This window comes from Lygodium microphyllum, chromosome 27 (assembly GCF_053477565.2).
Source record: "Lygodium microphyllum isolate KBCC chromosome 27, Lygodium_microphyllum_v1.1.10, whole genome shotgun sequence".
Taxonomy (NCBI): domain Eukaryota; kingdom Viridiplantae; phylum Streptophyta; class Polypodiopsida; order Schizaeales; family Lygodiaceae; genus Lygodium; species Lygodium microphyllum.
This window is the reverse complement of record NC_141161.1, coordinates 123,015,007-123,159,185: the sequence shown is the minus strand read 5'-3', so window position 1 is coordinate 123,159,185 and position 144,179 is coordinate 123,015,007. Positions and strand designations below refer to the sequence as shown.

The following is a 144,179-nucleotide window of genomic DNA, read 5'->3' as shown; positions in this document are numbered from 1 at the left end:
AGGGTCCAACTTACTTTACAATCTACATGCTACTTTAGAAGGTCTCTTTCATACTACTTAAGAACCTATTCATAAAATTTTTGCGAAAGCCAAATATGGCAATAAGCTCATTGTTTGGCTCATGAACATTAGGCAGTCAAAGGACAAGAGCATGAGATTTTATATCTATAAGGTTTAAAGCCTATATAAATGGATCCCTACCTTAGAGAGACCCACCACCAAGGTAGTCACGAAAGCCTTCATCAAGGGTATCCGTGTTGAAAGGATCAATGAAACATATTTGCTACAACATCAATAATGTCCTAAATAAGGTTATCCACGTAGATTACCCACACTATGAATGCATTAGGAATATAAAGGCCACATGGATCTCGTCAAGATATATCTATAGGACAACGCTACACAAAAACCAAGGAAACCCAAGACTGAGTAAATGATGTTAGAAAGAAATAGCAAGAACTACTAAAGATGGCAAAATCACTCAAAATTTCTAAACCGTACTATTATAGAATATGCAACGCACTCATTATGATGGGAACCACTTTCCTTTTGAAATATCCTTGACCACCTCAATCATCCACTAATTGTGGAAAATATGACCATAAAGTTGTAGATTACAAAGCCCCAAGTAGGCTCTCTATCCCTGACTTTGCCTATCAATAGTTCAACCATGGCATGAATTATGCTAGTTAGATAACACCTACTTGTGCTATCATTGGCACTATCAATCCTTCCAATGGCTACACAACAAGCTGAGATTAACCCCTCCAAGATCCCTAGACCCTCTCATGCTAGTTATTAAGCACCCAACCAACAATATCCCTATCCACTTCATTGAGAAACCAACGGATGAGAAGGATACAAATCCTTTTGTTTGTTATTATAACAAATGACATCTGATCCTCATAGACTACCATCCTATATGTTGAGATGGTAAGCACAATATGTGCGGACATTGATGATGGATCACTTGGCTAGATGGGTCCACATATCTATACTTAGCATGTCAGTGGTCATTATGATCCTCACATGGAAACTAACTTATCACTTATTATATTTAGTTTGTTGCATCTACCTATAGCTGGCATATTTATAGTGCTAGTCAATTAGTATAGTCAGTTATGCATTGTTTGACTTAGTAGGCTACTTTCCTTTATGTTGTGTTTCATCTATACTTTATGTACATTGTATTTTGTATGGAAGAAGAAGAAGAAACTAGAAAGTAAATTTTTTGAGCTCCATCTCTCTTCTTGTGTTCTTGAGTGAGCTTTCTCTTATGTGTATAGTGTGTGTTTGGTGTAGTAGCTCAAGAAAGTCCCCCCCACCACACAATACTTGACATGGTATCAAAGCGGCGTCACTGAGAGAGGCTAGTTTTGAAGGCTGAAGTGAAGGAGAATAAGCAAGGATTCAAGTAAGCAATGAGGAAGAAGTTCTTCCATTCTTCCACTCTTTCTCTTGGACAGTGCCTATGAAGGCACTAGAAGCAAGGCAAAGTGAAAATCTCAAATTGCTGTGAGATTTGGTGTGCAAGAAGAGCATTGTATATTTTGAAAATAAGACAAGGCTTCCGCACAGGTTTTTTGGCCATCTGAGGCCATTTCATGCCTCATTTTAGACACATAAGGTTGCAAACAACAGTTTTAGGGCATATTGCAATTGCAACTGTATCAGCTGCAAGTTGATGCACATATTAAAAATTTCATTCTGTAATTTTTTAGGTTTTTAATAGTAAAGAAAACATAAGTTTTATCTGTAAACAAGTTGTAAATTATATGTATTATTGAGCAATGAGTGAAAAAGGCTACTTGGTATGTTGTTGTGCACTTGTTATGAAAGGTTATAGAAGACTTGCTTGGTGTTTGGTGTTTTGTATCATTTTTGTGATAATGGTAGGAAATAGTTAAAACCCCATCATTGAGAAGCTGGACAAGAACAAATATCCATTGTGGAAGCTCCGTATGATGAACCAGAGAGTTGAGTAACCTTGCTTGCACATGAATTAAAGGCATGGAAAGAATGGAATGCAAAGGATAAAAGGGTAAAGTATTGGCTATTTGTAGTCATTGATACTAATATGTTGGGGCATATCAGGAATGCCAAAACTTCACATGCATCTTGGACAAATTTTTAAAAACGTTTTTTCAATAAATACAAAGGCATGGAAGATTCAACTTAAGCAAGAGTTGAATACTTTGAAGAAAGAAAAAATGTTTGTCAATGAGTATGTTTTGAAGGTGAGGAGCATTGAAGATGCTTTACCAATGATTGATGCAATGCTTGATGATAATGATTTAGTTTCAACTACTTTGAGTGGCCTTAATAATGAGAAGGCTTGGAAATCATTTGTCACTCTATATATTTACAGAAGCCATTTCTACATTTTGATGAGTTCATCTCTCTCATGATTATTGAAAAGATCAATATGCATGGTAACTCATCTGAAAGAAATGGTGAGCATGTTCAAGCATTTTACTCAAGTTTAGGAAGGGGACGTGGCAGATCCTCTTCAAGAGGCCATGGTATGGGATGTACTGGTGATAACTAGCAAAACAAGTTAAATTATGGATTCAGTGAAATGTAGGTTTCACGAGGCCATGGAAACTTTAGATGTAGGGGAGCTCTAGAGAGGAAGAGCTAGATGGCAAAACAAAGATTCTAGCAATTTTGGTATTGTTTGTCACTAGTGTGGCAAAGCAGGTCATATTGCAACTCATTATTATATTAAGAAGGATGATATCCACAGTGGTAAATTGCAACAAGGAAACTATGCATCTTCTTCACAACAAAATGAAGACAAAAATGAGCATCCATTTGTTATGTAGTATATAATGAATGTTGTTACAGGAAAGGGAATACATGATTATGTATGGTATATCTATTCAAGTGCATCTAATCATATGACTAGCAATACTGAATGGTTTGGAGAGATACATGACTTACAAAATTCAAGTTATGTGCAAACATGTGATGATTCATGCCATCCAATTTCATACATTGGAAAGATTCCATTTTCCTCGGCTAGATAAAGAGTTTATCAGATGTATTACATATGCTATCAATCACAAAGAATTTAGTGTTTGTTGGCCAAATAGTAGAGCAAGGGTTGGAGGTTCGATTTAATGCAAAAGGTTTTTTTGTACAGAAGAATTTAATGATAAGTGCAAGTTGGTTGCAAAAGGAACTAGAGTTGGTCGCATGTTCACTTTAGATGCTGAAATTCTTGCAATGAATGTTGCTATGTATGCTAAAGGAAAAGTAGTGGTTGTTGCAGACATTGAAATATGGCATAAACATATTGGACATGCAAATGTGCATTAAAGGCTAAAATTAATGCAGTCCTCCAAACGATTGGTTATATGATTACCTACTTTTAGAGTTGCAGAATTTCATAAAGTGTGTGAAGCATGTCAATTGGGTAACCAAGCAAGTCAACCTTTTTCGCATGACAAAGATGTGAATAGAAATATACTTGATGCTGTGTGTACAAATTTTTGGGGGCCTACACAAAATGTATCTCTTAGTGGCAACAAATACTTTGTCACATTTATTAATGATTGTGCAAGGAAGTTGTGGATATATTTCATGAAGAAAAAGAGTGATATATTTGAGCACTTCAAAACTTTCAAGGCTACTATTGAAATAGAAACAAGTTTAAAAGATGGAGGGGGAGAGTACCTCCCTAATGAGTTTTGAGAGATAGGATGTATATTAGTTACACTAATATACACATGACTAGGTGGAGTGGCATGAGATTTGCCTTTGGGCTTGGGTGGCTAAACCCTTTACATCTTTCTTTCCACTTATCAAAACATTGACTCTAAACTAATTTCACTATAAATATGCTAAAATATTGTGTCCAAAGTATATGACCTCTACATGAAAAGTAAGTATGTATCATAAAAAGAACATGCAAAATGTAGTGATGAACTTTCTCCATGTCCTCATTCATCTCATGAGTATGCCATCACAAAGTAGAGACTAGAATACAAATATACATATATTTCCATAAATCTCAATAAGATATTTTACACACATTTACAATGGGAAAAAAGTTGAAGAAGTTAAATTTACAACAATATATCCAAATCATTTCTTTCTAATTCTTAATAACTTTACATCTTCACATGTAAAATTTTGATATTGCTCTCTATAAATTATAATCCTTATTATTTTCAAAATATCCTCACTCTCAAACATGCATATATCTCCCTCATTTTTTGTGACTTTTTCACTTGATACCTCTGGATGTACCACATATCAAACTATTTAACTTTATGTGCACTTACACAATTCTCATCACATATCACTTGCTACACAATCAATCTCTTGTGCATTTTATGTCATAACACACTCTCTCTTATCTCTAAATAAGGCTTTATCTCCCTATGAAAAAGTGATTATCCTATCTACAACCACAAATCATCCACTCAATTCCAATCTTCATTATAGTCATGAATATATCCAATCAATGTATATATATCAAACTATTGAGCTAAAACATAAACAAGTACCTAATGGCCTATAACAATGAGTAGTCAAGACCACTTGTATTTAGTATGTGTTCAAGACCAAAAAGAGCAATACCTAAGCTTAGCTAATATTTGCCCAAGAGGTGGTCTTTCTTGGGGGCGCACCTTATAGAACATATAAGATACCACATGAATTCAAACGAAAGGGTATTTTATTTAGTAAAATTTACAAGATTACATTTACAAAATGGGTTTTTAATTATAATTTGAAAAAAATATGTAAGTTTAGTAAAGTAAAAGGGGTTGTTTTATAGCCTTATAGCATGTAATGAAAAGGTATTTATTAATATGCTTTGAATGCATGTTATATATTAGGAGATATATGGAGTCTTTTTTTGCCCCTTAAGGAGTGAATAAACAAAAATATGCCTAACCAATGAGAAATTTGGGATTCCAAATTTATGTAACATGAATCTTTTAGCCATATCTTGGCCCAAATCTTCCCTCAATAATAAAATAAGGAAAAATGTGGAAAATACGAGGCTGTCACTTCCTGAAAGTTAGTGACTCAAATTTTCCTTTTCTCATTTTTTTATATTTGACTTTTCATATCTTCCCTTTTCAGTTTCCCCCTCTTTCTTAGGGGGAACTCAAATTTATTATTTCTCTTTCCCCGCTTCTTCTTTGCTGGTGAAATTTTACAACCTCATTGTTGCTTCTTGTATCTATAGGCCTATGAGATTTCATTGCCTCTACACAAACACAGAGTGAGTATCTCATGTTTTATGAGAGCGAAGCTTATTCTACAAAAGCACTAAGATTTTCGTAACAAAAATTTACAAGTATATTGTTCTCTTCCATGGATGTTCTATGATAAAGTTTTATTCGTTTGAAAAAAATATGTGTAAGTTATGTGCACGCTCTGACATGAACTTTATTTTGTTTTGGTACTCTAGGAGTCTCTCACAGTTAAGAACAATGATCATTTAAATGCTCAACTTCTTAACATCTTTGGGTTTCTCTCTGTAAACAAAGTTACAGGTATGTTGGCTTGTTTTTTTATTGCTCCATATTTAAATTTCATCTGGTTTGGACAAAATCTATGCAAGTCATATGCATACTAAGCTTTTCTTTACTTTTGTACTCCAAGAATCTACCACGATAAAGAATAATGATTTTCTAAAAACTCAACTTATTCAACATCATGCAAAGAGAGCCACATGTTTATTGTCATTTTTTTCTATTGCTCCACGGTTAAATTGCAACTCATTTGGACAAAGCCTATGTAAGTTATATGGATTCTTTGACCTAAGATTTCTTTTGATTTTGTACTCCATGAATCTCACAGTGAAGGAACAATGCCAGTCTTGTAATAACTCAACTTCTTATTCAACATCTTTGAGCTTCTTTGTGAAAAGAATTGTAGGTCAATATTCTTTTTTTTAAACTACATGGTTAAATATCATTTTCTATGGAGAAAACATTTACAAATTATGCATATTCTAAGTTAAACTATCTTTTGCTATTGTATCCTAGGTCTCCATCTCAACAAGATACACATATTGTCCAGAAATCATAGCCTTAAGATTGAGGGCTATAAAATTTCTCAAGCGCGTTACTCTCTATAGTGATTACATATAAAATTTTATTTTAGATGTAAGTTTTCTTTATGAATTATTATTTTTGACATCTAGTTAGGATCGATGGGAAGAAATATCTAGTATAGATTTGAACATTAAGTTTGCAATATTAATAATTTTTACATTTAGAAGTCCACAATTAAAATGCTATAAATAAAAAATATTTTTTTATTTTTTATCTCATTATGATAATTTTATTTAGATTCTAAAACCATGGAATAGCATAAGATAGCATCAATGCTACAATCTCATAGCATTGCATAATATTAGAATCATATATGTGAAATGACAAAGGGATGCTTATGCATGAAAATATTATTATACTAATGATTCTATATATGGAAAATTTCACTTACATGTAATAATAAAAGCACATAAAAACTTGCTAATAGTAGGTAACTTTTGTATTTGGTTAATGCAGATATCTTCACAGAGAAAAAACATCAGTAACATACTTGCAATGAAGGTCTTTAATAGGAAATATAGTAGCAGTAATTAGATTTGTGAATACTATAAGTTGGATTGGATTTTGATACATCCAAGTACTTGATGAAGTTTCAAGTTCATACGTAAGGATGTTGCAGACCTCAGCAAACATTAGAAATGTAGAATTTTAGAGTTCAGAAAAGTGTTTAATGGGACAAGTACAGTAACAAAAGTGTTGATCCAACATGTTTATATGCATAAATAAATCTATGTGCACAACGAGAACTACATTACAAAATATAAGCAAAACGGTAAGTTTTAAAAGTTTATCATTGTTTATTCTTTTGCATTATAGTTTTTTATAATAATCTTTGCAGTGTTCTAATTCAAGTGTGTTTTACTAATAGCTCTATATCCATCGACTCTGCATGAAAGGCAAAATGTGGAATGTTTGAGTAGAAAGATACATGTTTGGCATGAAGACATAGGTTCTTTGATCTATAACAATAACTCTGCAAGTCAATTTGCAACTTATAATATATTTTTTTATAATTCATTGTATGTAGTAGAAAGTCAGAGATTGCAGCATGTCCTAGTACTACCATTATCTAGTTATGAATGGTTGATTGGGTAGCTTGGAGTTGTCAAGAGCATGTAAGTCGAAGATAACATATAACATCAATAGTGCTATAAAACCTACCACATGCTCCAAAGATATGCATCTTAGTTGGTTAATTCCATTTTCATTGTTTGCACATTTGTTTGGTTCATGTGAGGTTCTATGAAGAAAACGAAGATTACTTATCAATGAGAGCATTCGTCTGAGGAATAGATGAATTAGCTAATTGGGTGAGTCATGCCAGGTCAAAATAACACATTTTGATGAGACAATCGAGTGTATGGTCAACCAATTAAAATCTTACATTCAGATAAATCTTTTTTACTAAATTGTATGTCTTGATTTAATTGATATAGGTATTGCTAAGATGAATTGTTATGTTAGTCACTTTTACTTACCATATTTTTTGTTATAATTACAAGTATTTCATCACTAGACAAACTCTGTGCATTCACTTTTGATATAGAAGATGGTGACTTTTGTGAGGGGAATGGATCAGCTTGGACCAAGATACCCAGGATGAGACACATACAGCTCTCATAGATGTGGTTATCTTGGAATGGTCATAATCCTTTTGCAGTCAGCGTAGAGAGTCATTGGCCCATTTCTTTTTTGAGACAAGAAATCCAATTAATGTCCAATGAGCCTTTGCACAACTTCTACTTCAAGTCAGATAATAGAAAGGTCAGTACTCGTAGTAGTGTGCAATCCCTAATATGTAAGCAATGTGTTTCTCCACGTATTATCCTTGAGATAGTGGAATCCTTGTAAAAATTCTAATACAAACTTTTTTTAAACTTTTGTGTACTTTTAATTTTGATAATTTTGGTTTACTGTGATCCAAGCATGTGAGTATATATGTTGTAATTAGACAATCTCACTGGTTAAAATCACAATTAAATTGCAGGCTGGAGTTCAATAGCCTTTGGAATATTGTCTCTACATAACGATATATTATAGCTTGTCTCTTCTACTCCTTTTTTGAGCATACGCTCTGTTGTGAATGAAAATAAGTATTGAAAGTATTTAGATTTCTAGTTGTTGTCTTTAAAGGTCTTTTAGATTTTTTTTCTTTTAAAAATCTAATATTTTCTCTAGTTAGACTTGAATATACTGAGGAATCCAAACACATTTGAGGATATAATGAAGTGTAATAAAGCATTTGTCTATTTGAGTACTTTTGATGGTGGCTTTCAATTATTGAAATAAAGTATCTATGGTTACATTTTTAATTTGAAACTTTAAGGTTAGAAATTTTATAATAACCTTTATTTAAAATCCTTGATACATAAAAGTTAGATCTCCAAACTCATTTTCACTTTCATTCTCTACTTCTCTATACTTGTGCTCTCCTTCGTTCTCCCTGCCTCTCTATGCTATGGCTACTACTCCCACCTTTGGCACATGGATTAGCTCCACATGTTATGTGCCTATAGGAGACCAGATTTACCCGAGGTTTTGCAAGACCTTGAATCTAGAGAGCTCACTTTCCATGGTAGATCCTAGCTCTAGCATATTGGCATCATTTTGTGATGTGACGAGCCCTCCCGATAAATTTTTTGTATATTCTACGTGTCAGATCCAGCCATGAAAAGGTAATAAATCGAGCTCTAGTCCATGTGGGCCAACAATTCTATGCTAGAATTGTACCCACCTCATCCTAGGACCATATCACAATGGATCTCATCAAGCATGATGTAGCCTTTGCCATCTATGTTTTGTGCACTGATGCACAAGAGGACAGTGAGGAAGATATCAACGCATCCTCTTAGCCGTAGTATCTACAGTATTTTGAGAGGAAACCTGAGGAAATACATGATAAATAGTACATCGTACCAAGTACAACTAGAGCTAGGAAAATTTTAGCTCCATTTTGAAGGCCACTGCAATTAAATATTTGAAGGTCTACTAGAAGGAAAACCAAAAACTAAGCTCCATAAAATCTACAACTAGCCTTGAGCTAAACATAGATCCATTTACAAGATAGCTTCTCAAAGCATGTTGTTGACATTAAGATTAAATGCATCCTTGTTGTTGCAAATCCTACGAAAAAGAATCAAATCTATGGGCTTAATAGTGATACATCGGGCATGAATGGCTGGAAGTTGACCGTCACTCATGAGATCAATCAAGTAGCTTTCAGCATCCCCTTGGAGAGCAAGCAAGGCTTGACTTGACCATCGCCCCACATTCCTTGCGTGGTTCCTTGAAAAGAACTTGTAATGATGCCCTGACTATAGACCTTGTAGTATTTCTCACACCAAACTAGAGAATGGTGCCTTAGGAATAATTAAGTTAGCAGTCTTTTGGAATTTCCTTATCTCATGTAGAGCAGTTGTGTATGGTTTCCATCTTTACTTCTTGTGTTGGAGGATGTGTATTACTAGCTAGAGAAGTAGTGGTGGGAGTTGGAGCAATTGGAGCATGTGGACCACATTTCTGGTGGACAATGGTGGACCATTATTCTCGATAGAAGGGCCACCATTATGACCACACTAGGGCCACCATTGTTGGCCACAGTAGCACCACCATTATTAGACGCTATAGTAGGGTCACTATTGTCGGCCCCACCAAGGGCTATTATCACTCATAGTATACTCACTAGATTCAGAAGAGTGTTGAGCTCTTGCTCTTGTATGTGCCTTCTTGATAGGAATCTTGGAACATGCTATGGTTGTGATGACGTAGGATAGAAAAGTGGAGGGTAGAGTGAAGAGTAATGGGAAAAAATAAAAGGAGAGACTTGACTTAAATACAAAACTTTGAAACTTACTTTAGTATTCTTTAAAATTACTTTAGTATAAATGAACTTTCCAACTTAGTGTAGCATAAATGAACTTCTCTCTCTCTCTCTCTCTCTCTCTCTCTCTCTCTCTCTCTCTCTCTCTCTCTCTCTCTCTCTCTCTCTCTCTCTCTCTCTCTCTCTCTCTCTCTCTCTCTCTCTCTCTCTCTCTCTCTCTCTCTCTCTCTCTCTCTCTCTCATACACATACACGACACTTATCACACTCACAGCACCGTATTTTCAGTTTCCAATTTTTAGCTTTTCATTCAGCACTTTTATTTTTGGATAGCTGGACCTCATCAGTTGTATCACAGTTTGTCTCATAGGCCAGTTTTGGTCTTTAGAAGACGTTAATATAACTTTCTTTCTTTCTTTCTTTCTCTCTCTCTCTCCCCCCTACCACCCCCCATGCCCCTCTCTCTCTAGGCTAGTGAATCTTCCAAGGTTTGGAATTTTCAAATTTTTCTTAGGATTTCAAAATCTACTTTTCATAATTTAAATTCAATTTTTTGAAAGTTCCAACAATATCTTGTATCTATAGTCAAATAAAGGACTCAAGTAGGGATAACCTTAAACTTCACTCTCTAAGATAGGCACTGTTACATTGTCCCTTCTCCCAAGAAGTGTGGTTTAAGATAAATAGACCCAAAAGATAGAGCAATCAATTATCAAAACTTTGAAAAGCATAGTTTGAACCTTTGAAATTTAAAACAAAATTTACAAAATGCTCTTTCAGCCAAATTCAAATAGATGAACTATCTAAAGCTTAAGATAGGAGTGTTAAAGGCATCTCATGTTTAAGATAGGAGTATTGATGAGTCATATCCTTAGTACTACATGTACTCTCTCTTTTGACTCTAAATGCATCAAAATTATACTCTTTATCTAGGTCTCCATTTCTTGTTATATCTCTCTTGGGTTGCCAACCATTCTGTGTGGTATTGTCTAGCTGTGTTGTTTTCATATCTTGCTTTCCTCACTTCATATATTGTCCTATTTATAGATTTTGCTTGAGCAGTTTTTGACTTTTTCTTTTTTTCCAAGTATCATATTTCTAATCTTCTATACAACCATTGGAATAATTGCCTCATGGAATTGGAACCATTGCCTTTTGAAAAGCACAATGAGCTTGCCACTAAGATCATTCCATGCCTTGAGTTTACCATACTACTAAACTCCCTTGATCTGCAAAGTATGGACCATGTGCCTCAATTATATGCTGCATAAGAAAGAGAGATTAGAAACACAAACTAATTCACAATTATGATATTTTTTTTAAATGGTGACAATACTGACCATGTAGTGTGTCATGCTATTTGAAGTCCATGCCTCCACCATAGAGTTGTGAAATTTAGCAATTGCGTCTTTAAATGTATTGGCATCACCATTCCTAAACCTCAACTTTTGTAAGAGAGCTGCTAATCTATTTAAGTGTATCCACACTTCTGCCTTTGCAATCCTAATTCTTCCCCCATTGCTCCATTTTGGAACAACAAGGTGTAACTTTTTCCATGCTTCATACTTCTCTAGTTGTTTCACAAGTGCATTGCCTTCCTCATCTTGAGGTGGAGATACAAACTTCCTAGCCTTGGGTCCACCAAAACATAGTTTGCAAGGGATGTTTCCACTCATGCATGATTTCTTCTCATCCTTTTTTATTTCTACTTGGCCCCCATGCAATCCAACTTTAGCAAGGGCTTGTTCTACCTTCTTGCATGTAGCATCAACTTTTGACACAAGCTACATCTTGTATGCAAAGCATACATATTCATATACTAGCTTCTTAATTACTCTAACCAAACAATGCAATGTGCGAAAGTGAACCCTTGTCAATGATACTTCCAAAATAGGACGCATGTTTGGATCCATTGGGACTAGCACTCTATTTCTCATGACTTTTTAATCACATGTTGGAGCACCTTGTTGTCCTGCCTTGGCAATACATTCTTTCTTTGCATCTTTCCCTTTCTTTCTAGTTTGCATACAATATATGCATGGAAATTTTGCAATTGCTACATTCGATAAACTAAGCATACACTTCATTGTTTTTAAATCACCTATAAGATGCAATTCAACTTGATAGTCCCCAAATCCTTCAATATGTAAAGTTGCTCCATTATTTTGCTATTGAATAACACTAGGTATATTAGTGAGGTTTAAAAAAACTTTAAGTACTTAATGATCCTCCTTTGGTACTTGTAATGTTTCAAGCCACCATATTTCATTCTCTAATTGCACACTAAAGTATAAAGGATCGTTTTCATTGATGTCAGGATCCAATGCTCAATTCATAAGTGTTATACTCACACATTCAAGTTTTTGCCCCTTGATAATCTCACTCTCATCAAGTTTGAGGACATGCCTCTACATTCTTCCAAAGACAGATTGTAGAACTTGACCATAGCCACCTACACCCTACACATCTCCAATATAAAGTTTTTGGATGCATTTAATACAAAGGCAACCTCTTTGGAACCATACTTCAGTATGTGTGTGTGTTCCAGATGTGTAGGTTCACCAATCAGTCCTAAAACTTTCTCATTTAGTTTTTCTCAAGCCTTCTTCATGTGAAATGGTTTTGGCTAAGGTAATGCTCACTTAGTTTTCAAGACCTACTTAAAACATGTATCCAATTGTTGATTAGATCATACTATATGACTCAGAACTTAGTCCCACCTTGTCACATAATCCTTGAGAATCTATAGGAGTAAACAAGTTGCTTACATCCCTAAGATGTTCACTTGCAACATATCCACAATATCCCTGAATTTATGATTTTCCAATGCATTTTTTACCATGTTCTTACTAAGGACTTTAGCAATAGTATCATTCTTCACATGAGAAAACATATTTCTCATTTTGTATTAGATTCGATCTATGATATTGTCCACTTCCTTTGGTTAATTGGTGAATTGGTTTAATTAATCCTTGCTTGCTCACTAGAGTTGTAACATACTTTGGTCTATGACTATCATCATCTAGCACAACTCCAAGTCTAGAAAGCAATGGATGCTTACGTCTTACAAATGTCTGCTCTTCAACACTCCTTTGTTTGGCAATCCCAACCTCATTCATTGCACTACGGGTCAAGTCAATGAGTCATTCGGTTAAAGCTAGTTCTCCTTTTTTGGAGAGAGAGCAATTTTCTGCTCTTCAACAGTCCTTTGTTTGGAAATCTCAACCTCATTCATTGCACTATGGGTCAATTCAATGAGTCACTTGGTTGAAGCTAGTTCTCCTTTTTTGGAGAGAAAGCAATTTTTTATTTCTTGTGAGTTTGGCCCAATCCTAATATTTTCAATGTCTACTCTTGTACTAGAGTGCATCATCTCTGCCAAATTTTCTATGGGGAGAAATGGATCATTCTCTTGTCCAGCTAAGAACCATGAGCTCTAATGGGATGATCAATCTTCACACCAAGCAAGCCGAGTCTCAAGTGCTAGCAACTCACCCGCAATTGTATGACCTTTTCTCCCACCACTATTGCAAAGCATGCTTGCAATTTCTTGCTACAACCTCTAAATTTGCATCTCTCCATCTTCAGCAAAGCACTTCGTGTTCCTCATGGAAAGGTGCTCTCACACAATGCTTTGTGTGTTTCACCATACTTTGTTCCCAATAGAAGGAGCAAGATCTTTCCTTATGAGGTTGAGGCTTGCTATTGAAATAAACTAAATGCATTGCATTCCGATTTGCACTAGCGTCATTTGCCACATGAAACCTATAAACTCTAGTTTCTCATAACCAATTTTTGACAGCACATCGTTCAAAGTCCAAAATTCTTTCCAAGCATCCTTGTCCTCAACTTTGAACTTGCATGTCTCAATGGTTAGCAGCTCCTAAAGAAATGGATCGTAAACATGAGCTTCCATGGTTGTCCATCTTGACACAAATGCACATGGTCAAAGTGGACCCGCATATCTTGCAAGTTATCACCTAGCCGCATTTGATCCACAATATCCACACCACTAGCTAGGCCCAATGTCGACATCTTGAAGACATATGGCTACATGTTTAGGAAAACTAACCAAGAAAGAGAATACAATGCATGAATGGGTAGACAATCTTATTCTGCAAATCTAGGATTGCCTCAAGCCCTTTGTAGCCATCCCCACTCATTCCTCTCGCCTCTTGATACATCGTTGGATCCTCTTTTCATTGTTTAGGGGCATGACAAAAGTCTAAGCAACTCATTTGACTTATGCTCACCAAACCTTGCACCCTTTGAGTGATATTCTCTCTTTATTAGCATATTCAGCACCATCTCTTAGGCAACAAATACTTCAACTTGTTTAGGTGTAGCTTGTGGGGTAGAGGCCATTGCTTTAGAGAGAGCTTCATCCTCAACAATGTTTTTTCTTCCATGACTCACTTGCTCTACACAAGGACGGTCATTATTGAATGAGTGTATATTTATATTATATGTTTTATTATCATATATTTATTTTAATTTCAATTGTATAAATTATATATATTTATTAATAATTATAATACATATATTATAATTATAATTAATATGAATAGTAAATTGATTATAAATATGTATATTAATTAAGTAATATATAATATATGTATTAATTATGAGTATTTATGTGATAATATTCAATTATAATAATGGTATAGTATCTTGAGGGATACCAATTATATGTCAAAGTATAATTTATCTGATGATATTCAATTATAATAACAATAGTATCTTGAGAGAGAGAGAGAGAGAGAGAGAGAGAGAGAGAGAGAGAGAGAGAGAGAGAAACCTCCCCCTTACTTATTGAGAAGAGGAGAAAAAGTGAGGAAAAAAAGTAGAAAAAGAGAAAGTTTTGGGGGGTGATGAGAGATTTCCATGTAACATCCTCAAGACCTTCTAATAATAATGCGTGTGTGTGTGTGTGTGTGTGTGTGTGTGTGTGTGTGTGTGTGTGTGTGTGTGTGTGTGTGTGTGTGTGTGTGTGTGTGTGTGTGTGTGTGTGTGTGTGTGTGTGTGTGTAATATACACAATTTTTTCTTTTTTCCTATTCTTGTTTTTTCTATACTCTATATGTGTGTGTACGCGCACATGCATATATGTGTATATATATGTATATTTGTGTACATATGTATGTGTATGTTCAATACATGTACATCTATTTATGGGGTCTCATAAATGTGTCCTCTCTCTTGCTATCATCATTTTTATTTTCTCTACTTCCTTTTTGTCTTCTTGTCTCTCATCTTTCTTCATCTCATGTGTATGCATGTTGTGTACACGTGTATATATATATATATACTACATATATATGTACATGTGTGTGGCTATGTTGTTACCGTATATGCATGTATGTACATGTATATATTTGTGTGTGGATGTGTGCTTGCATATGTATGTATGTGCATGTTTGTAAGTGTGTTTTTATAAGTGTGTACTCTCTCTCTCTCTCTCTCTCTCTCTCTCTCTCTCTCTCTCTCTCTCTCTCTCTCTCTCTCTCTCTCTCTCTCTCTCTCTCTCTCTCTCTCTCTCTCTCTCTCTCTCATATATTTATGATTATATGAGCATGAATGTATATATGCATACATGTGTGTACACATGTATACATGTGCATATTTGTGGATGTTTTTAGGGTATGTATGCATTGCATGCACATGTTCAGATATTAAATATCATATCATTTCATATGTCTAATTAAAAAAGAAATGTATCTCTCTCTCTAGGAAAAGGAGAGGGAGAGCCACATATAATTTTTAAAAGACTCACATTTTCCCTTTCCATGATCATATCCTATGTTCAATTTCAAAAGAGGGAGAGGGAGAGAGTGTGTGTTCAATTAAAAGATAGAGAGAGTGTGTGTACGTGTGTTAAATTGAGAGAGAGAGAGAGAGAGAGAGAGAGAGAGAGAGAGAATATAAATATAACCCCAAGAAAAGCCCTCTTGATTTCTCAAATATCAAACTTCTTCTCCTTGTGCCACATAGGCTTATACTACCCCCATCATGTTTCATACTAAAATGGCAAGTGCTAAAACTATAGGTTTGGACAAGATCAAAATCCAATTTTCTAAAATATATCCGACCTTGAGATAGCATAAAGGTTATGAATATCATATTTGTCATTTTCTCAACACTACCTTGCCAACAAACAATGAATCATTATGTCATTCAACATGTATAAGGGACATAATCACATTAATATCACAAAGAATAGAGTTAGCTCAATAGCAATGTTGTATATGGAAAAGCACTCATTAAACTCTTGAACATGGAGAAACTCTCTTTGATCTTATTTGCAAGTCATCATAAAGACCATGCAAGCATATTTCAAGGAGTCTTCTAACTTATAGATACAATTTCCATCACTTTCATTCTTTCCACTTTCTATGTTTATGTATCCCACCCTCATGATAAGTTTTATTTTCATATAAATTTTTGCATTAAGATTGGAAGGACAAGGACCACAAGGTAGGCATAAAACTTGCACACATATATCACTATCCAATATAATAGTTAATTAGATAGGAATGGGGCTAGAAGATGAATAGAGAGTACTAACTTGCTATACGTGCATATTGTAAATTCACAAAAACACTAACAAGATACACCTTGGATCATTGTTTCACTAGGATTAAATGATATGATTATGGAAGTGAACTTGTAACGCCTCTATATTTGAATCTCAAATACAACATAAAAAGTGCACTATTTGATAGTTTTTTTAAAATCTAGTAGAGATTCTTGGAGAGTATCACAAGTAGCATATTGGAAGAGCACATGTCAATGAGAATTAAATACAAATCATCTTGCTTGAAGCATGTTTATGTACCTATTCAAACATAACTAATTTAAGAATTATTGAAAAACATATATTTTCCAATGATGTATGAGGTTATTTCCTAAAAGAAACCAAAGTTCCTTGACCCACGTTGCTAGGTCCAAATGTGAATGGATATTTTGAAGTGCTAATGTATGTGCATGCTCTTTCACATACTTCAATTTTACAGGTAAATCAATAGGATAGTGTGCCTTGAGCCACATTGCCTAATTTATAATGATCTCTCTCTCTCTCTCTCTCTCTCTCTCTCTCTCTCTCTCTCTCTCTCTCTCTCTCTCTCTCTCTCTCTCTCTCTCTCTGTGTGTGTGTGTGTGTGTGTGTGTGTGTGTGTGTGTGTGTGTGTGTGTGCGCGCGCGCGTGCGCGCGCGCGTGCATGTGTGGTGTGTGTGTGTGTGTAAAGTTACATACATACATATAGGGGTGAGGGGAGGCCTACATAAACCTATTGATGATTATACAATTGTATATATTTCTTTAAAGATGGAACCTTGTTAAGTCTTCCAAATTATGCATCAAAAAGAGAGGTGATAAAGAGAATGAAAGGGTCTCTACTATGCACAGAATGTCAAATTAGACAAATGGTGAAAGGGTCTCTACTGTACAAAAGGTCGAAGTTACCAAAGAATATATAGTAAGAGATCAACAGTTCACAACTAGAACATAAAGCATACATAATAATTCAATCATATATATGTTTCTACTACTAGCTAGGGTCATAGAGAAACTGTAGAAGAAGGTGGCTCCCTAGTCGTTTAGCCCTAACTGAAAGATGGAGTGAAAGTGGAAGCATGAGTGGAAGCAAGAAGGAAGCAAGAGCTATGGAGATTCAAGAAAAGGAAGAGAGAAATCGGTGTGTGGAAACTCCAAACCGTCACAATGTGTAGCATGCCTACCCTTATTATATTGTCATAGTAAGAATAAAGAATAAAGTAATAATGGTGGGCAGCCATCACTTGTAGTGTACATGTGTGCAAGTGATAAATACTTGTATTGTTGTATACTTGTTGTGAAATATTGCAAAATACTTGCTTACTATTTTGTATCATTTTGTGATAATGGCAAAGAACAGTGGAAACCCTATCTTTGAGAAGTTAGACGAGAACAACTACCCATCATGAAAGTTCCATGTGATGAGCTTTCTTATTGAAAAATGTCTTTATGAGTTTGTTTCAAGTGAAGAAAATGAGCTAGAGATAAGTAGCTTTGCGCTTATGGATGAATTAAATGTGTGGAAAGAATGGAATGCAAATGATCAAAAAGTGATGTATTGGCTATCTACAGTCACAAATAATACTATGTTGGGGAATATTAGGAATGCAAAAACTTCACATGTAGCTTGGGCAATCTTTGAGAACATGTTCTTCATAAATACAAAGGCATGGAAGATTTAACTTAAGCAAGAGTTAAATACTTTGAAGAAAGGAAAAATGTATGTCAATGAATATGTATGAAAGCCATTTTCAAATTTTGATGAGTTGGTCTCTCTTATAATTATCAAAGAGATCAATATGCATGGTGACTCATCAGAAAGAATGGTGAATAAGTCCAAGCATTTTACACAAAGTCAAGAAGGAGACATGGAAAATCCTCCTTGAGATGTCATGGCATGGGACATGCTAGTGATAACCAGGAAAACAGTTTAAATCAACAATTCAATGAAATGCAAGTTTCAAGAGGTCATGGGAACTTTAGAGGTAGGGGGAGCTCTAGAGAAAGAGATGGATGAAAAAATAGAGATTCTGAAAATTTTCCTATTTTTCGTAATTATTATGGCAAAATAGGTCATATTATAGTCCATTGTTATGATAAGAAGGACGATATTTATAGTGGTAAATTGTAGCAAGGAAACTATATATCGTCTTGACAATAGAATAAAAATAAAAATGATCATTTTTTTATTTTGTAGCATATAATGAAACACCATATTGGGGAATATGAAAATTGTCCATAAGTTTGGGACACGTTGTCAAATCTTTGGATTTGTCATAACTTGAACACTACAACTCTAAATCAAGTGCTCTATAGCTCAATAGATTCCATTTTTCAAGCGATTTCCAATGATAGGTCACATCATATGGATTTGAGAAGCTTATGGGCATGTTATCCAGTGCCATCTTTTTAGTATTCAAAAAATGAAAATTGGGAGATTCCCAAACTCACTAATATTGTTATTACAAGAAAGGAGATACATGATGATGTATGGTATGTCAATTCAAGTGCATCTAATCATACGACCAGTCATGTTGAATGGTTTGGAGAGATGCACGACTTACAAAATCTGGGTTATGTATAAACGCGTGATGATCCATGCCACCCAATTTTACACATTGGAAAGGTTCACTTGTCCTTTGCATGATGGGCAAACAAAGAGTCTGTTAAATGTATTACATGGCAACTAGGTACAAGTGACCTTTAACACCCAACCCAATTAAAGAAGACGAATGTGTCCAAGTGTGGAGAAAACAAGAAAAAAAATAACAAGTACAAAGCATACATAGAAGTAATACAGGATGAGGAATAGATGTCATCTCATCCTACATCCATCATCTTCCTAAGGAAAGCATAATGTTCTACTTTGAGACTTTTAGTGAGAAAATTTGTAGAATTCTCATCAGTCGTCAAGATCTTGACAAGCTCTATTTGCTTGTCCCCAATCACCTCTCTGATGAAGTGATAATAGACCTCAATGTGCTTGTTCTTCACATGAAAGACCAGAATACATGCTAACTAAATGACATTCATAACGTTCAAATGCAATGTAGGAATCATAGTCATAACAAGGTTTTCCACTAGACAACCTAATCATAAGGCCTCCTTGCAAGCCTCTATGGCTTACAATGTACTCAACCTAGGAAATAGACAAGGCCATGCATTTTGGCACCCTTGACATCTAAAATATAGTATCTCTAACAAAGATGAAGACATAGCTAGAGGTGGAATTCCTACTATCTTTATGTCCTGCATAATCAAAGTCCATGTAGCCCATAACTCTAGTATCTAGGGCACCATAACAAATGCACATATCGATAGTGTCCTTAAGGTATCTCATGATACCCTTTACGGCATCCCAATATTGCCTACCAAGTTTTTCCATATAGCGAGCCACAACTCCCACTGCAAATGCTAAGTTAGAAAGTTGGCCATCTCAGCCTTCTCATCATCTACTGACTAGGGACAAACAATCTACCTCATTAACCTTCACATGAGAAGATAATGGGCAACCAAAAAACTTACCATCCTACATATGAAATCGCTCAATGACTTTATGAATATACTCCTTATGTGATAAGTAGAGGAGACCCTTAGAGCAATTGCAAGTAATGAGCATACCAAGTATATGAGAGGCATACCCCGTGTCCTTCATCTCAAAGCTCTTCTTGAGTTGAGTCTTTAAAGCATCTAGCTCATTATGAGCATTTCCAATAATCAACATATCATCAACATATAGCATCAAAATAATAAGGCTACCATCATAGGTCTTCTTCATTTAAAGACATAGATCCATATCACTACAAGAGTAACCTTGTCATGAATGCATAAAGGCATCCACTTATGATACTATTCCCAAGATGCATGTTTAAGTCGATAAAGACTCTTCCTCAACTTATAGGCTAGGTATACCTTACCATTTTCTTCAAAACCCTTAGGTTGCTGCATATAAATGTTCTCATACAAGTCCCACGATGAAAATATATTTTCAAATCCATCTAATACAAGTCCAAATCCATCTATACAACTAAGGCTAATACCAATTCTAGGGTAGTCATCTTGACCACATGAGAGAATATATCATCAAAAGAAACTTCTTTCTTCTACTTAAAACCCTCAACAACCAATCTAGCCTTATATATTGGCTTAGAGCAACTACGAGTACTCTTCAACTTATATATCCACTTGCATAACAATGCATGTTTCCCATTGGGAAAAGAAACCAAATCCCATGTACAAATTTTTTATAGTGAATCATACTCAAAATGCATGGCCCTCTCCTAAGAGTGACTATCACCTCTGTGCATAGCCTCATCATAAGTGAGAGACTCACCAACATCTATCACCATGATATAATGCATAGGGGGCTCAAAACAATCACGAGGACATGATGCTCTAATATGGAGCATCTGAAAGATGGATGTGGGACTTTTACAACATGTCCTCTCTATCTAATATCACGATCCTATGTACAATAAGTCGATCCTAGGCCACTACACCATCAACATCCACAATAGGGTGTCTAGTTAGGGCTGAGTGTATTGTAATAAGAGGTTCCTTTTGAAAGATCACCCTAAACACCTCAATCACCTACTTTGATCTCGTATGCATCTTATGCTCATGGGAGATAACATCAAGCTCTAGATAGCCTTTGAGCCTATGGATCCCAAAGGTAATATCCCATCTCACCTACATCACTATATCCAAGAAAGATGCATTTGATAGACTTTAAATCCAACTTATTGCACTTGTCTTTGGGAATATGGTAGAAAGCCTCACATCTAAATACTTGCAAGTGTGCATATGAAGGGAGGTTTACTAGACCATACCTCATCTACAACTCTACCACCAAGAGTAGTGCACACGGATCTCTTAATGGGATGAATGATAGTAGTAATTCCCTTAGCCAAAAAGTACTATGGTAAGCCTACCTAACTAAGCATACTATGGAATCTATCCTGAAAAGTCCTATTTATGCACTCTGTATCATTCATGGCTTTTTTAACGAGATGGAGAGAAGGGGTGTTCAGATGCAAAAAGGAGTTCCTTTTTTACTTCAAAAATGACACTCTCCTTCAACTCTTCTTCTTGGAGAAGCAAGTTTGACACTTAGGCAAGCTCACCTACTGTAGCAAGAGCATACATAATAAAGAATCTTTGACCGCTCGACTAGTACCACCTTCTCTAACCTAGATGTTATAGGTATTATTCAAAAAGGTCCAAACTTAGTAAATTCCCAAATTTTCATAATTGTTTCATTCCTTCCTAGTGAGCATTTCTTATGGAAAACCAACACATCGCCGATGTAGTCCTTTAGAGCTGAGTTTTTTTGTTGGTCCACATGTCGAGATCTTCCTTGCCTCGATGCAAACTCATCTACATACTATATCCTAAACCACATGGTCAAATCAACAATGTGATTACTAACTTACTTATACATTCATGAATTCTAGACATTTTGAGACAAAATTCATGTCAAATCACCTTTGTTTGTGGGGAAAGGGATGGGACATCCCATAAGACATTTAGATAGGCCAACCTTGGCCAAAATTGAAAAGGTATGACTATCGAACTAAAGAGAATACGTAAAGAAGAAGAAATTTGTGTGAGAAATAAGAGGAATTGAGAGATGAACAACATGAAAGAAAAAAAAGCAAGATGATGTTTCACTTCTTCTCCTTCTATGATGCACTAGATTAAGCATGTGAATATTGATTCAAAGCTTATTTATCATCCTCTACATGATGATACTACTCTTGTGGGATGATATGAAGTATACAAAATTTTAATTTTTCAATATTTTTCTCTCTAGAATGCAATTTTTCTCTCTCATGCCTCCATAACCATAAAAATCAATTCATATGAGAGCAAGGGTGGGTGAGATGGAAGTGCGAGGATTGTGTCTATGCATGAACAATGAATGTTGGAGTGTTTAGGAGACCAAATGTCCTATGTCAATAGTCATATGGTGCATCAACAATATCTCGAGAATGCAATATTTCTCTCCTACCTCCATAGCCATAAGAATTGGTTCATATGAGCGAGGACATAGGTGAGATGGAAGCACAAGGGTTATATCTATGCATGAACAATGAATGCTACTATTTAGGAGACCAAAGGCCTACATCAACGAGCCATATGGTACATGAACAATGGTCTAATGGCTCATAGTGTTCTCGCAATATCTGAAACATATGAAAAATAGTTAAAATAAAGTGGTCGTTCTTTCAACATAGTTTGTGAAAGAGTTAATATGAATATTCCCATGAATTGAAGTTGGCTATTTGTGATGATTTTCATCTCTATTCTTGATTGTTTTGTTGGGTTTTCCTATTTTTATCATTAAAATAGCTTTAAAATTTTAAAATATATTTAAAATAATCTAGTAAATAGATAAACATACCAAAAAATTACGAAAAAATAGTGTGATGAACTTCAAATTGTTCTTATGGTCTCCAAGTTTTGCAACTCATGCTTGAACGGTGTACTATTTCTTATCAAACTCGTTTTATTCTTCTGCTTTCTCTTCAAGTTCTCATACTTTCTCCATGCTTTTCTTATACTGTTGAACATGTAAAGAGAGGATCAAGTGGCACTTTTTAAATTCAAGCGGCTCACATAGTCTTCTATAATAATCAAGTAGTGTAAGTAAATGTACTCTTGCTCTCCACTTGTCAATGGCCATTCTAGGAGATCCTTGTGGTTGTCAGCTAAGATTTTGATATCACCTGAACATGCACCCAAGTGAGTTCCATTAATGTATCATGTAGTTTCTTGAGGCATTCACTTTAAATGCAACACCAATTTTTTTCTCCTTGGGCAATTTGACTAGTTTGTTCACAATTGAAGGATGCAATTATTGGGGTTTCCCTTCAAATTTGGAAGTACTATCAACAATTTCAATGATTTGTCAATGTTAGCAATTGAGGACAAGTGGTTACGTAGATCCTTGGATTATTGGGATGGCTACTACTTTTAGGTTTCCTAGATGAAGGCTTCTTAGAGCTAGGAGACGAGTGTTTTAATGGACTAGCAATTGGCTTTGGTTATTGCTTTCCAATATGTGATGTTTCTATTATCTTCCCTTTAGTAATTTCTCTCTTGAATAGAGTAGTGTCATCGGAATTTGCTAGTGTTGTTTCATTATTTTGGGGTGATGACTTCTTGGGTCCCTCCGGTTTCTTTTGCAAGTCAACCAACAATTTTAGGGTGTTGCTCTTTGTTGATAGTTGTCGGGTCCATGGTCTTTTTTTAATAGATCAGCATTTTTATTTTGAACCATTAGCTTTCACAAGTATTATTATATAAATGTCAAGAAGAATGTTTTGAGCTAAACTTCTAGGGTTGAATATTCTTAAGGAACAAGATGAACCCCAATGTGACTGTAAATATGAGCATGGTCAAAACTACTAAAGAAGCTAAATGTCAATGAGATGTGAGTATGCCCCAAGTGAATCCGCTTGAGCCTAAAATATAGAGCATCATTGAATGATAGGTGTGAAATGCATAGAGTCTAAAGAAAACCTTAGAGGACATGATCACATTCTAGGTCCCCCTTTGGTCTTCTACAAAGTCTTGGTCTTCATTGACACCTACTTGGTTTGATATTACAACATCCTAATAGAAAGTCATCTGTTGAAATTGAAACATCATACTCAAACTATCATACTTTCAATAAGTACATGTGAAAATCAAACACCTAATGCAATACATGAAAATATGAATACGTTGATGGATAGTGCTTAGCCTATACTACAATAATGTGCTCTACGCATAAACGTAAACATAAGAGTATTCCTTCATTAAAGTTAATTCCTTTTACACTCAAAACTCACCTCATCTTTATAAAAGAGATCATTAGGCCCCCTCATTCACTAACACTTTGGATGAAATCATTAATGGAAAGAAAGAGGAACCCTTCTTACAATCGATACAATCTTATATGACCCTCAAACTCACCTAACCCCCTCACTCTCTCAACATAGGGTTCTTATTAAAGTAGAAAAATATCCCAAAGTGCATGCAAAAAATTGTGTATGCGATTCATGGTGCTCTCTCTCCTCACCCTCAAAACATAGGGTTCTTATTAAAGTGGCAAAATATCCCAAAGTGTGTGCAAGAAATTGTGTACACAATTCATGATGCTCTTGAATGAATCAATATGAATCATGCACCTATTAAGGAGAAAACTGGCATTCAAAAGGCTAGAAGTATACCAAATGGTTAATGTAGCATTAAGTGACGATAAATTAGATGCACCTTTGTCTAGTCATACTCATCTTAGCTCTCCCCTCGTGCATCTTATACATCGAAAGGTTATGCATTGGATATTTCCAATACATGTGATAAGGATGATCCAATTTCTTTTAAATAGGCACAAAACCTAGAACATTTACATATGATGTTATTGTTAAGAATGGCACTTGGTATTATGTGACTCGCAACAAATGGTAGTGTTCGTGTATATAAGAGTACAATTGTGGCAAAGGATTATGTAACCCCAACAATTTATCAACTTGCAACACAAGAGAGATCAACTTGGTGTATATGCCAACACATGACAAGTTTGCAAGTATTTTCACACAAACTCTTCCTCATAAGAAGTTCAGAGCTTTTTGTAATGCTTTAAGCTTACTCCCCTTTGTTGTGTACTCTCGAACTTATTCTTGCCCAGTATGTGTACCATATTTTTACAATCCTAAATCTAACAATCTAATCAACTTGTAACACAAATTGAATAGTACTATATATACAACACACTTCACATTCACTATTACACACGATGACTCATCAATAAGGACCACACAACCCCAATAGTGCTCTTGACCTTATTAAAGGCAAGCCAATGACTAGACCTCCTCTCACTCCGTAAGTGTTGAATGACCCCCAAAATACATGGTCTAGAATGGTATTCCAAACAATCTCTCGACAAAGTGAGCTCATGACACATTATCAAAGACCTTCAACAAGTCCATGAAGAAAGAGATATTCTTCCAATGGCAAACATCACATTAGTTTAAAGATTCATCAAAGTAAAAATATTTCTAGATCTTTACTTGTTCTCGAAATCATTGTTCAAAACGAAAATGAGGTAATATCAACCTCTCAAGATTGTACATGTTAGCTTAGCTAAAATAAAAAACTATTTCTATCCTATAGTTTCCCTACTTTTTGGGTAAGTATGAACATGTTGTTGGACCACAAAGAAAACCAATTGAGGAGATTGCTACCACCTATTTATCATTGTACTCCATGTATACCTATGGTTCATTTATGTACTAACTTCCAAATCTAAAATATCTCAAAGACTTGAAGCATATTAACGATGAAAAGAATCCTTAATAGCGTGTTTCCATGAATCCTCCTATGGGTCCAAAATATTTGTGGTTTCACAATAGTCATGCCTTCTTGTTGGTGTAAAAACCAAAAAAGAGCTAATCCTCTACAAGCTATTGATCATCTCTATAGGTGTCCCACTTCCTTATGTAATGGCCACAATCTAAATGTTTTAAATCCTTGCAACTTTGGTTACCCACGATGGGATTTAATGTTGTGACCAAAATGAGTTCCTCCACTTGCACCAAAAAGGATTAGGAAGATAAGGTTAAATGTGAGATACCCCTTGAAAAGAAAGCCAACATAGATTGTGTGATGTAAGAAATAGGTTAATGATTGCTCGATATCTTACCGTGTGCACTGCATTGTGAGAGGCTACAATAACACAATCTCCAATATGACAATTGGTTATCTTACCGTGAGCATTGCATTGTGAGAGGCTACAATAACACGATCTCCAATATGACAATTGGTTAAACTTTCTTCTTTCAGTATGGATTGAGGCATGAAGTATAGAAACCACCTCACATTCTCTACATTTTCCATTGGAACAGTTCTTGTTTCACAAGAATACAAACACCTACATAAAGAGATCATCGGTCTAAAACATATTGAAAATGGTAAACCTAATATAAATGAAGAGGCATGCTCATGTTTCACAACCATACAAACTCCTAACTAAAGAGGACACATTAAAACACAGGTCAAAATTATGAGCTTGATACAAATCATAAATACCAAGGATTAGACTTGATAAGAGAGCAACATACCTGAATTTGGACACACTAGATTATTCATGTAATGCATGCTTTAGAACATAACAAATAAATATCATGAACCTTGAAACAACATAATCAATTTTTCATATCAATAGGTACGTTGCAATCAAGTATGTAGTATGAAAGTGCTTAAAATCCAAATAAAGGAATCATGTGCTATTAAAGTTACTTAAAATTCAAATAAAAGGTGATAGAGACGATTCTTTGAAAAACAAATGAAGCTCCTGACAAATTAAAATCAACCTCTTGCACATAATTTAAATCAATTTTAGGAAGATGTGCTATATCAAAATCATAAAGATGTTATTGATTTAGAATCATCTTAAAACTCTTGCAAAAGTGGAACTCCCTTCGATAACCATTCATATAACTTGCATATTTGACTTTGAAAATGTATATTTTGAAGCTTGATAATCACTTTCCATTGGGACATTTTATCTAGATTACGCTTAAATTGCATTCGATGGTTACCAACCTAGTTTTTCTCTCTCCATACAATGGTCAACATGTTGATTAAATAAGTTATTGAAGCAAGCATCATGTACATCTCCAATAAATTTCTCCTTACAAATTGGACATGGCACTGGAAGTCCTGAGATAATTTTTCCATTAGATTCTCTCTCTCTCTCTCTCTCTCTCTCTCTCTCTCTCTCTCCACACGTTTCCAATTCAAATTTAGTGTATTTCCAGAAGGCTATTGTACAAAAGATTCCTAATTGCTTACTCTAGTAAAATTTCCAAGCTTTCATTTTTATGTGGTGCCATGTGGCAAGCCATTATCTATTAATTTTTTCTAGATAATATAGAAATATAAAGGTACCCACACCCTTTCTATAATGATCTCTAAAGATATTGCATCCTAAAGAACTCCAATGAGTGGATCCTCATGGTTCTTTGGGCTTGGTGTCTACAGTAAATTCTTGCAATACCATATTCAAGGGAGTTGCTTGTGAAATGACGTACTGATGCCAACAAGAACATATGATTTGCTTTCCTTTACCTTCCAATACACTTCATATAAAATATAATCAAGTTCACAAAGGCTAGATTTATCAAGCCACCAAGATACTTCAACATCCCCTTCACATGCCATGATGGTTGTGATTAGAGAAATAGTGGTTCACCACCTTACTACTTAAGAGTGGAGACAAGTATGTCCAAGATGGGATATTTATCTAGCTACCCAAAACAAGAGGATATGCATTTATTTTCCTCCTTCCCTCCATGTTCTATCCACCCACACCCTACTCAACTAGAGGATATGTAGTATTATCCCTACTAGAGCTACAATTTTTCATGCATACTCAATTAGCCCATTAGCCACTAACTAGAGGATATGTAGTATTTTCCCTACTAGAGCTACAATTTTGATGCAAACTCAATTAGCCCATTAGCCACTTAACGAGAGGATATGTAGCTTTATCCCTACTAGAGCTATTTGGGATGGTGGGGGAGTGTAGAACTATTTGTGGATGGGGAGGCAAACATGTGGCTAGAACCAACAAAGTACACCCAAAATCATATGATTTTGAGCAGGCACACTTTGAAATTAAATTTTATCTTTTCAATTTCAAGATACATACTCTCTATTGCTTCAAAGTAAGGAGGAGAACTGGCATTCTAAGGGAGCAACAATATATTCCATTCATGGTTGGTCTCACCCTTGTTCCCCCTGGTGAATACTCACTCTCTTCATTTTGGCACCATTACTTGCTAATAGTTATAATGACCAGCAATAATAATTATCTATTTTGCATGCTTGGGGCTGATGACAAGATCAATGACACTAATTATCCTATGTGGACCTATATTATGAGGCATGTCCTCATTGCAAAGAACTTGTGGACAATTGTTTTTGGCATAGAGCAAAGGAGTGTATCTCCAATTCTTCCCACATTCACCACTTCCAGCTCTACATCAAGAGATGGTGCTCATAATGCCAAATCATCATGTTCCACTTTAGCCTCTCCCACTCAAGATGAAGTTCTTTGGAAGGTTGTGACACCCATGCTCACGTATTAGTTGCCTTATCAGTGAAGAGAAGTGATTCCTCACATCACATGCAAGTAAGCAAAGCAAGCTTGGGATCAAGTTGCTTCTCTTTATCAAGAACGCAATGAGGCACATATTGCTTACCTCCATAAGCAACCTAAGGACCTTTGCATGGAAGATGAAGGTAACATCAATGCTTATGTCTTAAGTATTAAGATCTTAGAGAGAAATTACTCAACATTGATGAAGCTGTTCCTAACAATGAGCTTGTCCTTACTACACTGAGTGGTTTTCCTGAACCTTACCGAGGTTTTGCTATAATATTAAGGTTAGTGACTATGGGAAACCAAGTCAACTAAACCTACAACCAGCTTGTTTATTTCTTATTGTGGGAAGAGCAAAGACATGTGAATTGCAATGCCACCATGACTTCAAGGAAAACCCTTTCCATGGACCACAAAGAAAAGGGAAAATCCTTGGGCAATCCAAGTATGCTGGCAAAAAACCTACGACTACACATGCTGGTCATGACTCCTAATCTTCTCATGCTGCTCTAAAATCGGCCTCTTATCATGCTAGTCACTCTTTGGCCCATTCCAATCAAGTCCTAAAACCAAAACGAAGAGACGTAGCCAAGGCATGATATCATTGAATATGCTAAGTGCATTGCTTCGGAAAAGAAGAGGAAGTCTAGTCTACCAATGACCAATGCCACTTAAGAGACTGTCAATTTCACTTGGCATCAAAAATTTCCTTTTTTCATGGTGCCAATATAATCCCTTCCATTCACAATGATTGTTTATTTGTTTATAATGCAACGAGCTCTTCTTGTTTCGATAGTGGCGCTTCCAAGCACATCACTTCTTGCAAACAGTTATGTTACTCTCTCCTCTACCTAAGGGGAGTATTGTCATGCATGCCAATAATGCCTCACATGCCATGAGGCACATTGACTAGGATCAAGTCACCATTGTTTCTAGTACCCCCATGCCCTTGCAAGATGCTCTTTATGTCCAAGGTGTCAAGGAGAATTTAATCTCTATGTTACCTAACAAGAAACTAGCTAAAGTTTATGTGGATCATACATTTTCAGCCAGTGATTCTATGGCACACACTCGTTTCTGGCATCAAATTTCAGAAATTTTTATCTTTGATCTTTATGTTGATGTTATGCTTTGTCATTGGGACCAATGCATGATTTGTAGCATACATTTGCTGTGACAGATTTGGATCTATTCACTCTTATTTGGGCATCCAATTCACCACCCTTGTCACAATCCAAATATATGTGTACCAATAATGCCTCATATGCCATGAAAGGCATTGGCAAAATGCAAGTCATCATTGTTTCTAGTAACCCTACGCTCTTTCAAGATGCTCTTTATGTGCCAAACATCACAAAGAATTTAATCTCTATGTCACCTGACAAGCAACTAGCTAATAAATATGTGAATTATGCAGCTTCAGCCAGTGATTCTATGGCGCACACTCATTTATGGCATCTAAAAATTCAGAAATTTTTCACTCTGATATTTATATCGATGGCATGCTCATTACTACAACCAATGCATGATTTCCAACATATATTTGCTATGACAGATTTGGGCCTATTCACTCTTATTTGGGCATATCCAATTGACCACCATTGAGGGGCCGACATCATGTCACAACAGAAATATGTGTCCCAATAATGCCTCGTATGCCATGAAATGCATCAACTAAGTGTAAGTCATCATTGTTTCTAGCACTCCTGTGCTCTTGCAAGATGTTCTCTATGTGCATCAAGCAGAATTTAATCGTTGTCACCTGACAAGCAACTAGCTAAAGATAATGTGGATCGTGCACTTTCAGCCACTGATTCTATGCACACTCACATTTATGACAGAAAATTTCAGAAATTTTTCTCTCTGATCTTTGTGTTGCTGGCATGTTTGATACCAGAACCAATGCATGATTAGCAACATACATTTGCTATGATAGATTTGGGTCTATTTGCTCTTATTTGGGCACTCAACTCGCCACCATTGAGGGAGTCACATCATGTGACAATCCAAACATATTGGATGGCTTTTATAACAATTTCGGTTTGAGGATTGTCAGCCAGTGTCTACAGTCTTGGGGCCCAGTTTTGATTTCTCTTTTTATGATGGCAGTGGATTTTTTCATACTACTCTTTATATGGACTGTTGGATGTATCATTTATTTGTACCACTAGACCAGATCTTCAATTTGCAGTACTCCAGATGAGTACATTTACATACAGCCCTTCTATTCATCATTGGCAAGTAATGAAGCATGCCTTCAGATCCCTTAAAGACACCTGGGATTTAGGCATTTCTACAAGGCTAATGCTTCACTTCCTATGCAAGGGTTTACAAATAGTGTTAGGCTATTTCAAAACAAACCGCTCCTCATGTAACACACTGCCCCTAACATGATGCTGCCTCTTGATGTGCTGCTGTTTGTCGCCTCAGCCACCTACCACACCACCCTTCTGCCCCCACCTTCTGCACCTCGTGCTGCCCTGAGCCCACACAGAACTGTCTTGCTGCTGCCCCAACCACCTGCCCTGGCCCTTTGACTCTGCCCCTTCCAGCCCACACTCTACTGAAACTGTCTGGTCCACAGCCTCAATCCACCATCAACAGCTGCTCCAATTAGTCCCTCTATCCCTTTTCACCCCCCTCCCCCCTTTCTTCTCTTCCTTGGCTATGTAACGTCACCATTACCTGCGCCCTTCTCTGTATAGAAGCATTCTCTCCAGAACAGCAGCCACACACCTGGGTGGTCCTTGGAGAAGACATGCAACAGAAACCTCTGGTCTGATGCTGGAGCACTCCACAGGTGCCCCCAAGTCAAACACCTTTTGTGTCATCCTCACTGAGGAACAGTGTCAATGAGTGTGCGCCATTGAGACAGAATTGGAGGAGACCGTGAACTTTGGATAGGTCATGGGTCACTCCCCCTCCAAAGCACAACTTTAGGATTGGCTTCACTTGAACTTGTGCATCAGCACCTTACGGATAGCAAAGGCAATGCTGATGGGTCAAGGAATCTTCATGGTTCAACTCACCTCAACGGATGTAGCACGAGAATTTAATTGATTCTCCAATCGTTCCACTAAAAGTGCCATCTACATGGTCCCACGGTACAATGGATTCACAAATTGAACTTTAGGCTTCATCATATCTTCCCTAGACACCAATCACCTAGGTCTTCTAATGGAGTAGCACCAATTGGTGGAGGATTTTGGCGGACTCTTTGGCACAATGCTTCTTCCCTCATGTTGAGGTGCCAAAGGTGTGGATGGCAATGGAAGACACACAAAATTCCAAAAGTTACTAGAGATTGAGCCAAGAACGCATCAGTTCAAACAACAGGTCATAGTCACAAAACCTGCACACTGGCTTAGATGCCATGAGTTTGAGCGCCAAGCCTCCAAATGCACACACTTTGGGACCAAGGCCTTGCAGCAGACAAATGCATAGATGGAGGATGACAGCTTCATCAGAAAACAGTGAGGCTGAGGCAAGGGACAACCAAGGCCCAACAACCTCAACAGCAACAACCCCAACAAACTTAGCTGAGGGCGAGTGGTCATGTTAGTACCTCCCACCAGCGAGGTCCCCCCATGGCAACAACCTCCCCTCCCACATGAGTGCCGTCAAGTTGGCTGGAGAGATAGACTTGATACACATCAAAACCAATGACCAAGTCACAAATATCTTTACCAAAGCATTAGGTAAAGCCCTCAATACACCACTCCTACCCTTCACCTCAACACACCACCCTCCACAACCCACCCCACAACAAACTCCCCTTGATACTCCACACCCACCATCTCCACCATCAAATACTACTCCCCCTCATCCTCTAGCACACGTGCCCCCAACCACACACAACCCCACTCACAAGCAATAAGAAGCCTCACACACCTATATCCTCCCCCTGAAAGCTGTCGAGTGGCCCTTCCCACTCTCAAGCTAGCACTGCTGCCCCAACAGCAAATCGTACCTTTCCATGACATGCCCAACTCTTACCACAAGAGTCCTATTGTTGCGGACCCTAGATGGCGAATTCCCACTTCCTTTGGAAGTCAAGTTCTTCTAATACACAGTTCTCAAAGTAGTAGAGCACACTTGTTAGCCCCTCAAGATGGGCCAAATTTGGATGTATGATGGCTCTAGTCGAAAAGGTCATACGAGAACCAAGTGTTTGCGCATGTCTCACAAGTTGGGAGAGCTAGAGCTTGAGTTACTCCTAGAGTAGTGGCCTAGATGCAGGATGGACATTAATTGGCGGGTTGGTGGAGAGTTTCTACACCTCTGTATCCTCCTTTGCACCACATACCAATGGAATGTACCTATGGATATGACAAGTGGCCACTAACCCAAGCTATTTGTTATTACCAAGCCTCAAAGGTCCCTTGATAGCATGGCTCTTGGAGCCACTATAGTGGCTCAAGCAGCAACAACATGGACCACCGTGGGGGAGTGGAGCTCGCTCTCTAAGCTAGCCAGCAAGCACCATTGCGGATCACCCAACTCCCCAATCTTCCTCATCTTCGACCATGCGAGTCTATTCAATGGCCCATAGAGTGTCCCCATGAGCACAGCATCCTTAATGTGAAAAACCTCTATCTCATTGGGGCATGAGGCCCCAAGAAGTTGATTATCCAACAGTAGCTATAACCAGCCCTTGCAAGACATATTGACATTCTTCCTCTTCAAGAGGATAGGCTCTCCCTCTCCCAAGTCAATAGAGTTGGGAAGGTGCTTGCAAGAGGTTCTTAGAACTATTAGGAGCATGCTTGAGAGAGAGAGAGACTAGCACTAGAGGTGTTCTAGACAATAGCAAGTGTAAAAATTAACTGGTATAAGTCCATTGGTACATGTTGTCTGGGAAACGCATTATAATATATTTCTATAACGATAGACATAAATAGTTACTAAGATATGCACACGCACACATATACAAACACAGGTTTTTTCTTTTCAAAAGAGGAGACATTTACAGTGGCCGTTCATACCTTTAATCCTATTGGAGGCAGCTATATTCCCTTTTTCTTTAGAGCATCCTCTCCCCTGTTCTGTTTTGGTTATTGCCATCATTGCTTGATTGTGTTCTTCTGAGAATGCAACCAATGTCCTTGGACCATCTATTAGTCTGCTTTTGCAGTACACTGTCTTGATATCTAGAAGTTTTACTTTGCCTTCACCAGGCGCTGTTGTACTGTCTAAAGTATAGTTGATATCATTTATTTCAGTAACAGCTGATTCAGTACAAGTTCTTCCATCTGTCACAGGTTCAAACTCTGGTCGTGTTGGGCATCTACTATCACTTGAAGAGCATGTCAGCATTTTCAGCTCGTAGTTTGCACCGGTTGCTTCTTCTGAATTTCTGTGAATATCTGTGCCCACCACAGGTGCACTTTTGTCAGGTTCATGAATGTCAAAATTTTCAATTTTGTACCCCCCCTGATTTCCTAATTCTCTTTCATATGCTGTTGTCAGAGGACTGCTGACAGGATCTGACAGAAGTGACACAAGAGTTTCCTGGTCAGGCACTGTTAGATCCACATACTTATCATCCCTTTGTATCTGGAACTCAAGATTTGTCTCTACCACTTTCTCTACTTGTTCAATGGAAGGTATAGACCTGACTGTAATCTCCTTACTGTTGCTTCCTTTTTCCTCACTTCCTACACCTTTAACATTTCCACCTTGAAGACCAACCGAAGTTCCAGTCAATAAAATCTGTGAATAGACATTATCTGCCTCTTCTGTGCAGTGCTGGCATTCCCAATCCATTGACTGTTGTCTTCTCCTGTTTACTAGCGCCTCAACACCCTCTTCATCTTTCTCAGATTCTAATGCCGACCAACCTTTCCAGCCTATAATAACTGTACCATCATACATCTGTTTATTGTTGCACTGTTTTTTCAAACACTCTGATCCAAAGTTAGCATCCACCTCCCTTGTAAGCCCTATATGCAGAACACTCTCATTGTCTAACCTCTTCCTCTTTTTTATCCCTCTATCTTCTTGAGAGAAAACATCATGGTACTTTGACCCACAGCTTTCAGCCTCTTCATTTTCCATCCCCAGTAAATCCTGTCATCAAAAACAACAATAAATTTAGAATGTGGGACCTTTTTTCTATGCCACATTAGGAAAGCAGAAATCTACCTTCCAAAAATTATTCAGTCACCACTTTCTGATATAGCTATACCAGAAGCAAATTCTATGCTAATAATGCATGCACAAACCATGTCTTCAAGCAGAGAGGTAGGGATAGAAACCTTTAAGAAGATTCAGGATACAGAAATATAAGGAACTAATATCAATCCAAGATTAAAAGGATTAGATGACCCTAACTGCTACAGTCGTCATCCATGTTATGGATTTGCCCCATTTACTTGTCAGTAAATGACGTGTATTGTAGTTACTTTCTTTAGCTATGCCATGAACTGAAACTATAATTTTGGCCCAATCTCCAGAAAAAATTTAGACATTTGTTCCTGAATCTTTGAGATGTCAAAAGTTATATATATTGAATACTAATCTAGGATTGCTTCAGTCACTTCCCGTTTTATCAAAAGATTGAGAGTATTACTATTGGCTGTACCTTGAAACTGCTAAAAAATCCAAATTGGAATGCTATATGGAATTTTCAAATTGTTCATAAAGATGCCTCCTTTGATTCCACTGAAGAAGACTATAAAAGCTTCACTTATGGCAAGAAATTTTAGTGTCATAGATCTTTAAGCTGATGGAAACAAGAGGCAGAATGAAGAAAAGCAATGGGATGATGTACAAGTGAGAATGGAGACTGTATATAGGCCACACTGACAGAGACTGGCTGCCCTATGCCCATAGAGGTGAAAACATTGTCGACCAGCCATCAATTATGGTGCAACATGTAAATACCCTAAAAGGTCTAAAGTGTGGGCAGTGCCGAATGAAGTGGATGCCTGATACAGAAGCTGGACAATCCAAAACTCAGCACCCCCTCTCAGTGACATATCAAGAACAGGAAAGAAGAACCAAGGAGCATAGGGGTGCACACGGGCAGTGCTGAATGCAGTCGATGCCTAATACAGAAGCTGGACAGTCCAAAACTCAACACCCCCTCTCAGTGATATATCAGGGAAGGACCTGAAAAGAGCATAGGGGCGCACACAAATTATATGCAATGTAATGAGGGGCAAAACACAATCACCCTCTCACAGAGGTCCAACTGGCACTCGAACTGATGCCCATGAGAGGAACATGTGAATGCCTGAATGCCAAGATGATTCTAGGAGCTTGAATGTCAAACTCTACGTTTAGAATGTGCAAGGATAAAAAATCTGTGTGAGCTGTTCCCCCCCCCCCCCCCCGGGCCATGAGCCGCCACCGCCACCAAACAGCCACCACACTCAATCCAGCCTGCACACTGCTGTCTGCCCTTTCACCTTCTAGCTGCCCTGCATTGCTACCCCAGCTTCACCACCTCACTCCCAGCCCTGCATTGCCTCGCCACCTGGCCCATGCCACCCCCTTGCTGCCCCTGCTTGGCCCACGCCACCTTCAGCCTGACTCGCCGCTGCCTCTTGCCTTCATGCTGCCCATCTGTTGCAGCCTTCTAAGGTGCCACCAACTGCCTGCCCATCCTGTCGCACCTTGCAAGCTGGCCTGCTTCCTGTTTCTCCCACCAACACCTCTTCCCCCACTCTGCCCCTGAACCCCCCCCCCCACATAGGGGCCGAATAACAGCTGCTCCTTCCCTTTGCAGTAGTATTCCCGTTTGGATGACCAGCAGTTCACTTTGATTGTCCTCAAAGAACACAAGCAAGGAAGCCTTTGGTCAAATGCCCGCACACCCCACAAGTGCTCCTCAATCACACGCCTTACCAATAGTCCTACCCAAGGAACAGCTTCGAACAGTTTGCCCCACGGAGAAAGAACTAGAGGTGACCATGGTCTTCGGACAGGTCGTCAGTCACTCTCCCTTTAGAGCACAGCTGTAGAATTTTGGCTTCAGTCCACCTTGCACATCAGTACCTCGCATATAGCAGACGTGCTGCTGATGGACCAAGACATATTCATGGTTTGTCTTACCTCAATGGATGCCGCACCAGAGCTCATTGACACCCCTCCAGCTGCATCTACTAAGGGAGATATATACATGGTTCTATGTTACAGCAGTTTCACAGTCACCTCCCTGGAGCATATCCACCATTTCCCCAAATATCCTATCACCCTCCTCTCCTAGGTCTCACAATCAAGCACCTCTAGCTAGTGGACTGTGGGGGACACTTTGGCACAATACTCCTTCATTTACTGGTGCAATGATGGGAGTAGGGTTGCCAAAGATGTGTGTGGAAGTGGTAGACATCAAGAAAATTCCTAAAGTTTTGGAGGCTAAGGCCAGAAAATCACTTATTTGTCAACAGGTCACAGTCACAGGACAGCTTGGGCAATGTCTCAAATGCCACGCTTTCCAGACAACACCAGGCCTCTAAGTGCACATGCTTTAGGATAAAGGCCAATCGACAAAAGACTGCTCATCGGTCAGAGGTTCACCCTTCAGTGGACGAGGACAACTTCACCAGAGCTCAATGTTGCCAAACCTAGTTCCCACCAACAGCCATAGTCAAGAGCGGGAATACCATATGCCCCCTTCCCCACCAACAGGGACCCCCACAGCAGCAACCACCCCCACCCCAAACAAGAGCATCATCACTCTACTCAATGGTCTGAGGTCCACGTGGAGGAGGTCATATGAGACAAGGTGATAAAGCATGTTTCACAGTGGCTAGAAGAGGCAAGGATGGACATGCTTTAAGAGCCATCCTTGCCTGCTTTTGGAGTAGTGGCCCAACTGCATGATGGACATCAATGGGCATTTAGGCGCAATGTTTCCTCACCACAACATCCTCATCTACACCACGCCGCAATGGCACCTTCCATTGGATGTGATGTCTAGGCTACTCAATATTATCAGGACTTGGCGGCTCACCTAATAGCAAGGCTCTTAGAGGTGCATTAAGTGGTTCAAGGTGCAAACATTTGTGAATACTGAGAGTTTGCAGCAACAAGGATGTGCACAAGGGAGATGAGAGCTCAAAGTACAAGAACAAAATCTTGTTTACTAAGTTGCTTAGAGTACAACTTGGGTGCACTCTCTCACAACTGATAGTGACCCATAGGCTGTTTATATAGCCTCTGCCAAGCTAGGGTTAGGGTTTCCTGTGCCCCTTAAGGCCATTCACATACATCTATCCTTATAGACACTTGCTTAGGGTGGAATGCCTATATTCTAACACCCCCCCTCAATGCCAAGGTGGCATTGCATCACAAGACATGTTAAAGTTCCCCCCCTCAATCAAACAGAATGCCTTTATAAATCAAGCTACAAGGATATTCATGGTAGAGAATGTTACAAGACTCAAAAGAGTCGGTCATCTGCGGATTGGGAGGCAAAGTTGGCCTCCAATTCCTTAGGTACTTCTGGAATGCTAGGACACTTACTAGTGATATGCCCGGTCTTTTTGCATTTATTGCACTTCATTTTGTCAGGGTATTTCTTCTAGCAATTGCTTACAATATGCCCTTTTTGCGACAGAAGGAGCACTTAGTAGAAGCGGTATGGACTAACACTTGCCCACAAGAAGTGAATGCTAAAGTTCCTTCAGTATTGTTTCTCTTCTCTTCATCCAGGTAAGACTAGATGGTACTTGCCAAGGTTGGGTTTGGAATGTTAGTTAGGGTAGTCACAAGGATTGGAAAAACCTTCTTCACAGATTTCAAAAGGATGGCAATGGCAACTTCATCATGAATGGGTGCTTGAACGAAGGCAAGTTGTGCCATAAGCCCCTTCATATGTGAAATAAACTTACTTAGGTCTTTTCCCTATTTGTATTCCAAGCTGAAAAACTCAATCTTTAGAAAGATCTTAGAGTTCTTTCCTGTAGCACCGTAGAGCCTTTCAAGTTCATCCCACTTCTCCTTGGCAGTGGAGAGTTGGTCAATATAATAAATTAAAGATTCATCTAAATGAAGCATGATGATGGCCTGAGCTCTTTCATCATCTTCTACACCAAGGAGATTGGATGGGTCAATAACTTTAGTTCCTTTTATGAAGGGCTAGTAGCCTCTTTCCATCATTTTGTATTTTACCAAGACTTGCCAAGGATGGAAATCTTTTCCATTGAACTTGCGAATTTGAGGCCTTACATTTGCATAGGCCATTGCCATTTTAGGAAGGTCTTTCCTATTGCCTTAAGCAATGGCAATGTCTAATCCTTTAAAGGTGGCCAAGTACAACCGAATAGCAAAACTGATAGCCAACTTTAAAATTGTAGAGTTGAAAATGGTTGAAAATCATACATATGCAATATCTCAAGATAAGATTTAAGAGGTCCTGTTCTTCGAACAACTCTTGATTTAGCTTTATTGTTTTCCTGGGTTTCAACGAGGTGAGCTTTGACTAGACTTCAAGCTCTTTCTGATAATGTGGCCTATTTGAGGAGGTCTTGGTGAAGCACGGCTTATCAATCAACTCTATGCTCTTGGATGAATCAGAGGAGAGTACAATAACACTCATATCTCCAATGTACCAGCAGCAGACTAATATTGGGATATGGTCTATGTGTTTATAGTTGTACACATAGCCTTACAACCAAGCAAGAAGAAATAAATGTTATAAAGTACTTGATGGATTTAATTTTCTGATTAAAAAAACCAGATTGAGTCAATATCCAACTAGCAACATGATTGTAAAATGCAACATTAGTGCTTACAAGCACTCATCTCAAAGTTTATGCCACTTGAGATGTGAGATGTGGGTTGTTTTATGAACTCAGGAGATCCAGCGAGGGTAAGAGACTTTGAAATAGAGCTTTCAAAGCTTCAACTGACTTTGGAGAATATCAATCAGTGATTAGAATCACTGCTAATGATAACACTAGTGAAAATTTTGAAATTTGAAGCAAGCTTGAGGTTTGGCTATGGCTTCCAAGAGACAAGCAGTTAGGGTTTGCCTCTGTGTGGCTAGCAGAGATTAAATTTTGCCAAACCCTTTTAGGGTTAGAAAGACCACTTGGGAGGCTATCATTGTCCCAAGACACCCGCCATTATTGCGTCTTCTACAGGCCGAGCCATGGTGATGAACAAGAGGCTGCGAATTCTACACCTAATCTGCGACTTCTTCAATGCTGCCCTCCATGACGCATAATGTTGCCCTCTAATGTGTCACACTAGGTCGCCTTGTGTTGGGGAAGAAATCCTCAATAGAAGTCGAGAATTGAAATGCTCTCCTTTGGCTTCCCCAGGTCAGGGGTTCAAGGTTTGGCTATGGAGGTAAGAGGGAAAAGATGAAGATGATGGAAAATCATGTGCACTTAGTGAAGCTGAGGATAGAGGAAGCTGAAAGGATTAGAGGAGGCTTTGATACCATGTGAATACTGAGAGTTTGCAGCAAGAAGGATATGCACAAGGGAGATAAGAGCTCAAAGTACAAGAACAAAATCTTGTTTACTAAGTTGCTTAGAGTACAACTTGGGTACACTCTCTCACAACTGATAGTGACCCATAGGCTGTTTATATAGCCTCTGCCAAGTTAGGGTTAGGGTTTCCCCTGCCCCTTAAGGCCATTCACATACATCTACCCTTATAGACCCTTACTTAGGGTGGATTCCCATGCCTATATTCTAACATTATTAACAGCCTATACCCATGTGCCACTGAAGTTCACACTCTAAATCATGCATGGTGTCCATCTCCCATCTTCTTCGTCTTCAACCACGCTCAAAAAGAGCCTATTTGGAAAATCTCAAGAGTTTCCTCCTGACCATATGCCTAGCATCCTCAAATGCAAATAGTCTCCACTTCAATAGCACACAAGGTCTCAAGAAGATTGTTTGGAAAGAACTACAACCAGCCCTTGCAAGATGCATCGACATCCTTCTTTAGGAGCATAAGCTCTTCCCCTCTCAAGCCAGCAAACTTAGGAAGGTGCTGTAGGGTCTCATACCTTTCAGGAGTACTCTACCAGCACCCATGGTCAGATTGCAGGGGGTATGGACCTCAATTGGCCTAAGCTTGCTATCCTTTGGATAGGACTATGGGTCTATTGTTGTAGGTAAAGCCTTACAAGTGAGACTAGATATTGGGGCCCAAGGGTTCTTGCAAGAGAATCCTCAATGTCTATGCACCTATGGAGGTTCAGCACATATGCACCTCTGGAAGTTCAACACATGCTGGTTTCAAGATAGATATAATGGTTGGACTATCTCAGGTGGACTCTTGGATTATTGGAGGTGACTTCAATAATTGGAGGTGGACTCTTGGATTATTGGAGGTGGACTCTTGGATTATTGGAGGTGACTTCAATAACCTAGAGACCTTCAAGGATCAACAAAGCAAAGACAGACTTCTAGGGCATAGAGGATGATGATCAAGAGGGCTACAAGGCTTTCTTTTTTGCAATACAAGCCCCTAATGTTTATAAGGGACCCGCTTTCTGCAAACGTGATGGATCACTTCTCTTTTCTTGGGGGTATAAGTAGTTGGGTGGCATTCTCCTAGAGCCACTAAATACATTCTATGTGGGGGAGTAGGGCAGCTCATGAATTGGGCAAATTGAAAAATTGTGAGGGACTACATTGTCAAATCATGCTTTCATCCTCCTATCTCTAGATGCACCTACTTCAGCCCTTCACCCATACTCATGTCCAATTCCAGAGCACAAGTGTGGAGACAAATCATACGTCTTTGGGAGAGGGAAATGGGCACATGATGAAGGGATTCCAAAGGAGGTGGAAAACCTTGGGAATTGAGCAAGATTTGTGACAAGACAACCCTCCATGCAAGGCAATAACGCTAGGAGGAGAAGAGGGCCTTGCGATGAGATTTTGCAACTATCTAGAGGGGGCTACAAGAGTAACTCAGTGACCACACCCTCCATGCCCAAGAGTTGCAAGGATGGATGGCTCCAGGGGAGCTTAAGAAGACATGAGAAAGGAATTGTCTTTTCACACGTCAGCCACTTTCTGGGCCCGAAAAGGGGACACTAAATGCAAAGAGTTCTTTCAATGCATCAGCCTCGCACCTCAGGGACCAAATCCATAGCTCATGTGATCAATAAAGGAATGTGGCATACAAGGCAACAATGCTAGGAGGAGAAGAGGGCCTTGCGATGAGATTTTCCAACTATCTAAAGGGGGCTACAAGAGTAACTCAGTGACCACACCCTCCATGCCCAAGAGTTGCAAGCATGGGTGGCTCTAGGGAGCTTAAGAAGACATGAGAAAAGAACTTTCTTTTCACATGTCAACCACTTTTTGGGCCCGAAAAGGGGACACTAAATGCAAAGAGTTCTTTCAATGCATCAGCCTCGCACCTCTCAGGGACCAAATCCATAGCTCATGTGATCAATAAAGGAATGTGGGATCATGTCCTGAGGAAGTGATGAGGCTCACCATTGACTTGAACAAATAGCTCTTTCAGCAAGAGACAGTCTTCTCGCTGCAAGAAGCAAGTCTAGGATCACATCCCATCCTTATACAAAGGAGATGGATCGTCACTCCTCACCCCTTTCATCGAGCAAGAGATGTTTCATGCTTTCTAGTCACAAGATGAGTAGAAGTGTCTAGAGGGGATGGGCTAACCCCAACCTTTTTCTTCACCTACTAGGAGGAGATGAAGGTTCCTTTGCTACAAGCATTCCAAGACCTCTTCAGCTCAAAGAGGATGCTTGACTGTTTATCCACTGGTCTAGTTTCTCTCCTCCCCAAAGGGCCGCCATTGGTATAGGCTTGGTTGGGCTTTTCTCGATAGGGATCACGGTTTCTACACTCTATAAGTTGGCCAATAACCAAGTGATTATAAGGCGGAGGAGAGGTGTGAGTTCTGCTTGAAGTGATCAGTCCAACAGGGCTGCCCCATTGAAGTGATTATAAGGTAGAGGAGAGGTCTGAGTTCCGCTTAAAGTGATCAGTCCAACAGGGCTGCCCCATTGCTCCTTTCTTCTTGCCCTTCATAGAGGTGATGTCCTATTTTTTATCAAGAGTTAAGGGCCTAAGGGGACTCAAGCTACTAATGCGAACAAAGGTAGAGTTGCTGGATTTGGAGTATGTAGACAACATAGCACTCTATGTTGAGGATAATTGGGTTATGTTGGAGAGAGTGAGACTAGCTCTAGAGGTATTTTGCATGACAATAAATGCGTAATTGGCATAAGTTAGTTGGTTTTTTTACAAACCCTGACTCTAGCACTAGATGGGATATCCACTTGGGATTCACGTGGATAAACTCTTAGATACCTTGGGTTCCACCTAGGACTAGACATCACATAGCCTAGCAATTTGTACCAATACTATACTCCATCCAATGGAAGCTAACCTATTGGAGCACAACCTGTCTCTCCCTTGCTACTAGGGCTCTAGTTGCCAACCAAAACCTATTGGTGATAGCCTAGTATATAGCCTCATGTTGGTGTTTCTTGTAATCCTATGCTGCTCAGTTATCCCTCTTAGTTTGGAACGTCCTATAGACTGCCTCGGACAGGTTCAAGGACTCTTGTGCTAAGGTATCCTAGCATGCCATCATTTGGCATACTCTCCTACTCGTTTCCAATCACCTGCCAAACGGCCTACACCCTCACTTGCCTACCAAGCCATGTCTTGACAACGACCCCTTGTGCCATCAATGGCTTTATACCCCCGCTTTAGAACTATGGCTTCATCTGATAGCCTCCACTCTTTCCTCTTCACTCCTCCTTTCCTCACAAGAGAAGGCACAAGACCAGCAAAGCACAAAAATTCAACCCCACAAGGACCCACAAAACAACAAGAAGCAAACTCTACTACTGAGACAATAGTGTGAAAATAGGAAGAGATTGAAGCTTAGCTGAGAGTGGAGTAGACAATGTGGAGTGTGAGAGCACGACACCCAATGTAATAATCTGAAGTGTAAGAAGAGGGTGTTCACACCCGAAGTGTGTGAAACACAATAAGTGCCCAAAACTGTGTAACATAGGCACATAAAATAAAGGAAATAAATCTAGGGGAAAAAACCTCTCGTACGGAGAGAGAAAAGTGCCCCAGTGTCCCCCCTGGAGTGAAGAGTGATCAAAATACAAGGGTTATCCACCAAAGGAGATCAAATTTAAAGCATTGCGAAATGCTTGAAATTTGTCACGAGAAAGACCTTTGGTAAAAATGTATGCCACATTACTTGTGGTAGGACAGTAGACAAGACTGATATCTCCGCATGTAGCCTCTCTCTAACAAAGTGACAATGAATCTCAATGTGCTTCGTGCGTGCATGAAACACTAGGTTCCATGCCACTGCAATGGCACTCTGACTGTCAGTGAACAGAGTAGACTCCGTGACAGATACATCTAGATCAGGAGCTAGCAAGCGTCTAAGCCATATGCATTCAACTGTGGTAGTGAAAACTGCCTTGTATTCAGCTTCACATGATGATGTGGCAACAATGGATTGTTTCTTGCTAAGCCAAGAAATGCAAGATGAGCTAAGAAAGAAACAATTGCCACTAGTGGAGTGACGAGAATCATAATCACCAACTCAATCAAAATCACTGTAAGCATATAAGTGCAATGGTCCCCCCTTGGCAAAAAGCAATCCAAGAGTCCTAGTACCCACAAGTAATAGAAAACACGCTTGACAGCTTGCCAATGTGACATGCGTGGCTGATTCATATATCTACTCAAGGCTAAAACTGCAATGTGACATGCGTGGCTGATGCATATATCTACTCAAGGCTAAAACTGCAAACAGTATGTCCAGCCTAGTGTTGTAGAGGTAGACAAGGCATCCAACTACTAGAGCATATATGTAGATATCAAACAAGTCACTGTTATCATGCAATGACAACTTCAATCTAGGCTCCACTGGTGTGCAAACTGGCTTGCAATCCTGGAAGCCAAACCTCTCAAGAAGTTTACCAATGTATCTAGACTGTGACAATCCAATGCCTCTAGTATCACGAATGAACTAAATGCCCAAGTAAAAGTGCAAAGGATCCAAATCTGACATCTCAAAAGTTTGCTGCAAATTTTGTTAAAATGCTGAAATTTGATTAGCATGTGTCCCTGTAAGCAAAAGATCATCAACATATAGACAAATAACCAGCAAGGATCCCCCATCTTTACATATGTAAAGAGTAGACTCTAATGAGCTATTTATGAACCCTTGGCTGAGTAAAAAGGCATCAATCTTTGCATACCAAGCTTCAGGAGCTTATTTCAAGCCATATAAAGCCTTTTTCAGCTTACAAACCAAGTGTTCGGATCCCGCAACTGCAAAACCAATGGGTTGTTGTACATACACTTCTTCTTGAAGTTTCCCATGTAAAAATGCAATATTTATATCTAGTTGATGCACAGTCCATCCATAATGGGCAGCCAAAGCAACCATAGACCTAATGGTAGTCATGTGAAAGGTAGGAGCAAATATCTCCTCATAGTCAATGCCTTTCTTCTATGCATAGCCCTTAACCACAAGCCTAGCTTTATATTTATCAATGGATCCATCTACATTCATTTTCATCTTATAGACCCATTTTGTTCCAATGGCTTTCTTCCCAATAGGCAAAGACACTAAATCCCATGTTTGATTCTTTATGATGGAATCAAACTCAGCTTGCATTGTTGCCATCCAATGCACACTATGTTGTGCATCCTCAAAACATTTAGGCTCCTCATCGTCAACTGTATTTGCTGCCATAACAAACTCCATAGTATGTGCACCATCATGCATACGAGCTTGTCTTCTAGTACGACCAGCAATAGGAGCATCCAAATGACTATCTTTCATAGTCTGTAAATACCATCTAGGCACTTGTCTAGACTCCTGACTGTGTATAAGCTCTTGCTGAATTTCAAATTCAGCAACTTGCTGAATATTCTGAATATTCAGATCAGCCATGGGCTGATTTTCTGCATTACCCAATGGAGCAGCTGGCTGAACATTAAGTTCACTTGCTAAAACTCCAGCTGTATCACCAAATGAAATGGGCAGCAACCCTTCAAATACATCACTAGCAGCCTGACATGTATCAAACCAGTAAGGGATAATTCTCATTTTTCATTGAAAACCACATCCCTACTGACAAAGACCTTTTTAGAGACAAGATCATATAATCTATATCCTTTGCTCTCTCAATTGTACCCCAAAAAAATGTATTTGACAGCCTTGTTATCCAACTTCTTCTTGAGTACCTTGGGAATGTGTGCATATGCAAGACACCCAAAAGTACAAAAATGCCCAACAAAAGGTTTTCGGCTATTCCAAGCCTCAAAAAGTGTGATATTCTTTAATGCTTTGGTGGGGCATCTATTCAAGCCATGGCAAGCACACATAACTACTTTCATCCGAAAATTATGTGGCAAGCTCTTTGCTTTCAACATACATCTGTTCATCTACATGAGTGACCGATTCTTCCTCTCTGCAACCCCATTCTAATGTGGAGTATAAGCAGTAATGTACTAACGAACAATGCCCTTCTACTTCAAAAAAGAATTCAGTATAGAGGACATATATTCCCCCCCTTGGTAAGAATAGAGGGTCTTCACCCTGCAACTAGATTGGTTTTCAAGAAGTGCTAGAAAAGCCAAAAATGCATCATACAATTCTGACTTTTTCACTAAAGAGTAGACCCAGCAAAAGTAAGTAAAGTCATCAATAAAAGTGACAAAATAATAATAGCCACCCAATGACTGTCTGCATAGAGCCACATACATCTCAATGCACAATCTGTAACCTAGCAATAGCTCTAAAATCAACATCACGGGGAAACGAAAACCGATGCATTTTTCCCAAAGTGCATCCCTCACATAAGTGCGCTCAGGAGGTCTCTCCAAGAGAGGTAAACTATCAACCATCTGTGTACATTGCAAAAGCATCAAGATACCATAGTTTACATACCCCATGCGAGCATGCCATAACTCGGCCTGTAACATAGCAAGAGTAAGAATGGACACTAAATAGGTCGACTGATCAACTAAAAGAGCATCCAACTCATGTAACCCATGACATAGAGTGCCAATCAGAACCAAACTCATGTGTTCCTTATCTCTTACCATGCATCTGTCATCATCAAAAGATAACAAGGCATCCAAAGAAAAAATAGATAACAAATTCTTCTTTATACCTGGCACAAACAAGGCATCCTGTAAGCGGAGAATAGAGCCATCAATGGCTGTCAATACAATCTTCCCAATACCTCTAACAAGGTACGATGCATTGTTGGCACACTGTACAGACTTGCCAATCGGAGCTACAATAACAGAAGCAAACAAATCTCTGTGAGATGTGATGTGCCTAGATGCACCACTGTCAAAAAACCATATACTTGCATCCTCAGTAGAGCTAAACGCTCTATCAGCCCAAGAAGAATCATAATTGCATGTGTAAAAACAATAGTCCTTGTCTGCAACAAAGGACGTTTTTTATGCAAACAGACATCCCTGACTCCTCCTCCTCCTTGGCTATGCGCTTTCTACACTCAATGCCATGCATGCCATCCTCACTAAGCAACAGTTTCACACAATCTTCACAATTGAGAAGGAATCGTCAAGGAATAACTTCACACAATCTGCACAATTGAGAAGTGGAGGAGACCGCAATCTTTGGACAGGTTACGTGTCACTGATACAACTTCGAGACTAGCTTCATTCCACCTTGCAAATAGCAAAGGTGGTGCTGATGGAGCAAGGTATCTTCATGGTTGAACTTACCTTTGTAGTTGTGGCACAAAAGCTTATCAACAGCTCCCCTATCATATCCTCGAAGGGAGTTGTTTATATAGTTATGTAGTATAGTGGTTTCATGGTTGCGGATTTTGTGATTCATAACAGATTTCCCAAATATCTTGTTGCTCTTCTCTTCCCTGGTCTTACACTCAAAAACTACTAGCTAGTGGAGGTTTTTGGGCAACTTTTTGGCATTGCCCTCCCCCCTCATTCACTAATGCAATGATGTGTATGAGGGTACAAAAGGTATAGGTAGCAATGAAAAGCACAAAGAAAATCCCAAAGTTCCTGGAGATTGAGGTAAGAGGTATGAGTCTAGACAAGAGTCAATTGTAATAGGGCAGCCCGAGCAATGCCTTCATTGCCATGATTTTGGGCACTAGGCCTCAAAATGCACACATTGCGGGGCTCAAAGCCACGTAGCAAGCAACTGCATAGGTGGAGGAACGACACTTAGGTAGCAAGCAGCCAAGGCACCGCAACCTTTACAAGATCAACAATTGCAGCTCCAACAAACTTAGTTGAGGGCAAATGACCATACTAGTATCCCTACTGACAAATCCCCCCGCAATTGCAACTCCATCCAAACCACAAGAGCATCATGCCCCTCCACCCCCAACCACACCTCCATAGCTCCACCCCAATCCCTAACTCAACACACCACTCTCAACCCCACTCCCAAGGCACAACTTTGGACAGGTTACGTGTCACTCCCCCTCCAAGACACAACTTCAAGACTAGCTTCATTCCACCTTGTAGATAGCAAAGGTGGTGCTGATGGAACAAGGCATCTTCATGGTTGGACTCACCTTTGTGGATGTGGCAAAAAAGCTTATCAACAACTACCTAGTCATATCCTCGAAGGGAGTCATTTATATGGTTATGTAGTATAGTGGTTTCATGGTCGCGGACTTCGTTATTCATAACAGATTTCCCAAATATCTCGTTGCTCTTCTCTTCTCCTGGTCTTGCACTCAAAAACTACTAGCTAGTGGAGATTTTTTAGGCAACTTTTTGGCATGGCCCTTCCCCCCTCAATCACTGATGCAGTGATGTATATGAGGGTACAAAAGATATAAGTAGCAATGAAAAGCACAAAGAAAATCCCAAAGTTCCTAGAGATTGATGTAGGAAGCATGAGTCTAGGCAATAGAACATTGTAATAGAACAACCCAAGTGTCACGAGGACGTGAAATTTTGATGCTTTGGTTATGTTTAATTGACATTTGATTAAAGGATTAATCAAATGTGCAATTAAAAGATACACATGTGAGGTGCAAGCTACTTTTTCATAGTTGAAGGCCGAAGGACCCTGTAAAAAAGATGGGTGTCAAAGGCAAAAGTTGTAACAAGTTACACTTGTTAGAGTCTAGGTGAATTTTGGTGTCAGTTTGCCCCTAGGACCATTAATTGGCCATTAAGTGTCAATGGTGACACTAGGGACTAGGCATTAATTAATGGATTAATGCTTGTCCAAGGGTCAATTAATGCATGGAATCACTTTGGTTACAAATGGCCTAGCCAATTAACTTTTGGATGGGCAAGGTTAATTTTATGGACATGGATTAAGGGTTGAATTAATTTTCAGAATTAATTACTTTTGAAAATTAATTAAATGACTGAAAATTGCTGAAAATGGATTAAGAAAGCTGCCACTTGGCAAAACTTTCCCATGCAAGTGAGGGAAGCCCAAAACCTCAGAATTAGTAAAAGTCACCTCAGTGCCAAGTATCTTATCATTAAAGATTTTCTTCATGTCCGTAGATGTCTCAATATCGGACATCAATCTAAACCCTGGATGCTTTCTCTCTCTAGGCTCTTGCCTCTTTTCTTTCTTTTGAGCATCTTCCATCTTTCGTTCTGGCCCTGGTCTCAAAGACAACCCTAGTCTTTTTAGCTGCATCTGGGTTCTCTTCATCTCTCTTATGCTTCTCCTCAACAAGTACATCTTCTCCCTGAGACTTAGCCAAGTAGGCATAAATAGTGTACCTGTCACAACAGGCGAATCCCAACCTGTCTCAGATTTGATGCTAGAACCTGCACTAGTCAAAACAGTCTGCTGAAATTTCCCTTTGTTTCCTGTCTCCAAAGCATAGGTCCATAATGTTGACTGACTCTCTGAACCTTTCTCAATCTGGACTCCATATGCAGAAGCATCTCCTCTAGCTGCCACATAAGAAGTACGCACAGCCATATCATCTACTAATTTCTTCATTCTGCCTTTCCCAAAATTGGTAGCAAGTGAAGCTCCTATTTCAATCAACCAGATCTTGCCATCTTGTTCCCAAATTACCAAATTCTTCCTCCTTTCATCTTGAAAAGATTCGCAATTCCTACAATGCTGATGGTCCGTACTATCACACCAAATACATCTTCGATCTCTCCTAGGTGCACTAGGAGCACTAGAAGAAATAGTAGGCGCAGTCGAAGCAAACTGCTCTTTCAATTTTCCCACCAATTCTACTTTAACTGACTCCAGTGTCGAATCCGTTATGCCTTTGATTATGTCATCAAGAGAGGAAGGAACCGATGGAGCGGATGGTTTTGGAGCAGAAGGAGCCGGCATCGATCTTGGAATAGGAGGAATAGGAGGATTAGAAACAATAGGCACTGCCATAGTAGGGCTGAAGGGAGAGGGAAATCTCGTTTTTTCGTTTTGGAGCTGTTGGAAAGAGGTGTTGGACTATTCCTGCCAGCTTTTGGGGCCATTTCCCAGCCATTGGAGACCATTTTGGTGATGGAGATTGCATATTCTTGACCTTGGGAAGCTGGCAATTGCTACTGATGCACTTTCTCTTGAAGATCACAGTCTCTAATGCTCCTATTGTTGTTAGTGCACCCGTTTGGGGCTGGTACAACAGGGCAGCAACTGATTTTGATCAGTCCTTCGCGACAAATCTCAAAATTTTCTCTCTTTACAACATTCTCTCATCTCCTTCAGCCTATGCTCAACCATTGTCAGCAATTCTCAGCCATTTGGAGGAGATTTCAGCCATTTTTTGTGGGGTGATCTATAATTTCTGCAGTAAACCCTAATTTACAGCAGAAACTAGGGTCTAGCAGCCACCTTGGGATCCGTGCCAGAGATTGAAGGCTCAAGGGACTGAAATTAACAGCTGATAATTGAAGATTATCAAGGGAATTCAGGAGCCAGCCCATCCCAAATTGATTTGGGACAGCATTTGGCCAGCCAAGGGTCAAATTGGAGAAGAAGTCCTGGGTGAATCAAGGGGCAAATGACCCAAAAGGCTTGCTGGTCATTTATGACAGCAAGAGCAATTGGTAAGCAAGAAGAGATTGAAGAATCTCGAGTTGTACTCCTTCCAATTGAATAAAAGCTAAAGAAATACCGCAAGGGGCGCCAATTTTGGGGCCAACAGGTGTCTACTGTCCAAGAATGTTGTGGTAAAGTGTATATTTCATTTTATGTGCATTTATTTATTGCTGTAATTAACTCTTAAATCAGGTTATCACCACCCATTCCAAGAAGGAAGGCTGGTTTCACCGAGCAACGCCTTCATTGCCATGATTTTGGGCACTAGGCCTCAAAGTGCACATTTCAAGGCTCAAAGCCACGCAATAGGCAATTGCATAGGTGGAGGATGCTGGATTCATTAGAGTCCAACGACATTGAGGTAGTAAGCAGCCAAGGCACCAACAGCCAAGACTCACCTTTGTCAATGTGGCAAATGACCATAGAAGTATCCCTATTAGTGAATCCCCCCCACAATAGCAGCTCCCTCCAAACCATGAGAGCATCATGCCCCTCCACCCCCATCCGCAGCTCCATAGCCCACCCCAACCCCTAACTCAGCACACCACCGTCCACCCCACCCCCACCCCCACCCCTCCACAACCCACCCCACAACACACCTCCTCACCCCCCATCATTCCGCAACTTTACCCCACCACCTCCAAATAGTGGCCCCCTCACCCTATAGGACTCCCCACCCTTAGCCTCCACCCACAAGCAATGAGACGACCACACACACCTATATTCTCCCCTTTACAACGGCCAAGCAATCATTCCCACTATGCTACTGACACCTAATGACAAGCCGCACCTTTCAACCACACACTCCTACTATAGGAGTTCTATCAATGCAAAGCCGAGTCGAATTCCCAATGCCTTTCTTTGGAGGTGGGGATCTTCATAATATGCGAGTCCTAAAGTGGTAGGGCCTCCACCCACAAGCAATGAGACGACCACACACACCTATATTCTCCCCTTTACAAGGCCCAAGAAATCATTCCCACTATGCTACCAACACAATTGCCCTAACAACAAGCCGCACCTTTCAACCACACACTCCTACTATAGGAGTTCTATCAATACAAACCCTAGTCAAATTCCCAATGCCTTTGGAGGTGGGGAACTTCATAATACGCAAGTCCTAAAGTGGTAGGGTGCATTTATTGGCCCCTCTAGATCAACCAAACTGCTCCTTCCTCAAGACTTCTTATTCTGAAACTAGGTGGAGATCTTATAAGATCAAGTGTCAAAGCATGTCTCAATGGCTTCCTGAACCAAGGCTAGAGTTATTCATCAAGTAGTGGCTAAGATGCACAATGGACATTAAATGGCAAGTCGGTGCAGAATTTCCATTCTTTAGTATCCTCTTCCATGCTTCACCACAATGGAGATTATTGATACATGTGATCAAGTGGCCATTAGCCTAAGTTGCTCGATTACCAAGCCTCAAAGGCTCTTTGACAACCTACAAGTTCAAGAAACGAGCATCACCTCCCTCCACCCCCAAACCACCATGAGCAATGGAATTCACCCTCTAAGATCATCCCCAACTGCCATGGCATGTCACACAACTCCCCATCCTAAAATGTGGACAACCTACATCTCGATGGGGCAAGAGGTCCCATGAAGTTCATTGTCTAGCCAAAGATGCAACCAACCCTTGCTAGACGCATCGACATTATTCTTCTACAGATGCTGCCGGTGCTTTCATCCATGTTGACGTCAGCTGCTGGTGACATCATCATCTGCTGCAATCTGATCATCCAATCATCACCAGCCACATAAAACACTATTTCAACCTGTTGTTTACAGCAGACTGTGCACAGTTTCTAGCCTCCGATAGGCAGTACACTGCTGCTTTTACTAGTTTCCAACCTCCAAATTGCTGCGTTTTGGTGACCAGGTTGCTGCCATTCACTATTCAGCACTCCTACACTCTGACTGGTGGTCACAGACTTGGGATCCGTCTTCAGTGGACGTCACACTCCGACATTGCTCTGCCCTTGAGCACACTGTACACTTTTACATTCATTTACAGCATTCATTCACTTCAGAGTTGTGTTCTCTCTCCCTTCTTTTGTTTGTGTTTGAGTTTCTGTGTTTGAGTTTTGAGTTTTGCGTTTAGGGTTTGAGTTTTGCCCTCTATGTCTGTGTATGTCTCTTTGTGTTTCTGTCGTGGTCATACACTCTGTGTATCCTCAATGTCAACCCTAGCAGTTTTCTTCACATGGTATCAGAGCCGGTGCTCTTGTAAAGAGTATCCTACAGATATTGTGGAGAGCTAGTCTTTGTGCGAGGCACACAATACGACTCGTAACCGAATCACAATGTCCCAGACACCTTCTTCTCCAATTCCTATGATGTCTTATTAAGCTTCTCCATCATTGGAAGCCATGAGATGACATTATGGACTCGGTGAGGAGGACGACACTCCACCTTCACCAAATTTCACTAACATGACAGAGGAGGACTTTGAGGAGTACTATGGCAACGAGTACGGTGATGTTTACACCCCTCCTACCAGTTTTGCTACGACATTCGGACTGGTTGGTGAGGCTAGCCACCTCTCCGATCATGGAGGACATACGGCATTCGGAACGTCTGGCGATCCATCTTCATCATCTCAGCCAGGTCCAATGTCAAGTTTGTACAATTCTTTTGTGTTGCATGAATCAAAACCCTCGCATGTTTCTTCTTTTGAGGTACAAGATCCGGATGGCTTTGCATATGTGGACTTCAATAGACGGGGCTCACGAAGCAGAGGAAATTCACGTTCATCTATAGCTTCTGTTTCATTTAAGCATATCACACACACTTCTCACTTTCCTTCCATCCCACCCTCTTCTATATCACGCCTTGATCACCTCTCATCATCTTTCCAAAACCTTGGATTACACTCCATATCTACATCACACACCCTAGGGGTTGGATCTTCCATCTCCGCTCCTAGCACCTTTTCCTTCTCCACCCCATTCTCTACCTCTTTGCACCATGGTACTTCGTTAGAGGGAATGCCACCCTTTAACACAGTGCCTCTCACCTTTCCGCAAATGAGCACACCCATAACTCCTGGGTCGACTCTGAAGGGCATCCCCCTCACTCTCCCTAGCTTTACATCTCACATGACTAGTCAAACGCAAGGGTTTCCATCCTCGCTTATGGCGTGTCTTCACACTCTCCTTGGATTACACCTACGGAGGGATTCCCCTCTTCTGCTTCCCGTGTTCCCATCCCACCTCCTTGGGTTCCTCATATGGCTACCATGCCCATGCCTAGTCAACCCATCCCTACCAATGGATCCACCTTGCACACTACCTGCATGCCTGGTGGGCACTCTAGGGCCCATTCCCAAGTGTACTCCACTCCCCCATCCTACCCCCACTACACTTTTTCACACTATCTATCTCCGAGCACTACCACTCCTGTTGCAACGGCCAAGAATGCCTTCACGAATAAGACACGTTTTAACGGGTCAAATTTCACCACTTGGTCTAATTTCATGCAACAAGTGCTTGAGTCTCAGGGTCTTTGGGACCTTGTCATTGGTCTAGAGCCTATGCCAGACCCTCGACTAGCTCACCCTAATTACATCTGTCAATGGAGAGCCCGCAATGCCACAGCCGTTGTTGAGCTGATATAAGGATTGCTTCCTGAGTTTCACTCTCAATTGTAGCACTCCAAAGAATCTAGACCTATCTGACAACAACTCCCTAAGAAAAACCGGTTTTGCACACACTGCCAGAGACAAGCCATGTGGATGAGGAGTGTAGCTCCAAGGCCCAAGGTCTTCCACCTAAAAAGCCTCAGCAAACCGCTGCAATTGCACAGTCCAGTGGGGCTACACCTTCCACTCTTGCTTCATCTGCTCCTTCAGCACCCGTTGTTGCTGCTGGACATGTGGCTCGAGTACAGCCTCAGCAGCCCATCTCTTTCACTCCCCCTGAGAGACTAGCTAATTGGTCTGCAGGTTCCAATCCCATTGCACTTCATGCATCTATCTCATCTTCCTCCCCACCTCGTCAGTTCCTTAGCAGAGCCCTGCTACTGAACGTACGCGATGGTCGTCACCTTCTTAGACTAGCATGTCTCTAGGTCCTTTCAGATACCCTAGGTCAATCTAGCTTTCATTTTTCGCACTCTTAGAGTCGGGCCCATAGGATTCATTGTCCTTAGCTTTTCCATTCTTTTGACTTCCACTGCATTTACTCACACCCATACACATTCATTGCATTTATTTTGAGTTAGATTTTCTTTCTATTATGTTTTGCTTTGGAGCATCTCACCACTAACCTTTGTGTTTGCAGATTCTCATCTCTTTTGCAGAGTTTTGTCTTTCAATGTAGGGCTAACTTGCAAATTTCTTTGGTCCTACCTGGGCTAGAGACATGGGGATACGCATCATTTCTTTCATGGTTTTATCATCCTAGGAGTGCTTGCTCTTCTTCCAGCATGGCAGTTTCCCCTCCCGAGGTGGATCGTGCAGCAGCTCTCTCGATGCTATCATGGCGGTGACTTCTACCTTGCTCTTCTAGCGGGATGCTTCATCCACTTCCTCTTTTTTCATTCCTTCTCGTTCTCGGCACCATCCAAAGACCGATATCATGCTCCTCTTCCTTCTTCAGCATCTACATCCATGTTGAGAGGGGGTTCCTAACCTTCTTGGTATTCTACAGGCTTCAGCACTTTATCTTCGACATCGGCTTCTCCCCCTGTTGTACCTTGCCCTTTGCATTGCATCATTTCATTATCTTTGTACTAGGACGCTTGGGCAAGTGAACAATTTCCCCCTGAGGGACACTATCCAAGTGGCACCTGCTACATGAGCATTCTTCAACATGCAACATACTTTGCATCTCATTGTGCAAAGCACCACTTGACCGGATCCTAAGCTGTTTCCACCGGCGGCAGATGTCACCACTCCACCATCCTCCATCACATGGATACCTCATCACCTATTTTTCCTCGTCATCGATATCCTGAGTGAATGGATTAGTTTGTACTTTTTTGTCATGTATTGGGTGTACCCTCCCTCCTCCCGTCTTCTAGGTCACTATTACTCAATCGGCTGTATCCCATGAAATTTACCTCACTTATTCAAAAAAAAAGTTCCATGTAGTTCCATCCACCTTTGTAGGGCTTAGTAGGCCATTAGGCAACCGACGTGCACCCTTTGTCTGATGCCTTGTCCTCTCTGGGGTGACTACTTGGATTCCCTTGGTATGATAACCATCGCCTCTATAATCTTGGTCGGCCACTAGACAGCCAATGTGCACCCTTTGTCCAATGCCCTGGTTGCTTTGGGGTTGGACGCCTTGGGGTAAATAAACATCACAATGGTTGGCCTAACCTTTCGGCTCAGTTTTGGGCCTGAGAGGGGGTGTTGAGATAAAACATGCATTACTTGCTGATTAGCCTCTTAAACAACCCCAAAACACCCTTAAAAATGCTCTTTTAGAATAAAACCCTAAAACGGGAAGCAGTTTGAGAGAGTTCAGTGGAAACCCTAAAACAGGGAGCCGTTCAAGAGAGTTTAGTGAAAACCCTAATTTTTGGAATGCCCTTCCACATCTATAAGTAGACAAGCTGCCCCCATTCAGCCTCATTCTATATGTACAAGTTTCTCACTCCACGTGCAAATTTCAGCCATCAGTCTCCTCCCATGTGGCTATCCAGCCCTCGAGACTGCTGCCACTCCATCCATGTTTGCTCCTGGTCTGGCACTTTCATCCATGCTGACGTCAGCTCCTGGCCACATCATCTGCTGCGATCTGATCATCCAATCATCGCTAGCCACATCAGACATTGTTTCAGCCTGCTATTTACAACAAACTGTGCATAATTTCCAGCCTCGGATCGGCGGTACACTGCTGCGTTTACCAGTTTCCAGCCTCCAAACTGCTACGTTTTGGTGACCAGCCTGTTGCCATTCACTATTCAACACTCCGACACTCCGACTGGTGGTCACAGACTTGGGATCCCTCTCCGGTGGACGTCACACTCCAACATTGCTCTGCCCTTAAGCACACTGTACATTCTTACATTCCTTTACAGCATTCATTCACTTCAGAGTTGTATTCTCTCTCTCCCTTCTTCTGTTTGTGTTTGAGTTTTGAATTTTACATTTAGGGTTTGAGTTTTGAGTTTTGCGTTTAGGGTTTGAGTTTTGCCCGCTGTGTCTGTGTCTGTGTCTGTCTCGTGATCGTACACTCTGTGTGTCCTCAATGCAAACCCTAGCAGTTTTCTTCACAAGGACAAGTGGGGCAACTGGCATGAACCACCTTATTAGATCATGCTCCGGTTCTCCTACTACCTTTAAGTGCTTGCCTCAACCCTCAATCCTCACTCGTGTCAGATCTAGGATTCCACCTACGAGTAACAGGAGGTGAGAAGATAGATCAAATAGCTTTGGACCATGGAGTGGGCGGAGGAAAAATGGATTGTAGAGTACATAATAGAGGCCCTAGGAGAGTCCTACAAGATTTGTCAAGAGACAACACTCCATACTCAACAGTAGTGCTGGGAGAGAAGAAGGCCCTATGACAAGATCTAACAACCATTCAAAGGTTTCTACAAGAATCTCCTAATGATCCTATCCTCCATGCCCAAGAGGTGCATGTGTAGATGGCTCTCACGAGCCTAGAGGACAAGAGGAGAGAGTTTTCTTTCCACACCTCGACTACTTTTTTGGTGCACAAAGGGAAGACTGCACATGTAGAGAGTTCTTCCAAATGCATCAATCTTGCACCTCGACCATGATCCGCAGCCTCCGTGACCACACACTGTATATACAAGAGGAAGCTCACTCAAGATCGCAAGAAGAGAGATGGAGAACAAAACGTTTTCTTGTTGATTTCTTCTTCTTCTTCCACACACTATACAATGAACACAAAGTATAGATAAGATACAACATAAAGGAAAGTGGCCTTCTAAGTCAAACAGTGCATAACCGACTACACTAATCGATTGGCACTATATCTCTGCCAGCTGTAGGTAGGTGTAACAAACTAAATATAATAAGTGATAAGTCAATGGCCATGTGAGTATCATAATGACTACCAACGTGCTAAGTGTAGACGTGAAGACCCATCTAGCTAGGTGGTTCATCATCAATGTCCGCACGTGCTAAGCTTGCCATCTCAACACTCCCCCTCAAGCTCAACTTTATCTCTGCAACTCCAAGTAAGCTTCGAAACTTTCGAAGCTTCTCTGCACCCAATGCCTTTGTGAAAATGTCAACTATCTGATCCTGTATGCTGACATATACCAAGTCAATCTCTCCTGCAAGTATCTTCTCTCTCACAAAGTGGTAGTGCATCTCAATGTGTTTTGTCCTAGCATGGAACACTGGATTCCTAGCTAGCTGTATGCTGCTCATGTTGTCACAATGAATGACAACTTGACCATCTCCCTGCATGTCTAAATCACCCAATAACTTTTGCAGCCATACCACCTCACATGCTGTCATAGCAACACCTCTATACACGGCCTCTGTACTCGATAAAGCAACTATAGGTTGCTTTTTGCTGCTCCATGTAACTGCTGCACTACCAAGGGAAAACATGAATCCACTAGTAGATCTTCTTTCTGACATGCTACCAACCCAATCTGCATCTGTGTATCCAAAGACTTGTACGTCCTTACCTACCTCATAAAAAAGTCCATATTGTAAAGTGGACTTCACATACCTCAATATACATTTAACTGCATCCAAATGAGGCTTTCTAGGCATCTACATAAACTGACTGATAAGGCTAACAGCATAGCTTAAGTCTGGCCTTGTGATAATCATGTAAATCAAACTCGCTACTATCCTCCTGAACATAGTAGGGTCTTCTATCTCATCCCCAACATCGGTACTCAACTTCACATTTTGCTCCAATGGTACTGAAAGAGGCTTACATGTTGTCATACCATACTTGGATAACATATCCAAGCCATACTACCTTTGGGATAGCCATATACCATCATCACATCTAATCACCTCAATACCAAAAAAGTATCTTAGCTCACCCAAATCTTTCATCTCAAACTTCTTCAAGAAGTCCTTAACTTCAGCAATCCCACTGTCATTGTCACCTGTAATAATCAAGTCATCCACATAGATGACTATGATGACCAAACCTGCATCTCCCTTTCTCACATAAAGTGAGTGATCAGCATCAAAAATACAAAATCCAATAATGATAAGGTACTCTCCAATCTTGTCAGACCATGCTCTAGGTGCTTGCTTCAGCCCATAGAGCGCCTTCTTTAACCTACACACATATGTGGGATGCTCTAAATCCTCATAACTTGCTGGCTGCTCCATATACACTTCTTGCAATTCACCATGCAAGAAGGCATTCTTAACATCCGTTTGTTGCAAACTCCAACCTTTGGCTGTTGCCAAGACAATCACACACCTAACAGTTGTCATCCTAGCAACTGGACTGAATGTCTCTTCATAATCTATGCCATATGTTTGAGCATAGCCTTTTGCAACCAGCCTAGCCTTATACCTACTAACTAAACCATCTACATTATGCTTGACTTTGTAAACCCACTTACAACCAATAGCTTTCTTACCCTTAGGTAAGGGTACCAAATCCCAAGTCTTATTGGCTTCTAATGCAACCATCTCCTCGTCCATTGTTGCACCCCAATGAGCATGACCAACAGCATCCTCAAAACAAGTGGGCTCAACATCCTCAACTAGTTTCACCATATAAGCATAATGGTGAGCTGTATAACCTTCAAAGTCAAATCTTTTAACAGGGTATCTGACCCTGCTAGATCTGCATACCACCGGATCACTCAATGGAGCCTTTACATTACTATGAGCTCTCTGTACACCTGGTGTCCTAACTGAAGGAATACCAAGCTCATCATCCAAACTCTCCGAACCACTAGAATCTCCACCAATTCGCAAATGATTGGTAGATGCATCATTACCATCCAGCACTTTCTTCTTTCCTTTGTCATTCCCTGCAACACTTATAGATCCACATGAAGATGTGGGGCTACTTCTTAGTCTCCCAAACCAAGGACTCACTGTAGGTATAGTACCGGATGATGTTTCCGATCCACTAAAACTCCGTGATTCTTGTTTTTCTTTCTACACATAGTTGTCCTAATCATTATCATCATCTAATACACCACCAGCACACCAACTGTTGCCCATCTCATCAAAGATAACATCCCTGCTCACTCTGAACTCACTTGTGACAGGGTTATAACAGCGATACCCCTTCCACTCTAAAGAGTATCCAATAAAAATACATTTTTCTGCCTTTGGATCAAGCTTCTTCTGTCGCTCATCTGACACATAAACATATGCAACACATCCAAATACCTTCAAGAGTGATACATCGGGCTTCTTGCCAGTAAAGCATTCTTCAAGAGTCATCCCATGAACCGCAGCTGTGGGAATTTTATTCATAATGTAGACAGCAGTATGGACAACCTCAGACCAAAAAAAATTTGGCATATTCTTTTTAGCCATTAATACCCATGCAACTTCTACAATATGCCTATTTTTTCTTTCTGCAACCCCATTTTTTTGTGGGGTATACCTGCAAGTAAATTGCCTCTTTATCCCATGGGTCCTCAAGAAGCCACTAAACTCATTAGAGAGGTACTCTCCCCCTCCATCTGATCTCAAGCACTTTACTTTTAAGCATGTTTCTGTTTCAAGAGCTACCTTAAAAGATTTGAAGTGCTCAAACACATCACTCTTTTCCTTCATGAAATATACACATAACTTCCTTGAACAGTCATCAATAAATGTGACAAAGTATTTGCTGCCACCAAGAGATACATTCTGTGTAGGCCCCCAAACATCTGTATGCCCTACATCAAGTATTTTTCTACGCACTTCTCTGTCATGCGAGAAGGATTGTTTTGCCTACTTACCAAACTGGTATGCTTTACAAACTTTATGCAATTCTACAACTCTAAAAGAAGGCAACCCTGTAACCAATCCTCTAGACTGCATTAATTTCAGCCTTTGCACATTTGCATGTCCAATACGTTTATGCCATATTTTAATATCTGCAACTACTCTTTTTCCTTTAGCATTCATAGCAGTATCCATTGCAGGAATGCTAGCATCTAAAGTGAACATACAGCCAACTCTACTTCCTTTTGCGGTCAACTTACACTTATCATTAAAGTCTTATACAAAACAACATTTTGCATTGAATCGGACATGCAACCCTTGCTCTACCATTTGGCCAACAGACACTAGATTCTTTGTGATTTATGGCACATGCAATACATCTGTCAGACTCTTTGTCTGGCCATCATACAAGGATAAGGAAGCATTTCCAATGTGTGAAATTGGGTGGCATGAATCATCACCCGTCTGCACATAACCTAGATTTTGTAAATCCTGCATCTCTCCAAACCATTCAACATGACTGGTTATATAATTAGATGCACCTAAATCAACATACCATACATCATGATGTGTCCTCTTTCTTGTAACTGCATTCATCATATGCTACATAAAAAACAAACGCTCATTTTTGTCTTCATTCTATCGTGAAGACGATGCATAGTTTCCTTGCTGCAATTTACCACTGCGAATATCATTCTTTTTAGCCTAACAATTGGCTGCAATATAACATGTTTTGCCACAATAATGGCAAACAATAGCAGAATTTCCCGAACCTCTATTCTGTCATCCACCTCTTCCTCTAGAGCTCCCCCTACCTCTAAAGTTTCCTCAGCCTCCTGAAACCTGCATTTCACGAAATTACTGATTGAACTTGTTTTGCTGGTTATCGCCAACACGTCCCATACCACGGCATCTTGAAGAGGATCTACCACATCTCCTTCCTAAACTTGAGTAAAATGCTTGAACCTGTTCACCATTTTTTTCACGAGTCACCTTGCATATTGATCTCTTCGGTAATCATGAGAGAAATCAGCTCATCAAAATCTGAAAATGACTTCCGTACGTATACTGGAATAAAAAATGATTTCCATGGCTTCTCATTATTAAGGCCACTCAAAGTGGATGAAACCAAATCATCATCATCATCAGGCATTGCATCAATCGCTGCTAAAGCATCTGCAATGCTCCTTATCTTCAGCACATACTCATTGACCGACATTTTTCCTTTCTTCAAGACATTCAACTCTTGCTTGAGTTGAATCTTTCATGCCTTTGTATTTACTAAAAACATGTTCTCAAAAATTGTCCAAGCTGTATGTGAAGTTTCTGCATTCCTGATATGTCCTAATATCATATTATCAATGACTGCAAATAACCAGTACATCACCCTTTTGTCTTTTGCATTCCATTCTTTCCATGCTTTTAATTCATCTACAATCGAAGGGATACCCAGCTCTGACTCATTTTCTTCACCTGAAATAAACTCGTAAAGGTCCTTTCCAATGAGAAAGTTCGTCACACGGAACTTCCATAAAGGATAGTTGTTCTTGTCGAGCTTCTCAATAATGGTATTTCCACTATTCTCTACCATGATCACAAACAAGGATACAACACAACAAGCTAGTCTTCTGCAATCTTTCATAACACGTGCACAACAATACACTAAGCAACCTTTTTCATAGTACATGTAATCTGCAACCTATTTACAGATAAGCCTTATGTTTACTTCCTGCAAACACCTCAAAAATTACAGATTCGAAATCTGTAACGTGTGCACCCACTTTCGGTCAATACAGCGGAAATCACAGAGTATCCTGAAACTGATGTCTACAACCCTACGGCTCTAAAACAGGGCCTGAAACGGCCTTAAATGCCCTAAATAGCTGCTGCAGGAAAAGCCCTAAAGAGCGTATATACAGAAGTGCTCTGCTTGCACACCAAATCTCACAGCAATTTGAGATTTTCGCTCTACCCTGCTTCCAGTGCCTCCACAGACACTATCCAAGAGAGAGAGTGGAAGAATAGGAGAGCTTCCTACCCATTGCTTGCTTGCTCGAACCTTGCTTCTTCTTCTTCACTTCAACCTTCAAAATCAGCCTCTCTCATTGGCGCAACTCTAATAGCATGTCAAGAATCGCGTGGTAGGGGTGTAAAGAAAAATACCTAACACAGAAACATAAACAGAAACCGTACGACAAAGCACAGACTGATAAAAAGAACACAGGTAGAGTTAGGGTTATAGTAACTTAGAGACAATGAACACAGTGAATAAATGAAATGATATAACTACTAATAATACGATGCTCATGCAAAAAACACACTATGCAGTGAATAAATACTGAACCTCGAACTCCTGTATCTCTAGGATCAAGACAAGGATAATGAGCTGGAGAGTGTGTCGTACTCCAAACGGATTCCAAATCGCAGCAAGGCAATCTCTGAATATCGAATATTGGCAAACGCAACAGTGAGAAGTTGGATTTGATACAAACATCAGTAAGGAAAGAGAGAATACAAACGGAGCCTGCAAGAGAAAAACTAAAAACGCAGGCAGGACAGCTTACAAGAGAGAGAAATACTAAAAACGCGAGAGAGAAAGACTGAAAACGCAGGTAGGACAGTCTGCAGGAGAGAGAAAGACTAAAAACGGAGCCTGCAGGAGAGAAAGATTAAAAACGCGAATATCTTACCGAGGGAGCCCAAGTGATTACCCTAGAGAGGTCAAAGCATCAGACTAAGGGTGCTCGTCGGCTGCCCAAGGGCCTACCAAGGCCTACAAAGGCGGATGGAATCAACAATAAACTTGTTTGTTTTGTTTTCTTTTTTCTTTTTTTTGAAAAGTGTTTTGAAAATACATAAGTAATATAGGGACAGCGGTTGATTAAGTGACAGATAGGAAAAGTTAAAGAGAATTTTAAACCCAAGTTATTCACAAAACTAGCAAGCCAATCCCTCGCATTGACGAGGATAAGTGCCTAAGGATGATAAAAGTGAGTGTATGTGCCAATTATGTGTTGAATATGTGAGAGGCAAAAAAAACAGTGGGCTTAGCAAGACAAGCAAAGCAAGCAAGGGTAGGGAAACTGCCTTTAGGAGAACTGCTATGTGTTATGCTACGAATATGGTGGATTCTAGAGTCGACCACTCCAACAGACTGAAAAGGGATAAATGAGCACAGATGCATGTTGACATGAACAGAATGCCAATGCATAGGGTAATACAAAGGGAGATGCAAGATGTCATGCTCATACAATATGCTATGCAATGGTGCCACTAGGACAGTATCCTCGCAGAAGAAGTATTCACTTGTCCAAGTACCTTTTTACAATCACGTCATCCTGATAGTACGGATGAAGTTACAAATGCCCATAATACAATACAAAAGAATAAGTGAATGTAATGTCTAAAAAACTGTAAGCATCATCACTGTCACAATCAAGAGTAGGAGCCGCCCCCTCTCAAACTGGAAGGGAAAGCAAGAGGGAAGCATCCTCTCCCCGTCAAGCTGAAAAAGTAGGGAAGGGTGTACCCAAGCCGATCCTGGGTAGCAAGTACTGAAGAACCGGCCGGTTGACCGCTTTGGTCAAGATATCTGCAAAATTATCTGATGACACAAATTCTAAGCGAATAATGCCTAGCTCAACCTGCTCTCTGAAAAAGTGAAAGTGTGATGATCGGATTGCCCGCAAGGGCAATGACACTCTGGTTGTCGCAGTAGACAACTGTAGGAGAGTCACATGAAAAATAAAGCGCCGCCAGTAAACTCCTCAGACAGATAGCCTCAATGATGACATTGAAGAGAGCCCGGTACTCGGCCTCGGTCGTGGAAGCTGCCACCGTCTCTTGCTTAAAACTGGACCAAGAAATGGGAGCCGTGCCCAAGGTAAAGAGGTAGCCGCCATGAAAACGCCGGGTGTCAGGATCTCCTGCCCAATCAGAATCAGTATACCCCTGCAAACATAAACCAGAACCATATGTCAAGCCATAAGAAAAAGTACACTGCAAATAACGCAACACACGAAGACATGCAATCCAATGTGATATCCTAGGTGCTGTGAAATACTGACTGAGTATGCTAACTAAGTGTAAACGCCCCGAACAACGTAGTATGCTTAACAATTATGATATTCGCTTGTTTTCGAGACTTAATATAAAAGAGAATGAACACTTAAAGCTGAAAGTGAAAATTACTCACAAAATTACAGCCATGAAAATGTAAAAGTAATGGAGACAAGATTGAGGATTGAAGATGGGCAACCCCCCCCCGAAGGAATGTATTTCTGCTCAACCCAAGTCCCTTAGGGAAGAGCTCAGTTACAATCAACCTGAGAGTGAGAAGAAGTAATTCTCACTCTCACAAGATCATGCAAAGATGTACAAACACACATGCATTATCTATTATGCAATGATAAAAACTGATTTCTTTACAGTATGAGAGAAGAAAAAGGGGAATTCAGCCTTTCTCCATCGTTGATCAGCAGTACATGGATAGGGCTTGCTTCTTGTAGCTAAAATGGAAGAAAGAGCTCAAGAAGGAGGTGCTGTAATGAATTTACAGGCTTGCTGTCTTGTAAAACAACAGTGATAGAAGAGAGAATATGGAGGAATTTGATAATGGAGAAGTGGGGGATGATGATGGGGATGGATGGGGCCAGTTTCTGGCTATCTGTGGGTTCTTTACATGAGTTTACAGCAAAGAAAAATGATGTTGTATGAAGAAAAACGAGCTCTTATTTATAGGAGAGGGGAGAGCTAGTACAAAAGGGGAAAGTGGAGTAGCACAAGACAAGTGTCCAGCCACATGTCATGAGATGTGACAAGTGGTGGGACACTTGGAAACTTGTGTGACAAGTGTCTTGACACTTGTCTCTTCTCTATGGCCTTCCTTTTTGGGTTGAATACTGTCAAGAATAGAAACAACCAAATTTAGTAAGCACAGTCAGAGTACAGAACTTACTATTTTTAGAATGACATCCCTATTTTTTAGGACTAGCATTTTTAGGCTAATTCGAGGCTCCTAAAATTTAGGAACCTCCTAAAATTTAGGGATCTCCTAGAATTTAGGGACCCCCCCCAATATGGGTATCATATGAAAGCTTTTTCTGTGTACATCGCAAAAATGGTATCCGAATCTTCATGTGACTTTCCTATGCAAAGAAATGTGCATTTCAAGCTTTCAGCCCACACATGCACATTATACAAGCATTTCATGATCATGCCATCTTGTTGATTGTAACTGTCTGTTCTGGTGGATCTAGCCCACACTTCAAGGCATCAATCCTTTCTGTGTGCGAGTCTAACCCTGATATGCGTGAGTTCTAGTCACAGGCGCCCAATCGGGTCATATAGGTGGAAGTGTGAACTATCTTTTCTCTAACCCACCGTGTGGGTCCACCATAACCTCTGACCACTCATCAGTGGCCAGCTCCAATGCACTTTTCTTTATATCTAATTAGTGCAAAGGAAATAAATTTAATAAATCATTATATAGACAAATTAATGAAAAAGGATACAAATTCTGTTTCTATAGAGTTGTGACAGCCCTCTAGCTTTTATTCAGCTGTCCTCAGCTGAAAATCTTCTTGATATTGTTGTAGAATATTTGGGTAATCCTTCATGAATTTTTCATCTACCCACTGTGCATCTGTGGTGGGTAGATTCTTGAATTTTAGCAAGAATTTTCGTGTCACAAGGCCACTTCTCGTGGTTCGATCCTTGAGAAACAAAATCTTTTCAGGTTCCAAGAGTTGCTCTGTTTCTTCAACTTCTGGGGGATCTTCAATAATGGGTTCCTTTGGTTCTGGTCCTATGTAAGGTTTTAGCAAACTTACATGAAAAGCATTGTGTATTTTCCAATGAGTAGGAAGCTCAAGTCGATAAGAAACTTCATTTATTTTCTCAATCACTTTGAAGGGTCCAAAGTATCTACTGGAGAGCTTTGGAAAAGATGAATTTTGACGAGAACCTTGTTTGAGCCTGCTTTTATCAAACTTTAGCAAGACATATTGACCTTTTTCAAAAGCCAAAGGTCTTCTTCGTTTATCTGCTTGCTTCTTTTGTCGCTCTTGGGCAACTTTGATAGTGGCTCGAACTTGATCCACTGCGGTTTTTAAATCTGAAGCAAACTCATCAGCAGCAAAAATCTTATCTTTAGTGCGAATAATTGGAGGAGGAATCACTTTACCCTGTACTATTTCATTTGGAGCTTTCCCTGTGGATGAGTGCACTGTATTGTTGTAAGCAAACTCCAATAATGGAAGATATTTCTCCCATTGTGACTTATGTTCACTAACATAAGCTTTCAACATATCCAAAAGAGTGAGATTCATCACCTCTGTTTGGCCGTCAGTTTGAGGATGAAAAGCTGAGGAGAACTTTAAAGTGGTGCCCAAATTCTCAAATAAAGCACGCCAAAAGTTACTTGTGAATTTGGAGTCTCTATCTGAAATGATCTCAGAAGGCATACCATGTAATCTGAAGATATGTTGAATGAAAAGTCTTGCAGCTTGTGCGGATTTCAATGTTTTATGACATGGAATAAAATGTGATTGTTTGCTGAATCTATTAATTATGACCCAAATCATATCATGACCTTGAGGTGTTCTTGGAATACCTGAGATGAAATCCATTGTGATAGATTCCCATAGATCTTTGGGCACTGAAAGAGGTTGTAACAATCCTGGAATCTTCTGCCTATCATATTTGGATTTTTGGCATACCAGACAAGCCTCAATGAAGTTATGTGTATCTTTTCGTAATGTTGGCCAATAAAAGTAGCGCTCAATTGCACTTAGAGTGGCTGCCCTCCCTCTATGCCCTGCATAAGGGGGTTCATGACTTTCTTTAAGCACCTTTTGTCGAACAGGAAGAGTGACACAAAGGCGATTGTTCATGAGAAGGTAACCGTCTTTGATGGAATAATCTGGATGAGAACCTCCTTGCTGTAAATTTGACCAAATTGCTACAAAATCAGTATCTTCATCATAAGTATTCTTCATCGTTTGAAAATCTTCATGATGAGCCACTGTAATAGTTGCAATGCGAGGCACTCTAGAAAGTGCATCAGCAACTACATTTTGTTTCCCTGGAGTGTATATAATTTGAAAATGAAACATAGACAAGAAATTTTCCCATCTTGCATGTTTCTCCTGCAAATGCTTTTGAGTCTTGAAATACTTCAAGCTTTGATGATCGGTCTTAATAAGGAATTCATTGCCTAAAAGATAATGTTTCCATATCTTTAAAGCATGAACCACTGCTAAGAGCTCCTTTTCATAAATGTCATACCTTTTCTCTACATCATTTAGACGGCGGCTTTCAAAGGCTACGGCATGGCCTTCTTGATTTAGCACTGCACCAATACAATCACCGCAAGAATCTGCTTCCACCACAAATGGTTTTATCAGATCTGGAATGATAAGAACAGGTCCAGAAGTAAGAGCTATTTTCAGCTTGTGAAGGCTGCCTTCTCTTTTTCCTTCCATTGGAAAGAGATCTTCTTCTTTGTAAGGTCATGAAGTGGAGAAGCCATATGTGCAAAATGCTTGATGAAGCGGCGATAATAAGAACATAAGCCAAGAAACGATCGCACCTCATGTACATCACGAAGATGAGGCCATTCTTGGATTATCCTGATCTTTTCAGGATCCATCTGAATCCCTTCAGAAGAGATGACATGCCCAAGGTAATTTATTTTATGCATGAAAAATTCACTCTTTTTACCATTTACCAAGAGTTGATTTTGTTGTAGTAATTGTAGAACAATTTCCAAGTGTTGATGATGCTCCTCTTCATTCTTGCTAAAGACAAGAATATCATCAAAGAAAGTACCGATATATTGTCGATGCTCTCTAAAGATGCGCTCCATCATTCGATTAAAGGTGGCTGGTGCATTGGTTAATCCGAAAGGAACCACCAAGAATTCATAAAGACCGTATGAAGTGCGGAAAGCAGTTTTGTATACATCTTGTGGTATTACCCTAATTTGATGGTAACCACTCTTTAGATCAATGCGGCTGAAAACCTTTGAGCCTCCTAGACGATCCAAAATGTCGTCAATTCTAGGAATAGGAAACCGATTCTTCACAGTGATTTTGTTGAGGGCTCGATAATCAATGCACATCCTGAATGTGCCATCTTTCTTTTGAACAAGAAGAACCGGTGAACAAAATGGTGAGCTACTTGGCCTAATTAGCCCACGGTTGAGTAGGTCTTCGACTTGCTTTCTGATTTCTTCTTGTTGAGGACGGCTCACACGGTATGGTGCTATATTAGGAGGAGAACTACCCGGGATAATATCAATATGATGGTCTTCTGGCCTTTCTGGGGGAAGCTGATAAGGAAGATCTTCCGAAAAACAATCTTTATACTTTTCCAAGAGCTGAAGTTGCTCTTGGTTTTTAGCATTCATATTATCTTTTACATCAGTGACATAAAGCAGACAACATTGAACACAATCCTTAATTGCTCTAGAGACTTGCATATGGCTTACCATAGGTATGGTGTCTCCAGAAACTCCAGCTTGGATCTCGTACTTCTTGCCTTTGTTGGTGAGTTCTACCTTCTTTTTCTGAGAGAAGATGGTTGAATCTACTCTATGATTCCAGGGCATGCCAAGAATCACATCGCAACCATCAAGGTCTCCGATACAGAAGGTATCTTCATCACTGTAGCCTTGAATTTGAAACTTGAGCTTGCCAATGTAGGGTATCACAGTCTTCACTGTGTCACCTTCATCAGCATTTAAAGCTTGGCGAACTTCTGCCGGAGTGTCCATCTCTTCATTCTTTAATCCAAGCTCTTTAGCTAATTGCAAGGAAATGATATTTTCATTCGCCCCAAGATCTATCAAGAATAGTGCTTGCTTACCTTGTAACTGTCCCCAAGCTTTTAATAATTTGCGCGTCTCTGGAGTGTGAGTTGTGTTTGCAACTACATCACTGATAGCATTGATTTTCACTGGCGACTTAGGCTTGTTGTCAGAAACCTTGCTTTGTCCCTTGTTTAAACATTGCTTCGCTATGTGGCCTGTTTGTCCACATTTAAAGCACTTCCCTTCTTTCATGAAGCGTTGCTTTTCTTCTTCGGAAAGTTGCTTTGCTTGTGGGTATAGATTGGAGCGAAATTGAGGAGCATTAGGAGGTGCATAGGGCTTCATCTTCTTTTGATTTGATGGCTGCTTTTGCCACTGTTTTTGTCCTTCATTTGGGGTTGAATACTCCTCATCATCAGCTACTCTCTTCTTATCATTCTTTTGGAATGATTTGTTGCCATTGTGCTCCATTTCCCATGTCTCAGCATGGTCAATGAGTTCCCTGAGACTAGAACAATGATAATGATTAAGAGCAGTACGAAGTTTAAAATGCAAACCTCCTTGAAACTTCCTAAGCTTTTCCGAACTGCTGATCTTCTTGAAATGTTGGACCTTCAAAAGTAGCTCCCAAAATCTCTTGGTATAGTCACCAAGTGACTCATTTTTCCTTTGCCAAAGCCGATCCCATTCCATTTTTACATATCTTTTGAAATGAACAGGAAGAAATTGGCTTTGTATCAGGCGAACAAAGGACCGCCATGATTTTGGGGCAGCATGATCATATTCCAACCCCGTCCACCAAGTATGGGCTAAGTCGGTTAAATGTAAAGCTGCAAACTTAATCTTTTCTTTTTCTTTATACTTGTCACGACCATACAAAATTTAAAATTGACGAATAAACTTCAGAAGAAGATCAGGATTTCGGGAACCATCATACATACTGAACTTGATCTTCTTTTCAAGTTGAGATAGTGACTTAGTCTTCTTCTTCTTCTTATGCCTTCGTCCATGCTCAGATCTTGAGGTTGAAGATGATGAAGTGCTTGATGGGGATGAAGATGGAGACGAGAGTGAAGAATGTCGACGCCTTTGACGATGATGAGGTCTTCCACGAGAAGGGTGTGACTCTTCATTACTAGAAGAGGATCCATCAGAATAGGCGCCAGATGACTTTGAAAAAGAGGATGAGCTTCGACGCGATCTCTTTCTTTGTCTTGAAGTAGAATGGGACTGCCTCTTAGAAGTAGTTGGACTTCTTGATCGGCTCCTTTCATTGGTATGGCTTTGTCTTCTTGAAGTAGATGGGCTTCTTTCCTTGAATTCTTTGGGATTCTCAACTTTTTCTAGTTTGAGAAGTTGCTCACGAATTTGCTGATTCTCCTCTCTAAGACTTTGAATGGCTTGAAGGATAGCACTCGATTGATCCATTGAGACTAAAGAAAAAAAAATATGCTCAAGCACTCAATGCAAGGGCTGAAAACAAACAAACTTATAGTTGTAAGCACTATCAGTGTTGGGGGTGAGGACCGAGCCAAAGCTCTGATACCACTGTAAACGCCCCGAACAACGTAGTATGCTTAACAATTATGATATTCGCTTGTTTTCGAGACTTCATATAAAAGAGAATGAACACTTAAAGCTGAAAGTGAAAATTACTCACAAAATTACAGCCATGAAAATGTAAAAGTAATGGAGACAAGATTGAGGGTTGAAGATGGGCAACCCCCCCCCGAAGGAATGTATTTCTGCTCAACCCAAGTCCCTTAGGGAAGAGCTCAGTTACAATCAACCTGAGAGTGAGAAGAAGTAATTCTCACTCTCACAAGATCATGCAAAGATGTACAAACACACATGCATTATCTATTATGCAATGATAAAAACTGATTTCTTTACAGTATGAGAGAAGAAAAAGGGAAATTCAGCCTTTCTCCATCGTTGATCAGCAGTACATGGATAGGGCTTGCTTCTTGTAGCTAAAATGGAAGAAAGAGCTCAAGAAGGAGGTGCTGTAATGAATTTACAGGCTTGCTGTCTTGTAAAACAACAGTGATAGAAGAGAGAATATGGAGGAATTTGATAATGGAGAAGTGGGGGATGATGATGGGGATGGATGGGGCCAGTTTCTGGCTATCTGTGGGTTCTTTACATGAGTTTACAGCAAAGAAAAATGATGTTGTATGAAGAAAAACGAGCTCTTATTTATAGGAGAGGGGAGAGCTAGTACAAAAGGGGAAAGTGGAGTAGCACAAGACAAGTGTCCAGCCACATGTCATGAGATGTGACAAGTGGTGGGACACTTGGAAACTTGTGTGACAAGTGTCTTGACACTTGTCTCTTCTCTATGGCCCTCCTTTTTGGGTTGAATACTGTCAAGAATAGAAACAACCAAATTTAGTAAGCACAGTCAGAGTACAGAACTTACTACTTTTAGAATGACATCCCTATTTTTTAGGACTAGCATTTTTAGGCTAATTCGAGGCTCCTAAAATTTAGGAACCTCCTAAAATTTAGGGATCTCCTAGAATTTAGGGACCCCCCCAATATGGGTATCATATGAAAGCTTTTTCCGTGTACATCGCAAAAATGGTATCCGAATCTTCATGTGACTTTCCTATGCAAAGAAATGTGCATTTCAAGCTTTCAGCCCACACATGCACATTATACAAGCATTTCATGATCATGCCATCTTGTTGATTGTAACTGTCTGTTCTGGTGGATCTAGCCCACACTTCAAGGCATCAATCCTTTCTGTGTGCGAGTCTAACACTGATATGCGTGAGTTCTAGTCACAGGCGCCCAATCGGGTCATATAGGTGGAAGTGTGAACTATCTTTTCTCTAACCCACCGTGTGGGTCCACCATAACCTCTGACCACTCATCAGTGGCCAGCTCCAATGCACTTTTCTTTATATCTAATTAGTACAAAGGAAATAAATTTAATAAATCATTATATAGACAAATTAATGAAAAAGGATACAAATTCTGTTTCTATAGAGTTGTGACACTAAGTAAGCTAAATCTGACCTAGTGTGAATTAACCAAAGAAGTTTTCCTACAACAGAACGATAGGTGTGTGCATCGAAGGGCTGTCCTAGGGTATCCTTTGACAAGTGGACAATAGGATCAATAGGCGTGGCCACTGGCCGTGTCTGATCCGAAGTGTACTGTTCCACAAGCTAAAATGCGTACTTCTCTTGTGACACAAAAATACATCCTCCAGAACGAACTACCTCTATCCCCAAAAAAATAAAACAACAAACCTATGATGAAGCTTTAAGCTTAGCCTTAATTTCCGCTATGGCAACAGAATCTGAACCTATGATGAATAAGTCATCAACATCGAGCAGGATATAGCTAACCCCGTCTGGAGTTGATCGAACATATAAGTTCAGGTCATAAGGGGTAGAATGATATCCATGAGTCTGTAAGAACTCATCCATTCTATGGAACCAAGACCGCGGCGTATGCTTCAGTCCATAAAGAGCTTTCTGCAAGCGGAATACCATATCCCTAGGGTTCCATGAGGGAAAGCCCGGTGGCTGCTCCACATAGACTTCCTCCTCCAAGTATCCGTTCAAGAAGCCACTCTTGACATCCATCTGATGTATCGGCCAGCCGTGGTGAGCGGCGAGTGCAAGCAACAACCGAAAGGAAGTCAACCGTGCAGTAGGGGCAAAGGTCTCTTTATAATCAATGCCGTGCTTCTGTCGAAACCCTTGCACTATAAGGCGAGCCTTGTACTTGTCTAAAGTCCCATCAGCTTTTAGCTTTATCTGAAAAATCCACTTTGTTCCGATGACTTTCTTGTGGCTTAGACAATCCACCAATGTCCAAGTCTCATTTCGGTCAATACTCTCTAGCTCCCTTTCCATGGCCTCTCGCCATTGAGGGTGCTAAAGAGCCTTCTGCAAGGTATTCGGCTCAGAATGTGCTATGTAATCAGCTATAAACAACGATGCAAATGATGCCTGAGGAGCAAGCGGGACAGATCTTCTAGGTCCCTCCAGAGTAAAATCCGATGGTAGGATCTCCGAATCTCGCATGGTCTACTGGTACCAGCGAGGTAACGGGTCTCGCGAAGGGGGCCTGGAAGGTAAAGAAACTACAGGAATATCAGGAGCGGAAAGTAGACCAAGCTTAGTAGGCACGATCTCTGATGATGTGGAAGAAGGAAGCGGATCGGAATCCGGTGCAGAAGACTGCACAATATCCCTCTCGTCAAAGACGACATCTCACCTAACAATCACCTTGTTTGTCCGAGGATCGAACAAACGATAGGCTTTCGCTTCAAAGGAATATCCCACAAAAATAAGGAGATCAGCTCGGAGAGTAAGCTTTCCTATCTTGTCATCAGGCGTATGTGTGTACGCACAACACCCGAAGACTCTGAAATGGGAAATAACAGGCCGAGAGCCAAAAAATGCCTCGTACGAGGTCTTCTGAGGAAGAGCCGCAGTTGGGCACCGGTTGAGGATGTACACCAAAGTGTTAACAACCTCGATCCAAAGACGCTCAAGAAGCTCTGCTCTGAACAACATAAGCGTGTCATTTCCATGACTGTGTGTTTTCTACGCTCTACAACTCCATTCTGAGAGGGGGAGTTGGTAGAGGTGAGCCGACGAGAAATGCCATGCTTATGCTGGTTATAAACCAGCAAAATCCAAGCAGAAAAATATGTGAAAGCATCTGACTTATGCTTGAGGAAGTACACCCACATGTATCGAGAATGATCATCCACTATCAAAAAGAAGTACAACACACCGTTCAAAGCAACAGTGGATGTCGGCCCACAAAGATCAACGTGAATCAATCTAAGAGACTCCTCAGCTCTATGTGTAGACTGCTGAGGAAATGGGGTACGGTACTGCTTCTCGAGCTCACAGGCTTTACAAATATCTCAAGCTAGCTTCAAGCGTGAAAGACCCTCAACCAGCTCACGGCATAACAACTCATAAAGTGAGTCATAACCAAGATGCCCTAAGCGAAAATGCCAAAGATGCTCATTGTGCGTAGGCTCCCGAGATGTGGCTAAGGCATGGAAGCTATGGAACACAGAGCCTTCGATGGTCAGCTCGGTCAGAAAGTGTGTCATGTGGTATAGGCCATTAGGCTGTGCCTTACCGTGAGCAATCACTAGACCAATCAGAGAGTCAAGGACCTCAACTGTGGTCGCTGTAAAGAAAACAGCTCGTTCCAACCAACACAAAGCTGCTGAACAGATAACAAGTTCACAACAAGTTCACCCCAAGCTGAGGGACATGATATACATTGTCCAGCGAAGCCAAATCCGGACCCTTGTCAGTGGCAAAACTGACGCAACCTTGAGCCTGAATCTTGACCGAGCAGTTATTTCCTACACGGACCTGCCCGACTGCAGGGGCTCGGATATGGAAAGTGTCCTCTATAGGAGTCATGTGATATGTAGCTCCCCTATCCACAATCCAAACTAAAGCTGAAGTGCTCGGCTATGACGAGTGGGCCTCTGCAGTAACCTCGTCGGGAGGCAACTCACAGATGTGGACGAGACTCGCATCTGATGTCTCTATGGAGACAATATGGGCTTCTATAGACCAGTCAAACAAGCCCTTTGGAGTTGAGAACGTTGTCAACTGAGATGACTGTGCGGTGGCAGTTTGAGTCTGACCTTTAAACTGCCCCTTGCCATCACCCTGTCTCCCCTGCTGGGCGTTGCTCGACTGAGGAGCGGAGGTCTGAGACTTAGGTTTTGGTGTTGTGCCTCATGCCTTTGATTGACACTCCTCGTCAAAATGGCCAGCCTTTTGACAATGTTGACAATACCTATTCTTTTTAGGTACATTCTGCCACCCATGTTTGAGTTGTGACTGGGAGTTTCCTTGAGAATCCCCATATTGATTTAGCTTTTGAGTTTGATTTTGATTTTGAGTAAAGGTTTGGTTTGGTTTGCCATTCCCTTGTTGCCCTTTCTGAGAATGAGCAAAAAGAGCCCCCTCTGAAGAGGAATTCATATGAAACTGATCAAACAACCGTGCGTAACGCAACAGCTGACACTCAAATTCATAGAATGTAGGCATGGTAGGCTTTGAAACTATTCCTTCCACAAAATTGAAGTATTTCTTGGGGAGTTTATTTAAGAACAATGTGACCTAATCGTCAGAGGACTTGAAAGTCCCTGTAGTGGAGAATTCAACAAGGAGACGTCAATACTCAACCAACTTGACTTTCAAGTCATCTCGGTCAGTGATTTTGAAAAGCTGAAGCTCATGGTCAAGATTAATACGACGAGTCCTATCTCGAGCTACATAGCGGTCAGTCAAGTGTGCCCATCGCTCTGACGCTAAGTCAAAATGCTGAAGCTAAGAATGAAACTCTGGCAATAAGCCCTACATCAGCTCGACAATAGCGGAGGTATTCCTAGACTTCCATGAGCGGACGACCTCGTATGGAACAAATGCAGGATCGGGTTGAGGTTCTAACCCCTGCACTAGATCCCATAAGTTCTCTGAATCAATGACATATCTCATTAAATTCGACCAAGTAGTAAAGTTTGACCCGTTAAAATGAGTCTTGTCATTAAATGCATTCTTGACAGAAGATGAGCTAGAACCATGAGGTGTCGGGTGGGTGAAGTAAGATGATGGTGAAAAAGATTGTGGAGGTGATGGTGTCTGATAAAAGTAAGAAGGAGAGGAAAGAGGTGGGTAGACAGAAGTAGGCTGAGTGTCCAATGAGTACAAATTGATACGGAGGCACTGAAACATGAATGTTTCCATAAGACGCCGGTGTAGATGGAGGCACTGGAATACAGTAGCCTTGTCCAAAGTAAGGTTGGGACACAGCATTATGACCAAAAGGTCCACTAGGCAATGCCATGGAGGCAAACTGTGGAGGCAACTGATCCACACTCGGGAGAAACTGAGTGGGATACCCAGGCTGCAATGATCCCAAAAGTGTGTATGAGGTAGATGGAACACCACCCGACAGAGGGAAGGATGAGGTCCTAAAAGGATATGCCTATATTTCCATAACCCCCCGGAGTGATCTGCAGTGCGACATGAGGTGTCTGAAATGAAAATGTAAATGGTGAAAATGGAAGTAGTGAAGCAGCGGAAGAATGTGGTGGGATAGATGAGTTTTGAAAGTGAGGTATATGAAGTGCAAATTCTTTTTGTTCATTTTTATCATTTAAAGACTGAAAATGAAACTGTAAAGATGATGATACACTATGTAATGAAGTGAAAGGAATACCAAATTCATTCTGATTATGTGAAGTAGACGGAAAAGAAGGAAGGACAGAAGAAGAGGTACCTGACTTTTTCTTATAATCCCCGCGACGTGTGTTAACATACAAGAATTGATCCTCAAGAGGACATTTTCTGTAGTCAACAAACTGGACTCTTTCTTCCACATGATCTCTACCAGTATATTGCAAAACAGAAGAGGTAAAATAAGAAGGCACAAAAGACGAATCAAAAGTACATTGCACCGAAGAGGACGGAAGAGTGTGAAAAAATGGAACATACTCCGAATCTTGCTTTCCAAGAGGGGGGCCCATCCCTGATGGAGGTCTCGACTGCCCTGCAACATCATCAAACCTACGCGCAACATCTAAAGAGTGAAATCCATGCATACCTTCATTTAGAAGCTTTTCTTGAAGGGCAATCCTTCGGTCAAGCTCCTCAATCTTCTTTTGTCGATAAGCTATTGATCAGTTTATATTCCTCAGAGGTCAGCTTGCCTATCTTTTTTTTCATATACTCAGATGTTTCTCCCACCATGTCGAAACTTTGTGGAGCAAGCTGATCTGCCCACTCTCGCTCGGTTCTCGACATAGCCTAATCTCGAGACTGAATCGGTGTTGATGTGTTCGAAGTCATTTGAACCTACTGTTGTTCTTGCTTCTTGCGAAGAGCTTTCAGATCAAAGGCCTAGGTTTCTCAGAGAGTACCAAGCTCTAATACCATATAAAGAAAAATACCCTAATACAAAAACATAAACAGAAACCGTACGACAAAGCACAGACTGATAAAAAGAACACAGTTAGAGTTAGGGTTAGAGTAACTCAGAGACAATGAACATAGTAAATAAATGAAATGATATGACTACTAATAATACGATGCTCATGCAGCAAACACACTATGCAGTGAATGAATACTGAACCTCGAACTCCTGTATCTCTAGGATCAGGACAAGGGTAATAAGCTGAGTGTGTCGTACTCCGAACGGATTCTGAATCGCAACAAGGCAGCCTCCGGATGTCAAACACCAGCAAATGCAGCAGTGAGAAGTTGGATCTGATGCAGACAGCAGTGAGGAGAGAGAAAGACTAAAAACGGAGCCTGCAGGAGAGAGAAAGACTGAAAACGCAGGCAGGACAGCCTGCAAGAGAGAGAAAGGCTAAAAATGAGGCTTGCAAGAGAGAGAGAGACTGAAAACAGAGCTTGAAGGAGAGAGAATGACTGAAAACACAGGTAGGACAGCCTGCAGGAGAGAGAAATACTAAAAACGCAAGCAGGATAGCCTCCAGGAGAGAAAGACTGCAGCGACTACAGACAAGAGAGAGAAAATTGTCAGGGTGGCAGCTAGAGCCTACAAACGTAGCAGTTTGCTGGCGTGACAGGCTGTACTACAGCAATGCAGATGAACAGCAGTTAGTCACCAAGCAGAAACAACAGCAATCAGTGTGCAGAGGGCTGAAAACAGGCACCAGACTATAGGGAACAGTGATGAATAGCAAGGCTGAGATGTCCTTCATGACCGGGGTGTGGGTAGCAAGCTGATAACACCTCAAACCTGCAAAAACGAGATTGTAAAAGAGTGGAGGGCTAGCTGCCAATTTATAGAAAAGTAAGGTTCTTGATCCTCTCCTACTTAACTTTCTCAATCCGCTCCCTGTTTTAGGGTTTTGGCTAAAATAAGCCTAATATAAGCATGTTTTGGGGCTATTTAAGTAGCTAAGTGCATTTCTTAGCACAACAGGGGGGACTTGCTTGAGTTGCTGCACCAAACACACACTGTATACACAAGAGGAAGTTCACTTAAGAACACAAAAAGAGAGATGAAGACCAAAACGTTTTCTTGCTGATTTCTTCTTCTTCTTCCACGCACTATACAATGAACACAAAGTATAGATAAGATACAACATAAAGGAAAGTGGCCTTCTAAGTCAAACAGTGCATAACCGACTACACTAATCGATTAGCGCTATGTCTCTGTCAGATATAGGTAGGTGTAACAAACTAAATATAATAAGTGATAAGTCAGTGGCCATGTGAGTATCATAATGACCACCAACGTGCTAAGTATAGACATGAGGACCCATCTAGCCAGGCGGTCCATCATCAATGTCTGCACGTGTTGAACTTGCCATTTCAACACCTATGGCCTTGGATATGGATGGCATGGCGCTTGTTGAGCTCTTCTAAGATCGATAGTGAATTGGGGTAGATTGGGACAGTGCCCCATGGGAGGGTGACAAACTGAATTAGCTGCAACGCATCCAGCCAAGGAAGGGTGTTGTTGATGGCCTCTATCATAGGAGGGTACACTTCCTCAGTGTATAGCTAGAAGTTTGCCATGGCCATACACACAACAAAGAATGCACATAGGGTACAAAGAGAGACGAAAGAGAAACAAAGGCAATGATCACAAGAGAGCGCTAACAAATAAGAGTGGTGAGAGATGAAAACTTCCTTAAAAAACTGGTGAGTTAATGCACAAGGATTGCGGCCAATGCATGCGTGCCACGTTAGCAAAACAACCCATAACCATGTATGATGCAACTGAGATTCCCAAGAAAACATGCAACCGTCGGACATCTTCTCAAATGAGTGGGCATCATAAATGAGCGTCACATCAGCAAGGTTTAGTACTTTGGGATTAAATTCAAAATGAAGGCAAGCGACCAAGAAAAAGGGTGCTTTGGGATCTAGTGTAGAACAAGTAGGGGGATCCGAATTTAGGGAAAATGGGCATTGGAAGCCTTCCACATGGTAATGTTGTAGCTAGAATCCATTGACAGGCCTTGGCAACAACTTACTCTATAAGTTGGTTAGATAAAATCAATTAGTACTAAAGTCATGAAATACCCAAAACAGATCACTCTGTTGGAATTTGAGCTTGCCGGGGAGTTTTCCCATCCGAGTTTTGAAGACCAAGACTAGTTGACCTTTCGAAACAAGGGCTTCTTGGATAGTCGATCGACTTGGTATTTTTGTTAGGCTTGAACCTCGAATAGGATGTAGGTGCTATGTATCTGGTCTTCTTCGAGTTGAAGAATGGCTTCCATCCAAAATGGAAGAGATTCCTCCGAAACCTGTCAATCCTATACAATCTGCCAGTTGAAAATTGGAGACTACAAATTCCACTGGTGTAATGGCTTCCAATCCAAAGGCTAGCTTGAAGGGAGTCATGCCGGTTGCAACCTTGAATGATGTCTGGAAAGCCCAAAGTAAATCAAGAAACTTGGTATTCCAATCTTTTCAATGTTGGTCTACTAATTTGGTTAGAATTTTGCACAAAACTTTGTTGGTGGATTCTGCTAAACCATTGGCTTGCGAATAGTAAGGAGACGACTTTCTATGGACAATTAGAAAGAATGAAGTCAGCTCTCTGATAACCCTATTTACAAAGTTTATACCTCACTGACCAATTCGATCAACATTCCATACCTGGTGAAGATATCATTCTTCCCTTTTCCTTAATTCTCTTTCGATAGGAACTACTCTAACCTTAGAGCTTTCTTATAGAACGAGTCAATGCTAGTACAAGATGGATCATCAGAGGCAAAGGTCTTTCGAATAGGTTTATTGAAACCTTGGACATAGAGGGTATTCAGCATTTCATCCTTCAGCTGCACATTTCAATGTGGGTATTTAATATTGTAAACTTAGCAGTATACACCTAAACTAACTTAACTAACTTGTCACCTTGCTTGAGATGGCAAAGTCGTTCTAGTTTTACACATCCATTTAGTCTAGTTGGAACCAGATACGAAGTGCAGTTAGGGCCTCATTCAATGATGGTTGCCTGTTTTCTATGGCTAACCAAGTTGTAGCCTCCTTCCGCATGAAGGATTCGAAAATGGAAACCTTGTGAGCCTCATTAACCTAACTGGGGTAATTTATTGTATATGCTACATCAAACTGCCAAATAAAAGTATTCGGATCTTCTTTGGAAAATCTTGAGAACTTTGGGAGGGAAATGCTAGGATGGTGTGTCACTTGGATGGCAATGGCACCTGGAGTGGAGATGACTTACGGGACACCTACCGGGTTGAGTGGAGGGAGAAAGCGACTAGTAAAATTCAAACACGCAACAGGTGGAAAGACAACACGATTCAGTTCCGCTCCCAATCAAAGGAGTGGACCGCGAACAATCCGTCCTAAATGCTGGGGTAGTGGAATGTACCTCGACTACGGCCTCACTGAGGAACAAGCATACCTCAAGAGATAGTGTTGTCAAGCATTGTCTAGACCGGGACCATCGTATATCGCTCATGGCCAGGGCTGCCACAAGCAGACCGTACCAACGCGTGTGCATTCAACTTAGACCAAGACCATCATATATGGCTCACAGCTAGGGCTGCCACAGGCGGACCGTGCAAACGCGTATGCATTCAACTTAGCACACAAAGGAACGAAAATCGTAGTCGCCATGTGTTATCGATATCCTTGTACAACCACCACAGAAATGACAACCGTTGCACTCGGTACTGACATAGATAAACTCTACCATCACCCTCAACGATCAGAGCCCAAGTTGAAGAGCAAGACATAATCACAGTACACGAATCAAACATAGAAACAAACTCAACTAAATCAACAATTATATTGCTAGAATCAGGGACAAGACACCGAACGGAAACCAATTGGTTACAGCGTAGTTTTCTTGAGAAACAACTGAACAACCTGTCAAAAGATAACGTACCAGCGAGACAGTAGGGTTGGCTGGGAGGAACACGGAGTGAACTCGGCAAACATGGAGAAGAGAGAAGAGAAACTCTGATGAATGGAATGATGAAGTTCTGAATCATGGAGTAAATGTGATACAAGGGAACAAGGGTGCTGTAGCACAAGGAAGATGATGAAGATAGCCACGTACCACGAACTGCAATGTCCTCCTGAAGGGGTGTGAGGGTAGTGGAGAGGCTGGAGAGAAGAGATGACGGACTGAATGAATCAGCTGTAAGGAATGAATGAGAGAGTGGCCTATAAATAGGCACAATCAATCTAGGATGGCACTCCTTTTTGGGGCTGCAAACCCTAAATGCAAACCCTAAACGCAAAAACGCAAACTGTGGGTAAAGGGTGAAGGGTTTCTCAACACCCCCTCTCAGGCCCAAAAAGGGGAACAAGAGAAGAGTGAGGTGGAGATGCAATGCTACATGCTGAAGAATGCTCATGCAGCAGGTGCCACTTGGACAATGTCCCTCGTAGGAAAATTGTTCACTTGCCCAAGTGCCCTAGTACAAAGATGATGAAAACATGCAATGCAGAGGAGGAATGTCAAACTTTGTGTGGTGTCGAGAACCATAAGGATATGCCCGTACTTGATCTTGAGAGTTGGCTCCATACTGACCAAGTGACTAAGGCAAGAAGAGAAGAGGAAAAAGATGTAGAGGATCCCTAAGATCCAAGATTTCCACTGGAAAGGGAACGTGCAGTAAAGAACACTAGACAAAGTGAACTGGAGAACCCAAAACTCAACCTTGGGAGAGAAGCCACTAGCTTCGTGTATCCATGCTGGAAGGAATACAAAGGCCTCGTCAGCAAGTCGCGGCTGAACCTCCGAGCTCCCGATCTAGGTGGTACCGAAAGATCCTGGGTATCAGTAGAAGAGATGACTGGTCGAAGACAACCACCCCAAGAAAATAGAGGATGTGTAACCGGCCTGTTCACTGGGAAGGGCGGTAGTGTACAACCAAAATAAATAAATGCTTTCACCCCATTTAACAGTCGCCCACATTACCTGAACTTAAAGACACAGAATCAAGAAGAAATACAGGAAGCTAGAATGCTCCTGTTGCCACACAGACACCCTATTGGCCCCTAAGTTAGGCGCCCCTTGCGGTATTTCTTTATTTTTAAAAAGAGAAAGTACAATGGGCTGTCTTTCACCTATTCTGGGTAAAACTTAACAGCATAACAGTACAATTACTAACCCAAATCAAGTTGACCAGGAGGGGAAACTCTGCCCAAGTCTGAATCTTCTGGTTGGAGTGCAGAATTGACCATTTCAACCTGCTGTATTTACTGGTTCAGACCTTTCTGAAACCTGTTTACAACTCATACTGTTCCTTGTACTGTTCAGCCCACTGTAATTACTGGTTCAGACCTGTTCTGACACCTGTTCTCAGCTCATATTGTTCCCTGCACTGTTCTGCATCATCTGGGCCAAGTGCCCCTTGATTCTGACATCAATTGGGCTCTGAAATACCCTCTGAACAGTCCAGAATCAGTTCTGGTTTAGTGCTGTTTCAGGCACTTGCTTGGTGAGATTACCACCCTCACCTGTCCCTGCTGGGACAGCATACAACTGCTCCTGTTCCTGGAGAAAGGAGGCTCTTGCCTCATGCAAAAACAGCATATTCCACACAGCTGTACCTGAATCAAAAGAAAGGCCCTTGATTCTGCAGCATAACCATACTGTCAAGGAGAGAAAGAGAGAGAGTAGGAAGCAAGCTCAGCCCTCTGTGCATCATAGACAGGGTAGACCAGCTCTCAAGAGCTCTCCATCTGCAGCAATCCATCTCCCCTCTCACAAATGAACCCCCCATGCATTGAAACTCGTTTTTGTGCTGCCCTCTCTCTCTCTTTTGGGAATTTATGCCCATATTGTGACACATGGCATACATGTAACAATTTTCTTGTTTAAACCTTTCGGTCTAAAATTCTCCATCCTCGGTTCAAAATTTGACCTCGGCACAGACCAGAGGATTAATCCTCGTACAAAAATGAAGATAATGACGCGAACAGATTCTGGGGTCCAAAAATAGTAACTCCCTAAATTTTAGGAGTTGCTTCCATTGCATCCCCACTAGTCTTCTGACCATCTTTGCAGACTATGGCTACATCCAAATTTACAATGTAGCTCAACTGAAAGTGAATTTCCACTGATGACCCCACATGGACTAATCTCTTGAAGATTTGTTCATCTTCACTTTGAACTAGTCTCTTCCAGGCTAGTTCTTCAACACACTTGTCCATATACACTTTCACAAGTCTCTTCCAGACTTGTCAATCTACAGTGCCATCAGTCTCTTCCAGACTTGTACTGGACCTTAACTATCCAGTCTTGACTCACTAGACATTCCTGTCTGTTTCACATACTGGCTATGCAACTCAGGCGTTTAGATTTCAAGAGGGATCCTTCCAAAAAGAAAAACCAAATAAAATATGTAATAAAGAAATCAACAAAAAGATAATAGTTATCATAGTCTTGTGACATACCTCCCTCTCGAAATCGCAAACGTCCTCGTTTGCATGAATGTCATACATGCTTCCAGCTAACCCAGTGAACTTACACTTGGCAGCACATGTACAACAAATACATGCTATCAGTCAACATTGTGAATTGAACACACTGTTAACACATGTATGTTCTAATTGTGAAACATGGCAGACTATCATGTGACTCCACATCACTGTTTCTAGATATAGTGGCCGGTACACCACAATGATATCCCCATAGTGGCAGATTCTCATTTGATGACTCCACATCACCCTGACTAGAGATCTAGTGGCCGGTACATCAAAATGATATCCCCACTGAGTCAATCCACAAAATACATGCCCGATCGAGTAACCATTGTTACAACATGTATTCAATTCAATAGAAGTAAAAACTGTATTCTTGCAAGCAATACTTACTTCTTTAGCACTGAGAAAACCATATGGACACAATAAGTGTTAACTTGTACAAAATCTGTTTCTATACATAATTTCTTTCTTGAGCAATTGTCACTTTGGCAATCTATTTCAGCTTAGAGATACAAGGGGTCAAGGTAGGTTGCAAGCGAAATGCTTCAAGGTAAAGTTCCAACACATTAGGTGACTCTGCAAGTTCACCTTCGTCCATCCACTTAACATCTATAGTTGGATAGTTCTTGAACTTAACCAAATACCTTCTAGCAACTTTGCCTTTCACTTTCCTTTCCTTGTGTGCCAATACCTATTCTGAAACAAGAATTTCATCAAGTTCCTCAACTTCGGGCTGTTCCTCAACTGGCATATCTTCTGGCACATCACCCACATAGGATCTAAGAAGACTTACATGGAAAGCATTATGAATCTTCCAATTGTCAGGCAATTTCAGCCTATAGCTAACATCACTAATCTTCTCTGTTACTTGAAAAGGCCCATAGTATCGCATACTAAGCTTAGTGAAAAGACTTTCCTTGCCTTTCCGCTTCTTTAAGCGTGCCTTTTCAAACCGCAACAGTACCCAATCACCAAGTGAAAATATCAATTCACGACGGTGATGATCAGTAGCTTTCTTTTGCTTTGCCTGAGTCCTTAATGTGGGAACAGAGGATCAAGGTACAGCTGGGATTCAGTAGACAGTGTGAGAGTGAGAGACGGAGTTGAAGCACGACACCCAAGAGAATAGACTGAATGAGTGTAACCTGAAAGTACAAAGTACAACCCTTAAACCTTAGGATTGTAGGGGGTGTTCACACCCGACACACACTAAGTGCCCAAATGTGTGTAACATAAGCACATAAGTACATACGACAATAAGACCATAAGTCTGGGGGAAAAAACCTCTCCTACCGAGAGTAAAAAGTGCCCCAATGTCCTACTGATCACCGACACTCCCATATGAGCGTAGGCGTAAGTAAGGCGTGAGTCAAATACCCAACAAACCCCCCTGGAGTGAAGAGTGATCAAGAGTACAAGGATCATCCGCCACCAAAGGATATCAAATTTAAAGCATCTCGAAGTGCTTCAAATTTGTCACAAGGAAGAGCTTTGGTGAAGATGTCTGCCACATTACTGGTGGTAGGACAATAGACAAGGCTGATATCACCTTGCATGTAGCCTCTCTCTGACAAAGTGATAGTGAATCTCAATGTGTTTCGTGCGAGCATGAAACACTGGGTTCCGTGCCACTGCAATGGCACTCTGACTGTCAGTGAACAAAGGAGTAGGCTCAGTAACAGATACATCCAAATCAGCTAGCAAGCGTCTAAGCCATACGCATTCAACTGTGGTAGTGAAAGCTGCCTTGTATTCAGCTTCACATGACAATGTGGCAACAGTGGATTGTTTCTTGCTAAGCCAAGAAATGCAAGAAGAGCCAAGAAAGAAACAATTGCCACTAGTGGAGTGACGTGTATCATAATCACCAGCCCAATCAGAATCACTGTAAGCATGTAACTGCAGTGGTCCCCCCTTGGCATAAAGCAACCCAAGAGAACGAGTACCCTGCAAGTAGAGAAAAACACGCTTGACAGCTTGCCAATGTGACATACATGGCTGATGCATATACCTGCTCAAAGCTGAAACTGCAAACTGTATGTCCGGCCTAGTATTGCATAGATAGATAAGACATCCAACTGCAGGAGCATATGTATGTATATCAAACAAATCACTGTCATCATGTAATGACAGTTTCAGTCCAGGTTCCATGGGAGTACAAACTGGCTTGCAATCCTGTAAGCCAAACTTCTCAAGAAGCTGCCCAATATACCTTGACTGTGATAACCCAATACCTCGAGCATTATGTATGAACTGGATGCCCAAGTAGTAATGCAAAACTCCCAAGTCAGACATGTCAAAAGTTTGCTGCAAATTTTGTTTGAATGCTGAAATCTGATCAGCATGTGTTCCAGTGAGCAAAAGGTCATCAACATAAAGACATAAAATCAGCATAGATCCCCCTTCTTTACATACGTAAAGGATAGACTCAAATGAGCTGTTTAGAAACCCCTGACCAAGCAAGAAAGCATCTATTTTTTCATAGCAAGCTCTAGGAGCTTGTTTCAAACCATATAGTGCCTTTTTGAGCTTGCATACCAAATGTTCTGAGCCTTCAACTGCAAAACCAATGGGCTGCTGTACATAAACTTCCTCCTGAAGTTCCCCATGTAAAAATGCACTCTTGATATCTAGCTGATGTACTGTCCAACCATAATGTGCAGCCAAAGCAATCATAGACCTGATGGTCGTCAGACGCGAAGTAGGAGCAAATGTCTCCTCATAATCAATGCCCTTTTTCTGTGCGTAGCCTTTAGCTACCAGCCGTGCCTTGTATTTATCAATGGATCCATCTGCTTTTCTTTTCAATTTGTAGACCCATTTCGTTCCAATGGCTTTCTTCCCAAATGGCAAGGACACCAAATCCCAAGTTTGATTCTTAGTAATAGAATCTAATTCAGCTTGCATAGCTGCCATCCAATGCACATTGTGTTGTGCATCCTCATAACATTCAGGCTCTTCATTATCAAAAGTACTTGCTGCCATAATAAACTCCATGGTATGTGCTGAATCATGCAAACGAGTTTGCCTTCTAGTACGACCAGCCATGGGTGCATCCAAAGGACTATCTTGCATAGTCTGCAAATACCATCTAGGTAACTGTCGAGCATCCTGACTGTGTGCAAGCTCTTGCTGAATTTCAGTTTCAGCATGATGCCGAATATTCCGATCAGCCAATGGCTGAATTTCTGCACTTTCCATAGGAGCAGCTGGCTGAACATTAGGTTCATTTTCTGAACCTCCAGCTGAATCACCAAAAGTAATGGGCAGCAGCCCTTCAAAAACATCACGGGCAACCTGATATGTATCCAAACCAGCCAAGGATAATTCTGATTTTTCATCAAAAACAACATCCCTGCTGACAAAAACCTTCTTTGTAACGGGATCATAGAATCTGTAGCCTTTGCTTTCATTGCTATATCCCATAAAAATGCACTTAATAGCCTTGTTGTCCAATTTTTTTCTAAGTACCTGTGGAATATGGGCATAGGTAAGACACCCAAAGGTACGAAAGTGACCAACAGAAGGTTTACGGCTGTTCCAAGCCTCAAATGGTGTGATGGTCTTCAAAGCTTTGGTAGGGCATCTGTTCAAAATATGGCAAGCACACATGACTGCTTCCATCCAAAAACTATGAGGCAAGCTCTTTGCCTTCAGCATACATCTGGCCATCTCCATGAGTGACCGATTTTTCCTCTCTGCTACCCCATTCTGCTGTGGAGTATAAGCTGTAGTATACTGATGGACTATGCCCTTCTGCTGCAAAAAAGAATTCAGCATAGAGGACATGTATTCCCCCCCTCGGTCCGAACGGAGAGTCTTAATTTTGCATCCAGATTGGTTTTCAACAAGTGCACTGAAAGCCAAAAATGCATCATACACTTCTAACTTCTTTTTCAAAGAGTAGACCCAGCAAAAACGTGTAAAGTCATCAATGAATGTCACAAAATAATAACCACCACCCAATGACATGGTCTGCATAGGTCCACAAACATCTGAATGCACCAACTGCAATCTGGTTGTTGCTCTGAAAGCAACATCACGAGGAAATGAGAACCGATGCATTTTCCCCAAAATGCATCCCTCGCATAAGTGCTCAGGAGGTCTCTCCAAGGGAGGTAAGCCATCCAGCATCTGAGTACGCTGCAAAAGCATCAAGCTGCCAAAGTTTACATGCCCCAAACGAGCATGCCATAACTCCGCATGTACCATAGCAGGAGTAAGAGTGGATGTCAAGTATGCTGACTGATCTACTGAAAGAGCATCCAACTCATATAAACCATGACACAAAGATCCTGTCAAGACCAAAGTCATGCATTCTTTTGCTCTAACCATGCAACGGTCATCATCAAAGGTGACCTGCATACCACAACATGCCAAAGAAGAAATAGAAAGCAAATTCTTCTTGATTCCAGGCACAAATAAAGTATCCTGCAGGCGGAGAATAGAGCCATCAATGGCTGTGAACTGAATCTCCCCAATACCACGAACAGGGTATGATGCATTATTGGCACACTGTACCGATTTCCCAACGGGAGGTGCACTAACTGAAGCAAACAAATCTCTGCGAGATGTAATATGTCTAGAAGCACCACTGTCAAAGAACCAAGTGTCAGCATCCTCTGTAGAGCTAAGTGCTCTATCGGCCCAAGAGATGTCATAACTGCAAGTGTAAAAACAATAGTCCCTGTCCACAACAAAGGACGCGGACTCACTAGCAGCGGAAGGAGTAGTAGAAACAGACATTCTTGACTCCTTCTTCTCTTTGGCAATGCGCTTCCTGCACTCAGTGATATAGTGGCCGGGCTTCTTACAATAATGACATTTTCCTTTCTTTGCTTGCGTCCCCCCTTGTGACTGATTCTGCGATGTGCCTGAAGTGCTAGAACTCTGTGGAGCATTTTTCACCTTGCTGTTCTTGCCTTTTTGTCTTGCCACAAAAGCCTGCTCAAAGACTAATATTTTTCCGTGTTTGCTCCTCCTCTAGAAGCAAACTAACCAGCTGAATAAAAGTGAGTGGGTGCTCAGCAATCCTCATGGTGAGGTTCAATGCAGTATGAAAAGACAAGTACGAAGGAGGTAAGGAATTCAAGGTGGTGGATATCAACTGTGCATCCGAAAAATACTCATCTACATTCATGAGCTGCTCCCTCAAGTCCTGAATCTTATTTAAGTGATCTTGCATAGAATCACCTTCATGCATCTTCAGAGTTTCCAACTCTTTCTTCAAGAAAGAGATCCGAGTCTCATTCTTTCCTGCAAACATATGCTCCAAAGTCAGTCATGCATCTCGTGAAGAAGATGCCGAACGGATATGAGGTATGATGAACCGCTGAACTGCCAGAGCAATCAGCGACAAGGCCTGTGCATCACGTGTATCCCAAGCTTTTTGAGCTGCAGTTCTTGGAGGAAGTGGCTGAGGTGGAGCGGGCTGAGGTCCCCGTTGTCCACGTGCTCCATGGGGAGGAGGAGTAACGGGAGCTACAACTCCCGGTCGAGTTTCCTCTCCACTGACATAATCCCATAAATTCTTGGCCACTAATACATTCTTCATCATGAATGACCAAAGGGAATAGTTGTTTCCGTCCAATCTGTCTTCCTTGGATACATATCTAAAGACATCACCTCCCTGATTTGCCATGATGACAAATTTCCAAAGACAAAATGAGCAATGTCAAAGCAGTATGAACTGAAAACCTACAAATTTCCAGAAATTGCAGCAAACACGTTTCTGTAATTAATGTGCAAGGGCGTACTCTATCAGAAAACTGTCTTTTAATGCACGCTTCCCAAGGTGCAAACAGTGCACTGCAACACTGTTATCTCAAAATCCCCAAAATTTTTGCCAAGATTTCTGTCAAAACAATCTTTCTGTGACTGTACCAGCAGTTCGAATGCAACTGTCCACAAAATACACAAAAGCCCCAAAATTTCTGATGATCCAGTCCAGAAATTTGCATGAAATTTATCCCCCACTTGTTCTGTGCTTGCCGCGTGTGAACCTCCTCTTCCAGAACTGTGCTCTGGGCTGAAATTTAAAAAAAATTGTTTAAAATTTTACCTGACGTGGAGCAGACTGGCGAGCAGAGTGGCGTGTGCTGGTCAGACAGGCGGGCGAACAGTCGCGAGCAGAGCTGACATGGAGGTGTCAGAACGGCGGGCAGGACTGGCTGACGTCTGACGGAGATGGCCAACGTCAGACAGGCGGGCGGACAGGCGGCGCAGGACAGTCGTGTGGCAGGTCGTCTGGCGGGCGGACTGTCTGACGTGGAGCTGACCAACGTCTGACGGGCGGACGACAGGCGGACAGTCGAACGAAGGCAGCGCTGAGGAACAACGCGCTGGTGAACACTGCGCCTGACTGCTGACGAAACTGACTGCTGACGAGACTGACGACTGGCAGACTGACTGCTGACGTGGAGCTGGAGCTGGCGTCGCCCTCCAGACTGGTGGCGACTAGCGAACGTGCTGGAGGCAGACGTGCTGGAGCGCCCAGACAAGCTGGCGACCACCCAGGCAGTTTAGGGAGAACCTGACGGGGACTGGCGAGCAGTGTCAGGCGGTGCTAGAGCAGAACTGGCGTGGACTGCAGGCAGAAGCTGAGTTCAGAGCTGTGCTCTGATACCAAATGTGAGAACAGAGGATCGAGGTACAGCTGGGATTCAGTAGACAGTGTGAGAGTGAGAGACGGAGTTGAAGCACGACACCCAAGAGAATAGACTGAATGAGTGTAACCTGAAAGTACAAAGTACAACCCTTAAACCTTAGGATTGTAGGGGGTGTTCACACCCGACACACACTAAGTGCCCAAATGTGTGTAACATAAGCACATAAGTACATACGACAATAAGACCATAAGTCTGGGGGAAGAAACCTCTCCTACCGAGAGTAAAAAGTGCCCCAGTGTCCTACTGATCACCGACACTCCCATATGAGCGTAGGCGTAAGTAAGGCGTGAGTCAAATACCCAACACTTTCAAGGGCATGCTTAACTTTCTGATACATTTCCCCCCATACTCTGCACATACTGATCTGCCTGAAAGATCTTATCCTTTGTATGCAAAATGGGAGAAACCTTTTTACCACCTTCAACAATTTCAAAAGGGGCTTTGCCTGTTGACGAATGCATAGTATTATTGTATGCATACTCGACCAAAGGCAAATACTGCTCCCACTTTGACTTGTGTTATGACACATAGCACTTATGCAGATCCAAGATAGTAGAATTTGCCTCTTCTGATTGTCCATCAGTCTGCGGATGAAATGACGATGAGAACTTAAGCGTTGTGCCCATGTTCTCAAATATGCCTCTCCAGAATAGACTTGTCATCCGTGGATCACGGTCACTGACAATAGACTGTGGCATACCATGATACTTGAAGACATTGCACATAAACAAACATGCCATCTGATCTGGTTTTCTTCTTCCTGACAGGAATGAAATGAGCCTGTTTGCTAAACCTGCAAATAATAGTCCATATCCCATCATTTCCTGTCTGTGTCCTTGGAAGATCAAAGATAAAATCCATAGCTATGCTTTCCCATGGTTTATCCGGAATAGGCAATGGCTGTAAAAGCCCTGGTGCTTTTTGCCTGTCAAACTTGACCTTCTGGCAAATCAAGCGCTACCGCACAAAAGCATCCACGTCTCTTCTCAAAGTAGGCCAATAAAAGAATGTCTCTACTGCTTTGAGTGTTGCATCAATACCACGATGCCCTGCATACGGTGGAGAATGACTCTCTGTCATAACTTTCCGTCTCAATGGCATAGTCACACATAGTCTACCATGCATCAAAATGAAACCATCCTTGAGAAGATAATGCTCATGATGTTGTCCATTGACAAGCTGATCAAAGATCCTTGCAAAATCTGCACCATCAGCATACTGTTCCTTCATATCATCAAGCTCATGATGATAAGGAATTGACACAGCTGAAATTTGTGGCTTCCTTGACAAAGCATCAGCCACAACATTCTTTTTGCCTTCCACATGCACAATCTGAAAATGGAACATTGACAAAAAGTTTGCCCAACGCATATGCTTTTCTGACAGCTTAGTCTGAGTTAAGAAATAACGCAATGTCTGATGATCTGTCTGGACAACAAAATCTGCCCCAAGTAGGTAGTGTCTCCAACAAGAAAGCGCATGAATCACAGCCAGCAATTCTTTCTCATAGACCTACATAGTCTTCTCTGGCCCTCGCAAGATTCTGCTTTCATAAGCCACTACCCGGCCATCTTGCATTAGCACTGCACCAATGCTATTGCCACAGGCATCACACTGGACAACAAATGACTTCCTAAGATCTGGCAGAATGATCACTGGACTAGAAGTCATCTTTTCTTTAAGAAGATTAAAAGCTGAAATCTCTTTCTGTGTCCACTGGAAAGAGACTCCTTTCTTCTGTAAAGCATGTAAAGGTGAAGCAATCTCTGCAAAATTGCGAATGAACCTCCTGTAGTAAAAACACAAACCCAAGAAGCTTCTAACATCATGGACAGTCTTCAAATCTGGCCATGTTCTAATTGCTTCAACCTTAGCAGGATCCATTCGGACACCATCCTTTGACACTATGTGCCCCAAAAACTGGATTTCTTCCAAGAAGAACTCACTCTTCTTGCCATTGATAAGCAACCTATTACTGCAAAGCTCATCAAAGACTGCTTTCAAGTGTTCTCTATGCTCCTATTCATTCTTTGAAAAGACAATCATGTCATCAAAGAATGTACCAACAAACTGCCTGTATGGACGAAAAATCCTGTCCATCATTCGATTAAACGTAGCAGGAGCATTAGTAAGTCCAAATGGCATTACCAAGAACTCATAGAGACCAAACGTGGTCCTAAATGCAGTCTTATGCACATCCTCTTGCTTAATCCTGATCTGATGGTATCCACTCTTCAAATCTATCCTGCTGAAAATTGACGCTCCTTCCAAACGGTCAAGGATGTCGTCAATTCTTGGAATGGGGAACCTGTTCTTGATGGTACTCTTGTTCAACGCTTGATAGTCTATGCACATGCGCCAAGAGCCATCCTTCTTCTGCACTAGGAGCATTGGTGAGCAAAAGGGAGATGAACTTGGCTGAATTAGCCCCTTTTCCAACAGCTCATTCACCTGGCTCAATATCTCTTTCTGTTAGGCTGCACTAACCCTATACGGAGGTCTATTTGGTGGGCTACTGCCTGGCACCAAATCTATCGCATGATCCTCAGACCTCTTTGGTGGCAACTGTGATGGTAATGAGTCAGAAAAACAATCACTAAACTGAGACAAGAAAGCAGACCTGTCTCTATCTAACATAGAGAAATTTGACTCATTATTATCCTTGACATCACGTGCAAAAAATCAAATACGCAGAAAGATGATTTTTTATTACAGATGTAATGGTAGAAGCTGATACAACAGGTACAGACTCTCCTTTAAGCTTCATATCAAGCACATGAGTCTTTCCCCTACGTTCCAAAGCCAGTGTCTTGTTAAAGGCATCCATCACACCATGCTTTCTGAACATCCATGGCATTCCCAACAAGACATCACAGCCTTCAAGTGGCATGATATAAAATTCTTCTGCATCAACATAAGACTGTATATGAAGATGCAGCTTTCCAAGAATGGGTGTCACAGACTCTGAGTGACCAGGACATGCCAACCCTGCCTCTGCTGTGTAGCCCATCTCATCTGCTTTGATGCCCAAAGTAGAAGCCAACTCTGGTGAGATAAAGTTTGTCTTAGCTCCAAGATCAAAGAAAATGAGTACATGTTGATCCCTAACTTTACCCCAAGCTCTGCAGAGCTCATTAGCATCCAAGTGTGGCTTGTCTCCCAGCATATCTGGCACTAAACCTGCTGAAGGTTTAGGCTTCTTTCCTTTCCTGTCCTCTTTATCATCATCAGCTGATCTCTTATTCTTGTCCGGACAATTAGACGCAATATGACCAGTCTGCTCACAGATAAAGCACTTCCTCTTAGCCATTAAAGCCTTTCTCTCTTCAAGAGACTTGCGCACAAAAGGTTTCTTTTGGTCCTTTGACTGCTGTCCAAAGAACTTGGCTGGCTTCTTCTTGAACTGCCAAGATTTACCTGTGCTTTGAGAAATCTGAGAAACCTGTTTACCAAATGGCTTCTTTGCTGAAAATTTTTCAGATTTGTCCTGTTTAATGCTGCCCCCAAAACCACTCGACTGTCCCAACAATAATGCATTTCCTGTGGTGGCATTCTCAATTAACTGAGTCAAAGTGGTGACCTTTGTCTTTATACAATAATTCCGGAGTTCCTTGGGCAGCCCACAGCAATATTTCTCTATCTGCTCAGTCAATGGCACAACCCTGTAAGAAGTGACTGGAAGCAAAGCCTCCCAAAACTTCTTGTTATAGTCTTCGAGATCCTTGCATTTAGATGCATCCAAATTGTGCCAAGCTGACATAACATCAATCTCAAATTCATTGGTCAACCAAGCAGAAGCAAATACTTGCTTGAAGTAAGTCCAAGTAGCAGGAGCCTGTCCTTGCATCAACAGTGTACTCCACCACTGACTAGAATTGTCCTTAAGAAAAGTGGCAACTTTCCGGACCTTAGAAGGCTCTGTAAAGTTCCCTCCTGCAAATGCGGCATCAAACTGCTGTAAGAAAGAAAGAGCCTTAGTCCTATCTTCAAATCCTCAAAAGATGTCAAACTGTACAGTTGCACCACCTTCCTTGTATGGCTTTGGCTTCTCATGAGCCATCAAAGGATCCATAGGATATGCCTGTAACATAGGAACACTAACAGGTGGCATAGGAGTTGCCGGACCACTGACTACAAGGCTTGTAGACACAATACTTGCTTGCTGGTTTTGATAACCAGCCATACCAAAAGTGCCCTGTGGCATGCTAAAACTGCCCTGAACACCCTGAAATCCAGGCTGCATGCCTATATTACCATACATGGGGTTTGGCATAAAACCCTGTGTACCCCCAAACATTGTTCCTAGTACATAAATCTGGTTTCCAGGTGCATAACCAGCCATACTCTGAAATACAGATCCACCTCCAAAGTACCCAGGATGTACAGAGGTCGGTGGGAAAACTTGTGGTAAAGCCTGAAAATTGTTTCCCTGATGGGTGAAGAACTTCATGTGGAGTAGGTTCCCCCTCTGAGGTGGGAGGTGGAGGGGCCCCCGTTGAAGTCGAAGAAGTAGATGCCCCCTCTGGGGGCAAAGTTATAACATCCCCCTCTGAAGTAGATAGGGAATCCAAAAACTCATGGATCATGGACTCCGAAATGTCTGATGACGAAGGAAGTGCCGCTGGTCGTGCCGAAGAAGATATCTGGGATGCTGAAGAGCTCCCAACGATGGCCTCTCGAACCTAAGTAGTTGAGGGTGGGAAAGGGTGGGGCTCAGAATGAGCAAGAGGTAGACAATGGTCATTGTCTCTTAGTGGAGCGGACTCGGTAGCCGAAGAAGAGGAAGGAGTCGAGTAGCCACTGTCTCTCGAAGGAGCGGACTAACGAGGAGACGGTATCAAACAATCACTGTCTCTCGATAGAGCGGACTGTAGATCCGTAGGTCATGGAAGCCACTGTGCTTGAAAATAAGTGGGAGAAGACTGCCGCTCGCATTGTGACGATCTCCAGGAGGTCGTAGCGCCAATCGATCCTCCATGTGCTCGAAAGGACTTAGTGCGCAGCAGATGCGTCTTATTGCCTTGAGCATAGTACTCTGATAGCCGATGCAGAACAATCTTTGTGGCCCAGAAAGGAAAGGTGACACAAGAAGTGCTTGGTGAAAGATGCATATACTCTGGGGGGGTGGGGAGCAAAGGTCAAAGTCAGCAAGCATCAGTGGTGTGTCTGATGATGCCACAGTAGGATCACCCACTAGTCTCGACATCTATTGGTAAAGAAGCCATGGATACCAGTGTGCCTTGCTGAAGAAGAAAGAGGTCAGCCACCATGAACCACGAACTGCAATGTCCGCCTCAAGGGGTGTGAGGACAGTGTGAAGCACGAACCGCAATGTCCGCCTCAAGGGGTGGGAGGGTAGTGGAAGGGCTGGAAGTGAGCTGCCAGTGGAAGGAGGATTACAACTAGTAGAAAAACGCAGGTGAGGAGAGAGAAATACTAAAAACGTAGGCAGGACAGCCTACAGGAGAGAGAAAGACTAAAAACGTAGGCAATAGGTGAGAGAAAGGCTAAAAACGCAGGCAGCAAGACTATGAACTCTGATGAATGGAATGATGAAGTTCTGAATCATGGAGTGAATGTGATACAAGGGAACAAGGGTGCCGTAGCACAAGGAAGATGATGAAGATAGCCATGTACCACGACCCACAATGTCCTCCTAAAGGGGTGTGAGGATACTGGAGAGACTGGAGAGAAGAGGTGACGGACTGAATGAATCAGCCGTAAGAAATGAATGAGAGAGTGGCCTATAAATAGGCACAGTCAGTCTAGGATGGCGCCCCTTTTTGGGGCTGCAAACCCTAAACGCAAAACGCAAAAACGCAAAAACGCAAATTGCAGGTGAAGGGTGAAGGGTTTCTCAACACAACCGACTGATACAAATGACCAAGGCAATACTACTGCCAAACCCAATGACTGAAGACAGTACAAATAGAAAGTCTACCGTGAGAGCACTTACGATGCCAGAGTCAAGAAGTATGGGGAGCAAACCAAGGCTATTGTATACCGCAAGAGGACTTCCTATTGCTTGGCTTTTAGGGCTATGAATAACCTCAAGCAACAACCCCTACCATGCTTCGCTCCCTCTTGTTGTATAGATCGTTGCTAGTGGTGGGGCCTTCTTCCTACCCATATCCCTTGTCAGGCAGCAGGACATTCTCCGCCCATGTGTTGTACTGGGTCGCCATTACTTCTCTGCTCCCATTGGCTCTTCAATGCGCTACTAGCAACTCCTACAATTAATGCAGACGCTACTTTTAACACATGCTTTGATTTTCTTTGATAATGGAGCACGAGCCAACTTTATATCTACAGATATGGCAGCCAATCTAGGCATCAGAGAGGATGAGATGGGACCCATGGGAGAAGTTGGTAGCATGCAAGGTGTTGCAAATCAGAGTTGGAGGCTTAAGAGAGTGTGCACGAGAGAGAGAGAGAGAGAGAGAGAGAGAGAGAGAGAAAACTGAAGTACAAGACAAGATCTTATTTAGTTAGTTGCTCAAAGTACAACTAGTACACTCTCCTCTTTACATGAGTGTGTACTTTAGGCTGTTTATGTAGCCACTAGAGGAGTTAGGGTTAGGATTTTTCCTATCCTCCAACCCTTTTACACCTAGCTACCCTTATCCTCTCTAATGTAGGGAGAGTTCCTATGCTTATCTTTCAACACCCCCCCTCAATGCCAGGTGGCATTGGATACAAACATAATAGGATGCCTCCTCTTAATTCTCAATGAGATGCCTTTATAAATCAGGCTACAAGAAAAGGTTATAGGTAGAGAGTGTTACAAGACTCAAAAAAGTCGGTCACCTGTGGATTGGGAGACAAAGTTGACCTCCAATTCCTTAGGTACTTCTGAAACACCAGGACACTTACCGGTGATATGCCCGGTCTTTTTGCATTTATTGCACTTCATTTTGTCAAGATATTTATTCCAGCAGTTGCTCATAATATGCCCCTTTTTGTGACAAAAGGAGCACTTAGTAGAAGTTGTATGAACTAACACTTGCTCATGGGAAGTAAATGCTAAAGACCCTTCAGTATGGTTTCTCTTCTCTTCATCCAGGCATGACTGGATGATATTTGCTAAAGTTGGGTTCGGGATATTAGTTAGGATAGTCACAATGGTTGGAAAAACCTTCTTCACAAACTTTAGCAGGATGGCAATGGCAACTTCATCATAGATAGGTGCCTAAAACGAAAGCAAGCTGTGCCATAAGCCCCTTCTTATGTGAAATGAACTTGCTTAGATCTTCTCCCTATTTGTATTCCAAGCTAAAAAACTCGACCTTGAGAAATATCTTGGAGTTCTTCCCTATAGCACCGTAGAGCCTTTCGAGCTCATCCTATTTTTCTTTTGCAGTTAAGAGCTGGTCAATGTGATGAATTAAGGATTCATCTAAATGAAGCATGATGATGGCCTGAGCCCATTCATCATCTTCTACATCAAGGGGATTAGAAGGGTCAATTACTTTGGTTCCTCGTATGAAGGGCCAATATCCTCTTTCAATCATTTTGTATTTGATCAAAACCTGCCAAGGATGGAAATCTTTTCCATTAAATTTCCGAATTCGAGGACGGACATCAACATATGTTGTGGCCATTGGGAAGGTCTTACCACTTGTTAGAACAAGGGCAGTGTCTAGTCCCTTACAACCTTGCCACTGAATGCGGAAGAAAATCAAACAATTGATATCAAAGTTGTAATGAGGAAAAAGGCTGAAAATCATACATATAAGGGTAGTGTCTAGTCCCTTACAACCTTGCCACTGAATGCGGAAGAAAATCAAACAATTGATATCAAAGTTGTAATGAGGAAAAAGGCTGAAAATCATACATATGTAATATTTCAAAATATGACTTGGGTGGTCCTTTCTTATGTGCAGTCTTCTTCCGAGGTTTAATGGTCTTTTTAGGCTTCAATGATGTGAACCTAGACTGGACTTCTGGCTCCTCCTTGTGGTATGGCTTAGTAGATGAACCTTGTGTTGGACAAGAACAGTCTATGATTTCAATGCTTGTTGCTGATGATTCCGAGGAGAGTACAATCACACTCATCCCTCTGATTTCATTGACCACTGTACTTGAAAAAAGTCACACAAGATACGCAATATAATTTAAGTAAATGATGGTCTATGTGTTTATAATTGTACACATAGCCTTACAACATGAAGTAAAGCACTCAGTTGTTTTAATTTCCTGATAAAAACATTCAAATTGTGTAAGTACCAACAGCAATGATAATTAAGCAATGTGCCTTAGTGCTTACAAGCACTCATGTTACTAGAGATGATAGATGTCGGTCTTGATGAGCTTGATGATGACTTTCCAAGTGCAATAACCTCTGAGATAAGGTTCCTAGATTAGTAACTGACTCAGAAAGAGTTGACTCAGTGATTAGAATCACTATTAATGACCATGGGCTATGCTCTTACTACAAGACGTATGTGCACAACTTCGCTGAAATTGCATCTCTATTGCATGCTTTACAAAAAAGGAATGTACCATTTAGATGGACAACAGTGGAAATTTCAGCATTTATTAAGTTAAAAGAAAAGATAATTTCAGATCCTGTGCTTGTGTTGTCCAATCCAAGGAGGTCATTTGTGGTTCAGTGTGATGCATGTGGGAATAATTCAAGATGGCCGAGTTGTGGCTTATGAGAGCCGTCTTCTCCATAGTGTAGAGAGGAATTCGCACGTCTATGTGAAAGAGCTCTTGGCTGTAATTCATGCACTACCCATGTGGAAACACTACTTCTTAGGGGCTGATTTCATAGTGCAGACAAATCGTCACACATTGAGGTACTTTTTGACGTAGATAAAGTTGTTAGAGAAGCATATGAGTTGGGTAAACTATCTCTCTATTTTTCATTTTCAAACTGTACACATTGATGGTAAAAAGAATGTTGTGGTTGATGCATTATCAAGCCTTAGATTCCAGCCATCAATATGGTATATCACATTGAGTTGGATGCCATGAAGAGTCACTATGCTGCTGATTCGGATTTTACCAATGTGTATGATCAGCTTTGTAATGGCCAAAGTCATGAGCACTCTGTGCTTAGAGATGGTTTTCTGATGATGCATGGACAACTATGTATCACAAAGCAGTTGAGGCCTAGGGTGATCACTGAGAGTCATGCTTCTCCTTATGCACAGCATAGAGGGATTGATGCCACAATCAAAGCCATGGATCATTTCTTTTATTAGCCAGCTTTGGGGCATCATGTGGAGCAATTTGTCAGGACATGCATCGTATGTCAGAAAGTGAAGCATAATAGGCAAAAGATGCCGGATTTTTTCAGCCCTTGTCAATTCCAAACAAGCCTTGGCAAAGCATTGCTATGGACTTTTATCTTTGAGATTCCTAGGACACCTAAGGGGAATGATAAGATATGGACTATCATTTGCGTTCAACAAACATGCCCATTTCACTCCGGTGAGAAAGAAGATAAAGGCTGATCATATGGCACACTTATTTTTGCAACGTATATTTAAATACCATGGTATGTCATAGTCAATCATCAATTATCAAGATCCTCAAATGACCAATTTATTTTGGAAGGGATTATTTGAGAATATGGGTACCATGTTAAAATTCTCATCAGCCTTCCATCCGTAGATAAAAGATCATCCTGAAGAGGCAAATTCCATAGTCTTAGATCTTTTGAGGAGCTATGTATCCCAACATAAGACACAATGGAAACAATATTTGCCATTAGTAGAGTTTGCATACAACAATATGATGCATAGTTCCACTAGCAAAGCTTCATTTGAAGTTGTTGAGGATGGCAAGAAGGTACTAACTATCTTGCATGCTAAGGAAAAAATCTTTGAGGCTAATCGCTATGTGAAAAGCTTGGATACAGCCTATGTGAAGATAAAGTATGCACTTCAGAGATCTCATGAAAAGAAAAAGAAGGTAACTAATCACCATAGACGTGCCTTGCGCTTTGACGAGGGTGATTATGTATTGCTACGTTTTGAAAAGGCAAGGCAAAAAAGATGAAAGGTAGAGAGAAGTTATATCCCAAGTATAAGATACTATGGGCCCTTCCAAGTGTTGGAGAAGATTAGCGATATTGCTTATCAGCTGAAATTACCTCCACATTGGTAGATACACAATGTGAGGTTTCCAAAAGCTATTTGGTGAAGTTTCAAAACTATTCCCCAATGAATGCTAAGTGGATGGAAGAGGATGACTTGGCAAACCATCCTCAAATTATGTGGAACTCCTACTGGAGTTTAGGGATGTCTTTGCATGGACCCATGATAAATTGAAGGGGATTCCCCCTGCTGTTGGTGTGCATACTAGGCCGTTGAAATAAGCCAACAAGATTGTAAGGCAGAAGATCAAATGAATGCCTTGTGAGGTAAGAGAGCCTCTTTTTGAGGAGTTGAGGAGTTGATCTTTCCTATTGAACACACTGAATGGTGCTCACTAGTCATGATTAGAAAGAAAAAAAACTATCAAATCCGCTTATATGTGGATTTCAAGGAGCTAAACAAACAACCATTGAACAAGGTTCCATAAGTTCTAAGAATCTAAGACATGCCTCATTAAATAAGACCAAGTGGTGCAGTTAGATCCATTGAATTGAATCTTATCCGTAGTTGCATTCTTGCAAAGGCTGAAGTGGTGTGTGAACTCCAAGGTGTCACATAAGAGGATTAATGTGGTAGGCAAGAATAGAGCCCGAAATAACATGTGGTGCTGAAGGATGAGGCACTAAAACCCATGGGCCCTTCCCTTTTATAGACTAAGGTGTTGGGTAATAAACAATTGGTCCGCTAGGTAAGAACATATGCAAATTGTGGCACCATTTGGGTAAAACTAGGGGATTTGTAAACTTGAGTATTAACCCTTGCAAATAGATCCCCGGCACTACATGGTCTGGGGGATATACCTTCACCACCAGTGCACCTCCACCACTTGGAGGCGCATGAGCCTAGGGGCCTAAAAGATAAGTGTAAGGATGGCAGTCCGTCCAATGTGGTGAATTGAGCTAAAGATGAATGCATAGATGAATGTACAATGGAAGGAATGGGTGGAATATGTAAGATTTCAATGTTAGATACTTGTGGAATTGAAGTGTAATATGAAGGTGGAATGGGTTGGGTGTGTGTATACAATGATGCACCAAATACCCTTTCTGAATTTGCAACCATATGAGAGGTATTAGCTAATGTTTTTCTTATTTAGTCCACTCTATTCATATTAACATATTCCTACATGTCAAGATTATCATGAATACTTGTACCCTTAGCCTACACGTTAGCAAAAATAAAAGGACTAGAAAGTTGATTTTGCTACATTTAATTCCTCATTTTGGTCTCCATTTATAGCCCCAAAAAGGCTTTACTTCTATCATTTAGTGTCCAAGCACCACAAAAGACAGCCGGGGTCTCATGTGCCTATAAAGAGGGCATGGGCATGATTGTTGCCATCCTCCTTACACTCTCATTCATTCTTTATCACTCCTATCTAACGCCAAGTGGATGCTACCCCATTGGAGTGGCTACCACTGCCACCTAGAGCTCATAGCTGCCGCCCGCTTCAGCTGGAGCTGCCATCCATCCTGGAAGACTACTCTGCACCTGCATTTTCACCAACCAATTACTGTACATGTGTTTTCTCTAGCAATCAGCTGCCTACTCTGCATTTATCTATCATATCAGGCCACCCAGAATCTGGACACCTTCAGACAACTGCCATCTCATCATCAGCATTGCCAAGTGACTCTTGTAGCAACCTCTAAAAAGTTGCGAGAAGGGCCCTCTCCACCTCCCAACATTGCTGACAAGCCTAGAGGGCCACCTCTTGACATATACCGCTAGACTCCCCCAAGGCCTCTGCAACCTTCTTTGCAATACGCCTTTCCTATGCCCACTCCACAGTCCAAAGATGCACGATCTATCTCCTCACGTCCCCATGCCCGTAGGTCAAATTCCAGATATAGTAAGAGCGAGGATCCAAAGCTAAAACAAGGGCATCAAGCATGAGGAGAACCTGGGCATGATCAAATAGAATCGTCCCCACTAGCTGCTCCACCTCCCCTCCTCAAGTGCACCCCCACTCCCCTACATAGAACCTATCCAGCTGCTCCAAGAGTATACCACCCAGCAGCCTATATCCCCAAGAACAATCTAGAGAGCCATCACACCTACAAAAAACCGGGTCCCTCTAGGTATATCGAGATCCTATTGCAAGGATACATGCTTCCCATGACTCTTGCTCCTCATCTACCATGCCTTGGGAGTCCATTCCTTGGCTCTGTTGATCCTCTAATATCTCCAGGTTGTTGAAGCCGCCTCCAACAGTCTAGGAGTCTAGCTCAAGCAAGCTGCCACAATCTCCAATCAAAAACACATGCATGCACGCACAAACCTCTATGGGTGAATAGATATTGAGGATCCCGTGACACAAACCCCCAAGGTCTAGCATGACCCATAGGACTGTCCCCGCCACAATCATCCCATGGTCCCAAGCACAAGCTAGCAAGTTCAAGCCAATCGAAGTACAAACTCCACCACCATGTTGAGGCCACCAAAAGGGTACTCCCGGTAGGTGTATGAGCCACCCAAGAGTACCTTCCCCACGCTATTGGCTTCGGAGGGGATGAGGTTATACTCCTATAGAAGTAGGATGTCGAGCAGTCCAAGAAGGGCTGGTTGCAGCTCTTGCTAAACAATCAGCTTCCTAGAACCTCTTGCCTCACTATATTGAAGGTGGTTCACATTCCAAGATGCTAGGTGTAAGCTCATGGGGAAAATCTAGGGTTTGCTAAAGAGGCAATTCCTCGGCATGGTCCAAGACGATGAAAGGGAGTTGTATGACATACACTAGTGCTTTACAACACGCTTAGAGGGCGAACTCCACTCCCCCATGTGTTAGAGATCAGATCAGATCAGGGCAGCAGGCCAGGTCTGGTGCAGTCGGACTGCCTGCAGTCAGACTGCCACGTGGCAGTCCGACCTGCAGCAGGCAGTCGGCTGCATTTAATGCAGCCGCCTGGCCATTTCTGGCACCCTTTTTCCCCCGGTTTTTCAGCTATTTATACCTGGCACTTTCAGCAGTCTGGTACACTTCTCTGCTCGCAGATTACAGACCGGTGACACGCGCAGATTCCGTCTCTGTTCGCAGATTTCAGACAGCAGACAGTGCAGACTGCAGCGGACCTCGAGGTGAACAGCAGGTTGCATCGTCGAGGTGGAGACACGCAGTCCAGCACATTGCGCCCGTGTATATATCTGCATATCTTTGTATTCAGCATTCTTTATACAGCAGATCTTCATCGTCCACTGTCTCTTTCTTTTTTCGTAAAAGGTAATTATATTAATTACGAAAAAAATACAAGATTACTGGATTACAAGATACATGATGACACAAAGCCATCATGTGAAGACGTTTTCTCTTTCTCTCTCTCTCTCTTTTTCTGATTACAAGATACACGAGGGCCCTAGGCCAACGTGTGGGGAAGCCCCGTAGTAATGCACTGAAAAGGTTACACCAATCATGGCAACGACCCAGAGGCAATTGCCATATGCCACGGATGCAAATCGTCCCGAGGGAGCAAGTCGGAGTGTCAGATGATATCTAGCTGCCAATGCAAGAGCCCTTTAAGCCTGGCAATATGTCGGGGTACATTAGAGGCCGAATCAAAGAGAAAAGCATTGCGCGTGGTCCAAATGTGCCAGCATCCCCAATATCTGAAAAAGTGAAATAAGATCTTCTCATGCAACTGTGGCGGTGCGGGATACTTCGGGCGCACAAAAACCCAGTCGAAAGGAGATAGCGAGGATCCCACCACCGCGCGCCAAATGTGCGACAAGAGTGACCAGATATTCTTGGCGAGCGGGCAAGAGAGAAAACGATGTCGGGCCGATTCCGCCGGTGTGGTACAGAAGAAACAATTGCCATTCGAGATGCGACGCTTGGCAAGGGCCGAGGCCAGAGGAAGACCACCAATCATCACCCGCCAAAGAAAAACCTTGCATTTGAAAGGTGTCTTATTTAGCCAGCCCTCCATCAGCGTTTTCTGCCACCATGACAGCGATTTCCGCAGTTCCCAAACAGTGTTAGCTTTCTCTCCCAACCATTGGTGATCTTGAACAAGAAGATGATACACCTGATTAGTAGAGGCCTTTTCCAGACTCAGGCGGCCTGCAAGGTCCCAGTCCTGCCAAGGGCGATCCACAGTCAAGGCAGGAAAGGGTTGCCGACCCTGAAGCTTCGACGAAAGCTGCTCCCATAAATCACGGTATCCACGCGGGATCTTAAAGAGTCGCCGAGCAGTCCGAAATGATACGAGGACATTGCGAGTGGCAAGGGTAGCATCCGCAACCGACGTCACACCTAAACGGGCCATGCGATTAAATCTTGGTCTGAGTTGATGTTTATCTTCCCATGAAAGGAGTCTCGATACTGCCAACAATTCCAGCTGAAAGGAGTTGGTCTGCAAGCAGTCCCCTACTGGGTGCCAACGGGCCTTTTGGAGCACCACTTTCCAAGAGCCGACCAAGTGCAGTAACAAAGAGGAAGAGGGACTGGAAACAGGAGAGTCAGCATTAAGGACATGCCACCAGGAGGCCCGAAGCCGTGTGTTGCCATGGCGGAGCCCACTATCCTCAAGAAAATAACGGGCTATGATGGTCCATGGGTGATGATCCACACACATGGCACGAAAAAGGGACCAACGGAGAGCTAACATATGAGTGTGTGCATCCAAAATAGCTCCTCCACCCATGCGCTTAGGGGTACATGCGTGTGACCATGAAATCCAGGAAATGCCGGCCTGCAGTGAATCCTTCTTCCATAGCATGAAACGGATGGGATGGGTGAGGGTCTTCAAAGTAGTAGGCGTCCATGGCAACAAAGACAGGAAATACGTTAGCATTGGAAGCATGATTATCTGGGCCACTTTGAGGCGGACATGGAATGGCCACGCTTGCGACTTTCAATACATAAACTTCGCCGCCAATTTTTGTGAAATCCACTCCAGCAGGGCTTTTGGCCGTACATCCACCCCCAATGGGTATCCAAGATGCCTGACAATGGAGCCACGGGAAACCACCTGGCCTTGCCAGCCTAAGGACTGCAAATCAGGCTCCGTACAACTGAGAATGGCTGACTTAAGGGCATTGATGCGAAGCCCAGAGGCCTGACCAAAGAGTGTCCAAACATCTAATGCCCTTCGAATGTTGTCCCTGTCCGCCTGCAAAATCATAAAGGTGTCATCAGCCAAAGATTGGCTAACGAAGTGCTGACCCAACGGAAGAGACAGCCCGGCCAGCTGAGCAGAGGCTGCCATGGAGGATAACATTGAAAGGACCGGGTGAGTCGCCAGGGCAAAGAAGAGAGGGCTCAAAGAACAACCCTGTCTGACCGAGCGTGCAAGGACAAATGGCTCTGTCACTCCACCATTAAGCATAACTCTGGAGGAAGCCTCAGCACTAATGGTGTAGATCAATCGGGACATTCGGGTACCAAAGCCCATAGCCGACATGAGGTCTGCAATGAAAGACCAGTCCACATAATCAAACGCCTTTTCCAAGTCCAATTGGATCAATACCACTTCCTGACCGGAGTGCCGCGCATAGTCAATAGCCATTTGCACATTTAAGATATTATGCAGAATGTTGCGGCCCTTAATGAAACCATATTGGAGAGGATGCACAATAGCTGGAAGGTGCTTGTGGAGCCGATTCGCCAGCACTTTGGAGTAGATTTTATACATGGAGCCCATCAAAGAGATTGGTCTCCAGTGTTGCAACTTTGACGGCGAAGGGACCTTTGGAATTAGTTTGATAAGGCCTTCTTTCCATGAGGAGGGCATGACCCCCGTTTCCCACACCTGCTGAAACATGGCCACCAATGGCTTCACCAACTGCGTGGCCGCGGTCTGAAAGAATTCATTAGTGAGACCATCCCAGCCAGGACTTTTATCATTCGGCAGGTGCAACAAAACGTCCATAACCTCTTCCTCGCAAATATCCGTCTCCAAAGCGGCTTGCATATCAACTGGAACCTGCTGGCGGACCAGATGATAGAAGACCGAGCGGGCATGCGTAACCTGGCTAGAAGGCGAGGAAGAGGAACCAAGAAGTTCCATAAAATAGTTTCTGCACATAGTGACAATGGTCTGCGGATCCGTGACCATGCGACCTTCCGAATCCTGGAGTCTGGTCATATTTTCGCGAGCCGGAGACGCATGCAAGGCGCGAAAGAACTTATGAGACTGGCAGGCGCTATCTTGCATTGTGTCCGTCAAGTTGAGCAGCTTGGCCTGTTGATAAGATTTCTAGTTTGTAATTTATTTCCATTTGGAAGCATTTGTGATAATAACCTGCATATATTGTGCAAACAGAGTTAACAAACCATGAATATTGTCTAGAAGCATTTATGAATTAATATCAAATGATACATACTTTGATAATGCATTCAAGCTAGAATTACTCCATCCATAAATGGTTTGTAAGTTCAGTATCTCGAGAGATGCACGTAGAATGGAGTATGTGCAACCTTTGTACAATGGAGTTTTCAACACTATGTGTAGCGGGTCATCTGTCTCTCTAGTGGCGCCCTCCCCCCGAACCTCATGGGAAAAATCAACTGAAACACTTGAATAAGATGGGCCAACCGCCTCTCCAGAGATAGCAGAAAATCATCATCAGGGGAATCCAGGAGCAAGGAACGGACCAAGGCCAGTAAGTCTTCTGCTGCATGTCGACGTCGGCGGCAAAGCGAGGCATGATGGATCCCATACTGGCGAGCAACCCGCTGCACATTAGAGAGCAGCCGTGCAAATGAAGGCCAGCCCTCAGAGGCGAAGTCCAATAAGAACCTCTCAATCAGCTGCTGCATATAGCCCTGGAAAATTGAATGCTTCAAATAAGAGGAGTTGAAACGTAACGGGAGCCTATCCACGAATTGCACAAAAGGTGCAATAGAGTGTGCTCGCATCTCAAGCTGGAGGGGGAAATGGTCCGACAACGCATATTGCTGCAAGACCTTCATTTCCAGCATCTCGGGAAGAAAATCATCGCCCTGCATGATATACATTCTGTCCAATCGCGACCAGGTAGTTGCATATTGTGCGGAATGAAAAGTAAACCCTGAAAAAGAAGGGTGAAGCCACGACCAAAGATCTTGCTTGAGCACGTGCAAAGCAAAGGAACTCCACACCCGGCTTTCCGGCGTATCCATTACCGAATGCCCTGAAGTGAACTGAGAAGAGTCAACACACATATTGAAATCTCCCATCAAGAACCCCCTTCGGCCGAGTGACATGGAGCCCTGCAAAGTGGACCAAAGATCCCGTCGGGATGCGGGATCGTTCGGAGCATAGAGGCCCAACAGCCATAAAATCTCTCCTTCGAATAAGACTTCGATCACCAGAAAGCGGCCCTGCACATCATTTTTAACAAGGACAGGCTGATATTTCTCATGGACAATCATCAACACGCCCGAATAGTGCGTAGCATGGGTCCCTGCATAAAACAGACGGAATCCATGACAATCCATCACTTTTCCTGCTTCACCGTGACTTTTGTGCTCAACTGCACACAATACATCCCACTGGTTCTCGTGCAAGACGGTCCACATGGCATGTTGCTTATGGCGAGAGCAAATGCCTCGCACATTCCACGTGGCTATCTTCATGTATCCTCAAAGAAGGAAGTCAGGAACGAGGCACCTGCTGCCTCGATTTGACCTTTTCCACGAGAGCATCCAAGACACCCTCATCCAGAAAATCAGCCAATACTGCAAAAGAATTCTGGCGACCTGCTTTGGAGGTAGAAGGGAAATCCACTGCCTTGGGAGAGGGGCGGGGATAACGCCGATCCCAAGGTGTAATAACATTTCCTTTGGCATCGAACGCCAGCTTGGCAGGTGGGCCTCTGGGGCCGTCGGTATAGGCTCTCCTTGGAGACTGATTGCGGGGGCCCGACGGGGCCGTAGGACGCGCAACCTGCTGTGAAGTGGCCATTTCTTTCCGGCGCGTATACGTGCGCACGGAATCCTGGAAAGCGGGAGGCCCAGGATCCGCCAGGCCTGCATCCAACTTTTTACCTTTTTTAGGACGTGCCTCAATCCAGTCAGTGCGACGGGAATCCACACTCAGGACCTGTTGTTTGCCTTTATCCATGACATGAGGAGACTGAAGGGCTTCCTGGGGCGTGGCATCAAGCACCATGTCGTCCTTGGGCAGCACAACCTGCGCATCCTCCGAGGACGATTGCTTTTCAGGGCATTCGGCCATGAAATGCCCCAATTTACCACATGAAAAGCAGTGGCCCGCAAAGTTGCCCCATTTTAAGCGAAAATACAAAGGATGCATGCCCGAACAATTGAGGCGAAGCCACGCGGGCCTTTTCCTGGCCGTGTCCCATAGCATGCATAAACGGTTGCGGTTCATCGCCCTAAGGCTTGGGGGAACCAGCACTGTTCCCACAACTGCCATCGCATCCTTCAACATGGGCCAATAGACCGCCGGACAGTTTTCCACCTCCACCCACACCGGGCATTCGCGTTGAAGCAGACGCTGGAAGTCGGCCATGGGGCGCCATGGCACAACATGAACCAAGCGGCGATCAAAGAATAGCGGCAACTTGGACAGGAGCTCAGCGCGATGCGTTTCCGATTTCAGCAGGACCTCATAAAACCCGCGAGGTCCAAGGAAGATCTCCTCAACAGACTCCCCTTGCAATAGATGGTGCAGCCACTGGCGAATATGCGAAAGCACTGGGATCCTGCCAGTGAAGAAAAGTATAACTGCACGGTCATAGAACACCGAGAAGGATCGCAAGACTGATTTGGGGTCCACCGTGGCTTCCAGCACATCATCCGTTCCCGCAACAGAAAAAGATTCGGTATTATGCTGGACATAATCGCCGAGCAGAGTATTGGCGAAGTCCAGCAAATGCTCCCAGTCAATATCCTGCGAATCCACAGGATCAGAGGCCACTTGCGCATAGGAGCGTTCCGGAGGACTCATTGGCTCATCAGGCGTATGCTTGGAGCGTTTGCCGGCAGGCGGCTGTTCAGAACTCGGCGGCAACTCCTCCGTGCATGGCACCATATCTTCCGGCTCCTCTGCATCGGAATCAGGGCCAAGGGCTGCCACCGTCCGATCAAGAAAATCCAAATCCAGGCCAGCCATACTGCTGTCTTCACACAGAGGGCGAGCTCTCTGGTTGACAGGAGGTGAGCTCTCTCTCTCTCTCTCTCTCTCTCTCTCTCTCTCTCTCTCTCTCTCTCTCTCTCGTGAGGCAGAGGTGCACCTCTGTCTGCCTCAGTCGTGGCCTGTCCAGAGATAGTGTAGGTGACGCAGAGGGCAGGGCGCAACCCTAATGATGCAGGTTTACGAGCACGATTCGCAGGACTGAAGGGCAGCTGCAGGGACGACGGCGTGCAGGGACCAGGCGGCTCAGGTTTGATGGCGACAGCAGGGACCTCGAATCGCAGGGCTGACAGGCGAAGTCTGCGACCAGGACCCGCAGGTCAGACGGCCCGCGGCAGGGAGGGGCGGTCTGCCTCAGTCGTGGCCTGTCCAGAGATGGTGTAGGTGACGCAGAGGGCAGGGCGCAACCCTAATGATGCAGGTTTACGAGCACGAGTTGCAGGATTGAAGGGCAGCTGCAGGGACCACGGCGTGCAGGGACGACGAGGCTCAGGTTTGATGGCGACAGCAGGGACCTCGAAGCGCAGGGCTGACAGGCAATGTGTGTGGCGAGCTAACAGGCAGTTGACAGGCGACGGCGCCCCAGGACTGATGGCGACGGCAAGGACCCCAGCACGCAGGGCTGGCGGGTGACGACGGCGAGTAGGACCTGATGGGTGACGACGGCGACTAGGACCTGCAGGTCAAACGGCCGCAGGGCGAGGCGCTCCGGCGACGACATCCCTCTCCATCGCGTTATACGAGCTCTCTCTCTCTCTCTCTCTCTCTCTCTCTCTCTCTCTCTCCTCCACTGTCTCTTTCTCTCTTCTCTCTCTGCGTTCTCTCTCTCTCAGTCCTACGCTTCCGCACCGCTGCACTCTAACACCATGGTGGTCTAGGGATCAAGGAGGGGGGTCAGTTTCACTCCCTGCACCACAGCAAAGAATGTTGAACACTGTAGAAAATGAATGCTGAATAGAGAAGGCAGAATATGTACAACAGTTTGTGTTAAACGTAGTGGCAGCATTAAAGACAGAAGCCGCCAAAGGCACATTGAAGAGCTGACGGAAGCAGAGGAGTAATGGTGACCAGCATGGCATATGGGCAGAGAGAATGTCCCACCACCTAACATGGCACATGGGCACTAAGAAGGCCCCACAGTAAGCAATGGCCTATACAAATAGGAGGAAGCAAAGCATGGTGGTGGTGGTTGTTCCGAGCATACTCATTGTCTTGGAGGCCAGCAGCAAGAGGTCCTCTTGCTCGATGCCATATCCTTCTTGAGTCATTCTTCCAGCCCTCTTGACTGGCATCCTTGGTGCGATCTAGCAATAGAGCTATATTGTACTATCCCCAATCAGTGTATTCAGCAGTAGTACTGCCTTAGTCATTGTATCGGTCAGTGTTTCGCTCTTGTATTTCGTAGAACTATGTAGCGACCACTTGGTCCCTAACTAAGGTATAGACTTTGATTTCAACAATACGCTCCGGATTGAGACTTGAGTACCTTACGTGCTTGTTTTGTGTGTTGTGATTATGTATCGCTCTTCAACCCGAGCTCTGAGCGACGAAAGTGTTGTCAGTGTCTGTGTGTGTTGATTCTGAGTGCGTCCATCATCATCTCTATGGCAGTTGTACAAGGAAGCCGATAACACATGCCGACCACAATTTTCGTTCCTCCACGCACTAACCTGAATGCATACATGTTCACACGGTCCACCTAAGGCTGTTCCGATTGTAAGCCATACCCAATGGTCTCGATCTAGACAACGCCAAACAGTACTACCTCCTGAGGTTGTCCCATTCCTCTGTGAGGCCGTAGCTAAGGCACAGCATGCTACCCTAAAGTTCCAGATGCATCATTCATGTTCTCCCCCAACTCGGAGAAAACTGAATCCTTCTGTCTTTCCACCTATAGCACCTTTGAATCTAACTAGCCGACTTCTTGCTTCACTAAACCCGAAAGGTGCCCCACCAACAATCCCCACTTCACTTGTCATCCTGACCCTCATGGCACACCATCCTAGTATTTCCCTCCCAATGTTCTCTAAATCTTCAAATGAAGATACGGATGCTTTTATCTGGCAATCTGATGTAGCATACACAATTACTTACCCTCGTCAGGTTAATGAAGCTCACAAGATTGCCAATCAAGATTACAAGCAACCTGGCAATGGCCACGGTGGGCATGATAAAGGTGGAAGAGGCGAATTTCTGGCCCTTTTCTAGACATTGCTTCTTTTGTATGCAAGAAGGACATTGGCAAGCTAAATGCCACAATGCCCAAGCATATGATAACAAAAAGAGGCAAGGACAAGGCACGACACATATGCCAAGAGCCGATACAGTGAAGATCAAGGAATCGTCAGCATCGGAAGTGCATGTGATCATCCGATGTGGCAAGACCTACAGGGAGGCCGTGTTGTTCCCCACAACCGCTTCATGGGCTAAGCAAGAGAAAGTCTGCCATCAAGTGGCCAGATGGAACACAAGTGAGCTGGCGGCAACCACAGCATCTGCCTTGCGCTTCAATCCGAAGGTTAAACCCAAAAATTGAGCAGGCAGCTCAAAGTAGCAACCAACCAATATGGGCATATTCTGCCCCCTCAGGGAATGCAACACCGTGGGAGGACACAGCCCCACCTAGCAGGAAACTATATCAGTTCCAACTTGGGCATACATCCAAAGTCTACAAACATCGGACCCACCCCATGAGAAAAACAAACAAGTGGCAAGAGATGATCCACAACCCAGTGGAGCAAAAAAAGCGGGGCACTAGTCTCGGCAGTCAAAGAGGAAAGCCGCCAAAAGCTCATCTTGGCAAACAAAGAAGTCAAATTCCGAAAGATAGCCCCGGAAAAGGCCAAAAGCAAAATCCAAAGAATGAACCCGGACGGAGACAAAGAATCACCCTAGATGCTAACCCCAGTGGCGGCAGTAGTCAAAAGACCAAGGGGAATCCTGCAGCATCAATAGAAGGGAACATGCCAAGCACTTCGACTGTTCCGAACTCATCCGAAACCTCAACTGGATGGGGTCCTGTCAACTTACTCAACCTAGTCTTGACTTTCAAAGATCATCTCCTAAAGATGATTCAACCTAAACGCCCGGTACTGCTAGAATCGAAAGTAGTGGCCATGATGACCCAAACCCTAAAGGAAACAATGAGGAAGATTCAACACCAACCGGTGCAAGTGGACCCCCTATCCAACCCAACCATCCCGATCGTTCTTGTTTGGTGCAGAGACCAAATCATCTGGAATGTCTTGCTCGACAACGGATCAAGGATAAATATCATCACACAACAATTGCATTGATCGATTGGAAACCCGCCCCTTGCTTGGTACACGTGGCCAATCAGCAGAGAGTACGCCCTCTCGGCATCATTAGGTCAATACTTCTAGAAGTTTCCATAGTGCAGTTTCTAGTACTTCCAAGTGCTAAACATGGAGTATGCTGGCGAAGATTATCGCCTACTACTACTAGGAAGACTTTGGCTACACCAAGCAAGAGTCCATAAAAATGGGGATAAGGATAAACTAACTATCCGACGACACCGGCACAAGGTAACAATCTACTTGACCAATGTTATCCCTCCTACCCCGCATCACCCATGAACTGCCCCCAAAACAATTAATGTGGTCGAAGGATTGAGTGGTGACGAAGAAGAGGAGTTCCTGAAGGCTAACACTGACCTACAACCGTAGTGTCTCATTAATGTTCTCCAAATCAGTGAACAATACATGCAACCTGAGAGCCTGCAGTTTGAAGTTCTGGAAGAGCAAGAACAAGATACTAGTTCAAACACTTTTCGAATGCAAAACCTGGACTATACCAAGGACAATACCCTCACTAACCGGATTGCTCAGGCTGACATTAGTGAAATCCTGCGCCAGGAGCACGAGTTTGAAGCACAGATGCAAAAAGTCACAAGGGTCAAAGAGGATTATTTGGACATAGTGTATCTTGGCCCAAAAAAAGCCAAACCAATCCAGATCAACACCAAGCTACAACCAGATTTCCAATAGCAACTCATCAGTTTGCTGGCTGAGTTCAAAGATGTGTTCACATGGGAATATTCAGATATGAAGGGATTGGATCCTCGGTTCTACCAGCACCGGATTCCCCTGAAACCAAATGTTGTTCCAGTTCGGATGTAGCGCTATAGAATAAACAATCGTATGGCCAAATTAGTCAAAGAGGAGTTGGATCAACTCTTGAGGATTATATGTATGCACAATAATTTGGTTCTACAACATCCTTTCGAAGAGATGTGCAGGAGATCTTTGGTCCACTAAAAATTTCTCGCACTATTTGCTAGGACACGCATTTACTTTTCATGTGGATCATTCTGCCTTGGTCTATTTGGTGAAACAACAAAATGTTAGAGGGCGACTGGCTCGTTGGATCTTGTTGCTGCCGGAATTTGAGTACACAGTGGTCCATCGCCCCGAAACTCAACATGTCATTGTGGACTTTTTGTCCCGCTTGGCTTCCAAAACCACCAACAGGTATTGATGACGAATGCCTAGATGCATAACTCTGTCGCAACAGCAGATGACATAAGACATTCAGTCCCCCAAGCCCTCCGTGGTATCGGTATGAAGATATGATGACTTTTCTAGAAACAAGGGTAACCCCACCCCATCTCCAGAAGGACCACCAAAAACAGTTGGCTCTCTGGAGCTAGAGTTTTGAGGTCATCATGTGCCAACTGTACTACCACACTCTCTTTGGAATGCTACACACAATGGTCCTCCCTATGGAGCAACCTACTGTCCTAGAAGAAGCACACCAAGGAGTTGCTAGCGGTCACTTCACTTCTGAGGTCACAATCCAAAAAATCCAGCAAGTCAGACTATGTTGCCCAACGATGCAAGGGGGATGTTCACAAATGGATCCAACATTGTGACTCTTGCCAACAAATGGACCAGGCCACAACCAAAGATCGCTCACCACTCCAACCAATCCTTCCACTGGAACCTTTCCAAAAGTGGGGATTGGACTTTGTTGGACCCATCTCTCTGGCTACTGCCTACACACGCAACAAGTACATATTGATGGCAACCGCCTACTGCACCAAATGGGTAGAAGCCTGGGCTCTACCGGACACACCGCCAAGTCAATATAGCTAAATGCCTATTCCAAGATATCTTCACCACGTATGGCATGCCGATCGAATTGGTCAATGACCGAGGTACACACTTTGTTAGTAAGGTCATCAAAGAGCTCTCATCATTTTTAACAATTGTCCATAAAAAGTCCTCTCCTTACTATCCGCAAGCCAATGGTTTAGCCGAATCCACCAACAAAGTTTTGCGTAAGATTCTCACCAAATTGGTAGATCAACACCGGAAAGATTGGGATACCAAGCTTCCTGCTGCACTATGGGCTTTTCGGACATCTTTCAAGGTTGCAACTGGCATGACTCCCTACAAGCTAGCCTTTGGATTGGAAGCCATTACACCACTCAAATTTGTAGTCCCCAATTTTTGACTAACGGTACAAGATCGGCTAATTCCAGAGAAATCCCTCCCATTCTGGATGGAAGCCATTGCTCCTCAACTCCAAGAAGATCGCATACGCAGCACCTACATTTTATCCAAAGTCCAAGATCAGCAAAAACACCAAGTCAACTGACTATCCAAGAAACCATTGTTTCGCAAAGGCCAACTCATACTGGTTTTCAAAACCCAAATGGGAAAATTCCTCGGCAAGCTCAAATTCCAATGGAGTGACCCATTCTAGGTATTTCATGATTCCAACACTAATTTTTTTTATTTGACCGACTTACAAGAGGGCAAGTTGCTACCAAGGCCTAGTAATGGATTCCGGCTACGGCATTACCATGCAAAGGGCTTCTAGTGCCCATTCCTTCTCAATCGGGATTCCCCTGCTTCTACACTGGATCCCATATTGTCCCCTCCACTAGTCGCCCGCCTTCACATTGAATTCAATCGAGAAGTTGCAAGTCCCGCTAATGTGGCGTACATTTATGACACCCATTTATTTGAGAATATACCTCGCAGCCGCATGATTTCTCAAAAATCTTAGTCATCATGCATGATTATGGGTTGTTTTGTTGATGTGATGCACATGCATTGGCCACAACCCCTACGCATTAATTCACAAGCCTTTTAAGGCAATTTTCCTCTCTCACTACTCTCAGTCGTTGTCTCCCTATTGCGATCATCACCTTAGCTCCCCTATCTTCCTTCTCTATACCCTTTGTGCATCCGTTGCGCATGCCAAATTCGTCAACCTACCGAAGTTTGGAGTGGCCACCCTCCGGGTCATCTCCAACCAACTGGAGGAAGAATTCTGACCTCCAAGGCCCCAGTCCAAACCCCTTGGACTTCACCACTGGCACGAGTTGGGTAGATCCGAAGTGCCAAATGATGATCGAGCATTGCCAAGCGCTGAGCAACGAAACGCAGAGGCAAAGAAGCAAATCCAAATCCTGCAGCATGCTATCCTGGACCTGAACCGTGACTAGAAGGCGGAATCCAACCTCCTCTAGCAGCACATTCCAAAGGAACGACAAGTCAAAGCTGCCCAGCAGATGAAGAAGGCCGGCATTCCTCGACCGCCAGATCAAGCAAGAGCCGCACTCCGATTAGGGGGGACGAATCCTCCAATCTTGATTATCCAAGCCAAGGTCAAGGAGACAAAGATCCTAACCCTGACGATCCACTATCTGAAAATCCCTCCGCTCCCACCCACAACATAGTAACATTAACAACTAATGCTCAACTCTGGGCTCAACCGATTAAATCCGAAGCCCTCTCCCTCAAGCGTTGGCACTGGATTCATGCCCTCCTTAGTGCCAAGACCATGCACAAGTAGGAGATGGACGGCCCTCGACATGGCACACTCCCCCCACCGTCTCTCTCCCCTCACCTCAAAAAACCCCGCTCCACCCAGCTCCCTCACGACATGGCACACTTCCTTCCCCCCCCCTCTGCCCACAAAACCCTGCTCCACCCAACCCCCCCATGACATGGCACACTCCCCCCCCTCAAAAAACCCCGCTCCACCCAACTCCCCCACATAGAACATTCCCCCCCTCCCATAAAAAAGCCCACTCCACCCAACTCCCCCATGACATGGCACACCCCCCCACCATCTCTCTTCCCTCCCCATTGAACGAGCCGCAGGCGCAAGTTGCATTCAAAGACTCAATGATTCGCAGGATTCTATAATTCAGACTATGTATCGCATTTCGCTGCGTTCTTCTCATTGCAAGAGCCAAGATATCCGTTGTTGAGAGTCCTTGCGTTTCGTTTTTCAATCCTCCCCTCGGTGAGGAATCTCAAACAAGAGAAGGTTTCTTAAGTTCTTCATGCCACCCCTATGTGTGGGGAGGGGCAAAAGTTTTATCAAGGCAATAGCATGCCCGAACGGACACGACGAAGGGGGATCACCCCGAGTAAGGGAGAGAGGTCGAAGGCGTCCCTCCTTCATCCTCCACCTGCACGATCACAGGATGACCCCAAAGTATAGCCTCCCCCATTGTCGCCCGACTTCAACGAGGGGAGAGATGATGTCGACCGCGCCTGCGAGTGCAATGTTGCAAGAAGGCCCACCTTGCCCGAGTGTCCTTTGAGCAAGACCAACTCCAACAATAGATTCAGCTTGTTGGCGCAACCTACCTGGAGAAATCAAAGGCCGAGCTCATCTTCCACAACACATTGCAACTTCAATACAACCCTCTCCCTCCATAGCGACCATAAGCAACCAGTCCAGTAGCACCCTCCCATTGGCCTCTACCACCCCAATCTACCCCAACCCCTACTCCTGCCCATTTCTCAAGGTCAGATCCCTCTTGCTCAAATTTCAGACCAGGACCAAATTGAGCAGCACGACGCCCCTGACATTGAGGATAAAGGCAATGTCAATGAGTAACATTATGCGTCCAAGTCCACCGTGCACACTAGTGTTAAAGGTAGTGGCAGCATTAAACACAAAAGCTACCAATGGCACATCGAAGAGCTAACATGAGTAAAAGAGTAATGATGACCCAACACAGCACATGGACAGAGAGAATGTGTCACCGCCCAACACAGCACATGGGCTGTGAGAAAAGGCCTCACCGCAAGCAATGACCTATATAAACAGGAGGAAGCAAAGCACAATGGTGGTGGTGGTTCCGAGCATACTCATTGTCCTAGAGGCCAACAGAGCAGGAGGTCCTCTTGCTCGGTGCCATATTCTTCCTGAGTCATTCTTCCAACCCACTTGACTAGCATCCTTGGTACACTCTAACAAAAGAGCTATATTGTATTGTCCCCAATCACTGTATTCAGCAATAGTACTTCCTTAGTCATTCTATCCGTCAGTGTTTCACTCTTGTATTTTGTAGAACTGTGTAGCAACCAGTTGGTTCCTAACTCATGCATAGACTTTGATTTCAACAATATACTCCGGATTGAGTCTTGAGTACCTTTTGTGCTTGTTTCTTGTGCTGTGATTATGTCTCCCTCTTCAACCTGGGCTTTGAACGTCGAAACTAATGTTAGTATCCATTTGTGCCAGTTTTGAGTGCATCCGTCATCATCTCTATGGCAATTGTACAAGGAAACTGATAGCAAGCTATGAGAGTATGAATAGTTGGATCTCTCTCAATCTACACAAAAATCAAGTGACTATGACCCAAGGCACATGCTTGAAATAAATAGGCAAAAAAATACTATAAAAAGGCAGCAAATCAACCAATCAAAACTCGCCGACTATGGTCTGATTGCACAAAGATTAAAAAAAGTTGCCTGCAATAAGTGCACAACCTGCCATGTGGCATTGTCATGTCCAGTCTGCCTTAATCACTAACCAAATTGCTAGTGACTACCCCAAAACTGTTGTCCATCTATAATTAAATTGGCTCGGCCATTTGCAATCTAGAGTGATCCCCAATTTCTGTTGACCCTTAGACCAGCAAATTAATTAATGCTAGTCCTTAGTGTCACCACTGACACTTATTGGGCAAACAATTGTCCTAGGGTCAAAACTAACACCTACTGACTACCAAAACCCACTTGGCATAACTTATCACAACTTTTTCCTTTGACACCCACTACATTCTCGAGGTCCTTGGCCTATTATCATGAAATAACAGTCATGTGCATCACATGTGCTTAAACAACCTTGCACATTTAATTAATAACTTAATCAAATGTTATCGACAAGATTAAAGTATCCCAAAATTTCACATTCCTGTGACAAACACTGACAACGTCGAATACTGGAAGGCACATGTGTATAGGCAAAGTGCCCCCATGGAGGTGTAGGGAGCGTTGAAGGGTAACATGAAAGGAGCAAGGCAACAAGATAGGATGGAGGAGTGACCACGTAGCAAGATGAAGAGGTGAGTGGGGATAGGAGCCCATTGGTCAAGCAACTCATGCATCATTCACCAACAATAATGATTGTCCGATACCATGTGAGAATGCACATATGATTGGAGGCAAGAAAGGCAAAGTATGAACATTGGTGAAGAGAAATGATCACAAGAACACAAAAATTCAAAATGAACACACAATGGAATCCATAAGATGAAGCATGAGATGTACAATACAATACCACCAAGATAGAGGCACAATGATGACCAGCAATAGTGCATCCAATCTCTCTCTTTGAGGATGCAAGATGATGCTACAACTGAGACTATAATGGAGCATATATAGAAGCCTCAACATGAGACCTTAGATGGCCTTGAGATGAGAACTAAATAATTGAACTGGCCCAAAAAGAGCCATCTAGCTACCTCTAATTGGCACCCAACCAATTACTAGAGGCTAAACAAAGTGCCTAAACCCATATACATACCAAACTAACAATTAGGACAGATGGGTTCTTGCAACATTCGTAATTAATTGAAATATAAGCCCAACATGTAAGTACCAAAGGAGAGACCAAATCCAACATACAAGTGCCTTATATTGAGATCATTTGGTTCTAAGCTAAAGAGGCAAAAGAGGGTGCAATAGAAGAGGAAAAAAGTGTAGTCCTAAAGGGTACTCCACCTATGTGCCCAACAAGATTTGCCTAAAGAGCTATGAGTAGAGAGAGCTCAACTAGCCTAAGGATATGCTAGCCTAATTTACCATAGAGAATTCTCGCCTAACAATAGGGCCACCATTGGACACATCCTTTAGGTCTCTATCAAGAGAAATCATTTTGAGTGGGTGAAGACAATGGATCCATTGTGAGTCCCAATAAGGATGATCAAATGACCATTAGGACTAAAGTTCATATTATGTCTAGCAAACTAGTCATCCACCCTTCAGGTTTTGTGAAAGGTGTTGACTGGGTCTATATACCATAAGTCGTACTTAGTTGATTGGGCATTCAGAGAAGTACGTAGGATGGGAGGTGGGAACAAGACCCTCTCTCAGCTACCAAGAGGTATTAGCATGACCACCCTTGGGTGTGCTTGAGATCTAGTAAGAGTTGGGAGGAGGTCTATGGAACAAGACTCCTCATCCACATGACCCAAGCATTGGAATATATATATTTTGGGAATATTCTACCAAGCTAGTTTAAAGGATGTGGTTCCAATTGAGAAACAAGACTCGCTCTTTTTAAGACTTGCCTTTCACTCTTCAAAGTTCTTGCTACACTTTGGTTCCCACTTCAAAGAAAGTCCCCCCTCTACTTTATTTTCTACATCTATCATGTTAAGTGTCTACAAAAAATTTAGTTCAATGTGTTGAGACTCGTTTGGTACCTATGCCACATAAAGGTAATGCATTCTCTCATTAGACATTATAATTCGATCTTTTCTCACTCAAACACTCGAGTAGTCTACAAGGTTGTTCAAAAGTACAACTTAACCTACTTTCTAGCTCTTCAACATGCTTATATGTTTGGTCTAAAGCATCATGACATGGCTTGATGCCCTCTATATATATTTGTAAAACCATTTTGATAATCTCCTTCTTATAGGAAACTCTTGAAGCTCATAATTGAGACTAATACATCACACAGTCTCTCACCACATAGTGCTCACATAAGATGACTACAGCAATCCAACATTTTAAGCCTTCCACTGATGTAATGTAGCTATTTTAGGGCATGTCATTTATACTAAACCTAGGCAATTAGGGTTTAGTATAGAAGTTCAAAAGTACAAGTTAACTTTCTTTCTAGCTCCTCAACATGCTTATTTGTTTGGTTTAAAGCATCATGACATGGCTTGATGCCCTCTATATATATTCATAACCATATTTGATAATCCCCTTCTTATAGGAAACTCTTGAAGCTCATAATTGAGACTTGTACATCACACAGTCTCTCACCACATAGTGCTCACATAAGATGACTACAACAATCCAACATTTTGAGCCTTCCATTGATGTAATGTAGCTATTTTAGGGCATGTCATTTATACTAAACCTAGGCAGTTAGGGTTTAGTATAAAAGGGGGGAGATAAGCCATTGTGCACATCTTTGATCAATCATTTGTAACTTCTCCAATTATGGAGCTTGAGGTTCTTCCTCGCACCTCTCACGAGGGTGAGTTCTCATGACCACCAAGCATGATGTTATTGTGTTCATGCAAGAGTAGGCCTCTTCAAGTTCCATTGCTTCTTCGTCCATTCTATTTTGACATTTAGTTATGGTTTCCTTGTGTTGTACGTATCAAATGAATATATGAAATGGCTATGGTTGAAACTTGGCAGCAAGAAATAGTTAGCAGCCATTATTTCTTGTCATTTGGCTATGATTTCCTTTGATTTCTTGTCATTGTGCTTGAAGAGATGGTTTGTTTTCAATTAGAAGTTTGCTTTCTTTCAATTGGTATTAGAGTAAGGTCTTTGATCCATGTTAATTCCATTTTCACTCAAAATCTCCAATGAAACAAAGATACGACAAGCATAGCCTTGGTTACAGTGACAAATCTATAACTAGTAGGCTTTACATAGTTTACCCTGGACAAATCAAGTACCATTTGAATGAGAAGGGAGTAAATATGGTGGAAGTTGGATGCAGGTCGCCACCATTTTCAAGCCATTTCAAAGGACATCTTGTTAAAATGGAGGCTACATGGCTTGGCGGCACCTAAAAGAACTGCAACCTTTTGTAGACAAGCTTCTTTCTCATCTTTTCAAAGCTTTCCTTCAAGCTGCCATGGTGGAATACCTCTCTTATCTCTCTTCCCATCTTCCAAAGGCATCAAGAAATCAAAGGAATGTATTCTTGACTTGCTAAGCTTGAGATCAACCACCATTGTTGATGGTTTTCCTTGCAGATCATGCAGCCATTTAAGCCAAGAATTTGGAGTAGATTGCATTAAATGACAGATCTACAAACAAGGGAGAATCAGCCACGATTTCATTCTTAGTTTGAGCACTAAGTTACCTTCTTGCCAAGGAGAATTAGCACTGATCACTAGGCATCAAATGCCATGGAGCAAGCACCATTTCGTGTGGCAAAAAAATTTCTCGAAGGCAGCACTACATAGAGCACATGACGCTGATTTTCAAGGCTGATTCATGAAGATAACCACCACGTTTTGGCTCATGCAAATCATGTCTCAGGAAGGTCTTTACCTCGCTTAAGATGGCTCTCTAGAGAGCCAATGTGGACCAGCAACCTACATACAGGCAGTGACCAGCAGCAGTCAACGTGACCAGCAATCAGCTTGTTTCAGTGGTTGCCTCAGGTTCAAGAGTACATAATCTAAGGACACCTCGCAAAGACAAGGATTTGAACAGAATAGTTTCTTCAAACTTAAGTGGTAATGATGCAATAGGCAGTGAATGGGTTCTAACTGTGGCCTCAAGGATTGTGCAAATTTAGCTGGTGATACTGCCCATGTCATATATTCAGCAGAGTTAAATCCTATAGCGTATGGTGATGGCACAAGAAGCAATTACAATGGACATGGTAGAGCTTGTTACTCTGAACCTTTGAGAAGCTTTGATGCTGAGCAAGGGACATTTTAGGACAAGAGAGAACAATATGGAGAAAGCATTGAGCAACTCTTGTTTTGACAAGTGAGGGCTGATCGTAACATTAGGTATCAGAGATTATTCAAAGCATGATTGTCAATCAGCAGACTACCAATATCATGTGGCTTGGAGTTAAAATGATTCTTGGTTAAGCTTGGTAAATAACCAAGAAACAATCAACATATTCAGCATGTCTTCAGGCCTATTTTGGACCAGTAATTCAGTGTGAATATAGATCTCAAAGCCTATTAACAGCAGGCAGCATGATTTTTAGGCACCCCAGCTAGTTGTCAAAGCTTATGTACATGCAGATTTGTCAGGCTGTGAATTTAGATAATGAGTTTAGTTCTCAAAGCTTGCATACAGGCAGCATGTTTTCAGGATTTGAAAATGCAGATTCAGGCAGTACTAATCAAGCAGGACTGATTCACTACAAAACTGTATTACTACAGCCTATTCTATCCAAGGATTGAGGCTTGATTAGGTAGCACAGATTCAAGGCCTCATTAGGCAGTGTTACTAGAGTCCACAGTGAAGACAAGTGACAGTTATTGAAAGGATACGACCAGCTATTGAATCTTGTATTTGGATAAGGTTACGGAGTACTTGAAGAGATCAAGATGATCCTCTTAAGACAACAGATCAAACCCGATATTTAGGTCTCATGGTTTACTGAGGCAGGTCGGGTAGCACCATTGAACTGTGGTCGATAGCATGGCAGGACTAACAGCTGTGTGTTTTCAGTACTCTAAGCACAGTATCACAGCAACTCAATCTCTTAAAGTAGCTCCAAAGCGTGCAGTATACAGCAGCTCACTCATTATTTTCAAAGCCATAATCTTTAGAAGGCAGGGTGTTCTCCATCTAATCAGACAACAGGAAGCACTGTCCTCAACATTGGCACATAATAGCTCATCTACACTTCAATTTGTCTCTACCTGGATATCTACATAGCTAAAGCTTAAATTATGGGTATAAGAGTGCACCAACTTCTAACCATGTTTATTATTTAAGCTACTTGCCTTTGATACAATGGCAAAGATTCAATCATTAGCACTCTTTAAGACTGCTTGCTCACATTTTCCTCATCTTGTTAGACTAGTCAGACAAGCTGCAAAACTAAGCCAAGTGTTCCAAGTGCTTATTTGAGGAAACCTTTTTTAAACTTCAAGGATCTTCAATCTTCATCAACTTCCTTGGTGAGACTAATGTCAAACAATCTTGAGAGGCTTCAATGGTTCATCATTTGGGACCACAGAGATTGAGCAAAGATCTGTCCAAAGAGCGAAGGGCCAATGTCCTTTTTGGATATCAAGCACAAAATATGCAAAATTGCATACAAATTGGTGTGTAACGTGGATTCACAATTGGCCTTTACCTTTATATACATCACAACTATTGTTGTGAAACAAGCAAGAGAATCATTTCCACCTTTGAATTCTCTTATTTGAGTTGTTCATTTTTGGCTACCATTGCCTTATGATTTTATTTAGGGGTCCCTCTTATGGTTTGTATCATAGATTGCCAAACAATTATTCTATTACCCTTCTATTAGACATTATCCCTTGAGCAAACAACCTAGGAGATGTTAATTCATAACACTTGCAAGCATGAAGTCATGTATTCCATATGTAACCTATACTTAGTTTTAGTGACAAGCCATCCGTCCGTAACAGCTCATCGCATGAGCTGCTTGGGTTCCTTGTTCACCCAAAAACTAGCATGAGAATGCAATAGTAGAATATTGCAGGCAACATAGATTCCATATGTAACCTATTCCTAGTTTTAGTGACAAGCCATCCGTCCATAACAGCTCATCGCATGAGCTGCTTGGGTTCCTCATTCACCCAAAAACTAGCATGCGAATGCAATGGTAGAATAATGCAGGCAACATTGTGCACAGGACAAACTGATCTAGGGTAACGCTCAACTGAGCAAAAAATCAGCAGTTTTTGACTGCTGTAACTGGTCACAACTACTCAGAGCTTTGCCTAGTTGATGATGTGGTAGAACCACCAAACTGCTTGACTACCCTGATGGTTTACAATAGTGCTGGACCAGACTGAAACACAGCAACTGATACAATGAGCTGCAGCAAGCAAAGAGAGCCCAAAATTGGAAAAGTGCGCCACAGACCAGAGGACTGGAAATCAATGAGCACGACACACTGGCAGAAGGAGACTCCTGGGGCCACTATATGTAAAAAGCTCTGGGACAATCCAATGTGAGCTACGGACTGGTGCAGCTTTCTTCCATGCATGCACTGGTCCCCATAGTCAACGCATGAAAAAAGACAATCGAGATGTTTCCTCCTACAACTTGCAGGGTTGTGCATTAAATGGATGTACCATGCCCAGGCACAACATTGGAAGATACCAGCTCAGAAATGCTTCAGTAAGTATTGGAAGATACCAGCTCAGAAATGCTTCAGTAAGTCTCCACCTGGATATCTACACAGTTAGTGCTTTAACTGTGGGTACAAAGGTGCACCTACTTCCAACCACGTTCATGTTTTAACCATGTTTTAAGCTGCTTGCCTTTGATTCAGTGGCAAAGATTCAATCGTTACCACTCTTTAGACTGCCTACTCACATTTTCCTCAACTTCCTCTTCTCTTAGCTTTCTGTATTTGGTTTTCTTCATATTTCAGTTTGTCTTGTTTGTCCTCCTGCTCTATCTAGCTTCTATGGTCGCTTCTTTGCTTTGCTATCGTCATTTTGTCTCCACCTGTGAATTTGGCTTTCTTATTACAACAGTTGCTCACTCGACCTCCGCGCAAAATTTGCAATCAGCTCTGAAATCCAGCTACAAGGTCTGATCAGCAACACCGGGACTAGGATTGTGGCTCATTAATTAAACGCTCGCAGTCGGACATATTTGTAAGTTCCAGCAGCTATGACCAATCCTTCAATCAAATGTACTATAATATGCAGAAAAAAGTCTGTATGTTTCGACTAATCCATTAATAGAGAAATCTCATGAATGTGAAATGCAATGACATCCCCTCCTGGAATACATCTATTCAAGCAGTCCTCTTCTCCTTCATTAAAGCATGTCAATGATGATCAATATTTCTTTGTTCAGCAAAGAGATTCAAGCACCCTGCCTTGTAAACCACCTTCAAACGATAACTAGAGCGCAAGACCTGGATTTCATCGAACGATGACATGGAATGATATGATACTTGATCAGGAAAAAAACACTCACAGAAGTTCCTCCATTTCTTTACCTTCTGCTGGCAGGCAGACAGCGTATTGCAGGCATGCACAGCGATGCCCCAAGAACGGGAAGCCTGAAGGCTTGCATGCACACCCTTGTTGCTGCACTACAAGTGACACGCTGACAAGACGGAAGAGAAATGTGCCAAATGTTAAAATCCGAGACGGTGTGATGGTGGCGCAATTATATCAAATCAAATCATTTACATTATTTAATTTAATAATTTAATAATAATAATTCAATGTCCATAACAGCTGCCTATAATGCATTTACACTTGATTTGCTTATTCATTAGATGCTTTCGTCATGACGGATTCGTGCTATGTTTACAATAAATGCGTTCAAATCTATGGGAGAATTCACAGCTCATATGAAAAGCCTCTCACTCAACCTAGGAGAGTGCTCAGAAATAAAATATCATGAAGGAATGCATGGAATTACAGGGTTGCTATGTAAAAACATTAGGCTTTAGTCCTCGAGGACCAGTGAAGAAACAATTCGAGCAAAGCTTATTAATTAATCTAGTCCATTCATGAACTTCAAGGCACAAGGGAACGATTTTGGGGAGTGCAGCCTCATTGGCCCCATTATCCTAAACTTATTCATTTGAATTTTGGGCATGCATACATTTATACTAATTTATTATTTAAGCTGCAAGTTCGAGAGGCACTAAAGCACCAGAGAGCTCCCAAACTTGCAACTCTCAAACCAAGGCAAATTTGAATTGGTGAGAGTGATGGGTGGTGAAAACCAAGGCAATCATGAGCAAATGAGTACCTGGCCTCCTTGAAAGTTGGCAGACTCCGCTTCTCCTCTCTCTCTCTCTCTCTCTCTCTCTCTCTCTCTCTCTCTCTCTCTCTCTCTCTCTCTCTCTCTCTCTCTCTCTCTCTCTCTCTCTCTCTCTCTCTCTCTCTCTCTCTCTCTCTCTCTCTGTGGGCTAGGAGGGCCGCCGCTAAATCCTTCAACGTTGCTCCCACTTCTTCCTGATGACGTGCTCTCTCTCTCTCTCTGTTGGTAAGTTAGCAGGTTGGTTAGGTCAGTAGGTTTTGTCTCCTTTATTTGTGAGTTAGTAAGTTTTTGTCTTCTTCTTCTTCTTCTCCCTCCCCCCCCCCCCCCCCCACACACACACACACACACACACTCTCTCTCTCTCTCTCTCTCTCTCTCTCTCTCTCTCTCTCTCTCTCTCTCTTAGTTGGTTAGCTATTAATAGTTGGACACGTAGAGAGAGATATGATATTAGTTAGTTGGTTTTATGATGTCAGTTTGTGTTTGTGTTAGTTAGTTAGGTAGTTATAGAGAGAGATCTATATAATATTAGTTGGTTGTTTAGCTATTAGTAGGTTCTCTCTTCTTCTTCTTCTTCTTCTTCTTCTTCTTCTTCTTCTTCTTCTTCTCTCTCTCTCTCTCTCTCTCTCTCTCTCTCTCTCTCTCTCTCTCTCTCTCTCTCTCTCTCTCTCTCTCTCTCTCTCTCTCATTAGTTGATTGAAAGGCAAGTGAAGACATTGTTTCGACATCAAAAAGCTTTGATTTCTCTTTGTGAGAACATTGGTGACCATCTATAGAGGATTGAGAGGGCACCTTGTCGATGGAGTAATGATACAGGGCGAGTTAGAAGAGATCAGGGGCTATATAGGTTAAAAGAGATTAGGTTTTATTTGTTGTTTAGTTGGTAGGTTAGTTACTAATTAGTTGGTTGGTTTTGTGATGTTAGTTTGTGTTTGTGTGAGTTGGTAGGTTAGTTAGTTATGTGGTTACTAAGAGAGAGAGAGATATGACATTAGTTAGTTGGTTAGCTATTTGTAGGTTCTCTCTCTCTCTCTCTCTCTCTCTCTCTCTCTCTCTCTCTCTCTCTCTCTCTCTCTCTCTCTCTCTCTCTCTCTCTCTCTCTCTCTCTCTGTGTTGGTTAGCTATTAGTACTTGGACACACACACATAGATATAATATTAGTTGGTTGGTTTTAAGATGTTAGTTTGTATTTGTGTTAGTTAGTTAGGTAGTTATCAAGAGAGACCTATATAATTTTAGTTGGTTGTTTATCTATTAGTAGGTTCTCTCTTCTTCTTCTTCTTCTTATTCTTCTTCTTCTTCTTCTTCTTCTTCTCTCTCTCTCTCTCTCTCTCTCTCTCTCTCTCTCTCTCTCTCTCTCTCTCTCTCTCTCTCTCTCTCTCTCATTAGTTGATTGAAAGGCAAGTTAAGACATTGTTTCTACATAAAAAAGCTTTCTCTTTGTGAGAACATTGATGACCATTTACAGTGGATTGAGAGAATGTTGGAAGAGAAATATGAAGGGTACCTTGCCGATGGAGTAATGATACAGGGCAAGTTAGAAGAGATTAGGGGTTATATAGGTTAGAAGAGATCAGGGGTTTATTTGTTGTTGTTACTAGTTTGGTGAGTAGGTTAGTTGGTAGGTTAGTTAGTTAGGTGGTTACTCTTTTATATATATATATATATATATATATATATGATATTAGTTAGTTGGTTAACTATTAGTAGGTTCTCTCTTCTCTCTCTCTCTCTCTCTCTCTCTCTCTCTCTCTCTCTCCTATTTGTCTTATTCTTCTCCCTCTCTCCCCCCACTCTCTCTCTTCTCTCTCTGTGTGTTAGTTTGTATTAGTAAGTTACTTAGTTAGGTAGTTACAAAGAGAGATCTATATAATATTAGTTGGTTGTTTAGCTATTAGTGGGTTCTCTCTCTCTCTCTCTCTCTCTCTCTCTCTCTCTCTCTCTCTCTCTCTCTCTCTCTCTCTCTCTCTCTCTCTCTCTCTCTCTCTCTCTCTCTCTCTCTCTCTCTCTCTCATTCATTGATTGAAAGGAAAGTGAAGACATTATTTTGGCATCAAAAAGCTTCGATTTCTATTTGTAAGAACATTGGTGACCCGTCTACAGAGGATTGAGAGGGCACCTTGTCGATGGAGTAACGATACAGGGTGAGTTAGAAGAGATCGGGGGTTATATAGGTTAGAAGAGATTAAGGGTTGATTTTTTGTTGTTACTGGTTTGGTAAGTAGGTTGGTTAGTTGGTTATTAGTTGGTTGTTAGTTGGTTGGTTTGTGATGTTAGTTTGTGTTTGTGTTAGTTAGTAGGTTGGTTAGTTAGGTGGTTATTTACTAAGAGAGAGACAGAGATATGATGTTAGTTAGTTGGTTAGCTATTAGTAGGTTCTCTCTTCTCTCTCTCTCTCTCTCTCTCTCTCTCTCTCTCTCTCTCTCTCTCTCTCTCTCTCTCTCTCTCTCTCTCTCTCTCTCTCTCTCTCTCTCTCTCTTTGTGATACATCATGCTTTTGCATATGGTTTTCCCCAAGAATGGTAGGAGAATCGGATACAATCGTTGTATAAAGGAGGAGATCACAATTTGCTCACAAACTACCTCACGATTATGTTCAGGTCAGCCATGGCAAAGCTATTCAGCACTATCTTGGAAATGCAATTGAGTAAATGGGCAAAAGTAATAACAAACAAGCTTATGGACAAGCAGGTTTTCACCTTGTTCATAACACCATAGACCATTCGGTTACTTTACGTGTGCCTATGGATGAGAGTCGACTTGAGGGGCAACCTTGTATTGTTGTTTTATGGATTTTAAGAAGCCTTTTGACACCATACCAAGAGTTGGCTTATGGCAACAAATGCAATAATTAGGGGTCCCAAATGATCTATGCATGGGAATTTATAGGATATATCAACGAGTGGTGTGCCACCTCAGAGGTCGCAATGGGCTGTCACAAGTATTTGAGAGTAATATGGAAGTCAAACAAGGTTGCCCGCTCTCTCCTACATTATTTGGTTTATGCATTGATAAGCTAGAGGAAATACTTCTCACTGCTATGAATGAAGAGAAAGCCAAAAGCCCGCATATTGGTAGGTTTGCCATCTTGCTCCTACTTTATGTAGATGATGTGGTCTTCTTTACATATACTAGGGAACGTATGCAGTAGTTCATGGGGATTCTTGAACGGTTTTGTCAAGATAGTGGTTTGACGGTGAATGTATCAAAAACAAAGCTAATGGCTCTGTGCACCAAGCAATCAAAGACCCCACCAAAAGTACATTATGCGAGACATTCTATAGAGGTAGTATCTACTTTCAAATACTTAGGGATTGAGATACTTGCATACCACAAATGGCATACATGTGTGGAGCGGCGATTAGCGCCAGGGAAAAGCAAGTATTATCACTTTGAGAATGACTACAACCGTACAAATACTAAATGCTGGAAAATACGATGTATGATTTTTGATGCATATGTTCTACACACAGTATTATATGGAGTGGAAGTGTGTGGTGGGGGGGGGGGGGGGGGGGGGGGGGGGGGGAAGCATCTCCTCATCTGCATGGAACGACATTGAGAAGGTGCAAAAAGCTTTTATTCATAGAAATTTCAGCATCAAAAGCACCACACCATATGTACTTATGCTTTTGGAAACTGGCCATTGGCCAATTGAGGTACATGCTATGATCCGAGTATTGAGATATGCCACTCGAGTACGTCAAATGGATGATAGTAGGCTCCCCAAACGGGTATGGGATGCTAGCACATGCCTACAGAAAAAGTGGAACAATAAAGTGCTTTCAACAAGATGGGTGATGGATATGCAAAAATGGTTTAAAGGGTGCGCACTGGATAGATATCTAGATATGGCATTGGAAGATATATGCATGGACACATTTCAATTAGACCTCTTACGAGCGTATCAAGCAAAATATCAAAGCAAGGGAGAAAATGGCAAACTTGCTTATTACAGTATGCATATCTATCCTTCATGTTGGGAATCCTACATGCAGGCAGAGGCACACACGCAGGCAGAGGCACACACGTAGCCATACATAGCCAACCCGCTCTCAATGGTATTTAGATGGTGTATTGCACAACTTCGAACTCGATCACACACTTTATATGATCAAGACAAGTGCATGGAGTGGACAGACAAGAGAGGCGAGGTTATGCAAGCTGTGTGGACTATAGAGTGTAGAATCAGAGGAGCACATGATTATGACATGCCCAGCATATGCACACATACGAGCTGACTTTGGTATCCCTTTACAGGGGCCACTTCACGACCACTACTCCTATATCAAAGTTAGGGGCTCTCATCACCCACATGTTACGCTTTCAGGAGAACCACACTACATAGATCAATCTTTCACCGTAGCTACCCCTTCCCTACCATGGGGGAGGAGAATCATTGTATACTGGAAAGGTCCTATGGATCATAATTTGTCCTTTCATGAATGATAATAAACTACTCTACTCTACTCTACTCTCTCCCGTCGTGTTACTGGAAAGGTCCTATGGATCATAATTTGTCCTTTCATGAATGATAATAAACTACTCTACTCTACTCTACTCTCTCCCGTCGTGTCTCTCTCTCTTTCTCATTCTTCTTCTTCTTCTTCTCTCTCTCTCTCTCTCTCTCTCTCTCTCATTCTCTCCCCTGCTCTCTCTCTCTCTCTCTCCCCCTGTGCTCTCTCTCTCTCTCTCTCTCTCTCTCAATCTCTCCCTGCTCTCTCTCTCTCTCCCCCTGTGCTCTCTCTCTCTCTCTCTCTCCCCTTTCTCTCATATCTTAGTTGGTTAGTTAGTTAGTAGGTTGGTTCATTGGATGGTTAGGTCAGTAAGTTGTGTCTTCTTTATTGTGAGTTAGTAAGTTATTGTAAGTTGTTGTCTTCTTCTTTTTCTTTTCTCACACTCTCTCTCCTCTTTTTCTTCTTCTCCCTCTCTCTCCTTGCTCTCTCTCTCTCCTCTTTTTTTTCTTCTCCCTCTCTCCCCCACTCTCTCTCTGTCTTTGTTAGTTTGTGTTTGTGTTTGTATTAGTTAGTAGGTTAGTTAGTTACAGAGAGAGATCTATATAATATTAGTTGGCTGTTTAGCTCTCTCTCTCTCTCTCTCTCTCTCTCTCTCTCTCTCTCTCTCTCTCTCTCTCTCATTAATTGATTGAAAGGCAAATGAGGACATTGTTTCGGCGTCAAAAAGTTTTGATTTCTCTTTGTGAGAACATCAATGACCGTCTATAGAGGATTGAGAGGGCACCTTGTTGATGGAGTAATGATACAGGGCGAGTTAGAAGAGATCACGGGTTATATAGGTTAGAAGAGATTAGGGGTTTATTTTTTGTTGTTACTAGTTTTGGTGAGTAGGTTGGTTAGTTATTTATTAGTTGGTTATTAGTTATTAGTTGGTTGGTTTTGTGATGTTAGTTTCGGTTTGTGTTAGTTGGTAGGTTAGTTAGTTAGGTGGTTACTAAGAGAGGGTGAGAGATATGATATTAGTTAGTTGGTTAGCTATTAGTAGGTCCTCTGTTCTCTCTCTCTCTCTCTCTCTCCCCGTCCTCTCTCTTCTTTTTCTTCTCTGTGTGTGTGTGTGTGTGTGTGTGTGTGTGTTGGTTAGTTGGATGGTTAGGTCAGTAGGTTTTGTCTTCTTTATTGTGAGTTAGTACGTTATTCTAAGGTTTTGTATTCTTATTCTTTTTCTTCTAAGGACGGCCCCTCATCCTAAAATTTAACAACTTGGAGTCACGACGTGCCTTCCTCTCCAAAAGAACAACCCTCAAAGGACAAAAAATATATCTAGAAGACGATCTCACCCTAGTCCAAGTGGCCCACAGACGAGAATGCATGCCTCAGATCATGGTGGCATGCAAAGGATGCAAATGGGTAGTCTATAGGGACGAGCGTATCATCATCATGGAGAAGCGCTAATGATGAGGCACAGCCTACAAGACACAATTGAGATTTGCAGTGTGGAATTGTAATGGAGCCATGAGAACAAATGTTGGGTTCTTCCAAGAAACCTTCATGGGCGTAGGGACATAGTCATGTACACAGAGACACACCAGAGCCCGGTTATGCACCTACCAACAGTGAGAGGCTACAAATGGGAGTTAGCATGTCGCCCCTGGGCCCATCCTGAGGGGGGACAAGAGGGTTAGGGGGAGTGGCAGTACTCTATAGGGAGGAGCTACATCACATCGTACAAGTCATGAAGAGAGATGATGAAGCCCGTTTCATGTGGATCAGGATACATAAAAACCACCCAGGGGATATATATATCGCAGTATGCTACTTTTCCCCGGCAAATTCCCCGTATGAGACACCAGGAGGGCTATCCCCGTACCTACCCCTATATGAGGATATCATGCACTACTCAAGCATAGGAGACATCATGTTGATGGGGGACTTCAACGCTCACACAGCACAGAGCCAAGTCCCCTTCTTTGAGAGGGAAGACCACATGTATCGAGAGCTGGCACTAGAGGAGTTGGGGATCAACCGGGCATCATAGGACATAGCTGAGTGCACAGAGTATGGAGACTATTTACTAGCACTAGGAGGGGCACACAAACTAGCCATCCTTAACGGCCTAGCCAAATGGCCTAGGTCTGACGCATTCACATGCTTTCCACATAAGCATGCATCCAGAGGCTCGGGAGGAGGCAACACAGTGGACTACCTGTTAGGGCCGCCTGCCCTGATCTCGGATATGCAAGCCTTCAGCATCTCACCATGGCCACTGGCAGTAGTCTCGCAGACCATGCATACCTCCAATTTAGCATCACATGTAATTACGAGGGGACCCCTCCAGTGAGTAGCCCTCAAAGATCCCCAGATACCACTTCACCAGGACAACGGCGAGTGCCTACTTAGATCATTTGTATTAGAGCCTATGGGAGATGGACCCACACACACCCTTGAAGGAGTTCATGACACAACTGGCCAAGACCCTTCACACATAAGCCAACGTGTACTTTCCCCCCACACACCCCCATTCCACCCCTCCTAGCAATAATGCCCCACGGAATAGCTAATATGATGAGGAATGCAAGGAAACTCGCCTCTGCCTCCAACAAGGGGAAGCCGAAGGGACGTACACACATTGCCAAGCTCACATGATCTTTCGTTGCCTAGTCTGAAGGGAGAAGCAGGCATACCTATCCAGGCTGCTAGAGCATGAGTTTTATCAATTATTCCTAGGGCAAGACAGCAAGGAGGCGTGGAAGGTGTTCCAAGCATCCTGAATAGAGACATCCATTACCTCCCCACAGACGTGGCATAGCTATGCCACCTCACTGTATCACGTGCAATGACAACCCCCTACCTCGGCTGCCAGAGGACAAGCCAACTGCCTCCACCTTCTCCAGGACTGAAACAGTCCGTGATGCCATTGACAGATTCCAGAATGGTCGGGCCCAGGACCATGCGGGACTAGTAGCAAAACACCTCTCATTCGCTAGAGATACAATCGCCCCCCTCTTAGCCCCCTTATTCAATAGGGCACTACATGAAGGCTTCCTAGCCAGTTGGTCAGCTAATACAATAGTACCAATCCTAAAGGCCAGAGACCCCATGGTTACCACAAACTACCGGACGGTCATGGTCATCCATGTGCTAGCTCAGCTCTATGGATCCATCTTGGAGCATGAGCTAAGAAAATGGGTGGAGACACACCAACACCGGGCACGAGGGCAAGCCAGCTTTAGGAGAGGCTACTCTACACTTGACCACATCCTCACACTCCGAGCCATCATTGAAGAAAACAGGCCATAGGGAAAGCGGGTGTACTACTGCTTTATGGACTTCCGCAAGGCCTTTGATATAGTTCCTCGAGCCAGGACTCATGGAGAGACTGCAGGTGCTCGAAGTCCCAGCAAAGATGAGATGGGGAATCCTGGCTCTATATGAGTCTGGACAGGTTTGGGCACTGGGAGGGATGTTAGAGGAGATTATTAGCACTATTGGGGTAGAGCAGGGATGCCCCCTCTCCCCCACCCTGTTCGGGCTCTACATTGATGAGATAACAGATGATGTGGATAGACTTGGAGGGGAGGGGTCCTACCTGGGGGGGACACTGATACCCATGCTACTATATGCAAGATGATATAATTCTCCTCTCTAGCACGGTGGAGGGATTGCAACGCCACCTAAACATGTTACGAACCTTCTGTTAAAACAAGGACCTCACAATGAACCTGGGGAAAACCAAGATCATGGTATTCAACACATCCACCCAATGGATCCTCTGGTCAGTGCCCCACTTTAAATACATAGAGGATATAGTCAAGGTGGTCCAAAAATATTTTTACCTCTAGGGATCACATTCTTAGGGCTGAGATTCACCTTGAGGAAGGCGCGGACAAACTGACATGTGGCTACGTTGCCCTGGGATCCATTGAAAGCCAATGTACATGTCTACAATTTCAAGAACCTCGAACAAAGCTATGGCTCTTTGATACCTTGGTCACACTAGCACTTAATGTATGGGGTCCCAATATGGGGGTCCATCCTCTACCATACATAGCAAACCACACAAGATTAGCCACAGTGCCCAAAGGGGAGGAGAGATATGAAGGATGGGAGCAGATGGAATGCCCCCTAGTGATGATGATCTCCCGCCCGATCAAGAGTAGGTTTGTTAGTTGGTTGGTTTTGTAATGTTAGTTTGTGTTTGTGTTTAATGGTAGGTTAGTTAGTTAGTTAGGTGGTTATTACTGAGAGAGATATATATATATATATATATAATATTAGTTAGTTGACTAGCTATTAGTAGATTCTCTCTTCTCTCTCTCTCTCTCTCATTGTGTGTGTCTATCTCATTCTTCTTCTCTCTCTTTCCCCACCCTCTCTCTTCTTTTTCTTCTTTTTTTCCCTCTCTCTCTCTCCCCTGCTCTCTCTCTCTCTCTCTCTCTATCTCTCTCTTAGTTGGTTAGTTAGTTAGTGGGTTGGTTAGTTGGATGGTTAGGTTAGTAGGTTTTGTCTTCTTTATTGTGAGTAAGTTATTGTAAGTTTTTGTCTTCTTCTTCTTCTCTCTCTCTCTCTCTCTCCCCTCCCCTTCTCTTAGCTATTAGTAGTTGGACACACACACACAGATATGATATTAGTTGGTTGGTTTTATGGTGTCAGTTTGTGTTTGTGTTAGTTATTAGGTTAGTTAGTTAGGTAGTTACAGAGAGAGATCTATATAATATCAGTTGGTTGTTTAGCTATTAGTAGGTTCTCTCTTCTTCTCTCTGTCTCTCTCTCATTCTTCTTCTCTCTCTCGTACGTGCACATACACACACTCTTCTCTCATTCTTCTTCATGTTAATGAGAGAGAGAGAGAGAGAGAGAGAGAGAGAGAGAGAGAGAGAGAGAGAGAGAGAGAGAGAGAGAGAGAAGGCTAGTTAGTAAGTTTGTTAGTTAGAGAGAGAGAGAGAGAGAGAGAGAGAGAGAGAAGGTTAGTCAGTAAGTTTGTTAGTTAGAGAGAGAGAGAGAGAGAGAGAGAGGGAGGGAGGGAGGGAGAGAGAGAGAGAGTTGATTGGTTATGTCGGTTACGTTGGTTAGGTGTAGAGAGAGAAGAGGAGGGAGGGAGAGAGAGAGAGAGAGAGAGAGAGAGAGAGAGAGAGAGAGAGAGAGAGAGAGAGAGAGAGAGAGAGAGAGAGAGAGAGGGGGTTAGTTGAACTTTGTTGGTATTAGATCTAAGAGTTTTCGCTATTTCTAAATTTTGAGAATAATTTATATATCCCTCGACGTTAATGCATACCTTTTGTCCAGTATGGAGGCTTGTGCAAAACAAACATCAATATATATGTAGAAGATATTATACAGAGAAAAATTGGTGGTGATTGTGTGTTGGATCTTCGGATGATCAAGAAGAGAAGTTGAAAGACCTTCTTAATAGTGCGGGTCGTATAGAGAATGGATTATGTGAGTCAATTGCTCACAAGAATGAGAGCTTGGTTGCACCGAATGGATAACATTGCTCTTGATGTGCAACTTACTTCTTTGAAAGTTTATCTTAATAGATTTTCAAAACAATATTAATGTAGATGAATTGCCATGCAGGCTCATCATCTTGCACTGGAGAACATTGCCCTTGATATGAGGCTTGCTTCTTTGAAAGTTTATCATAATAGGTTTTTGGTAATGTTAACCTATGCTTCTTTGCCATGGTTTGGTTGGTATATGTAATCCCTACAAGACTTCTTAAACGAGTTGTTTGATGAAAATCTCCATTTTGAAACACATTGTTTGTCTCTTGCAAATATAAAACTATTTTTAAACCATTTTAATTATTCCTCTTTCTCTCTGTCTCTCTCGCTTACTATACAATTTTACTAAACTGCTTTTGTAACTTAGATTAGATTAGATACATAGAATGGTTGAAGCTTAGACATGTTGGGACGCTTTGTATAGTTTGGTTTTGCAATTACGATATATATGCCTCTCTCTCTCTCTCTCTCTCTCTCTCTCTCTCTCTCTCACGTGGGTGGTTTATGTGTGGCTCCTTGCTATGTCTCACTCACACACACTCTCTCTCATGTGGATGGCTTATGTGTGGCTCCCTTGCTATGTCACACACACACACACTCTCTCTCTCTCTCATTCTTCTTCTTCTTCTTCTCTCTCTCTCTTTCTCACACACTCTCCTCTCATTATTCTTTGTGTTTTTCTTCTTCCTCTCATTCTTCTTCTTCTTCTTCTTCTTCTTCTTCTCTCTCTCTCTCTCTCTCTCTCTCTCTCTCTCTCTCTCTCTCTCTCTGTCTCTCTCTCTCTCTCATTAGTTAGTGGATTAGTTGATTGGGTGGTTCTTTTCTCTCAAGAATGTGCTGATGTAGATAAATGAACATCTATTGGCAGGGCCTTTAGGCAATGCTTGGTTGGCATTTAGTGAGTGCAATGTGTGCATGGCACTCGTGCATAGCTATATATGCATTCTTATTTAGGATTTGTAGTTGCGAATGTGTCTATCACTTATGTCTTGAATAACTTTGAGATTTATTTGTTGTGTGACTCTTATATTTCCTTTAAAGTTTGGTGTAGACATGGAACAAAGCAAAGCCATGGGAGATATTCCCGATGTAGTGTGTTTGACTCCATTGAATGTAGTGGATTCAGTAGAATTAAACAAAATGACGACGACATCATCTCTTCGACGCTTGCTAGCTTGGAGCCGTTTGCATGGGTATGGAAGATAATTGCTTTAATTATGTTTGCATCAAAGTGCTATATATATATATATTTGGAGATAATCATTTATATATTTCATTGTAGCCAATGTATGGGATCTAATAGAATAAACATGTGAAAAATGAAAGAGGTGGCAAGAGGACAAGGGACGCATGTTGCTAAATGTATAAGAACTGCAAAGATTCGAAGAAATACGAGGACTACTTCAGGCTCTTCTGACTTTTAAAATCTTGAGGCCAAGATGAATGAGTTGATGGAAATGCAGATGGGTTTATGCACGCGTGTTGACCATGCACTTGCCCTGTACTCAATGGAGTTACACGAATAAGCTAAAGGTTTGTATTATGTTGTGTGTGAGAGAAAGCACACACAACGTTCTTCAGCAAGTGTCAACTGATCTGGGTGGTGAAGTAAGGGCACTTTCAACAATTATTTCTGAGACAAGCAGGTTAATGAATCTACTGGTGAATGATATGGGGGCTTGGAGATGACCACGAGCCTGTGATTTTCCGGAGCGGTTGTTGATTGTGGTTCTTGCAGTTTCAAATGAATGTTAGTAGGTTTAATGCGTTGTTGCAATAATTAAGTCGTTAGATGAACTTTCGCAACTGAGGGGAAAGAATTCCTTGGGTAGAACTTATAAGTCTCCGAATTGTCTCGCATGTTTTAAAGTGCTTAGGCTAGCACTTTTTTGTGATAATATATGCTTCTTTTTTGTAAAGCCTACATGGAATGTGCTAAGATGTGCAATGCTTTTGATATGACAATGCATATTTGAGTAAAAATTGTATTGAGTACGTACAATGTGATGTCTCTTTCTCGAGGTTTACATGGAGTAGTTTTGATAATCCAATGATGGTTGGTATATTTACATTTGAGATTTTATATTTGATATTTGAATATACCCAATACATTTAAATTTGAAATCAAACCATGCCTTTGACAAAATGTGTTGATAACCATTTCTGTGATTGCATGTTTACTTTGTTTTGTTAGTTAGTTGGAACAGATTTATTGACTTGGTATTGTGTCACTTGATATTTAATGTGCATGTACGTTGGTTTATGCCGAGTCATGCTTTCGATGGAATGTGTTGATATCAAATTCTATGGGCCATCCAATCAAATGGAATGTTCGCATTGAGCTACTAACAGAGACTATGTGTTATGTGTTCGTATCCAATCAAATGGGATGTTCGCATTGAGCTAATGACAGAGACTATGTGTTGTGTGTTTGTAGGGGTGTGCTTACCTCCACAAGGTATGAGCAATGGCAGATTGCTAGGCTTAAGGCTCAGAAAGGGGTTTTAGATCATGGCAGACCCATTCATAGGGATGTTGAGAACTTGCCTTTTCATAAAGAGATTCCAAGCGGTCATCATGAACTAGGCTAGTGACAGTTTGGTATAGACTTGGCTAATGCTATGCCATCACCGGTTCATTGTAGTTACGGGTGGGCCAAGGCACATATATCAATTATATCAAGATGCCATGACTATAGTGTGATGCAAGGGGAAACTTGACCTTTTTGTAACAATGACATGCAATCCAAAGTGGTTGGAGATAACTAATGCTTTGTTGGCTAGACAGAGTGCTTATGACCGTCCGAATTTGAGACTACTCACATGTTTTAGAAAAAACATGTTGATTTAATGTACACATTGTTGTGGAAGGACCTGTTTGGAAACGTTGCGAGCTATGTTACTGTGATTGAATTCCAGAAGAGGGGGCTACCACATTCTCATACTTTACTAATTTTAGAGCGGTCTTTTAAACCTTCTAAAGCATGTCGCTATGATAGACTGGTTTGTGTTGAGTTGTCAGATAGAGTTAAGTTTCTAGTCTTATTTGAGACAATTTCAAAATGCAACATTCATGGCCCTTGTGAAGAAGTGAATCCCAAGAGTCTTTGCATGGAGGAAAAGGGTAGATGTACTAAAGACTACCCATGGAAATTAGTGGGCATGACAATGGTTGATAGTTCTGGCTATCCCATTTATCAAAGACAAGAGGATGGAAATTCTGTGATCATAAATGGTAATGTTATTGATAATCACTGGGTTGCTCCATATAGTCCTTAGTTGAGTAAGAAATACAATGCACGCATAAATGTGAAGGTGTGCTTGAAAGTAGTAGGAACTGTTAAGCATTTGTATAAGTATGTGTACAAGGGGCTTGATTGTGCAATCGTCAAATTTTCTGTTGGGATTGATTCGACATGAAATGGTGGATTTGTTCATGATGTGGACGCGATTCAAAGTTATTTGGATGCATGATATGTTTCTGGATCCGAGGCATGTTGGTGGATCTATGATTACACATTGCACGATGAATACCCTGATATACAATGTTTGTAGGTGCACTTACCTAGTGAGAATTATGTGGTGTTTGAGATATAGATAGTACACCAAATGTTGTGTAGAATGAAGACCTCTAGAAAACTACTCTTACTGAATAGTTTGTGTGCAATCACATTTATCCAGAGTCTAGGACTATTTGCTATCAGAACTTTTTGGTGTACTAGGTGTGGAATGCACAACATAAGATGTGGACTAAGAGGAAGTGTGGAAATACATGTGGTTGGATGTATTTTGTGGTGCCTACCTATGGTGAGCTCTACTATTTGTAGATGCTTTTAATAGAGTGTCAAGGGTGTACTTCTTTTGAAGATATGCGTACTATTGATAATGTGATATGCGATACTTTTAGGGATGCTTGCATTGCAAGGGGTATGTTGGAGAGTGATGATGAGTATATTGTGTGCTTGGAAGAAGCTGCCTCTATGCAACCAGTGCTCAACTCCGTGCTTTGTTTGTTGCAATTTTGGTCTTTTGTGAGCCAACTTATTGGAAGAGAGGGAGAGAGATAGAGTGGAGTAGAAGATGAGCCTAAGCTCATTGTTGTTCTTTTTTCATTATTCTTCCATCATATAGATTGAAAGAGACTTACACACATAGGTATGACTAACCAAGACTAACTGTGGTTAAGTCACTGACTACACCGACTTATTGAATGTCACACATGTGTACACTTGTATTCAGTTAATGTCGATCACACACATAAAGATAGACTGACTAAAGAGTAATGGGAGCTTGATATTCTAACACTCCCCCTCAAGCTCAAACCATCTGATAAATTCCAAGTAGCTGTCTGAAGTATATGAAATTTTCTTTACTAAGAGACTTGGTAAATATGTATGCTACCTGGTCTTCAGCCACATGAATTAAGTCAATCTGCCTTGTAAGGACCATTTCTCTAATGAAATGGTAGTGGACCTCAATATGTTTGGACCTCTCATGGTAGACAGGATTGCTAGCCAATATAACACTGATAAGGTTATCACAATGCAATCTCACTCTACTTTCCAGCTGCATTCCCAAGTCTTTCAGCAATTTCATTAACCAAACTGCTTTGCAAGCCGCTAAGGCAGCTCCTCTGTACTCAGCTTTTGTACTCGACAATGCAATAGTAGGCTATTTCTTACTCTACCAACTAATCATACTGTTGCCCAATCCAAATGCATAACCACTGGTTGACTTCCTGTCATAGGCACAACCAGCCCAATCAGCACCAGTAAACCATGTCAAGTCAAGAGATTTTCCATATGCATAGAATAGTGCATAACCTATAGTACCCTTTACATATCTCATGATCCTCTTGACTGCATCTAAATGTGGTTTACGAGGCTTCTACATGAACTGACTAATCAACCCCACTGCATAACATAAGTCATGATGAGGTAATAGTCAAGTATATCAAGCTACCCACCATTTGTCGATACGTCGTCACATTCTCTATGCCATTCCCAACATCAATTTGCAGCTTGACATTCTGATCAAGAGGTGTCTCCATAGGCTTGCATTCAGCCATAACATACTTCTTAACATGTCATGAGCATACTGCTTTTGTAGCAGCCATATACCTTGAGGTGTAGAGACTACCTCAATTCCAAGAAAATAATTTAGTTCACTAAGTTCTTTAACTCTGAATTCAGCCTATAAACATGATTTAATTTTAGCAATGCCCTCTTCATCATCTTCAGTGATGATAATATCATCTACATAAACCACTAGAAACACATATCCATGATCTGTCTTCTTCGTGAATAGAGTGTGATCTGCATCACCCAATCTAAATCCATGTTGCTATAAATAATTGTTGATCCAAGCAAGTGCTACAAATAGTACCACACGAGAGAGTTGTTGTAGTGCCAAGAAGGCCATATTTTGTCACTAGATGTTTTGGCTACCCCCAAGAGCCACCATATTATGTTGTTTGCCATCTACATGAGAATCCACCAAGATATGAGAGTATAGACCCTAACATTTTTCATGAGAAAAGGATCCATGAGATGGTGTGTTGGTAGATCATAGTATGATCAATATATCTTTGTAAATACTTTTCATAAATATAAAGTCTCAAAGAGCGTGAGTTATGAGCTTATCATGATAATTGATAATCCAAGGAACTTTACTATTCAATATCATATGGGCTTTTCTAACATTACTAACTTATCCCTCATTTTATCGTAAGATGCAAAAAATCAATAAAAAAAGAAAGTTGTAGATAGCTTAAAAGTAATCGTTTTCTTATATAGTAAACTTAACAGTTCTGAATGTTTCTATTTTAGCCACCGGACTGAAAGTCTTCTCATAGTCAAGGCCATATTGATGTGTATATTCTTTTGCAACCAGCCTGACCTTATAGCGTTCTAACGAACCATCTAACTTGCACTTAACCTTGTACACCCATTTGTAGCCAATGGGGACTTTTCCTTTAGACAACTCAACCAATTTCCATGTCTCATTTTCAGCCAAGGCTGCATACTCCTAATCCATGGCAACATGCCAGTTGTCATCTATAACTGCATCATCAAACTTTGTAGGTTCTTTGTAACCTGTCACACTAGCCATATATGCATAATGGCAGGCTGAATAACCAGTGTATGTAAACCTGTCAACTACTTTTCTGACTCTCTCAGATCTCTGTAACTGTGGCTTACTCTGAGCTTGCCTCTCATGAGGCGATACATAACGACTCTGCCTTGCTCCAAGCGCCATAATAGACAGAATTCCCAACTCGCTATCCAAACTGTCATTGTTAGATGACTCATAACGTACTTTAAGTGGACCCATCACATCCTCAAGCATCTTTTCTTTTCCCTTATCCAATCTCCCCCTCACTGACATATTCATGGTCAGTGGACATAGGAGTACAACTCTGCAAGCGTCCTGACCAAGGACTTACTGTAGGTGACCCATCACTTGTAGGATCACTCATAGATGTACTCATTATAGGTGTATTTTTAGCATTACTAGTGCTAGCTAGTCCATTAGTAGCCACTGCAACAAGATTACCATACCATGATGCCCTCATTAAAAAAACATCTCTGCTAATCAATGTCTCATGTGTAGATGGTACATAACATTTGTAAGCTTTCCGGTCTTGTGCATAACCAATGAACACACTCTTGACAGCTTTAGGATCCAATTTCTTCCTCTTTTCATTAGGAACATGCACATATGCAATGTTGCCAAATACCTTCAAGTGTGAAATGCATGGCTTATGACCATACAACCTCTCATATGGAGTTACATCATGAATCCCTACTGTAGGGGTTCTATTTAGCACATAGACAACAGTCACTACTGCTTCAGCCTAATAACCATTTGGCAAACTCTTCCCATTCAGCATAGCTCTTGTCGATTCTATCAATACCCTATTTTTCCTTTCTGCTACACCATTTTATTGCGGTGTATAGCTGCAAGTTAACTGTCTTCTGATCCCATGTTTAGCAAGGTACCTGTCAAAGTAATTAGAGACATATTCTCCATCTCCATTTGATTTAGGACATGAAATTTTATAGCTCAACTCATTTTCAACACGCTTCTTGAAGTCCTTGAATGCATCAAATACATCATCCTTATGTTTTAGTATGTAAAGCCAAGTATACCTGTGCTGAAATCATCAATGAAGGATATATAGTAATGAGCACCACCAAACAATGCATTATGAGATGGACCCCATACATCTAAATGTACCAATTGCAAGGGTCGTGAGCTACTGTGTACGTGTCTCATAAATGGAAACCATGCTTGCTTTCCAAACTGACACGCATCACTTACATGTCCAAAGTCATGATACTTGAACTTAGGTAGTCCAAGCACAATCTCCTTCTGCTGCATAGATTTCAGCTTTTATACATTCACATGGCCAATCAGCTTATGCCATATCTCAACATCCCGTATAGCACCATCATCATGTGCAAACATGGCTGCTTTCAATTCTAGAATTGACGCATCAAGAGTAAACATTCTGCCATCTCTTCGGCCTCTAGCAATCAATTTGCAACCATTACCATATTCTTCAACAAAGCATCCATCTCTATTAAATCTCACTTGCAGATTCTGTTCTGCCATCTGTCCAATTGACAAAAGATTCTTGGTTATTGTGGGTACATGTAGTACATCATGCAAGCTCCTTTTCTTGCCATCAGGCATCAACAACGAAACAATTCCTG

The 144,179-nt window shown here is 41.9% G+C and overlaps 1 protein-coding gene, 1 long non-coding RNA gene and 2 pseudogenes across 2 annotated transcripts; all 4 read right to left on the bottom strand.

Moving 5' to 3' along the window:
• Positions 1-26,913: 26,913 nt before the first annotated feature.
• Positions 26,914-62,883, bottom strand: LOC148012781 (uncharacterized). The gene is made up of 3 exons (XM_087669075.1): positions 62,793-62,883; positions 33,585-34,668; positions 26,914-27,155 (listed from the first exon to the last, which is right to left on the bottom strand). Exons 2-3 carry the CDS (start codon positions 34,654-34,656, stop codon positions 27,031-27,033), a joined length of 1,197 nt encoding a protein of 398 aa, XP_087525201.1. The 5' UTR covers positions 34,657-34,668; positions 62,793-62,883; the 3' UTR covers positions 26,914-27,030.
• A 1,211-nt stretch (positions 62,884-64,094) lies between these two features.
• On the bottom strand, positions 64,095-125,854 carry LOC148012778 (uncharacterized). Its single transcript, XR_015689051.1, has 2 exons — positions 125,729-125,854; positions 64,095-64,399 (listed from the first exon to the last, which is right to left on the bottom strand). It is a non-coding gene; the product is annotated as an uncharacterized LOC148012778 (long non-coding RNA).
• On the bottom strand, positions 89,685-94,591 carry LOC148012780 (uncharacterized; annotated as a pseudogene).
• On the bottom strand, positions 116,682-116,821 carry LOC148012779 (5.8S ribosomal RNA; annotated as a pseudogene).
• Positions 125,855-144,179: the final 18,325 nt, after the last annotated feature.

What these genes read in the sequence shown, in the direction of transcription:
- LOC148012781 (XM_087669075.1), bottom strand. Translation starts at nt 34,656, where the DNA reads ATGGAAAATGAAGAGGCTGAAAGCTGTGGGTCAAAGTACCATGATGTT. An exon ending in TGCCTCCAATAGGATTAAAG is followed by an intron (nt 27,156 to 33,584) that starts GTATGAACGGCC and finishes AAATTATCTCAG; the next exon opens with GACTTCCAGTGCCATGTCCA.